The sequence below is a fragment of the Leptosomus discolor genome, chromosome 6, assembly GCF_034619465.1.
Source record: "Leptosomus discolor isolate bLepDis1 chromosome 6, bLepDis1.hap2, whole genome shotgun sequence".
Classification (NCBI taxonomy): Eukaryota; Metazoa; Chordata; class Aves; order Leptosomiformes; family Leptosomidae; genus Leptosomus; species Leptosomus discolor.
In genome coordinates this window covers 61,923,182-62,067,360 of record NC_141396.1, presented here as the reverse complement: position 1 = coordinate 62,067,360, position 144,179 = coordinate 61,923,182, and the positions used below count along the sequence as shown (strand labels likewise).

The 144,179-nt window shown below is 42.8% G+C and overlaps 1 protein-coding gene across 3 annotated transcripts; it reads left to right on the top strand.

The window, feature by feature from the left end:
* The first annotated feature begins 52,535 nt into the window (after positions 1-52,535).
* Positions 52,536-132,164, top strand: CTDSPL (CTD small phosphatase like). Of its 3 annotated transcripts, XM_009951597.2 has the most exons (9): positions 52,536-52,766; positions 100,709-100,863; positions 107,732-107,764; positions 111,262-111,315; positions 114,596-114,697; positions 119,925-119,981; positions 127,212-127,304; positions 128,928-129,113; positions 131,025-132,164. In XM_009951597.2, exons 1-9 carry the CDS (start codon positions 52,691-52,693, stop codon positions 131,148-131,150), a joined length of 882 nt encoding a protein of 293 aa, XP_009949899.1. In that variant the 5' UTR covers positions 52,536-52,690; the 3' UTR covers positions 131,151-132,164. The 3 variants fall into 3 exon arrangements, with proteins under 3 accessions (XP_009949899.1, XP_009949906.1, XP_009949914.1); XM_009951604.2 differs by lacking the exon at positions 111,262-111,315; XM_009951612.2 differs by lacking the exons at positions 107,732-107,764; positions 111,262-111,315.
* Positions 132,165-144,179: the final 12,015 nt, after the last annotated feature.

Below are 144,179 nucleotides of genomic sequence, written 5' to 3'. Positions count from 1 at the left end.
TGTTACGGGATAAACTGAGTTACCCTGGTGTGGGGATGCGGGGTGGGTGGCTGGTGCATGGCGGGGGGATGGCAGGGGCTGCGTGTGTCATATTGGCTCAATCTGGAAAATACCTGTGTAGTCTCACATCCAATTCCATAGTCATTGTCAAGCTAAGGGGCTTCTAGACTCAGGAAAGTACCGTCCCCTGAGCGGAAAGTACCGTCCCCTGAGCACAAATGTGCGAGGAAGAGGTGATGAGCACCAGGTCCTCAGAGTTAACACAGGCAAGGAGCAGAACAGACTGGTCCACGGGTACAGCCTGGTACTTTCCAGTAAGTTAGAGCTTATAAATCATTTTGACAAAATAATTAAAGCATGTGTGTGCTATAATTTATAATACTGCCTCTCGCCTGCAATACCCTAGACCATAGTGCCTCTGGACAGAGTGATGTATAAAACCAAGGGAAAAACAGTCTCAGATACAGCTGAAAAGACTATTCTTGCCCTTGCAACATGAAGCCCCAAATCCAGACCGACTCCAGATCAAAGGCACTACTCTGAATCAACACTGCTGTAGGTTGGGTCACTCCATTGCAGCTAAGGTCTGCTGAGATCAGTCTCCATCACAAGTCAAAAAGTGGGGCTTGGTTGTCTGACTGCATCTGCTGTGCTACTTGCATGGGAATCGTGAGGAAGACAGAATAAAAATTGAAGGCATGAATGGCCACCTTCTTAAACCATACAGTATTAAACGAGAGAGAAATCACAGAAATGCGCATATGGATTCAGAGCTTAGCCTGACCTACAGCTTTCTGTGATGGGCAGACATTGTCATTAAATTTCACCAGACCAGACCCCATGCTGTGGAGGCCAGCTGAAAACATCAGAAGGTTGTTTACTGTTTGGATTTGCTCGATACAGTCATAAAAGGGAGAAATAAAGCAACTTAGCATCAGACTAGCCCTTTGGGTGGAAGAAGAGAATTGACCCTGGGGATTTCACCAGGAGGTGACCCAGAGAGTTTGGACAGAAGGGAATGGCCCCTTGTTAATGTGCAGCAATGATCCCCGTAGGTCTTTATAAGGTTTTATTTTTATTGTGGCCTCTCTTGAGGGCTAGTCCAAAAACTAATAATCCAAAATTATTGTAGGAGACTATTTTACTGGGGAAGAAAGAAGTATACTGGATTCAGACACATTGTCAAATCGTCTTTAAGGGAAAAAGATGCAACTTCTCAACAGCTTCATCTAGGCCACCCTTTGAGGACACACCACATGTACCTTGAGATCCTGGCCCGCTGAACAGCCAAGGCAAGGATGGGAAGGATGCATTGGTGATCCCACCTGGGCTGTGCCCCCTGCTCCTCTTTCCAAGGAAGGCAAAAGGGAGCAGGAACAGAAGGGAAGCGGGGCTCAGCCCACTGTGAACTTGTGAACTCAGGACACTGTCAGGAGACGACCACCACAGGCCAAGTCCGCAATGCAGGCAGAACAGCTCGATAAATGAGGAACTATTTAAGGAAGAAAATGAGACAATAAAATAAATTATTCGACTGACCCAAATAACAGCAGGAAGACTAGGTTGGGAGCTTGCTTTTAAAAGTTTCCCCTTCTTTTGGTCTAGACTTGATCAGTTCTGTAATATACACATTCATTTCCCTCTTCCCTTCCAAGTCATCTGCCAGTGAGTGACATTTCAGTGGAGTGGCATCCTACTGGTGTATAAATGAATCTTTTATACATTCTTGGAAGAGGTAGTCGTCTTCCGAGATTCTTGGAATTCAAGTCAAAGATGAAATTTTTTTTTTTTTAAACCTGTAAAACTTTTTTTTTTCCTAACAGATGCTCTATGCAAATTTTGAAATAAGTGTATTAATATCAAGCTCAGCCATCTGTCTAAATAATTTCTCAGGGGAAAAAAAAAAAAAGCCTGCAGCAAGAGTAACATGAAAAAACAGGGTATGTCCCATCAGATTACATGGACTAACGAATGAGGCACTTACTGCATGGAGCAGCCCCACGTTCAGCAGAAATAGTGACTTTCCAGCAACAGCCCCAGCCGCCGCACCTTGCACTGCTGTCACTGCAAGATCATCCTCTATCCCATTAGTTTTAATTCCTGCAAGGCCAGGATGCTACTTAGTTTTGCAGGGTATAAAGGGCCTGATCCAGCATTCAAAGACAGTCAGCTCAGGCCTCCATCCCAGGCTCCCATTGGAGCTGATGGAGAGATATATAGGTACTTATAGGATGTGAATCATCTGCCCTGCTTTGGGATGAGCTGAATCGTGCCCTGGGCCTTTGGGGCAGGCTTGTGGGAAGGATACAGGGCAAGGGAGGAACCTCCCAAATATCCTAAACCTGCTGCTGGGCACTTGGGTGGGCCTGGAGGCTCTGCAAATGTTGTGGAGGTCAAACCTTCTCCAAGAGTGAGGATGGAGGGTTTGCTGCCTTCCTCCATTCAGGGTCCTGCATTCCCATAGGGGTCCATTCTCCAATGGGATACGGCAGTGATCAACCCACAACCTGCATTATCTACTCCCCAAACCTGTTGGATTCCCCCCCCCCACCAGCTCCCTATAGGTGCTGAGAAGTGTCGGGGAGTGCGGGGTGAGCGAAGATGCCTGGCAGGAGGGTGCTACGGCACTGCCCACGCAATCAGTGCGAAATAAACCTCCAGCAAGGCGAAGGCTCATTAAAAATAATCAGCAGCCCTTTCAAGCTCCAGGAAGCGGTGCTGCTGAATGGAGCCGCTCTGAATGCGCGCAGATGAGGGGAGCAGCTGTGCGGCGTCGGCGAGTGTGCAAGCATGCCGGGGCTGCACATCCCCGGGGCTGGTGCCTGCACCCCGCAGGGGACCTGCTTCCCATCCCTGCCTCTTCCATCGGCTGTGCCTGGACCTCTACCTCCCTCTCTGTAAGGCGGAGGTGGACTTAAGCGTGCTGATGTGTCCCAAAAGGAAGAGATGCAGGAGAGGCGGCTGTTAACGTGGTGTTGCATGCTCCACGCACCGCTTTCCTGTTCCCAGTGTGCCTCCCTCCACATCCCAGGGATTAGCATCAGGCCCACTTGTCTGAACTCTTTCCTGATGGTGCTGAAGTGAGGATGGGGAGAAATATATCAGCTGAGGCAAGACAGGGAGTTGAATTGACTTCCATAAGTCCTCTCTTTCTAAACACAGATGGAAGGAACAAACAAACAAGGGGACTTTCCCTCCCCATCAGCTTCAAAATTTCTCTCTTACAGAAAATGTCGAGGCTCGGGTGGTGACCATCAGCAGTGTGTCAGGTGGAGGGTCTCACCCAGCCTGAGAGACTGGTCCTTAGCCATGGGAGGGGATGGTGAGATGCACCCCCTTGCCCACAGTGCCCCAGTAGAAAGATGGACCCGCTCTGCCCATCACTTCCACCTCATTGCATCAACCCAACCTGGACCTAATCAGCTTATTCTAGTTCTTACTTGGATGTTTATGACTGCCAAAAACCAATCTCACTCACAAGGCTTGTGAGTGGAGCTCAGCATCAGTGACTTAGGACACACGTAGTGGAGACAGGTCCCAACGCAAAGCCAGCCTCAGTGGCCAGGTCCCTGCCAGGAGTTTCATGGATGGCTCTTTTAGGCCAGTGGAGAAATTTTCCGCATGTTTGTGGACAGATTGGAAAAGGCATTCGGGAGGCTAATGAGGCATTGAGGAACTCTGCTGGGCTTGGCTCCCAGGCTGTTTTTCTAGCTTATTTTTGCCTTGGCTCATAGTTCCCAAAACATCCATCTACCTTCAAGGCCCAGGCAGGTCTGCAGGGGAACGATGTCCTCGGCTCACTTTGGGGAGGGCATAAGTTTCCCACGAAGAGGTGAGTCTGCAATCCTACATCCGTAGTTGAAAACAAAAAGGGTTAGGGTCATCTTTCTGTACCGCACAGCTCACATCCTCACCTTCTTGCTATCCCAAACGGGGCTGCAGTGCCCTGCCTGCATGATGAGAATGACACTGGGCACCATCTGCGGGAGAGTTAATTGGTCTGGGACAACGCACATGGATCATGCTGTGGGTGATCGCAGGAGCCCACGCTCTGGCCCTGGTCTTGTTTAGGTTAATGGTCCAGACATAGCTGATGTGCTTTTAAGACAGAGACAAAAGCCCTTAAAAGCCAATATGAAAAGGCACTTTCAGGACTCTCCTGCATATTATAATTTAAACTTAAGCCCTTGCATTAGGCCAGTGCAGTGTGCTGCAGCATCAGCCTCAGAAAAATTGAGCAGCAGCTGTTGACCAGTCCCTGCTCCACACTTCCCAGTGACGAGGGGCAGAGCAGAGAGACCCATGGACATTGTCAAGGCTAGAAGTGGATTTTCACTTGCTCAGTCTAACTTCCAAGTGGCCACCACACAGGAACTTCCATCTGGTGCTCATGGCTTGTTTGAGGTACGACAACCTCTTTTAGAAGGATAACCTACCTTGATCAAAAGACCAGAAAAGCTGCCTAATTTTTACCTTTTTTCCTCATAAATATACAGTGAGGTTAAATCTGTAATGTGCTGATGACCCATGTTGGGGAAGACACATTTGAAGCTGCATGCAAAGGTAGATTATCACAGTATTTTAGTTTGCAAGGGTAGGAAACAGGCTTTTTTAGTTAATGGTCTTTAGTCCACATGACAGGTTCTCCCTTTGGAAAGCAGAAACATCTGCTTCACTGTTTGGACAATTCACCCCATGGCACCAGCCTCAGAAAAGCGATTCCAGTGGTGTCAGATATGAGTAAATGGCCTTTAGTTCTGGGGAAACAGCATTAGTGAGACCTCATATTGTGTCCCAAGCAGTATGTCGGGAGAAATGAGGCTTGCAGCTGAGGAATTCAGCTGACCGTGCAGCTCCAGTTCCATTTCATCCCATGCTGTTGAGAGAAACTGGCCAGTGCTGTTATTTATGTATCATCTCGTTGCTGTAGATGGTGGAAAGCAGCTAGGGTACCTGCCATGGCCACCCCAGAGTTTCTCTTTTTGAATGGCCACTCAGTGCTGGATACAACATGATGGTCCATACATCCCATGAGCATCTTATCGTCGTCTCTAAACCAAATCCCTAAAGCACAGTCCCAGGTGAGACCTACCCTCAGGTCACCCCATTGGTGAATCCAACCAAAACAGCAGCAAAGTCCTCCAGACTCCAGTAACCATGAGTAGAAGCATATGAAGAATGTTCATATGAAACATTTTAATCTTCTCCACCCCCTGCCTAGTTTGGCATGCGAATCCATCAGCTTTAATGACACTGCTTGAGTAAGCCCATTGCACCACCATGGAAGTCCCGAAGGAGGGAGATCGGAGCAATGCAGCAGCGCATCAGCTGCATGGGTGGCAGCACCCCGTGTGATGCCATGTGGGTGGGATTTTCAGAAGAGTCAGAGCACCCTCCCAGCTAACATTCAGGAGAGAGGATTTGCCAAGGGAGAGCTTGACCAAAGCTATGGGGACCAGCACAGCCACGTTACCCCCCACCTTGTTACCTTCTGCTCTCTCTCTCTCAGGAAATAGCTGTTATTTACCAAAATATCAAGGCATGGTCCTACCCACATCTGGGTGACAGTCGCCTCAGGGAGCTCAGGTAATATCCCACCCTCCAGAGGGAGGTGCCAGTTCCTCTCTCCCAACGAGAGAAAAAGCAGAGAGGGATGAGAGCCCTTGCAGGGGCCTCAACAACGTGCCTCCAGCCGGCAGAAAGTGAGCCCAGCCCCTGCAATCCCACCCCAGCCACACTTACTGTCTTCCTGCATTGCATGTGCCTTGCAGAAAGCCCCATCCCATCTTCTTTGCTTTTAGCTGCAGAACACAGCTCAAACCTCTAGTGTGAGACTGGGGCTGAGAAACACCAGAGATCAGAGAGGTGAGAGAAGCAGCAGGGAGCAGCTTTTATTGACTGCAAGCACAGGGAATGGGGAAAGATGAACCTTTCCTGCCCAAGGAATGGGGTTTTTTTTGTTTTTTTTTTTAGATGTAAGATGCAGAATTAAAGAGTTTCCCACCCTGTTTGCAAAGGAGATAGATAAGCATTTATGTCCCACCTTCTGGGCTAGTCTCAATGCAGGTGATCGCAGTTGCCGTTCAAAACCAGCCCTCAGGTTTCCCTTTCACTCTGGGCCCCTGCCCTCATCCCAAACTTTTTCTCATTTACCTCAGCATGGATGAGAGTGATTGCTCATGAGCTAACAGCACAACCCAAGAGGCTCAGCCTCTGTCTGCAAATGCCTGTAAGAAATTTCCCCTGCACACTGCGGCTAAACCGAATCATTCCGGGCTGAGACAGAACTGGCTTTCATCAAATATTAAGCAAGTGAAGCTTATTCTTCTTTTTTTTCCTCTCATTTGGAGCTTTCTTGATCTCCGGCCGTACAGGTCTGTTCCACTTCCATCAAGGTGAGGAAGACGATGCCTAAAATCAGTGCAAAAAAAGGCTTTTTCCAGGTGAGAAGTCCTGGGAAGGTGGATCATTTCGGTGCCAGAGCTGCCACACGGGTTGTCACACTCGTCCCTGCTCCTCCCCAAGCTGCCTGCCACTGATCACAGCCCCAGATCCTGACTGTGAAGCTGCTGGTGTTGCTCAACGGGCAACTTTACCTCATCAATCCTATGAGTCATCTTGACTCTTTTTTTTATAGAGCAAAGGCAGGGGCTGCCAGGCTGGAAGCAGGAGAGCACACACAGCAGTAAGAGGACGAAACAACTCCTCTAACATTAACAGCAGGTGATAGATTTTCAGCTGCTGCCTTTTTTTCCCTTTCCCCATCACCCCTTTGCATCGTGCCTCCGATGCCTTTGCTTTGTGTTTCATTTTGTGTGGGGTTTTTTAAAAAGCAAAATAAAAAAGCACATTTTACACCATCCGCACAAGCAAAAATAGCAAAGGGAGCCTTGAACAGAAGCTGCATTATATTCGGAGCAGGTTTCTCCGGCCAGGCGTGACGTGACGTTCCTTTCCAAGTCTTGGTGTGTTTCAGAAAGGGTCCATCCTTCCTGCAGGCGCTCAGGACGGCCGGGGCCAGAAACCCAACAGCTCCTCTCGCAGCTGCGCACGGTCCTGTGCAAACCTTGCGGGCAGCCGGCCACGGCATGAATCACAAGCCCCATTTGCTTTTGCAGGTTTAGGCTTCTGGTGGGATTGGGCTATTTTTGTCCCCTCTTGGCTAATCCGAGAGAGGTGGGCTGTCCTACTGCCTCCGGTTTAGCTTCTTGAGGATAAATTCCTTTGTCCCAGGCTTCCAAAGCCTTTAGAGATGAAAACGAGTAGTTTTGTTATGCCAGTAAAGGCTAGATAAAACCAGGCACATTTAATTTCAGCTTCTCACAAGGAGGTGCCCATGGAGACCAGAAGCAGCATAAGATATTTACTACCTGGGGCTCACAGTCCCTAAAGCCCACAGGTCCCGTGCGGCGTGACAAGCTGTCTGCGTCTGACTATGGACACCTACCATTGAGCCTCAGTGGGCAAAACCAGGGGCTTCTGGAGATGTGATTCATCTGGCACATTTTGGACACTTACCTTTTAGCATTCACTAGATCTCTGTGGCCTGCAAAGGGAGATGACATGATGAAATCCAGTGCCCGTGCCCACCCAGGGCATCCCACCCTCTGTGCCTTGGAGAAGCAAATGGAGGTGACAAGGAGACACCCAGAGACCAGCTGGGGAGCTTGTTCCCACCCCCATGCAGAAGACCGGGCTAACCCAGTGACAGCACCTGCACAGAGCCCCATGCAAGGGGAGAGGAGAGCTTTTGGCAGAGCTCTGGACCTTTGAGCACATGAAGTATTGAGATACTCCCTAGCACTGGGATGCGTAACTATTAAATAAGCTGCAGCGAGGAGGAGAGAGATGTCTGCGCTGTTGGCACCCTGGGGCAAGGAGCAGGAGCTAGGCCCTTCCACATACCCCGATACAGCCTTGTGTCAGCCACAAAAAGACCCGCAGCCTTGGACAGCAGCACCCAGCATCCCTCGGGGTAGGGGGTTCTGCTTTCATACGGCAGCTCTTCGACAGAGGCTGGCCCTGAGGTTCCCTGCTTGTTGTCCGGACCAAGACACTTAGCTAATCCCAGGTAGCTAATTACACTCCGGTTCAATGCCTCTGAGCCTCTGGTACCGTTTCTTATGCCAATTTGCAGTACCCAGCGGGGGAGGACACATCCCCACCATGTCTTGCTTTCCCCTCTCCACAAGTGAGAGATGAAGACCACTGATGGGAGCTCTCCTCTGTGTCCCGTAGAGGTGGGAGATGGGGACACGCTCCACCACACAGTCAGATTTGCTGCAGATATTTCTTTTGTGGTACCAGAAGCAACTGGGTTGGCAGGGTAGAATGCCCCTTGTCAGGACTTTGCACACAGCAGGAAAACTCACAAAGTGGGCTATGGTGTGGGCAGCTGGTTGCAGAAGGAACAGGCATGCCTTGTCCTTGGGCCAAGTCTTCCGGCCATGTTCCCTATGGCATTACCACGCTGCAGTGTTTCCCGTGGGCTGAGCAGCTCGTAGCACCTTTGGGGATCTGTCTGTGCATTAATTTAGACCAGATCAATCTTCTTCTGGCCCTGTGAGGGCTGGCTCAGCTGGCAGCATCCGAAGCCCCTTGACAGCACGTGAAATCTAAGGAGCACTAATGCAGACACAGGTCAGGGACAAGCAGGCACTGAGTTTGCTGCAAAACCATTACATCTTGGCTTGGGAGGAGGAGACTGGAGGCAGACAATCTCCCGCTGGCACGATCCCAGTGGTTCCTTTGCACTGAGAACACAGCTGGTGGCACGGAGCACGGGGAGGGCTTGCATGCAACTGCAGCCATGAAACAGAGGTGCCTGAAGCCCTGATGGGCTGAAGAGCCAGCTCACCGCCAGAGATGTCTCCAGGATGGTCAAAAGGAGTTGGACACACCTCGTGGGGCACCTGCAGCCAATAAACCTCTTCTTTCAGCCAGGAGATGGTCAGACACTAAGGCTCAGACCCAGATCATTTGGCTGGTGGTCCCTCAGGCTGCGTCTTTGGTTCCAGAGGAGAGGATGCTGGAGGAAGTGTGTGGTGGTGGTACCTAACCCCATAAAGGCACTAGAGGCCTGGGGGAGGCAGAGGGGACCTGCAGAGTGGCAGACTTGGGTGTTGTGTTGCAACGAAAGCTGGAGAGCAGCAGAGCAGGGAGCATTGGTCTGGACCCGTCCTCTCCTCGGCAGCAGGAGGAGAGCATCCCCCAACTCATTCTGGTTCTCCAGAAACGTGTCCCCTCGGTGAGAACCTGAAGCAAAGGGGAGGCAGGGTCTTTCCCTCCACACCTCTCCTCCCATGGAGGTCTGCAGGGACCTGATGATTTATAGCAGCTAAAATCCAGCCAAACAGCTGTTGGGGTCCTATATGGTGAAAAATCCCTAAACTCCAGCCCGCAGCTAGTTAAAACACATGAATGTCCACAGGCACCCAGAGCATGGGGAGGCCCTGGGACACCCACCCACCGGTGAAGGTGCCAGGGTCCTGTCATGGCTCCCTCACCACCTGGCTCAGAAAGCTGCAGCTGTTGCCTCTCTCCATCCCACCCCAACAAATATTTCGTTTTCTCCTTGGATTAAACAAACCCTGCGGTGTTTCCAGCGTGACTAATTCCGTAATGACAGCAATATCCCCCGCCTCCCGTGCAGCCCAGGAAGGTGCCAAACGTCATTAACGTGCTGGTACACATTGCCATTGCATAATCAGCTGGATCTTCCTGCGGGAAAATGAGCTGAATTAGAAAGTCTCCTTCACCGGAATAGCAAGGACCAATGGGGATTTCCACGAAAGAGATTGTTATAAAAGGAAAATCCATATGATGCCATCAGAAACAGCCTTGAAAAACCGCTGTTGTCTCACAAATGCCAAAAAGGAGTCTGTATCTCTATCTAACACATATGTATGTGGCTGTGAAAGCGAATTTAGTCCTCCCATGCTTCATACGCTGTTACTTTCACATACTGCATGATTCTGTTCATTTCTTCACACCAGGACTGAACCTACAGCAAAGGGTGCAGTAGGGTTTATCCAGCACTACTTGAATTACATTGAGTTGAAACGTGCCTCTCACCCTGGGCTGCTAAAAGAAAGTCTGGACAGCCCTGGGACCACACCTGGAGAGGCTGAGCACAACCCCCAGGCTCCTGGTGAGATCTCAGCACAATGCTTTGCCCCTCGAATACCTCATCTCAGCAAGGAGGGGTGGTGATGTGATGTGGTGTGTAACATGTGACTGTCACATATCAAAGAAAAGGACTGGTTTAGTCTCTGTCCCATTAGCCCGGAGTGATTTTGGACAAGTAACTAGGTAAAGTACGAAATTAAATATTCTGTTTTGGCAAGGAAGATGCTACACACAAAGTCTCATTTCTGATGCACTGCCACAGAAATGTGTGGCAGGAGGGAGGAAATCTCACCTGCAACACCTCTAATGTAATTCCCTTCCTTGTGCCTGAAATTGAAAGCCAATGACTGGAAATGCAGCTGAGAAAGGTTTTAACTTCCAGGCGTTAAGTGTTGAAAAGTGACACACCTGATGATGGAGAGCGAGAGCGAAGCATCTCTTTAATTTCATACGGTTGCCCGTGATAACAGCCTTTGTTGGCTCTGATTTCGGGGCTGGCTCTCCTGAATCAGGGGCAGGCAATTCCCCATCCCCTCCTCCTGGGATTCACGGCTCTGGGTACAACCTCACACCGACATGCCTGTGTACCCCTGCAGCCCCTCTTTGCTCATCTGCTGAATTTCCCTGGCTTGGAAGCGCTAACCCCTATGTGGGCTGTATGAATGTTCCAGACAACTCTGTTTATTATTAATAAGTTTCTATACGTGTGTGAAAGTCCCTGCAGCTCCCTGCAAAATGAACCTCCAGATGCACATTTTGTATTGCTTCCCTTGGCCGGCTTTCCTGTCTCTGCAGAGCACAGCGCAAACAGGTTTCTAGCAGCACGTAGAGGATAACGAGCAAAGAGGGACCAGATCAGCCTTTGGGATCCTTCTTTGCCTGTGGCCAAAGGTGTTTTGTAAGTGGTGGCCAATTAGTTAATTGGAATTGTTACACGGATTATTTCCTGCCCACCACAGCTATCATTTTATAGCCTGAAGAATGCTTTGCTCACATCAGATTGGTTTGGGAGATGGCTGTTGGTTAGGCTGTCATCCAAGTAAATCCAACACTCGCGTTTAACGAGAGCATTCAGTGTTTGTCAAACGACTGTTGAAGGACTTTGCAATGTTTTGTAAGTATGATTATCCCCACCTTACAGACAGGACAGGGAAAGGCAGACCACAAGTGGAACAAGTGCAGAGAGCTGGGATTAGCGCTGAAATCACGACTCCCAGCACGGTGTCTTTCCCTGTAATTCATGTAGGAAACAGGAGGATAAGAAGTTTTTTAGGTGAATCTATTTTTCCAGGGAATCAACAGCCTTCCCAGATTACCACCAAGACTTTTATTTTTTATTATTTTTCAACTCAGGCTGGATGAATTGTCCTCCAGCGTAAGCACCAGAGCTGCCTCTGATGCTGTGCTTTCAGGTTGCTTTGATCTACAGCACAGCAGTTGCCCAGGGCTTTTTGTTGGAGTAACTGAGTGAAGAGCTCTTAGTTTCCTCTCCCATAAAGTAGTTTTCCCCAGGCTTTGGTGTGCACACGTCCGGAGAGCCATCACCATGCAGGACACACACCCAGAGAAGCTCTGCCCTGTGTTCCTGACATCCACTTCCACAGCTCCTGTGCTCTGCTTGACTTGCATCAGGGATGTAAAATCCCTGTTGGGTATGGAAGGACCCTGGACATGTTTTACACTCTTACCTGTTGAAAGAAGAGGGGACAGTTAATACAGTGGTTGCCTGGACAATGTCAGGTGGTTCACACGCACACACACACGTACCCCCTCCTTCTCACAAATGGCCCATTAAAGGAAATCAGATTGACCTCCACTTTATTTATCGTCACCATCACTTGCTCTGCCTTGTCAGAGATCAATGACTCTTCCCAGTATTTATCCCCCTCCCTGAGACCTCAGTCAAGAAATACTGTAAAGCCCTGCTGCCTTTCGGAGAGCTGCAATCACAGAGCTATAGGCAATCGGCCAGATTAATTCCTGATTACAGTGCAGAATATATGGCCAGTGATTTCTCAAGTCCCACAATCAGCTGTTTTAGGCAGCCATAAAATGTAATACCGCTCATATAATGACTGAAATCCATCTAAAACACCAGGAGGATTTAGTCCCTTTTCCTAGGGATGACTCTCCATTCCTCTGATTTTCCTCACAGATCTCTTTTACACGCTCCTTCGGGTTGAAATCCCCCTCCTTGTACCCAGGGGACCTGCATGCAGCACTCAGGATGAAATCTGCCAAGCTCTCCATAAGCATGATAGAAACACTCCCCTGTTTTTGAAATCCAGGATAACTCCAGGGTTTCCTGGCACATTTTTCTGCTGTCACTTGCTGACTTTGTCACACTTCGTGGGCATGCTTAGGTGAGGAATTAATTGGTCGATACAGGATTGCCTGGGAAAAGTCAAGTGAGAAATGCCTTTCATAGAACATCAAGCTGGATTCAGTATTTGAAATCACGGAAGTGCTGTCACAGGACATAGTTGCTTGTTAAGCCAGCAAAAAAAAAAGAGATGAGGGTGGACACTTAAGTGGGCTGGTTTATACTGGCCAGCTCTGATGATGGGAGATGCCTGCCAAAGCCTGAAATGTCAATGCTCAGGCTACCTCTGCAACCAGCTCTGTGCTGCTGCACCCCTCAGCGCCCTGAGAGAGTTAAATGAAGCCCTAAAATCTCCTTCAGTGCCTTCTCCTAGGTGCTGCCTCTGGCAGGTAGACCTGCTCCCATGTCTTCACCCCCTGCCCCAGGCAGTGCTCCTGATCCTGCAGCTCCACAGCACGGGAGCTCTTACCACTCTGAGCAGCCCATGGTCCTCTCACAGGAGGCACGGCTCCCCCTAAAAAATCATGGCCACCCAAAGCCCCTCTCTGCGTGCCGGTGCTCTGCCTGCTGCATATCCACACCGCAGCCGCCTGGCAGGGTGGCACGCTGCCCGCTCACAAGCATCGTGCCAGCACTCTCCAGCCCCCGCTGCCAGCCTGCTCACAGGGGACTTACAGTGGGGGTCCCCTTGCCTGGCCACCAGCCTCTGCAGGGGTCTGCATTCCCACGGGAGACCCCCGCAGATGGCCAAGAGAGGCTTTCTGAGGCCTCTCCTTCCCTCTCAGCCCCTCTCTCAGCATGAGGGATGCTCCCACGGAGGAGGAAACATATGTGTGGTTTTGCTAGAGAAGCAGCACGCCGTGTGGCACCTCTTTTGGACATGGCCCTCGCTGGAGACCTTTCCCATCCTTTTATTCCTGTACGTGGTGGAGAGGTAAACTGCTCTGCAAGCATGGGTTATTTTTAGAAGGCTGCACAGCCAGAGACACCTTTTCACAAGCCAAAGTAAGAGGACACCAAATGGTCCTGACCTTTCTCTCCAAGGCCCCATGTCGGGCCCGTGCATTGAGCAGAGCGGCGGGTGGAAGGAGGGAAGGAAGGAATTTGTGTATATTTGCTTGGCCGACTGCCCTTGCCTGGGGCTTGAGTTTATATAAAGAAGGTGAGGACACCACACAGGGATGAAGGTTTGTTGGCCATCACGGGGTCTGGAAGCTCAACTGACAAGGTCACGGGCTTGCAAAGTCTTTCAGAAACCTCCCCAACAGGTCTTTTGGAAATGCTTCTCCTCATCTCACCCAGGTGCCAACCTGAACATGCACAGTGACTCTACCTAGAGACTGTGATTTTTTTCCTCTGTCCTTATGACACCTCTGTGCTGTGGCAGAAGCACTGATGTGGTTCTGCCTGCCTCCGAGACATCATTTTAAAAAAAATAATACAAAATAGCAAGGGGTTGATCCCTGCTTGCAGATAGGAGTCCTAAGAGGCAGATAAAAGGAGTCGTGCAGAGCCTCAGTTGTCCTTCTCTTTATCTAAATCAAATCTCATCTCGTCGAGGTGCTTATTTCCTCACTATTTGATGTCACTGCTCCTGCAATTGTACGCTACTGCGACCAGCTCTGGCTGGAGAATGACTTGGTTGCTGTTTGCAGGGTGGTGTTTAGCAGACAGCTCAGCTCTGCCATACCAGCCCACCTCCCTGCCCCTCCTGCCCCTCGATGGGTGATTGCACAAGGCTGGTCTGGTGGTAGATCCAGACTTGAGCTATCCAGGTCCAGTCCCTCGCTTTTCCAATGGACTCTGGAAACAAATCTCTGCCATCCTCTCTCCCTCGGATTCACAGCTGTATAATGGCACTGTTTCAGTTAAAATGATGCTCCCTGAGCATGGAGCAGGGTCCTGTGGTGCTTGCTGCTACACAAACCTAAGAAACGGAAACTCTGGCTCCAACAAACCTGCAAGATAATTTTAAGACAGGAGAGAGCACACCAATGCAGATTGTCCCAGTTTGCCTGGGATAGAATCGTGGGCTAGCCATGCTAGGCAAGCTATTAGCAGTTTTGAGTCAGCCAGGGCAGCTGAGTGAACTACAGGTATAGCCCCTACCGTAATGTCATGGTCAGTATAAAGGGGGGAGGTTTGCTGAGGAAGGGGGAGTCCTGGCTGGGGTTCCTGCTGGGGGACCTCCTTGGAGTCCTTCTGCTCCTCTTTCCTTCTTCTTCTGCTCTGTGAACTGTAGTGGCCAGACATTCTAGGCTGAGTATAATTTTGTATACTTTATTTGTTCTGCTATTTCACTAAATCTGTCTTGGCTTCGACCTTCAGATCTCCTCTCCTTTTCCTGATTCCTTTTCTCAGCTGGGGAGGGGTCATCGGGTGATAGAATAACTGCCACAGTTTAGCTCCCAGTACTGGCTAAATGTAGATGAACAGGGTAACGAGATACCTGCTGTGCCTTTCCCCGCCCCCGCTTTATAACCTCCTTGACCATCAATACACAGCAGCGAACACAACGGACCACAGGCACAGCAAAGGACTCAAGCGCGCGCTGCAATTTGGATAATTAATATCAACAGCCTCTCTACCAGCCCCAGCCCTTGCTTGGCTGTGAAAGCCACGCCAAGGAAGCCTTTAACATGCCCGGAGCTGCTGCAGACAATGGGGAGGCCGGAGCCCCAGGAGGGCAGCAGGAGGAGAGGAGGAATTGCTGCTCTGCGACCCGTCAGCTCTCCAGAGCATAAGGACGCCTTTGTTTGCGTCTCCTTCAGCCTCCTGTTACCCAGAGGGGGAGAGGCAGGAGATGGCAGAAACCTGGGATTTTCAAACATTTTCTGAGTCAGATGCAGTGGGAGAGGAGGAGGAAAGATTTCCTGCACCCAGCCAGGCTGAAACAAACAGGCTGGAGAGCGTGCAGTACTTCTCTTGGCTGAGAGCAGAAATCTCGCCGGATAAACACAAGTGCCAGTGCAAATCCTTTGGGACTTGGGGGTCTGTTGGTTATCTGACCCCAAACCCATCATGGGCAGCACCTTGCCTGGAGGCAGCATCATCCATGGCCTCACATTCATAGGGGTATCATGATGGGGACTGGAAGTTTTCCTCCTCACAGTCAGAGATATGCAACCTGGTTGGCTTCCTGCCGGCCCGGGAACAGCCTGCTCCAGACCCAGGGGTCCCCCTCGTTGTGCTGTCCCTTTCCCAGCTCCTGCCCGTGTCGAGAATGAAGCAGTAGGAAAAGTTTTCTGGCCTCAGCGTCTGCTCCAATATAAAGCCTCCCCAATAAGTTTATTCAGAGGTTTGTCAATTTGGGGATGTTTTTTTTCCCCCTCAGTTATTTTGGACAGAAGTTTTAAATTACATTGTGTCTCTCCCATACATCCTTCTCCTGTGCAATTGCTGTATGGGACTGGAATTACCTGAATGTTGAGATTTCATCTGAATGTCAAGAGGAAGAAGGCAAAAATGCCATTAATTATCTCCAATTGCTTTTATTTATCAGGTATAAAAGAGCAACTGGAAGGTAAACAGACACGTGGGCAAATATGTTCAAAGGGGCTGCTGTCATTTAATGGATGTAATTATAAGGCGTTTTAGCATGAGGTTGAATTTAGGGTGATGCTGGCAGAGCTCCAGGGCTCTTTTTCCAGGAAAAGCTGAGGACAACTGTGCTGAACTCAGTCAAGTATTGCAATGGCTGTTCTTAACTGCTCAAAGGCAGCAAAAGCAGCTCCAAACCTGAAGAAAAGAATCGCGTGCCTGAAATCTCACCTGACTTTTTCCAACTGTATCATCTAGTCTGATAAAAGACAATAACTCCTCCTCCCAACCTTGCTGTGCTCAGAGCCTGAAAACACCAGAGCTGCAACAATGCTACTATAACAAAGGGAATGAGTCATTCATCAAAGCAAGCATTTGTGCTCAAGACCTTCAGAAAAAAATTTCTGCATATTCATTTATTCTTGTATTTAGCTAAAAAGATCTGGTTTTCCTGTACCAAACAATAGTAAAAAAACGCAAAAAAACGCACAAAACAAACAAAAAAACCACAACAAAAAAACCTGTGGCTTCTTGAAATTCAAAATCTGGGTGTAAATGGCTGAAAGATATACCTGGGCTTGAATAAGATTTTTTCAGCCATAAGCAGACAAGCAGGAACAAAGGACTTGCCGAAGGATTACAGCTAGAGCAAGCTCTGGGGAAATAATTTCAGCAGATCGATGGATGTAAGGACACCCAAACGTCAGGAAATGGCACCCAAAAACTGACAGTATCCAGATTTCCTGAGCACGCCGGGCAATGAGGAAGCTGTTGCAATTTCTTACCACAAATACTTACCATCTCCATACAAAAAAAAGAAAGCCACGTGGCTTGAGACTTTTTCTTGATTGACAGAGATGTGGTGACCACAAGATGGGCATGTTGTCAGCTGCAGAAGTTTAACAACACTCCAAAACCCCTTTTAAAAATGGGTTAATACATATGGCCTCTAGTCTACAGGGCAAGCAGCTGCTCTGGCTTCAAAGACATTTCCCTTGATCTTCATAAAGCTCTTTTTTTTTAAGTGGGATCCATGCTAGTTTGCATCTCTAAACACTGGGGTATGTTCCCAGGACCAGCATAGCCTGGAACTGCAGCAGTGCAGAAAGTCAATCCTCTGAGCTGAGGCTGCTGCTGTCTGAACAAGGTGTCTTTGCCCCAGCACCTGAAGTAGTGGGTTTTGGTAGCTTCAGTGAATCTTAATTGCACCCATCCAAAAGTAGTGACCTCAGCTCTGCTAACCATAAAACACTGCTCACTTCTTGGGCTTAATGGTGTGTGGCCTGCCAAGGAATCTTTTTTTCTCCCTTTCAGAGACAATCTGTGGGAATTTATTGGCTTTTTAAAGCTGTCTGATCTTTCAGTGAAGGAAACTAATGGAATATCAATGACACCAGGTATTTGTCACAAGTATCATTTATGCAGGAAATATGGGTCTGGCTCAGGAAAGCTCTCCCGCACATGGTTAACCAATTCCACGTGCAGGTCCAGGCGGCAGCTTGAATCAAACCCATGCTTCTCTGCGGCTGCAGGCTTATCAGTCACTACCAAACACTGAAAAGCAAAAAGCATTCCTAATTCAGTTAACTAATTCAATTTAAAACCCCGATGAGGACAAGGCAGCTTGAATTTTCATGGGAGGTTGAATTTAGGACGACACCTTTGCAGCTGGAAAGAAGAATATTTGGTTGATTTTAAGCACCTTCTCAAAAAAAAAAAAAAAAACAAGTAAAAAAATAATTTAGAAAAGATGAAAATATTCATTTTCCTATTTTTTATTGGTATCTTTTTTTTTCAGCTCTAACTTTTCACTGAGCTACACTCTATTTGGTTAACAGTCTGCTCTTTCTTCATCTCTTTTTCTGATAAGTTAGGAGTTATCTAAAAGAAAATGCTATCATCTAAGAAGTGCTGTGATAGATGCGAATCTTCAGTTTTTAACAGAATAAAGCTTTATACACATGCTGAACGCTTGTGGGGTCATCTACCCCATGTGGAGGACTCAAGCCTGCTTTGCCAAGGTCTCACTCCACAGGGCATCGTTACAGCTGTGATCAGGTCCCCAATGCTGCGATGTGCAAACATCCAACACTTAAACTCTGGGCTGGGGGACACAGATCTGCTTTCAGGTTTTCTCACCAGCATTAAATCCAGCTTGGGTTTTCAAGAGCCTGCTAAGGACCATGCCCAGCAGTGAGCCTTCCTGCAACATGGTGGAAAATGCTGCTTTTAAAAACATGAAAGGTGCCAGAAAGAAATAAGCAACACGGCTCATTCCTCGAAAATTTTGGAGCAGTGTTTGAATAAAAGAGGGGATGGAAGCAAAGGAAAGAAAAGGCCACTTTTGTGCTCGAAGACTGCAGAAATATCGAAGTACCTGAAGCTTCGTGTTAAATCAGTGCAAAACATGGTGATCTGCTGCAGTGTTTGGATTTCGTCTTCTGAAAACCTCAGGGGAGAGGTGAAAGGGAAAGCGCAGGTCCTTATTTGGACCTGAGTCTGCAAACAGTGAATAAATTAAGCCGGGGATCCTCTAACCCCAGGAGTGTGTCAGGAGAAACCTCCACACAGAGGCAGCAGGAATCTCCTGCAGAGCTTTGACAGCACAATTAGCAGTGGGGCTTGATCGGGCAGGGAATGAGAGCAGGAGCGAAAGTAGCCAGGGGGGGATTATTTGTTGGCTTACGTGCTGCTGAACTGCAAAAGCCTCTAGCGCTTATATTTGCTTAGACCTCACTTAAACCATGAGGCCCTGTCCCTCAAATTCAACCCCCAGGCTGGTGGAGCAGTGGCAGTGATGCTCCTGTCTTGCTCGGTGAGCTCCTAGCACGGGGCTGTGATGGGAGCAGGGATGGCCCAACATCACCGATCCTTTTAATTCCTCTCTTCCTTCAAAGGTATCCAGAAATAAGCTGGAGACCCAAATTATGGTGGAAAGAGGGTTCAAAATGTAAATTTTTTTCTGGGATCAAATGCTGTGGCTGTGTGTTCTGTGGGGTTTACGAACTGATCCATAAATTAGAGCATAGCAGCGCTGCAGGTCCACATGTGAGCTGTCTCTAGGTATATCTGCATTAAATGCTGGCAAACTGAGAGCAAGAGAGAGCGGGAGGGAGAGGGCGAGCAGGAGGGAGATGTGCTACAGACACTTGCACACTAGAACATCACATGAGCATGTTTAGTATTTTTCCAGTATTATCAGGGGAAAATATCATCCAAGAGCGTAATTATATCTTAGGTTCCCCTTTTTTTACAGAGCTTTTTATGCAGTTGGTTTGTTTTCATTCTTCTCCTTTTTCTATTTTTGAATTACAGAGTTTGCAGAAACAGGAGGAGGATGACAGTTAACACAAGAGAAAAGCCATGGGTGCTTGAAAGGGAGAGAGAGGGAAAGAGATGCTGCCGTTCCTCACCATTTTGCCATGAACCAGCACGGTTCCAGCCACGCTGCTCAGGTTTGCCTTGAACCAAGTGTCTTTCACTGCTCTCCAGACCCTCTAGTCCAAGCTAAAGGTCCAAGGAAGATGATGAAGTTACAGGCATCAGGTTCAGGCAACTGAGTTCCTCCTGTAGATGGAGGCTTAGGCAGCTGGCTCACATGAAGACTTCTACACAAAACCAGCTAAATTTAGGCTTTATTCTGCAAGCTGCCTCCCACCCATGGTAACTTGCAAAGGGGTTCTTGCTGGGTGATCTGTCAAAGGACAAGACCTTGGGAAGAGAGAACCTCTCTATTTTCCCACCATCCCAACGCGCCTGCAGCTCCAATTTCCCTAGGAACATCCACAAGAAGTTGCTTAAAGCAACTCAGAGAAGTTGGATACTTTGCAAACCTGCATCCTGACAGGTGAGATGTTGACCCACGGCCACCATCGGTCAGCCAGGCCCAGGGGACTGCTCTCCCTTTTCCCTGTCGTCACTCATAAACATTTTGCTCTGCTCCACTGGCTCAGTGCCGTAGCTGGAAGGCAGCAGCCCTTCCAGCTGATGCCAGGGGAGCTGGGAGCACAGCACGTTTCTGCAAATTAAAGTGCCCAAAGGCACCTAACGTTGCACACTCTCTCCTTCTAGGCTGTCACCACAGTAACAGGGGGCTTCCCAAAAATAATCAACAATACGATCATGGGCCACTCACTCGTCATCTTATAATTAGCAGCTACTCAACATTTTGGCTGAAAAACGGTACCAGCAGGCATTGACAGTGGATGTTTCAGAGGGGAGTTTTACACGATGCACTTTGTCATTGGTCACCTGTGGGCATCTGTGGTGCGTGGAGGACAGATTCCTTCCCGATGCCAGGATGCCTTCTGTCCTGAAGCATGAGATCTGATTAGAGCAGAGAACCATGAAAGCTATTATGGGTCATAAAGTCATTGAGGTGTAAAAACCTCTATTTACTGTTTGAGATCCCAGCTCTAGTCATTGCCTCCTGTAGCACAGACAGACACCCTCCAAGGAGGAATTTCTCACTGCTTATTCCCAAGGCATTGGAGGGGGTGATGTTTTCGGCGATGTTTTTATTCCTCGTTCCACTGACGGGCTCTGACAGTGTTAACCTCTTCAGTGAGGATGTGCACTCATCTACCAATCTTAGAGGGATGTCACTGACTGAAATTAGCTTTGCACTTCAGGATTTGTCAAATTGCAATTTTACTAAATGCTTTACTGGTTGCAAAGTGACAGTCCCAATGAAGCTAATACCATGACCCATTGGCTTTGAAGCGGTGTGAGCAGACCCCTTGGTCCCTTCATATCCTCAGGATTTGCATCTACTGAGATATATGTCACAATAATTATTTATTCTGTTATTTTTTAACAGTATACTTCTTTTTTTACGTTTTCTGAGAATTTCAGAGCTGTGCCTGGATCATGTTTTCAACATTTCTTCCATATTTACAAGGGTCAGAAGCCCTTTTTTATGTCTGTCTGCATTTATTTACTTCACTGAGCATCAGAAGTAGCACTGAGTTTGGGGGTGAGGACCACAACTAGGTGTTTCAAGCCTCACAATAAAGCCAGGTAAAACAGCAGCACAAATAAGCTGCAGGGCTGCAGCAAGGACAGGGACATGCCACTCTGTAGAGGGGAAAGAGCCCAATGAGTGCAGGGGTTTGGGGCTCAGACCTAGCTGGACTGAGAGCTGAAAGGGTAAGATGCCAGTTGGTCCAGAAAAGATTTAGCAGTATCAGATCTCCTGGTCCTTCCTGTACAGACACCTTATGGCATCACACAAGATGGTGCTCAGAGCTTGGAGAAGCCAACAGAAAAAAGTCCCACTGATCTTAGCTCATAAGGTGTTTACTCCTATTCATAAATCCACGTGTCAGCGTTAGGCACTATGAATTGCTAGGAAATACCAGCCCAGATGCCCAGCAAAGAGATACTGTTTTCTTGTGTGATGACAGCCATTCTCTAAGTGGCACCATTGGGACGTGACACCACTGATGTACACCTGGCTGATGAGCATTTGTGATGAATTAAACTCCCACTGCCCTCCTGTTTTCTCTACAAATGTTCCATTAGGATCTAAGCGACAGTCAGAGTCGAGAATGCAAAGACAATTATGCACTGGAATTTAAACAAACCATTAATTACCAAGATACTCTGGCAGATGATGGCTCCAACAATGCTTATTACAAGAACTTTCATCAAGTTATCTGCTTTTTCATGTAAGCAGGGGTAACAATCTTAACTGAGATGAGAAAAATAATTAAAAGCCATATAACAAGATGTTTTATTAATGACACGCACATCTTCATTGCTCTAAGAAAATCAGGCAATCTGGTCCTACACTGCAGCTCTCCATCAAGGGTTTGTTTACCATCACTTTAATAATGACTTGTTAAAGTGCTATCTTATTCCCTTGGGTTGGCTTCAAGGAGGAGGGGACAAAGGAAACCTTCATTTATCAAAGGCACCCATTGAGGAGCAGTTCTGTGGCACAAAGTGGGGTAAAAGAGGAATAGAAAAAGCATCGCAGAGGATCCCTGCTTAGCTCATAGGTCTGTTTTTAAAAACGGGCCTCAGCAATGCAATAAGAAAATGCAAATTACTTGGGAAAAAAAAATCTCTAGGAAAAATACTTCCTCCCCCCCAAAAGACCACCTTGGTTTCTCTTTACAAATCTAGGTCTGTTCTCAGTTGAGCTGATGTCAAAGGTCTTCAGCAGGAGCAGGAGCAGACCCATCAGGGAATTTGCAAGGTTTGGTGAACCTGAATTCAGTGATGGGACTGCAGAGCATAGCCCTGGGACATGAAACTTGTTTTCATTGCCCTTCATAGAAAGCATGAGGTTGACATGTCTGAAAATTGAGGTCCTCTCTTGATCTCTGACCAAACCCTCAACAAGACAAGCTTATCTAGACTGCTCCGTCAGCTCGCCTCGGTACTGATTCCGAGGACTGCACACAGGAGCATCTGCTCCTCCTGTCCTCGGGCTGGCACTGACAGCAGAGCCACCAAAGAGATGACTCACCAAGGTGCTGAGCAACTTTGCTGTTCCCACTGAAGTATAATTTACTAAATTACCACAGATTAAAGCGTGTCTAATTAAGGACAGGTGTTAGATCTGATGGGGACCCAGTTCTTGTTCTGTTCATACACTATCTGGGCAAGTCCAACGGCCCTAACCTAGTTTTAGGCTTTCAACATTTCTTTTCCAACAGAAGTTCAAAGCGTACATTTCACCTAAAAGACAAGGGTATAGAAGAACCTAGTTTTCAGACATCAAAAAATATTTTAGGGGAAACTTTCTTTCTGTCCCAGGTTTACATGAATGTGCTGGGTCCCAGGAGGGACTCAAAAGCTATGCTTGTGGTAACGCAGAAGGAAGCTCACTCCCCACAGGCTGACTGCCCAGCATGACCACAGCTCTGCACGGAGACCAGGAGCCAGCAGGACCCTTCTCTGTAAGGACTGCTTTGCACTGCTAACCTGATCTTTACTGCAGGCACAGCCCCAGGCGATGTGGCACTGAAATCAGTCCCACCTCTCCCACGTATTGCTGTGCAGCCTTGACTGAGTCATTTAACCTCCCTCAGATGCACACTCTACGGCTAGGGAAGCATGGATACTCCCTTTCTTCCAGTGTTTGGCTGATCGGATTGTAAGGTCTCTGTGGTGGCATCCAACGGCTACCAGGTGTGGACTCATTTCTGACATTAGAATAAATAATAATAGCAATATTTGGCTTCTCTAAGGCACTTTCCACAAGCAGATCTTGAAGTGCTTTCTAAAAGGTGTAAAAATTCATTATTCTTGATTAGTAAATGGGGCCTTAACCCTGGCAGGAGTGTCTAGAGACAACCACAGTGCTCTTTCATCCACTGTTGCCTTTGAAATACAGTAAGCAACTGAATTGCCTCATAAGATCATCCAGGGCTGAGGGCCACTGGTGGTTCCTGACTCTCATTCATCAGAGCACTTTCACAGACACGTCTCCCTGACCTCCAGGACAGCCATACACTGCTTAGTTTACAAACTTCAGAAGGCGTCTGCTGGCCTGGCATGCTGGAGAAGCTCAAATTTCACTTCCCAAAATGATGAAGCACTTGTTTAGCACTCGTTTAGTTGGATGGTGCCGTGAAGTTATTCGACCCTGCCAAGGTTTCACTATGAGAAAAGACAAAATAGTTGAGGTCTAGTATGATCAGGGCTTTTTTGGGGTATTTAAATGTAAATAATTCCAACAGAAGAACTTGCCTAATGCTGAGATGAATCAGGGCATGCACAGGACTGTGCAGCACAGTGAGCATCACAGCCGCCCACCCTGACGCCACCATCATGTGGCCCACACAGCCTTGAAGACCCACAAAGAATCTCCCGTAACAGGTCACAGCACAGATGTGCCAAGGACTTCCCAAGGCTCTCGCAGCTCCCTTCCAGCACAGGTTAGGTTTGTAGGATGCAGAGTGATCAGCAATGTCAGCTTCCTAGTTAGAGGAAAAGAGGCTGCTGCAAGGTCAGGCTGAGAGAGGAGGGTGCTGCGAGCACCATCTGTGTTGCAACGGCAGTGATGCTGAGGGAGAGAGAAAGCGGTCTATCAGCCCGGAAGAATAAGAGCCCAAGGCCAAAAGCAGGGATATCTGCCCAAAAAACAGCAAGAAATCTCTCCCCCAGCAGACCCTGCGGGCTCTAACAGCTGCCGATTTGGATTTGGATGATGAAGACACCCGGTGCCAGGAGTGCCCGGAGCCGTATGCAGGGAGCCATGCACAGAGGTGGCCACCACAGCAGCGGGGACATTCATACCTCCCCAAGGCCCACCAGCCCACGCATGCGACTGCTACGGCGAGACCCCAGCTCTGCAGGCACCTCATTGGGATGCCAGGCGACACCAAAACCACATCCTTTCAAAGCAGAGAAGGAAACTTCAGGGAGTACACGCCTGCCTGTGACCTGGGTGACACAAGCCTGCAGGCACAAGTTACGTACTTTACAAGTGACATTTGCTGGCACGGGGGGAGGTTTGAGTGAGGCTGTTTAAAATTCAGCTAAACTCTGCCTGGAAAGAGGGCGGCATGTGGTCTTCTTTTTCACTCCCCAGGGTAACGCTGTGATGTTTCCAGCAAGGAAATCCTTCTCCTGCTCTCCAGATTTGGCAGTGGGTTTTTCCTCAGGGATGGGATTCACATGTTGCATGTGAATCTGTGGCTGCTTTACAAGCTGCAGGCCAGAATCCCTGTCAGTAAGCACCATGGGAATTGATTTACAACATCAGAGGGTCTGAGTTAGACCAGCTAGAGTTACACAGCTCAGGAGATACTCCGTAGATTTGTCCTATCAGCTCCACTGTGCAGATGGAGAAACCGAGGCACAGTGGCTCCATGTGCCTTTCCAGTGCATGCAGTCATAACAAGAGGTCATAACACAGATCTGCTCACCTTGTTCGCATCACCTGGAATGGTGCCCGCCTCCTCTTTTACACTACCTGCAGCAAGAGTGACGAAAGAAATGGTAGGCGTGCACAGAGGCACTAGGTGATAGTGAGTAGCGGGTGCCTTAGCACTCTTTTCTGGGTTGTCATTCAAGTTTTTCTCTTGCTTGAAGTGCAATACTTCTCTCCCTCTCAGCCTTGAATCCTACTGACTTCAGGTATCCTATATGCCTGTTTTCTTTGTAGCTCTCCCATGGGATACTGAGGCCAAGATCATGACCAGTGAAGGTCATGGTGTCAGGACCCATTCTAAAGGAGATGAGACCACCTGCTAACCACGCAATTACATTCAGCCTTCCCTCCCCTGAACCTTTCCCAGTGCCTCTTCTAAGCTGTTGTGCAGTTTCAAAGGGGGAGACAGAGAAGACCCAACATCCTGTTCCAAAATCAGGGGTAAAAGAAGGTATTCTGAAGAAAGTAGTCAGAATGCTTCAAGAAAGGCATCTATTCTGAGTCATGCTGAAGCAGTTGTCAAAGTTCAGAGTTGCTTCCACCAGGAGAAATTATCGTAGGATAAAGATCTCTGCAGTGAATCCTGTTCATTGAGAAAGTCCTTTTTTTTTTTTTCCTCTAGAAATGGTGGAAAAGAACTGAAATCTATTTCTGAGTTCACAGCTCCAATACATTTTCCAGATAACTCAAGACATGAAAGTCAAACACATTATCGTTATCCTCTCCTTTTTCTCAGCAAACACCACCAGCATTCCTGTAATGACATCCACCGGATATTCTCTCTCCAGTTTTATGGTCTTTCTGACCCTCTTTGGACATGCACACTTAGAGATACAGTTAAACTCTCCCATTCATACGTGGCTTGCACATAGCTTTGCTTTGATTTGTTGTAGATGGCGGTATCAGGATGCTGCTATTAAGTCAGTTATCTCATAACATGGAATTACTTAATAATTTGCTCCATTCGTCCTCATTGATGGAAAGAATGTGTTCAACCATGTGTTGCCTCAGTTCTTAAGAATTTTAAGCAATCTTGCAAGGCCTTGAGCAGTTCCAACTCTTTCTTTTACCAATGGAATGATCAGAATATATGACTCACTGCAGTGCTAAAGGATCCTTCAATCTACTGAAGAGAAGCAGGACATAAACTGAAACCAGAAGTTCAAAGCAGGCAAATCCAGATGAGACAATTACCAGTCACAGGGGAAAATCTATCAAAAGAATTGGTGGACTGCCTATCTCCTGAAGACACAATTCTTCTGATTAAATGACTTTATCTACAGGGAAAATCCAGCACTAAGTCCTATCTTGCTGTGCACATTTTAGACTCTGTCGAGATCTAGTCTATGTGGTCAGGAGATCCTAAGAGTTCCTCTTGTCTTCATAGAGGACACATCTAAAACTGAGCAGATGAATCATACCCTTGGAGTGCACATTTCCTACCACCTATGGAGTGGCCACAGGAGTGGCCACATTAGATAAAACTATCTATATTATGAATGCCTAGGTAGGAAAGAGGAACTCCAATTTTGGTGCTCAGCTCAGTTTCCAAACAGGCATGTCTAGCACTCTTTGGATATGTCAGGTTGCTGGCAGATATGATAAAAAGACCTATGGAGACCTGCACCTTTCTGGAATTTGATGTCATCCAGATCTGGGTCTCCTTTAAGTCCTTTGCCATGTCTGACACTGCAGATGCCATAGGTATCCTAGGCTGTCTGGGATAATCTGGAGCATCTCACACAGCAAAAGGTGCCAACGCTTAGAAAACCGAGCCCCTCCTAATGCTGTCAACAGAGCTGTTCATCTGACCAAATGAATCACCCTCTGGGGTCCATTGACTGGAAGGACAAGATCTCCACTGACTGTAACTCAGACACTCAACACTCATGTGGACACCATTCTGCAGACACTTGAATTTAGCTGTCTCCATTCATGTCATGCAGGGATTTCAACTCTGTTGACAACACATAGATATCTCATACCTCTTGAGGGTCTTGGAGATATCTTTCCCAACTTCCAGCAGGTGCTCCAAGAGGGAGGGAGCCTGTAGGCCTGCATCATTTCCTACCAGACCTGCATGAATGCCTCAGATTTCCACAGCATCTCAAAAAAAAACCCCATACACCTCCATTTAGGCAAATGAACGGTGCTCTGTATGTTTTCCAGGAACAGACACATTACTCAAGAATGCATTGCTGGACACAATGCAGAAATACGTGGGTGAATTTTTATGGCATGTGCATACAAGTACTCAGACTCAAAGATCAAATGGTGTTTGTGGCCATAAAGTTTCCACATGTTCCTTACCTATCTTACAGGATGTTTGCTTTGCTCAGTTCATTGGTGTAGGCAAGACACTTTTACCGTGCTTTATCACAGGATCTCAAAGTGTAAATGATTTATATGAATACTGATGTTTATTCTATCAATGGGAACACTCAGTGAAGTTAAAATATAGTCAAACAAGATGCATTAGGACAGAAAACCACAAGCTGCATTTCATGCATGTCCATAAACAAGCTAAGCTTATCAGAAAAACAGGTCCAAATTGTCAGGGGGCCAAAGCGAGCTCTTGATTACACAGCTTTGAGTCCATAGCCAGTGTGACTACTGGACTCTCTTCAGATGAGCAAGTTATAATCCATGTTGGCGTGTGTGAAATATGGAACTGGCGGCACTCGTTATGAAAGAAAAGAAACCGAAAAACATGAAAAAGAAAGTAGCGTCACTGGTGTTTCCAGCATTTCCAATTCCAATCACTGGCATTCAGGCTGTGGCCAGGCTAGGGTGAGAAGGCGTCTCATTTGGGTGCCCAACACTGACACATCCTACTAGGGAAAAGTGCTAACCCTCTTCCCCTGAAAGGACCGCGGGGAGGAGGGTTATAGTTCAGCTGCTGCAAGGGATTCCCTTTCTCCACCCTCCCCAGGAAATTCATCCCCCTTTCAAGCTCCACCTTGGCCAGATCCCAGCACTCTGCTCCTAGCCCCACAGGCTGTCTTCAGCCTTATCCATAAAAGCTGCTCTTAAGACGTTCAACCCCTCCTTTCCCAGCAGAGAGGGGAAATCCTGGCTGTTTGGAAACCAACAGCAATATTCTCAGAGACTGTGGGGAAAGCAGAAGAGGGTTTCAGCATTTTCCCCATCTTCCTGGCTCCAAGCCCTTACTGGTGCAGACTGGGAGCAAACTCTAGCCTCTCTTGCCAGCAGTGCTTTCCCGACAAAAATTGAAGTTTCCAATTGAACAAGTTTTCCCTAATCATTCCTGTCAGGTGTTTCACTGTCAGTATCTCCATGGGCAAATCAGGTACTGGTCCCTCCACTAAAACCACAGCAAACAAGGTCTGGAGAATAAAACTTGAGATGACAGGGAAAGCCTTAAATAAAAAGGAATGAAGAAAGAAAAAAACAAAAACAAAACCACAAACCCACAGCAGGCACATAATCAAGTGAACCAAAATACTTGCCCACGCTACCAACAGCCGGGTGACAAATCTGCCCAGCCATGGTGCGAGAGGCAGAGCAAGTGGCTTAGCAAACCACTATGGGCTGAAATACAACGAGTCGCTGGGGCCAGGACTTGGCTTTGGGGTGGCTGGGAGCAGAGAGGACAACCTAGCGCTGCCTGCAGCACCTGCTTTCTCTAGGGAGATGCCTGTTGCCCGCATGGTCCAGCACTAGAGGGTAACAGTGAGTCAGGCTGGTGGAGCCACATGGCTGGGACAAGTCTTGCTGATGCAGATGGAGGGGTTGGAAGTGGTGACCCTAGAGAGGTAAGAGCAGGCAAGAGGAAATGAAGGGGCAGGTTGCGCTCCCATCGCTGCCTTTGCTATGGGGCACATGTGGGGCTGGGCTGCACCAAGGAGAGAGCAGCAGGCATGCTGGGAGGGTGTCCCTGTGTGCTGGTGCGAGAAGAAGTGAGGTGGTATCAGAAACGGGTCACTGAGCTTTGCAAGAGAGCAGGGCCGTGGGGCGGGAGCCCAGGGAAGGGGATGAGGTGCCTGGTGGAAGGCGCTTTCTGCCCCACGCAGGGTGATTTCGGGCAAAGAGCCAACTTACTGCTCTGCTTCTGCATGCAGAGCAGGAGGTGCATCCACTGAGCTCCATGTGTTATTCTCAAAGCCCGGGTTGTTTGTATTTAGCAGCTAAATTACACGTTTTTGAACACATAACGCAACAGAAACCCAGTGTAAGGTGTAAACCCACAGCTTGCTGCTTCTTCAGTTCAGGACCTCATCTTCTGGACATGGACATGCAAAGCCCTGCTAGCCACCTGAGCTGCCTGCGATGGCAGAAGCCAGACCTGCTGCCCTGTCAGTTGGCATCAAGCCGAAGACCTCATGCGTATGCAGAGCATACAGCAGATCAGCTCTTCTTAAACACTGCTTGTGTTCCCAGATGGGCTCTGCCCAGCCATGCATCGCTTGGTAAAGCTGTAGTGAATTATTTTTTCCTTTAAGGCTCCAATATTTTCTGAATCTTTAATCACAATTGCAAAGCCTAAGAGCAGGTTCTCTAGCAATTTATGTTAGGTATCTAGTGGTTAGAAAGGACCAGCAGTCAGGACTCCTGGGTCCCATTTTCAAATCTCCCACTGACTCTTTGAGTGACCTTGAAGAAGTCAATTAATTTCTGTGTCATCTTCCAGACAGGTAAAAATGAGGAGATAATTCTTCCCCAGCTCGCTGGGGGATTGTGAGACTTAATTGCAGGGCAGTTTGCTATCCTCAGATGAGAAGTAAAGGACTGTCACTATACCATAGCTGGAGGAAGGTTGAAGCTCAGCATGGAAAGCCATGAATACTTCAAGACCAAGACTGCAGTGGCTCATCTGTCTTTGCTGCAAGAAGGCAGAACTGCTTGACCCTGTATCCCATGCATACATATGGAGACCAGCTTTCCAGCAGAGAAAACCAGCAGCGCTCTGCACCTGGGGGTCCAGCCCTCCTCATCAGCTGCCCCAAGGCTGCCCTGCCCCAGGCTTTCATCAGCTCTGGAGGCTGATGTCTCCTTGCAGTCGTGTTATAGAGACAGAGGCAATGAGAAGGAACCAGCTGCCTCCATCCAGAGCGACTCGCATGCATCCATGTCGCGTTCCCCCAGGCTCCCCGTTTTGGCACGTTTACCAGTCTTCACCAGTAACGTGCTGACACCTCACTAATGGGGATGCATCACCAACTGGCAGCCTCCCAGCATGCAGCCATATCTATGAAGTCCCATCTGGGCTATCAGCTGCTTTGTGGAGCCTACCAAAAAAATCCTTTAGGGCCTCAGCTTTGTTGGAAAAGGGAATATTTTCATATGTAGAACAAGGTGATCCTTTTGCTGGGGTGCTCTGTTGAGGTCAGTGGAGCTGCATCAGGCCATGCCAGCCTGGCCTGGGGTGTAAATGAGCCCTGTAGGAAAGGAACTCTGAGTTTATAGATGTGTAAGTGTATTTTTGCCTCGAAGGGAAGCTTGTCACTGCCCCGTCTGCAGAGCTGATCACTGCACAGGTTTCCTCGGGCAGAAGAGAGGAAGAGGAGCTGCCACCAGGGAACCCCATCCAAATTAACCTACTTACCAGGCAGCTCTCCTATCTGCACTAGAAGAGTGGCTGTTTGTTTGCTTTAGGCCATGTCTGTGCAAGGAGTAACTAGACATGAGCAAAATTCAGAAAATTTCTGCTCCCATGGGAAATTTGAGCCTTTCAGAGCTCAGTTTGTCCATAGTGAAAATCTGGAATCTGGGAAAAGAGGAGGGGGGAGAAATGGGGGAAATTTTCTTTTACTTACAGGAAACTTCCCTTTTAGAGAAATCGTATTTTTCACTTGTTCCAGTCCCAAACTGCTCCAGAACGAATGCCAGGAATTCTCTCATCTATTTATACTCAGTTTTGCTGTCTGGGTCTTATTGTACCTGGCATTTGCTGTGACATATCACCTTGTTGCAAATAATACCAGGAACATTTACCTTGTGGAAGTATCGCGGAGGGAAGGTTTCCAAGAGCCCTTTTTTAACCTGCTGTCACTAACCTGCATGGACTGTCCCAGGTCCCTCCCACCCTGCCAGCAAGGGCCCAAAGCCCTGTGGCTTTTTGAAGACTGCAGCTGCAACAGTGTGTGTGTATTTGGGAGGGGCTAAATGCTCTTTCTGGTGAAAAAAAGCAGCAACACTGTGAATTTCTGTCAGTTTTGCCAAATGAATTAGTTTAGAACTAAAAAACATAAGTTGTTTGAAATGGATTTCACTATGAAATGTCTCCTTGTTCAGAGATTTCCTTTCACTCTGTTTTTCTTCTTAATGTGAAAAATGCTTAAAAGTGATCTGAAATGTTTTCTCTGGGATTGGGTGAAACTTTTTTATTAGATCAGAAGCAATATAGAAGTGTGTAATTATCTTTCAGCATTGCCAGCAAACCAAAACATCTCTTACTCACCTCATTGTAATTGAAAGCATCGTGGGACACCCTGTTAAAACTGAAGCAGTTTGCAACTGGCTTGAATCCAAACAAATAACTCTTAACTGAAACTCTTGTTTTTACACAAGAAGCCATGAAAACATTACCATAATGAATATCTGTCAGAGCTCACTTTGGGGGACAACTGCCAAATGGTGGTTCTGACTCTAATCTCATCAACACTGCCGTAATTACAAGTAAAATCAGGTCCATGGATTGCTGTTTTCTTGGTATTAAGCTAATGTCAATGTGAGACAGACCAGATCCAGGACGAGGTTCATCTGATTGCATGTAAATGTCTATATTTGAGTTCCCTCTGCAGTCACAGAAATCTAGTTATGACAGTCCGTGGTGTTTAGGGAACAACTCACCTCCTCCTGAAACATGCATCTAAAACAGTTTGGCTAAACCACACCTTGAAAATACTTAAATCTCTACGTTGCCTGCAAAAACAGCCCTGGGTGACCAGCTCTGATGGAGACATTGGGGGTGTTAAATGTGCAGGAAAGAACGCAGGTGCCTAAATACAGGCATCTCATGCCCTTTGAGATGCCCTGGTGTATCTCATCTGGCTTCTAGTTGCCACTCAAGAAGGGCACAGGTCTCGCACAGGTCCCATCTCCTATCTGGACAGCCTCATGCAGATGTCTCTGATAACATGGGGCATCTAAAGTGGCATTTGATGCCTGATCGATTCCGCTGAAGTTGAATGAGATGAAAATCATTCCCAGAGTCCTCAGGACAGCAGGACCTGGAAATGCACGATTTGGAAGTGCTCTTGATGGGACCATATTTCCAAAGACGGATCACGTAACGGCACTCTGCAGTGTGACAGCCCTGCCCAGATTTTCAGGAGGTTATCCAGCCAAGTCAGTCTCTTGTTCTCTTATATAAGACACATGGCAAGAGGAGAAAATGCCATGGAGGCTGTATGGTGCTTTCTTGAAGGTCCCTGCATTAACTTCCAACCTTTTGTCACCTTCTGTATAATCGCTTCCATGATTTTCCTGCTGACAAGTCACACCTCTTGCTTTGGAGGGGCAGCACCATGCCAGACTGCCCTCCCTCTCTGCGACGGCAGAGCTTGCTTGCATCACGCTAGGGAGCAGGAGATTTACACCAGTGGGATTGCACAATCACCCCCGATAAGAGGAATGTAACATGTCAGCAGTGTCCATGTCTTTATCTCTGTAGGAAAGACATATAGGAACACGCAGATCTTCGTGGGGCCGATAGAAAAAAAACATCCTTCCCCTGCAGTTTGTCTGAACATGAGTGGTATAGAGTGGTGTAGAGCGGACAGCACCATTTGACCAACAGCCCCAGTGCTGTTTATCACCTGCTACTAGACCAGAGCTGGCACTGCTTTAAATCATGCATTTCCCTTTCGCTGTCATTTATAATCAATAGAGATATTTTATGTTTATATAGCTTCTTTCATCCTAAGGGTCCCACGGTGTGTTTTAAGGCATGGTCCAGATGCAGCTATCCTGTTCTGCAAGTAGATTGGCTCACGAGGACATCACGATGTCCAGGGGGAGCCCATCTGGGCTTTCGGCCCTGGTGGCTTTTTTGCTCATGGGTGTTATGGTCAGTGGTGGTTTCCCAAGCAGCAATGGAAGGAAGAACAACCATCCCATTCAGATTCCCCCGTTACAAAACACTTCCTAGAGGATGGTTTGAGAGAGAGGTATGCCCCAGGGCAAGAAACTCATGAAAGCATGATTTCTGCAAATGGCCATATGTGCAGATGTTTTTAGGGACCAAATTAAAATCATATCCTCGATAGAGGGCAAATTCATCTCCAGAGATGACTGACTGAAGTGAAAATACACTGAACAGAAGTTTGATTTTAAACTGCTGAGATCTAGTGAAAACTGGACTGTAAATCTGGTGCTCTCTAATCAAATCTGGATACCTCAGCTGTAGATGTCTATCTCTGAGCTTATTTGCTAGACCCCATTAGAATCCATGAAGACAACCAGGATCTTATAGGGCATAACCTAATAGGGCATGTCTTACAAATGTCTACTTTAGGATGAGGTGAACTGTGAGACTGCAGAAGGGTTCCAGGATAACTACTCAGAAGTAAAAGTCCACATTGCAGATGTCTAAAGAGAGATGAATCTTACCAGTCTGCACCTTGTAGCAGCACCCAAGAGCCCAAAACAGAGCAAGGGATCTAAACAGAAAACAAGAATCCTGCTTTCATCTTGACCAACACCTTTGTCTGCCCTACATCTTTCAGAGCAATGGGAGAAGATCTGGCAAACAGCACTGGGCTCTCTGTTGCTTTGGATCCATATGACAAGGCAGTGAAACAGGCCTCGCCAGACAGTCCCTCTAAAAGCAGACAAAAGGTTGCTCAGTTTAATTACCCAGGCCAGAAGGTGGTATAGAAATCAGCAAGCGCAGAACCACTGATGCACACATACCCAGAAATAACAATGTTGATCTTTAGATCACTGAAATAAGAAGAGTGGGCTGGAGACAGGATGAGAAATGGTAATCTTCAAAACACGACCCATTTTAATGTTTCTTTCGAGATTATAATGAGAATTATGAAATTACAGGATGAGACGCAAGTTTCCTATTTAGCAAATTAAAGAGAGGTTTCTAGGCTTTCCAGGAGCTTCAGCCAGCTTCAAACTAGGGTGGACCAAAACTAAACATCATCCAGACTAATCACTGTCCTGTGCAGAAGAACAGATCTAAGAATACTCTGTCTGAGCACCCGATTCACAATCGACAGGAGTCTTTCCACTGACTTCTCTGGTTTTTGGACACACACGGAGGTTTTTCCCCTTAGACGCAGATGACCTTAGACCCGTGCCTACAGCTGCTAATAGAGGCAGTATTTGCCTGTCTGCATTCCAGAGCTAATGCACATTCCAGCCGGTGCAGAGGACTTTGCCTCACCTCCAATGCACAAGGTCACCTCACCTTTGATCCTCCGCGTTGGTGTAAGGCTGTCCGAGGAGGGCTCTGCAATGACTCAGCAGCTCGCTGCCTGCTATGTTTCTCTCTTTAACTGGATTTTTTGCTCCACTGAAGCTGTTCTCAGAGTGGCTGAAGCTCACATGCCCGATCTTGAAGCTAGCGAGAGCGCAATTATTCAGCAGGTGTAAAGCCGGCTAATGCCAGTACAGCGCAGCTCAGGCATGTGTCAGGCAGGATGATGTGTCAAATGATTGTTGTTGTTGCCATGGGAATAACAACACAGGAGAACAGCATCATCGTAACGGCAAACTGTCACATGTCAGCAGGGTATCCACCTTCACCCGCTTCGCCTCAGCTGGGGAAAGGGACCGTGATTTGGAGACACTGTGTCCACTTGGGAGAAGTTTTCATATGAACTCAGAGTCCTATTTGTGCTGCTAAACCCCAGCAGCGACTGATACTCCTGCACCAAAAGCCACAAGACAAGTGGCCAATGCAAAGACAAATTTAGGGGAGGCCTTAAGAGTAGCACATAGACCAGGTATGTCAACTGCTTCTTAACTTCCCACTGTCCCTTGTGGGTAGGGGGTCTGGCCATCTGTTTTAGTCCCAGGATGCCAGGACTCATGATGTCACCCTGAGCAACCTTGCCACCTCCACTCTTTCCTCAACTGAAAGTCTAAATCACACAGCTGCCTCAACACCAGCAAAGCCTGAGAGGTCTCCACATAACCTAGACCACAAGAGGAGATGTATATGAGTCAAAAGGCAACTCAACAGCCCCAGGTGGGCCATGCTAGAAACTTTAGCAGAAAACTTGCCTAGTTTTGCCTCACTCTGTATCACTGCCACTTCCACAATCACTACCGCTAGTAAAGTCCCACCAATCACTGGCCAACATACCACCACATCACACAGCTCTCTTCAAACACCTTTAGAAGGACACTACAAGTACCCCCAACACACTCACTGCATTAGTTCTCCCTGAATTTCAACCACCATTAATGTACCCTAATTAGTATTGTTGGGAACTCTTGAGAAAAGCATGGACAAATACTGAGAAACTACTTACTGCCAAAAAGCCTAAAATATCTTGGCTTTACCTAGTTTACACAGTATCGTAGTATCCAACTTACAGCACAGGGCACAAAAATAGCTTCCAACAATATTATCACTTTGTTATAATGGGCTAAATTCAGCCCTGAGGGGCTGTAGAAATTAATGGAGTTTGGCCCAACATGTGGTTAATGAGGATGGTCTATTTCAAGCCCATAAGGTACCACACTTCTGCCACTACAGATTGGCTGGGAATAATTCACCTCTTCAGAGACACTGTATTCACTTCCAGCCCTGGCTATGTTTGCGCTAAATAGAGGCAGCAAAAATAGACATCAAAACCAAAACCATTTCTTTCAAACTCCAAATGCCTCTGGCTCTGATTTTGATCTTGTATGCAGTAGAAGCTCAAGTGAGTGGAGAGGTTTATTTCTCATTTGTGCCAGTAAAAATGAAATCGGCCCACTATGTTTAACATTGCTTTAGAATGCAGAACATTTAAGACAGTATCTAAACACTTAGAAAATGCTAACCATGATTAAACAAGGCTAACCTTTGCTTCTTCAGTTCTCTTCCTATGGATAATCTCTTCACATCTCCTGATTTCTGTAACCATCTAGTTTCCAGCTTCCCTGCCCATATAGCTAAATCCACCTCCCCAGCAGTCCCTTCTCAGGAACTTCAGAATCAAACTCATCCAGATTTCTAGTTCTGCACATCCCTGTCCTTCTCTCTAGAAAGCGTGTAAGCCCATGTTCATCTATTGAGACCAATGTGTAAGTGTTTACCTGTAAGAAAGCTGTATAAGGATGCTTTCTCAGAGTCTGCACCATTGTTCCTCCTTTTGCACCTCAGTCTTAGCCCCCAGCTTGAACTTGGCCTTTATGTCTTTGCTGCTGTTTGTTTGTTTTGAAACAGGGCACAGCCACACAGGCTCAAAATATATCCCCACTTGTATCCTAATTCTCCACCATGCCCTCTATTTTCCACAAACACTGAAAATCTCCAAAAAAGTAGAATGCTCCAGAAAGTACTGAACTGCAATTCAAGTGGTGTCAGATCTTCCAAACAGCCTTGCCATTTTTAATGTGCACAGTTTGTGTAAAAGATCTCATATATTCCCTATTCTTCTTACAACTTAATCTCAGCTATTCTTAACTGAAGAGGTAACTGAGGAAGGATCTTCCCCCGAATGTTGGAATACAGCCTAACAAGTTGCAGCTACAGCTCTTCTAGTGGTCTAAATTGTGCCAGAGAGCATTTTATGGTTCAGAGGCCAACTACCACAATCTGTGTCCACACTATCAAAGTCCTTCAGTCTCCAGAAAAGGATGACCTCATCCAAACTGCCTATGGGGAAAGGTTCCTCCCCGATGTGAACTTCCAAACAGCGACTGGAGACTGGGACAGTGCTAGGTGGCCTGGGCCAAAAATTGTGCCAGGGATCATTCTAGTAACCAGAAAAATATAGATGGCAAATTCTAGGGGGTCAACACTGCTTGTCTCACTATTGCAGATGTATCCTTCAAAACCTTCCCATCATCACCAAAAAAAAGACTGGATCAACTTTTTCTGTACTAGTTGCTTTTAGCTTATGGGTTGTTCCCCTTTTCCCACAAAGAAGGGTGTTCACTGTTGACAAGAGTTGTGCTGGAGAACATCCAGGTCTTTCCTTTGGGATAAGCTTATGATTTCGTTCCTATGGCTCATAACCTTAGTTCCCCAAACCTGTTGACTTTCAGCAAGATAGCCAAAGGTGGGACTTGGCACTTTAAGTATGGACTCATGTACACTACAGCTATGTAGATTAGGACTTTCCAAGGAGGCTAAAGAACTAAACGCCCAGCTCCCTTCAAACCCAAAGGCTCTATTGGTCTTCACTGATACAGACAGTACCTCCCAACAGCATCACTCTACGTTCCAGCAGAGGAGAAGACCAGGATAGCTAAGGTATTATGTTTGGTCTTTTACCACCTCCAAGCATACTCCATTAATCACTTAGATCACAATGAAATAGAGAACTGTTTTGAGATTCTCATCTACTTAGTCATTTGTTAACTTCTGATAAAACTGAGCTTTGTCTTCTTATCTCTCTTTGCCAAACAAAGAGGACAAGGCCAGCAAGTGAACCTCATCTTTCACACTACTCACCTGATTCAATCAGTCACGTATTGTAGTTGATCATTACATTTTCTAGATAACTACTTACCACCTATTCTATGATGTAAAAAATATTTGGTGCACTAACCAGCATTTAATGGGAAGGAGGAGAAAAGACAAAGCTCTACTGCTATCATATCTTTGTTATCAGTTTCATTGGTAGCAATAATTTAGCAATGTGTTTGGTCCATAATCAGCATGAGTAACTTGTCTCTCTCGAACAAAACCATAAACTTTATTCTCAATATACAGGCATTATACCTCTTTTCCCATGGATCATTGTAATACAATAATTTCCCAATGAACAAACTTCACCATCTTATTTTTTATCATTATGATTTCTGAATCCTCAAAAAATGAACCTAGTCTTCCTTCAGGCAGCTTTGATCCCACTTACCCCATTATACACGTCAGGTTAAAGGCCTGGCCCTTAGTCTTGAATGCTCTACATTTCTTGGGAACTACCTCTCAAACACAACTGCTATCAGCTTTGCTTTTCTGGCTAGCATATCTGCTCATACCTATAAGGCCTCTCATTTGGAAGATACTGGGACTTTCTTCACAACAGACTGACATCTATAGCCTGCAGTCTTTAATGTCACAATTTCTAATTAGTCACCAAATCTAAAGGAAAACAGAAACTTTGACAACTTTGAAAATCGACTTTAGAAACTTCACCATCAGTTCTGAAAAACTCAACTTCAGCCTGATGCCCTCATGGTGGAAAGAGATTTGTATTCATTCCGTAGTAGTGGCAAAATTTTGCTCTCACTTAACAACAGTGTAATTCTGGAAGCAGGTTTACTTAGTCCCTACAACTATTTCCTTTGGCTAAGGGTAGATTTACACATACATAACAGATTATGACCTTTCTCCCACCTACTCCAAAGCTTTGGCACCACGTGTATAGCATTACGCATGCAGTAAGCATGCGATCACCCTGTGAAATAAGAAGGCAACCCCAGAGACTGACTTTTGCCAATAGCAAAGAACTGGTTAGTTAAAAAGGTGGTTAATGTTCTGAAATACTGAGTGGTTAACACCACGTCAAGTGGCTGTTAAGAGAATGTTCCTATTTACTCAGAGGTCAATTATTCACTCGTAAATTTCTTAGTTTAATTTCCTTGTAGTCTATTTCCTCTATTACATATCCATAATCATCTTCTCATAAGTCCTCCTCCTACAGCTACTAATTATTCGCTGCATTCACTGCATACCCTTTTGTGCCATATAGATGGTGAATATTAATTGCCAGAGAGCAGAGATTTTTTTTGCATTAAAGCAATGTTCTTTAGAATAAATGCAATAACCATCAATTAAATTTAACAAATAAGTCATTAAACAAGAACGCTGATCAAAATGCTGAGCTGAAATTCAAACAACATCAATCATACTTCTGTTGTTCCAAAAAGTTGATTTTCTCAATACAAAGTCCACAGGGTTTCAGTAAGGGAACCATTCACACACATTACTTTATCTCTGGAAGATGCAAGCACCAGCTCTGTACCTGGGGCAATCAAACAGCAACTCAGCTACTCTGGGAAAAGGTGTGCAAAAGGTGTAGTCCACGCAAAAACCTTCTGAGAAATCAACAGAGAAGACATCTTAGACTCTGGATGGTGTCTTCACTCCTCCATGGGAACAAGATCAAGTACAAAGAACTGAAGCATTTGAAATACACCACTGAAAATCGGGGCTTACGTTCTCTGGGGACTCAAAACTATTTACTTCTACAGAGGACAATCAGGTGTCATTCCTTTTTCAATGAGGATTGTCCAAACAAAAAGATGCGTGAGCCTTTTAATGTCTGCAAGGCAGTTTTTCTGCATCAACTATATAGCTTATATAAACGCTATTCTGTTTAATCAAAGTAGCTGAGGGAAGGACATGGTCACCAAGAAACAAAAACTAGATTAAGAAAAGTAGTCTGGTGGGTCTTACTTCAGCACTTTCAATCTTTGCTTCAAGGGAACGAGGTAAGAAACTTTCAGCTCTGGAACTGGATTATCATCAAGTATTTATTTCATACAGCTACATGTTCCATAGGACTGAGCAGTTAGACATGGTCATTCATACTGCAGTTACACACAACAACAAAAAAAAGCATACAATAATGTGCAAATTGCCAATTGTGTTTTAAATACCTATTTAAATATAAATAAATATATTTAAATAAATACCCCGAGCAAGAACGAAATAGTAACTTCTGCGGTAGAGCAGTCTCTTGGTCCAGAATTTGGATTGTGTCCTACAGCTGTCTCATAGATCTGCTTTCTAGAATGGTGGCCAGACACACACAACTCCCATTAAAGTAACTGATTGCTCTGTGAGCTTAATACTTTGATATCCCAGGATCTATAGATTACAATACAATACACTATATCATAACGTATAGCCGAGAGCATTGAAGTCAGTTGGCACCAGCTAAGTAAAGGCCAAACAGAAGGTGGATATTAGAGTCCAGAAAGAGGCACAAGGGATATGTCACAAGCCAGTAGCCAGCTGCGCAGAGTTTAACCTGTCTATGATATTTCTGAGGGCTGCAAGCAGAAAATCCCATCCCATTATCTCCAGAGAAGGAAGAAGGATCATGAAGAGGGAAGGGTGAATTATTGAAGGATAGACCAAGTATGACTGAGAGCTTATTAAAAAGGGAGGAGGATGGGTAAGCGGAGAAACAGCTTGCTAGGCTGGTTCTATTAAAATCTAAGGCCAGATCCTCTGTGTAAATTAGCATAGCTCCATTGACTCGGGTTGACTGGTTGACTTCTCTGGCTTTATGGCAGTTTACCAGCTGACATTTTAGCCCATTAACTTGAAGCACTGCATGTTTTCCTGTGAGCTTGGTCTTTGTTTGCTCTGCCCCCCACTCTTTTTTTTCTGCCAGAACTGACAAAATTCTTCAGCTGAAACATCTGAGGAACGACATCTCATCAAAGATGGACGTTTCCATGGAAATATCTGTTTCAGATGAAATTTTTTGAGTCTTTCACAGATAAAATATAAATAACTAGTTGGACAAGTTTTCAATAAATCAAAATAGAAAATTTGCTGGAGAAGCTGAAATGTTTGGGTTGCATTTTTCCACTCTTTTCTCTAATAAACAATATACGATGCCTGACGAAAAGAATCGACCAAAATGAAATTTTGCTGAAAACTTCCAAGAGGAGACAAAACCATGTATCAGGTTATTCCTCCACAGATGCCCACATTTATAGCCTTGAGGGGAGAAACAGATGATGAAGAGCTGGTGGCAGTGAATGCAAGGCAGAGGAGGGAGAGGGACAGATAAGCACTCCTGGCTTCTCTCTACATGAGGGCTTTTTCTTTTTTCTCCCTCTTTTCCCTGTTCCTCCCTTCCCACTCATTGCAGCTATTGCCTCAGACTGTAATCTGGAAGAAAAAAACCCAAAGCAAGCTGCACCTCCCCTGCACCAGCCGTTGCTGATAGAGAGATCCTCTGACATGAATCTAGAGGGTTTTTTCTTCATCATTTTGAGCACTGATGTACCCATACAAGGGGACTGACATTTAATCATATGGGGAAATACATTCCAGGGGTGAAGCTGCTGTGACTGTTTCCAAAAATATGATCCCAAGGAAGAAGAACTGGTTGTGGAAGATTATGCATTGAAAATTATGTTACAAATTAATATGTAAAATAAAATGCAGAGTTCTGTTCAAACACATAGAGGAGCCTGACCACAATGGAAGTTGGTAACTACATCCCTGAGAGTCTCCATTGGGAGTCTCAGCCCAAGAATACTAGAGGGAGTAGGAATGCATCCAGGATCCTGGACATATCCTACCACCTCCACATCTCCTGGTAGTCCCACACCCCAAAACAGTGCTGGTGAACCACTCTTGGAGGTCTTGCCCAACATGTATAATGACAGCCAAGGCTGTGTTTTACAATGCAAAGATAGTATTGAAGATAAAAGATTCAGCTGAGTACTTCCACGGCTTTGCTTTACCAGCACTACCCAGAAAGCTCTCCATAAATGAAATGTTCCAACTTAATCAATCCCTGCTTCTGGAAATGCAGTACCAGCTTCCTTGGCACAGTTCAGAATAGCAAAAAATGTAAGAAGCCTCCTACGACTGGGGAAGAGAGCTAGAGCTATCAGCTGCTTTGAACATTTGTAGAGGAATACTTGGGACTGGGTTGCAAATACAGCAATATATCCCACTTTCCAGAAGTGTGAAGTATGTTTGGCAATATACAGGACAGGACTACTGTTGGTGTGAAACCTCAACTGGGAGGTTGACTAGAACAGTACATAATCCTACACATGGGTGAATATGGTCATGCTATTTCATTGCTGTGCATAAGGTCCCATAAAGAATGTGTCACTTGACTTGCTTTTCCCACATAAAGAATAAAAGATATGTTTAAATCACTGCTTAGCTTTACACAGCGCTTAGTTGCTGACCAGTGTGGATATCCCATCTGATGGAGCTAAGGAAAAGACATGCAGATTTGTCATCACTGCCAAAGTGGTTTTGTACAGCAAGTGCTAATGCAGAACGAGACAAGTAGTACTTATTTTGGTGGAGGCAAACTCCAGCTTTTCCTGTGAGCTAGTTAGCTGAGGTCAGCCAGATTAAAAAAAAAAAAAAAAAAAGTTTGTTAAACCATAAATGCAATTAAAACCAAAGAAACTGCACTCGGGATAGGTGTTATTCAGTGTGGGTGAGGGGGTGCCAGAATCTAGCTCTGAATAGTTTTGATTAACAAACCTGAGTCTGAATTGTTGGAGAACTGTTCATTTCGTTAAGCCATTATTCACGGCCTGTGACTGGTCATAAGTAATGTTCTGCATCCTGATGAGAGGATTGAAGCTTACACTGGAATGATGAATGCCTGACAGCAGATAATGAATAGTGTACTTCCCTCACAATTCACAAATGCTCTGGGGTTTCTGAATTGTAAACGACCAGGCCAACTCACTGAACAAGTACATTGAAATAATTCCCAAAAGCAGCAGGATTTCAGCTCTTTCTCTATGGGGTAGAGTTTAATTTCCCTAAATCAAAGCAGTACAGGTCAAGCAGGTGTCCTAGAGCTGCTTGTTGGTTTTGTCTCAGGCCCAGGCAAATACAACCCAAGCCCTCAGCCACAAATTCCTCCTTAGGGAGAGAGCTTGTGGGTTCCCCGTGAGGTCAAAACCCAACTCTCCCAAAACCTACTATCACTCCATAACCCAGGCACTTCCACTTGTAGTTGGACCTGCATGAATACTTGCACATAATAACCCACACAGTCACATAAATAGCAGCCAACGGAAGCCAAGTAATTCATTTATCAATATATTGGCCAACAGACTGTCTTAACTATTTAACTATTCTGGTAAAAGCTAATGCATAAAGAACTTAAATAGTGATGGATCTTGCACAGGGCCTTCAGCCAAGGGGAAATTTCACACAAAACACCAGGCAGTTCAAAGTCTTCTCTGCATGCAAATGGAACAGAGCACGCTTCTGCTACACGGAGCTGTAGGATGACTAGCCAGGGCCAAAGCATCGCAAATGATGCTTGGACCAACACATTGCGATACTGCTTTCCAGTTTTATCCCAGTCTTTCCACACCAGTTTGGCCTGTACCCAGTTATACGTATCTCCCCAACTGAACCGAATGCAAGTATGCAAGGAAAATGTTTCATTTGCTGACCCAAAGGAAAGCGAAACTTAGAACAGCTGTAAAGTAAAGCTTGGAGAAAACCACCAGAGAACATCATGATGCATGTGTTGCTGCTGAACATTTGATAGACAATCACGTGCAGAACACTTTTACCCATGACAGACAATAAAAAAAAATTGTTTGGCTTGAGATATTTGTACTTCACAGGTCGATCTTTCAACCAAGCTGAAGAACCAATTAATTGAATTAACGTGGCATATCAGTCTCCAGAGCACTCAACACTTTGCAACTGTGTGAAGTCTGTTGCTGTGGCAGGCCTGCCTACACGCTTGCAGCTAATAGCGCTACAATCTATTTGCTTCCATTTACTGCCATGTCTTTGCTAGCTGTAAACAACAGCAATGGCACTCATTAAGCTGGTGGCTTCGGACAGGCTTGAAGTTGGGAACGGCTTATGTGAGAATCTCAGTTCAGTGGTATCCTGCTGGGATGGCAGCTCCAAAAATAAACAAGCAGAGGCTTCCCACTGACACAGCATCCATTACATTTTTACACTCGGCACCTTTTTAATAAATGCCTGCACTGAGGCTGCACGGGGGCAACAGTACACGCTCTGCGAGTCCTTTGTGTCTGCTCAGAGGGCTGAGCTCCCGCATCCCATCCTCTTCTGTTTCTGATAGGTGGGTGATGGGACCAGGAATTATGGACTTTGTCTGTCTTCCAGGAGTAGTACACAACTTACCATGCCATATTCCTTCTTGATTTTTGAGATCTTAAAAGGCAGCTCCAATCTCAGACTGGAGAGGTAGCAGATTGGGTAGTCCCAACCATGGCAGAAATTGCCTATGTAAGCTCAGTTGAATTACTCTTTCTGTGCTTTGGTTTTCCACTGATATTGTACGTCCTTCTACACTTAAACTGTAACTCTTTAGGCTGTGGGTCACTTCCTACTACTTTTTGTACAGAATCCAGCACAATGAGACTAATTTTGACAAGATTATTATCTCCATCTCACCATCAAATATTTTTATTAAACTCAGTTTCACCCTTATTGTCCTACATCAGCGCATCTTTCTGATGCTTTAGACCCTTCAGTTACTTGTAGATATTTATCATGTGTTTCATGGCCCTTTTACCAGATTTACTCACAAATTCTACAGTGAGAAGCATAAGATATTACTCCAAACTATCTGTGGATGGCCAATGTCTCCTGCTTTGGGAGTCGCCAGGAACCAGTCAAGCAGCAGCATCTCCATAGCTTTGCATATTCAGGAAAGCAAAGCAATGTGGAGTTCCTGGTGTCCACTGGACTCATTCTCATTACACAAGTGGCAGAAGGAACAACTGGAGAGCAGAACAACACTATTCCCAAGCACGGCCACAGAACTCCTTTAAATTATCTCTGCCTTTACGGTATCTAAAGCTCCTTTCCCCAACAGGTTTCTTTGCAGCTCTCCAGCAATCAGGTGCTGAAGATCACCCCATGTGTGAAATGCCCTGCTAGGAAGTTCTGCAGGGGAAAGCCACTAGGATTGAAATGCTGAGAGTTGTTAAGAGCTCTTTTTTTTTTTTTTAAGGATTTCCTATTTCCTACCCTTCCTGTGGTTCCTTATCTCTGCCTCACCATCTACTCTTCCCCCTCATAGCTTGTGTACAGAATTCATACATGCCTAAGACTCCCTTTGGTTCCAGCTGCAGATACTCTCTCCTCTGTTCCTCACTCAAGCCTACCCACCGTGACTCAGATTTCTCTACTTCAAGCCACAGGGACCAGCCCATCACATGAGAAATGCTCTTTCACATTCTTGACACTCATGTTCCACTAGCAGACGTGTGAACAAAATCTCCATCAAATGGTCAGAGTGGCAAGTAAGCATAGCTCCAAAGGCTTCAAAGAGAGTTTGTGGTTTTCACGCTAGCATTTTTTGTGGTAGTCACTCACTGCTAGTTAGGTCTAGTATCAGCCTCAACCAATCAAGCCACTTCACTTTCCAAAGCCAGTCCTCAATTAAAAAAGGCGGCCAATAGACTCTCAGTGATGATGCAATGACGTGTTCTCAGGTGCTCTTCCAGGCATGAGGCCAAAAGCTAAGTTACCATTTATGCAATTTGAAATGAATGGCATAAAATTAGGCACTGACTAGAATTTCTCATTGCAATTCTTCATCGTTTTGACTTTATTTTTCGAACAGTCAGCAGATCTTTCTTCTGAGAAGTCCTTTTAAAAAGAAATTAGATGGCTACTTACCACAACTATCAGTTGACTCAGATGACAGGACATTGCACTCACAAGACCTTTCATGTTCCTTACTCCTCCTTTTCTGTTTCCCAATTAGGCCAAATTCTACTGCCTTTATTCATACTATTGCTTTATTTCATAGCTCACGCTGATGATTTCAGTAGTGACTCCTAGAACAAATTACCACTTCAGTGTGCCAAGATGACCTGAAGTCCTTGCTGAGGGCTGTTTCAGGCCACTGTCATGCCTTTCTTATCCCGTTTCATCATCCACAAAGCCAAGACTTTCTCACAGCTCATCAGCTGGTTCCCCCAGAATTGGTAGAAAAATACCTTCCCCTGTTTACTGTGCTTAATGGGAAAGCATAACCACATCACTAACACAGCATGCATCCACCGTCGCTCTTACTTATTTAGCATTTCCATCATGTATCTACCAGTAAGAATGGTATTTGTCCTCTTTCAAGCTGCAAGTTTAATATGTGACAATGGTTGTGTTGGTCAATGCCTCACTGAATCGGGTATTATGTTAACAATTCCCACATCTGGGGGATAAAATACACACCTTTAAGAGTGGGAACCAGCAATTGAAATGAGAATTCAGAGCATTTAGAAGCATTTAAAAGTATGAACTTCTAAGAGTTATCAAAACATCATGTACCTATCCTATTCCCCTCCAGTGAAAGTCCAGCCAATTCAGCAGGTCACTTTTAAGTGCTGTGAAGATACCCACCTGAGCTGGGGCACAAGGTAGAGCTTAGTTATGGAGCCTCTTCTTGGAAATCAATTGGGATATTCACAAGTATAAATCGCAGAACCAAAATCAATTGATTACCAATCATGTCTCAGAAAGAATACCGAGTGCACAAAGTCAAATCCCCAAAAGATAAGGAATGCCAGAGTAAAGATGATCATGACCTAGTCTGGAAAGGACAAGCTGCTACACTTGATGCTACATAGCCTCAGGGGAATGTGCAGTAACTGGTTACCCCAGTGCTCTATAAAATCTGCTCCCAGGCTCTCCACGGTTGCTATTAATAGGAGCTATAAACAGCCACGGAACCATAACATGAGATTAGCTGTTATTATATCTGTTTCACAGATAAACTATCTGACAACCAGTAAAACTGAAATGGAAACCAAGCCCCTACAGCCGTATTGGTTGGAATGCTACAGCAGGACACTGGAGAACAGAGTGCTCACAATGGGCAACCAGATAAGGGCAAAGCCAAGTTTTATCCTGTTCCACTGCTGTGCTCAAGTGAAACAGAAGTACAATCAAAAGTGAAGTCCTGCTACTGTCGTCATGTCTCCACTGTGGTCCCTCAATGACACAGAATGCCCACCTCTCATCTCTGACCAACAGCAAAAAGTTACAGGATAGATATGGTCTGAGGCTGCAGACAGACAAGCAATTACATTCCTTGACATCGCTGTTGCCTCCTAATGGTTGTTTCTGGCCCTGTGTTATTGCTTCTGTAGTTTGAAAGATCAGAGTAAGCCCTAACCCAGTTTAGGCCAAATTATTTAGGCTAAAGAATTTAAATAGTTGCCTTGAGTCAGCTGGTTTTGACTGAGAGCTTTCTTACAAACATCTCTATCTGAATACTGGTGGCAGCTCACCTTCAGCTCCAAACTGTTGATGAGCACCTCAGGGCAGCAGCAGACCGTTTAACTTGACCATATGAAGCAGAAGCTGCAACGAGCACATGCAGTGAGAGACTTCATCCGTCTTTCAAAAGGCTGGAACATGATTTGGTTGCTTGCTAATTAAAAAAAAAAAAAAGCAGGCTCTCTTGCCAAGTTGTATCATCTGCAATTAGGAAGGCCTGGATATGTCACTTTTAGGTCACCAGGTGATGAGTTCTACAGAACCTTCTACCTGTTGGTCACCAGTTTAATTGAACCCAGCACCAAAATCACAGCTAAGCATTTTAATTCGATGTTCACTTCACACTGGGCTGAGTGCTTTTCAGGCAGTTTCTCATGTGGGTGTCTAGCATCTGGCACAGTCAGGCCTCATCTTAGTTGGGCTCCTTAAAGTTTCTGGATAGGAGTCTATAGGAATTTGGGGTTGGACAGAAATTGTTAATGTTAGGAAAAACCCATTCCTCTTATCTTCAGCACTAATTTAACCCAGGCTAAGGACGCACATTTTCTGCTACTGTATGCACTGTGAAAAAGTCAAGGAGAATGAAAAAAAAAAGAACACAAAATTAGCAGTGTTATTTAAAAAAAAAAATAATTATTGGGGCACAAGAAGGGAGACAACTTGTGTTACAGTTTTTGAAGGTGGCTTTCATGAATCTTTCTCAGCTTGACAGCAATACCAGTTCCTCCCAAACAACTCAGCCTGAAACAGACAACTCATAATGTTAGTTAGGTACAGTTACAGTTGACTGAAAAAGTGACTTAGAATGGAAATTGTTATGCAACTGCTACTTTATGAATTGCTGCCAGATCTGACGATAACACTAAAAGCAGCCATTTTCTTCTGATTGATTTGGTACTCTTTTTATCCTTCTGTGGAATGACAATAGTAACCTCTGAATGACAGTATTGCTTGGAGTTTTCTCATTTATTTTTGTACAGATAAAAAGAAATAAAGTGTTCAAAAGCACAAAGTATTTGGAATTCTCAGTTTTACCAAATGCTGTAAGTGATCAAGTAAGTACTAGTTTAATAAATTCTGAAATGCACATATGTTCCAACAGGGAACAGGTTATGTTTCACTTTGGTGAAAGCAGAGTTCCCGGCACACTTAATGCTCTACTGTTTTCTCATCAAATCTCTTATGCCACATCAAATAGGTCACTGTGCTGAAATCACAGCTACATTCTAAGCAGATTGCATTAACTTTATGAATGCATCATAAAATGGGAACTCCACAACTTTGTATTGACACTGTTTTACTGTTGCAATTCACCATTGTAATGGCACTATTTAGGAAACAATGAGTGAACTGCAATGAGATAATTAAGGAATAATCTCTGTTACTTTGAAGTATACAAAGCAATAAACAGCTGCCAAAACTGATTAATAGCTGAAGTGAATTTAAGACATTTAATCAATCTAATAAACCGTTTATTACCAGAATATAGCAGCTTACACTAACTATGAGACATTTATCTTATTGATACAAACTGCAGTATTTTCCTTTCTTTAGGATGTAGTATCATGAGACCTTCATTATTCTTCCATTAAAGTCAAGGATAAAACTCGCATCGTGGGCCCAGGGTCAAGCCTTCACTGAGCTGATATCAACGATAATAAATGCTTCCTTTTAATGTAGAACAGTTCTGCTGAAAAACATTTCTTCCCCCTATTATAAAACATCCCATGGCATTGAAAGGGGGACACATTTTAGTGGCAAGGACAAATGCCAGGAGTCATGGTGAAAATCTGGATCTCCCACTAGCTTGTACTGCAATTTCCTGCACAGTATTGTTTTGTCTGTGCCTCCTCCTCCTACCTGTAACATGGAGATGAAACAGTCCACTTGTTCCATGGGATTATTTAGGATTTAGTTCATGTAGCATGTAAAGAGGTACAGAAGATACTGCACACACTTCAGAGTGTCTCCAAAGTAAAAGCAGAAAGGAAACAACATGGATTGCTCTTGATCCAGTTACACCTGTCTCATAACGGTACAGGAATGTGGGGGGTGGAAGAGGCTGAACGACACTGCTCAGAGGAAGGGACCTGTTTCCTCCGTTCCAGAAGTGTTGCCAGCACAAGCACAGCTGAGCTTCCTAAACTTCCATTCAGCTCCCCACTGCTCTGCCCATGGACTTTCTCCAGCTCCCGGTGTGCTGTCAGTATCTGGCTTTTCTCCTCTTCACCTTGGACTGGAGGGGTGAGGGAGGCTACATGACAGTAGCAAATGAACAGGCACAGGGAGAGATATCCCCTCCTGGCATGTTCTCTCACCCTGCTTCCACTTTTCATATAATCACCATAAATAACAGTTCCCCCTCTAAGCTGAAGTACCAAATTCCTTCGTAAGGTGAATAAACATGTAGCTGTTCCACTAGAGCTTTACAAGGTAAGCTGCAAAAACAATCCTACCATGTAAAACACACGTAACATGTTGGCTCAAGGTGAACGTCGTATTTGTCAAGCCTTGCAAAACATGCTTTACATCAGACAAGAAATTTAGATCTCCTCATCCCTGCATAGAAGAGAGGCATTAGAGCACATGTTCTCCTACCACACGTCATAACTGCCTTTTCCCTGCCAAGAAGCAGAAGATGTTTTTAGGGCTGGATTACACTCAACCTTGCTCCGAAGCAACCCCTTTGTCTTAACGCTAGTAGGAAGCTACTTTGGTTTTATCCAAATATAAATGTTGATACAGAAACTCATACCCAATAATAAGAGAGGTACAAAGTTATTGTTTCAGCAAAAGCTTCTATGCAAATTAACCCTCAGATAATTAAAAATGCCTCCAGTGCCTGGGCAGGCAAGACATCAAGCACTTACTGGATTACAACATAGCTAGTGCCGTGATAAAGCTCCATAATAGCTTCAGAGCAGAAGCTCTCAACCTTCACAGGTAACAGGATGAATTCCATCAGCCAACATGTACTAACTCCTGTTCATCTGTGCCCGATCTAACCTGCAAGGGACTGTTTGCAACTGCAAGACTCCTGTCTTGAGAAGCCAAAGCTCAGCAGCAGGTTGGAACTTGCACAGCTGGATACAATGCAAGCAGTGGCATTGCACTCATTCCCTGTGCAAGTGTTTGTCATAACAGTAGGATGGGCAAACCTAAAATACGAGTCCCAGAAACCTGCAATACTGGTATCTCTGCATGTACAGCTGCTTAGGGAGTGTTAGGTTTGCAAGAGAAAACACAGCTAGATTTTTGAATGACTTTTTCTACATTGAACAAATGCAGAATTTTGAAGACCCACAGCAAAACGTTTAAATGCATTGACTGTAGGAATATGCTCACTGAGAGTGAAACAAGGCCCCAGAGCTTTAATTTTCCCCAGAAACTAGATGTGCTACTACCACAGATTAGAAATTCCTCAAGGCTGGGCCCATCATCTCCCCTTACGGTGAAGCACCACAACAAGAACAGCTGCTTGCTGTTGCTGGAGTTCCACGCTATGGTCATTTCTGCAACCTAGCCTGGCAGCTGAAATACCATGGTTTTGCTGCTGTTAAGTAAAACTGCTCAGAGCACATACATATTTATAGACATGCATTTTTAAAATGCACACTAGGCAGTGGCTTTCTCTTTTGGGACAAAAAAATAAAAGAGTAGTTGTAACCAATATTACTAAAATACATGTCACCTGGGTCTGTGCAAGCTACAGAAGGATTTTCCCCAATTACAGAATCACAGAATGGTAGGAGTTGGAAGGGACCTCTGGAGATCATCTAGCCCAACTCCCCCACCAAAGCAGGGAATGGAATTTAAAATGGTATCTTTTTTGTACAACAGACACTTGTATATTCATTAGAAATATAGTATTTTTCTAGAAGAGAAAGGAGGTTGCAATTCCTTATTTACATTAAATACACCACTATGCTCTCAAAGCTTTTTCTCTTGATTTTACACGCAGACAGCCCCCTAAAAGAGCCATTATCCTGGGTGGGCTCCCCCACCTGCCTTCCCCACGACCCTGGCTAAGAGCAGGTGCTTGAGGAGGGCAGGAGGACCAGGGCACGCACCCTGCAGCCTGCCTCCTGATGCACCAGCAAACAGCAGCACGGGGAGTTCCTGGAGAGTCAGACGTGCCTTTTAAGATGCTCTAGGAAAAAAAAAAAAAAAAAAAAAAAAGCGATTACTTTCCCTGAGAGAAGCTGCCAGGACTGCCCTCAGTACCTTCCAGCTACACACTCACCTCCAAAAAACACTTCGTGGCCACCTGTAAAAATATTCCACTCCCCACTGGCCACATCTCCTCCTCAGACAACTTAGACCCGTTCCCGAAGGAAACCGGCCCCCGCTCAGCCCAGCACTGCCGTGACTCAGCCCGGAGGAGGCAAATGGCGCACGAACCCCCTTCCCGCCGCCCCGAGGCCTCACAGCTCCGACGGCCCCTCCAAATGAGCGCTGGCCCCGCCCCGCGGCCCGGCCCCGGCCCCGCCCCTCGGCCCGGCCCCGCCCCCCTCCTCGCGGCGAAGAGAACAGCCTTTTGTACGCATTAACAATAGCCGCCCGCCGTCTCCGCAGCCGCCTCGCCCCGCCCTAGCCCCGCCCCTCCCTCGCCGTAGCCCCGCCCCCTTGTTTACCGCGCAGCGGGGCCCGGGCGCTGCCCGCTCCCCGCCTCCATGTTGGAGCGTCCCGCGGCGCGGGGGCGGAGCGGGGCGGGGCGCGGGCCGCGCCGGGCGGGCTGACAGGCTGCGAGCGCGGCGGTGGCGGCGACGACGACGACGGTGGCGGGTTGTGGCGCAGCGCGGGGAGCGCGGCCGGGGCGCCCAGGGCGGCTCGGCTCGGCCCCTTTCCCCCTCCCTTCCTCCCCTCGCACCGCGCTTCCCTCCTCGCCCGCGCACGGCGGCGGCCCGTGACCCGGGAAAGGGGGGAGGAGGAGGAGGAGGAGGAGGCGGAGGAGGAGGAGGAGGAGGAGGAGGGGGCGGCCCGGCGTCGCTCCGCCGAGCCCGCAGCGCTGCCCGCGGGAAGGGGGGTGGGGGGGAGGGAGGGCCGGGGCGGAGGTGTGAGGGGGGCCGGGGCTAGGGAGGGGGGGCGCGGGGATGAGATAAGCGCGGAGGAGGGCGGCGGCGGCCGTGGCGGCGGCGGCGGCGGGGGGGGGTATGTAGGGAGCGGGGGGCTGTGCCGGGGGACGCGCTCGGGGGAGGCCCCGCGGGGCGGCTCAGGTGGATGCGGGGGGCGGCGTGAGGCGGGGGCTCGCCGCGGGGGGAGGCGCGGCGCGGAGGGCTGGGGGCACTTCCCCCGCCTCGGGAGGCGGCGGCTGCGGCGGCGGCTGCGGCGGGGTCTCGGGGGGAGCGGTACGGAGGGCTTCCCGGAAGGGTGAATTGGCTTCATTAGGGTTTTGTTGTGTTGTTTTGTTTTGTTTTTTTTTAAGGGGGGGGGGTTGATTTGCTTCCCCCCCCCTTGGAGAATTGGCGCCTGGAGGAGCCGGCGGTGGCAGCGCTACCGGAGGGGCCCCTGTGCGCGGTGCTCCCCCCCTTCCCCCCCCCCGCCCCCCCCCCCCAACCCAGCTTGGCTTCGCTCCTGGAGGAGTTGTTTTTTTCGTTGTGTTTTTCTTTTTTAAATACAAATCTGCGTATTGATTTTTAAACAAACAAACAAACAAACCCCCCCCCGCACACAAGCCTGCCTCTGGGAGGGAAATAGCCAGGTGGAATCTCACTCAGTTTCCATGGACAACCCGTCCATTATCACCCAGGTGACTAACCCCAAAGAGGAGGAGATCCTGTCCTGCACTCAGGATAAAGGTGAGCTGCCTTCTCTCTTTCTCCATGATTTTTTTTTTTTCCTGGAAATCGCTGCTTAAAAATGCACGTAGTAACAACTTGCATTCTTCAGTGACCGTATAATCCTCTCTTTAGGCTGCTGGGAATAGAGGAGGGCTTGTTGGGTTTGGGTTTTTTTTTTTTTGTGGGATGAAGATATTTGCATGAAGGTCTCTGAAACTGTTTGCTACATGCAGCTAAGGACTTGTTACAGCGCTTAAATATTGAGTTTAATCAGCAGTTATTTAAATAAAATACTCCTTGAGGGTCAGCAAAGGTAACTTTTGTAAGATTGTCACTTTGCAGTTAGTGCCCTGCTTCAGGGAAAAAATACCTGTGCTGGATGCGTTGGGAGGTTTTGAAATTTCAGCTGTAAAGATTTTCATTCCGCGCCCCCCCCCCCCCCCTTTTTTTTTTTGGGGGGGGGGGGGAAGGTTTCCTGATTCCTCTTTGCTTTCCTGTACTTCTCCCTGCCTCACATTTAAGAATCTATGTAGCTTTGAGGTTTGTCGTTGCAGGATCCTTGTGCTTCGCAGAAAGAAGCACAGGCTACTTTTAAAAGCAGGCTCTGTTTACTCTGTAGATAAATAGTTGCTGCTTGCGTAAGCCGTCACACTTAGACTGCGTTTTACTCCAAAATAAGACAAATCCAGCTTGGCCAAGGAGCTGTTTCTCCTCCAAAGTCTAGACATTGACGATTGCCGTTAAGCTCGTTTCCTTTTGGAAGCTCGGAAGGGTCTTGGACTGTAAGTGGTTGTGTCCTTTCAGCTGGCGATGAGAAAGTACGGGTAGGCATCAGGGTTCAAGTTCTGGGGAGTTGTGTGTGGTTGTTGACAGATTTTGGAAGTTATTTGGATGTTGGGTTTATACTTTGTTACAGACAGTGCTGGTAAAAAAGGGGAGAAAGGACAGAAATGAGTGTGTGTGGAGATGTTCCCTAGTGGGTATGGTACTAGACCTCGGAGTGGTCTTCTGAGAATGGTAGGTTGATATATCTTCCCCTAAAATCAATGCTTTTAGTATCCAGAAAGCTTCCATTTTTGTGTGGCTCATCTTGTACATAGTGAGGGGTCCTCTATGGCTGGGGAAGTTGCTCTCTATTACTTTCGAATGAAGGGCTGTACGTGAAATCTGTCTTCTCATCTCACCAGTGCTGACTGCAGAAGAAGTATGGAGCTGGATTTAAAGGGAAAAAAGAAGCCGTCATGTCGGGGGGTGTTTGAACAGAAAATTACTTTTTGTTTGGTACAAGAGTGCTTTGGTAACTCTTGAATTCATATAGTGTGTGAAGTGGTAGATCCACCGTGAGGCCTTGTTTGTCTCGAGAGATTTCCAATGTTTTCCCTTGTTTGTGGCAGTGTTGAGCGTGGGGTCTCTACAGCAAGCAAGGTGCTGGTGCTCTGCCTATGATGTGTCCTACGACCTGGTTTGGAGTGGACTTAGGTGGTACTGTGCTCAGATGTGGTAGTCATAACGGCTTGTATTATTGCTCGTACCGCTTCATTAATATTGTTAGTTATTATTACAGCTGGTTGAAATTTTTAGTGTAAGAAAAGCCAGTTGAGGCAAGCAGAGGAAAATTTGACAGCTCAAAATAGGAGTAAGCATCCACATCAAACAAGTGTCTTCAGAGTCCTCGGCTGTGTAGCGAAAATATGCATATAACTTGCATAACTATGCAGTAACTTGCATAATACGCATTGTGTTCTTGCTATTGGTTTGTCTTTGGCAGAAAATCACGATGGTTTAATTGCCTAGCAGGGGCTTTTCAGGCTGCGTGTTAGCAAGGGTGGGCTGGGGGAGAGTGGAAGGAGGGTGGTTGGAGTTTGAGACACGAAACTTCAGCGTGATCTTAATACACGAGGTGGATTAATGTTTTTTCTGTTGGTTTTTTCTGTTGGTTTTTTTTGTTGGGTTTTTTTTTGTTTTTTAAATGTGGTTAAAGTGCAAGCTTTGGATTGACTGTGTGCTCTGTGGTGAAACTCTCAAATCCACCAGAGCAACTTTTGCAGAAAGAATTGCAGGTCTGTCCGTCCCAAGCTCTGGCAGGACCGTGCTGCTTGCTCTCCTGCCTCTTCCACTACAGGTTTTCCCACTGCTCGAGGTGCGGAGTTTGTGAAAACTCGTTGCGCTACCTCCCTCCCTTGCGTGGTTCCATATCGCCTCACCCAATTTTCTGTTAGGTTTCCTAACAGTTTTAGCAAAGCCTTTAGGTCCGGTGACCTACGAGAGAGCCCGAAGCTGAGATGGTGAATACAGATAGGTTCTGAGTGGGAGACTGGTGTTCGAAGTGAGTCTTCGCTGCTCATTCAGACTGAACTGAATGCATTGGTACAAAATGGCTAACAAACACGTTAAGGCTTAATGAATTAACTCTTTATTTAATGAATGCAAGAATCACCTGAGCCTATCTGCTGAAATTTTGTAGTACAGTGAACTGCTTCAGCACTGTGCTGTGTGAGCAAAGGCTGCCCAGTTTAATGAAAACCTGCGATTTCTTCAGTGTTTAGCATTTGGCTGCAGGAATGTGTTCCAGAGTACTGACTGGCCTGTAGTGCCTTCGGGAGTCAGGGTTTTCTTAGGGTTTTTGAGACCTTCTGTTCGTGTTTCTGATGGAAAAAAATATTTTTTTTTTCTTGTTGTTAACACAGAGAGAAGTGCTTTTACAGTAGCTGAGCAACTGCTAAATAATCCATGTGTATACCTTCAAGTGTTTGGGTTTTTTCCAAGACTTTTGGAAGCTTTTAATCAGCCATGAGTCCAGCATTTAGCTTGATTTATTTTTTTTTTAAATGTATTTGTGTTTTAAAAGGAGCCTGATGTGCAGTATATGCTCGTGCCCAATTTCTCTTGTGTAAGCGAGCACGGTTGGCAAGGAACAGAGCTGTTCTCTGGTCGTGGGGCAGTCATGTTTTTAGGTAAATACTGTGCTTTACAGATAAAAATGCCTGAATATTTTCTTGCTAATCCAGATTTATTAAAAATTAGCTTTTGAGATAAGTGAAGCTGTGACAACTTGTTAAAGAGGAGCTTATTAATAGTGAGATGGAATTCTTAACGTTTTTTTTTTCAACAAATAGTAAAAAAATTTCAAAGGTGGGAAAACCAGATCTTGATACATGAACCATTCCCTAATATGTTGCCACATGGTGGTGCACTGTATTTAGTTGTATGTCAAAATGAAATCTGAGCATGGAAAGTTGCTACAATCATATTTTATTGTTATGGTAATGTTTGTTCTGAAATGCCTGTGGTATTCATGCTTCTGGAGGATTTTGGTCCTTGTCAATGTCATTAAATTAGTTCTGGGAAATAGAAACTTAATGTTCTTCCAATTGGAAGCAATATGTCGGTGATTTAAAACATTTTGAGCATTAAATTCATGGAGAATTTAATTCGCTGTTAGTTTTTTAAGTAACAAAAATAGTTCTTCACAGAAATGCTTTATGTTGTGGTCATTTGACACTTCTGGAAGTTGGAAGCATTAACAAGACTCGTAACTTGAAATTAAAACGGAGGCATAAGTGTGTGAAAAGGACTTTGTTGTATCAGCGATAAACGTGAGCAACTAAGAAAAAATATGAATACAAACTACAAAGAAAAACTGAGAATCTGAATCTGCATGTAATCAGTTCTACAGATAAAATCAACTGTTTATTTTATAAGGAAAGTATTCATTCTTATTAATTACTTGAACAGTGACCTCTAATGTAAAATCTATACAGTTAAATCTATGGAAAAGAGTGCAATGCCAACAAGTCTGCACTGAATGTAATGTAGAGCGTGATCATGGCTTGGTAATAGGCAGTCAGTCCAAAGAAGTGCATTTCCCTTTTTTTTTCCTACATGCTTTAATTCAATCCTCATAACTGATGCAAATTCTTGGATGTTTCCATGTGCCAAGTAGTAGCATAATAGTCCAGTCCTCCTTCAGGTACCAAGTCCTTCAGGTTGTGGTGGTGTTTTCTCTCTCCGGATACATCTTTCCTGACTTCTGTAAAATTTGTCTGTCAGCTGAGCATCTATTTTCAGTTATTTAGAGTAACCGAATGTTTTGGTTGTCCCTACAGAAGTGTGTTTTCTTCTGCAATAAAGTATTGGAAAAAGGTTCACAGTGGAAGCGAAACCATTATAATTTTTTTAATAAACAGTGTCATTCCCTGAGGATGTTTTCACAAACAGGCAAACTTTTTTGCCTTACTTACTTTCAAATAAAATTGGAAAAAACAGCAATGAGACCAGCATTCATTATTGTTAAAATAACAAGTTCTTAAGAACTCAAGTTAAAAGCCAAAATAAGAGTCTTTAATTGTGTCTTCCATAAAAAGCATTTTGAAAATATATGAAAATATTTTTAATCTTCTTTTTTGACATCACATCACCAGGATTCAGAGTACTCAAACACTGAAGATATGTTAATGTTCCTGAGACATTGTCTCCACTCGTTTTTATAGCATTAACTTCAGAGTTTTAACTTTCAAGTAGCATTAGGGGGGGGAGAAAAAAGAAAAAGATGCGGAAACCACTCCAGCACTACATTGGAATGTGAATTGCTCGCAGAGGGTAAAATTTTAAATCATTAACTAATGACATAGTTGTTATATGAAACCAGAGGAACCATACAGTGGGTTTTATGTTCCAGGGAGATTGTAGTAACCTGTAGTAACCCAGGATTTGATTTAGGGTAGCAGTTAACAAGCTGAAGTGTACTGGCAGTAACATGAATGATAATTTGCATAAATATCTAATATTCAGCCCGTGTCTGTAAGCTGCAGCATTAGAATTTCTTCGTAGTGCATGTCATCTCAAATTCATATTTGTTTCAATGCAGTGATTTAACTAAAGTGTTCAGAAGGTTAACGTGCCTTTAAAAAACTGAAGTTGACCTACATTTTGTCAATTCGGTGTTCAGAAATGCAAATAACGTTTTTTGACATAATCGGTAAAATGCGGAGTGATCGATTCTACGCTTCATCTTTCAGAATTACAAATAAGCCTCTGGATAACAGATCCATCTTTGTTTCTTTAAAGTGATAGAAAACTAAAATGCTGAGAAAGCGAAAGCTAAGAGAAATGAAACTCACTTATTTGGTCAGTGTTGGTGAAAGATGTTCACATTTACTTGGTAGATAGTTTTAACTGGGGGAAGCTTATTTTTCTGTCACAGAACACTTAATTCATGAGTTCTACTGTCTTGTAAAAGTCATCATTCAGACATGAAAATAGTTGCAAATTAGCCCACAATTTATATGTATGTCGAGTCTTAAATATTCCCTCTGTAAGCAAGTGCGCCTTTGTTTTCTGCTGAATTTTGAGTTGGAGGAGTTGTTGGCAATGACCACTGTGGTTGGTGCTCAGTATTACATTTTCCTTTAAAAAAATCCAGTTTAAGGCAATCCTGGATGTGGAAATGTTAACTTGGGGAGTGAATTTGTCCATTACTCAGCCTTAGCCAACAGAGAATTTCGGGTGGATTCCATTGAATTATATTTGAAGTGTTCCTCTCCACAGGACTTAACATTTTCCTTTTTTTTTTTTTTTAAATAAAAAAAAAAAAAGGAAAAGAAAGAAAGCTCTGACTCTCTACATTCTTCCTTAGGTTTTTACCTGCTGTGTGGATCAGTAGGGGAAGATGTGGCTCATTCTTTCTCCTCCTCCCTGCCTGGGGGTTGTATCTTGCTGGGAGAGAAGCTGGGTGTGTGGATGTGTGTAGGACCAGGAAGGAGAAGATTGCTGCCAAAGTGCTCTGGCCTATTTGAGGGACAGAGCAGAGGGTGTGAAGTCCTGGCTCTTGAGGGCTGCTGAGCCTCTAAAGGGACTGATAGTGGGACAGGGAATAAGTTTAGTGGCTACTGCGGGCTCCTGACCTGCTCTAACCCCATCCACCTTCATACCACTCCTGGGCAGTGGGTACTCTCACGATGAAGTCGGTGGGTCTCTGTCCACCCAGTTGGGTGGTTGTGTGTGTTCCCTTATCCTAGTTCTTAAGTATATCCAGAAAGGGGCAGGAATCTTCCATGCTGAAACAAGAGAAAGCTGATAGAGCTAACAGGCAAGCCTATTGAGATGTTTAAAAGCCGCATCTGGATTGCTGCTAAGGGTTGTATACTGTTTGATTCCTCTCAGCAGTGGAGATCTGTCTGGAAAAATCTCACAAAAATGCTCAGCAGCATCTCTGAAGTCTTCATGTATCTATTTTATTGAAAGAGTGATGTAAGCTGTGTTTTCAGTGCACATCTTCCTGGCCAGGAGGCTCAAATAGGATGACATGGTATCAGTGGGTTTAAATGCTTTGCTGAACTTCCAGACCTTTTTGTAAGGGGCCGCAGGCAGGCACAGAGGAACGATGCCTTTTGTGCTATAATGTAGCCAGAGACATTTTTAAGAGTTTCATGTTGGAGATGTTAATCTTCTATAAATGCTACTCTTGCTGGAGTTTGATGGGAGCTTGCTTTATTTTTACTCTGAGAGGTTAAGGCGTAAAATGGGCATAGATGTGGCAAATATGGAAGGTGGAAGTAGCATCTAAATAGATCAGAGTAAAAATATGTTCCACGTGGTCTACTGTGGTATAATTTTGGCCTTTTTTGTTTCTAGAATGGTTACCATAAGACAAAAAAACCCAAGGTGAGTCCTATACAGTTCAGTCCTTTCAGCTAATACTGTGGAACATCGGTATTAGTGGTGAAAATACCAACCTCAGACAAATGCAGACAAATGAGCAGAGAAAGTTCTGTGTGTGGTGTTGGGCCTACATAAGGTTTGTAGGCTTTATTCAGTGTGTTATCAAAATGATCATTTGCATAAAAGTGCAACATCTTGCTTGCTTTTTACAAGGTAACACAGTATGATTTGTAAAAAAACCCCAAAAAAACGACAAAAAAAGCAGAAAAGAAAACACCATTATTAGAAGTGATTGGTTGTACTAGAAACTAGAATTCTATTATCTAGAAAATTTATTGTGAGTTAAATATATGGTGGACTTGGATTCTAAGGACGTTGGCGCTTTTTAAATGAGATTTTTTTCCTTATTTCTTTCTGCAAGGAATAACCATTACTCTCTTCTGAATGTTTATTAGTTTATTTAAAGCCTGACAGACAGGGCAAATATACTGCAGCACAGAAGAGCAACCCCAAATGAGGGATGCCTGATCTCTCAAAACCTTGATGATTTTGTGTAAAGTCAAGCCATCTCTTGTGAGTAACTGGTCAGCCAGTTCTGTCAGTTGTTTGCTGTTGCAGAACCTCCTTCTTTTCTTGGTAGAAAGTGATGTATTGATTTTTATTCACCACTGTGCTCTCCCCCACTGCCGCAGCTCTCTTGCTTCCTGAGTTGTCCTCCAGGTTTCCCAGCAGAATTAGCAGTAAAACTAAACTTGCTGTTTGCTTGTCTGCTGTAATCAGCAGTAAAATTTTAAACTTCCTTGTTTATGTGATGCTTTGCAAAGCTTGGGTATCTCCCCGGTGTATAGCACTCCTCTGGGAGTCAGGGGGAGGAAGAGGGAGAGGTGTGTCTCCAGTGCTTGGGGATGAACTCCTAGCCTCAGAGAACGTTTTGGAGTAGATCGATCAGATTCTGTCTTCATCGTTGTCAGAAATTCTACCACAACAGATGCTAGTGCAGTGGGCACATGTAGAAGAATCCAGGCATGTTTCTTTGAAGTAATGTTAGTAAAAGATTTTTTTTAAAGGCATGAATTTAATACAAAGTTGTTCGGAGCATAGAATCATAGAATGGGTTGGGTTGGAAGGGACATTAAAGACCATCTAGTTCCAACCCCCCAGCCACAGGCAGGGACACCTTCCACCAGACCAGGTTGCTCCCAGCCCCATCCAGCCTGGCCTTGAGCACTGCCAGGGAGGGGGCAGCCACAGCTTCTTTGGGCAACCTGTGCCAGTGCCTCACCACCCTCACAGGGAAGAATTTCTCCACAATATCTGATCTAAATCCACCCTTTTTCAGTGTGAAACCATTACCCCTCATCCTGTCACTACAATCCCTGGTAGAGAGTCCCTCCCCACCTTTCCTGTAGGCCCCCTTTCGGTACTGGAAGGCTACTATGAGGTCTCTCTGGAAGAGCCTTACAAATTTAAAAAAAAAAGAGGCTTATGGGGCTTCTTGAAAGCTAAAACTAAAATTGGTTAAGGATATACAATATCCATTTGATGAATGCAGTATAAAGCAAAGCATTTTGGGGAAATAAAACAGTTTAAACATGTATTTTACAGGGATTTTTGGGGTGAAGCTTTGACCTTTGGTATTTTTAATTCTCTCCCTTGCTGTATGTTGCTTTCTTGCCTTTTTCTCTTCTCATCGTGAGTTTCTGGATTGCAACAGCTGCCTCTTCTGCTCTGAAGATGCTGAAGTTTGAGGGGCTCAGAGGTGTTTGGCACTGGTGGCTGTGTCCATGGATGACTCTGGTATGAGAAGCTATAGTAGATGTTTGAGGAGTGAGATGGTGCAGTGATGAGGAACCCTGGACCATACTGCATGGACAGATTGGCCCCTGGCAAGTTAGCTAAAAGGGCACAGCAGCTATTTTATAAGGAGAGAAGTTCCCTATGTTTTTCAACTCTCTATTAAAGTCTATGAAGATAAAGGTCTTCATCTTGTGTCTGATGCAGGGTCACTGCCGCTATATAGCAGCTTGGTTCTTACAGCCAAGGCATTGATTTCTTTTTCATAACAGTTGGTTAAAAATCTCGAGTGAATGTTGTGCTGTATTTACAGGGGAGGAGGTGCATGAAAAATAACCCATAAAATCAAGTAAGTATGCCAGGGCTCTTTCCACGGTACAGCATGGCTTCAGAACTAAAGGCAGAATATCCCATTTGGGTAAAGGGAAGCGTTTGCTCATGCATCGTACAGGTGACCTGCGTAATCCTTGAAGATACGGTTGCCAAAATAGCTTATCTGGGAATTCTAAACAGGATTAACTAACAGCAATTTGCATTTATTATAATAAAAGTAATCTTATGAAGGTACTGAAAAACAGTATTATAAAGGTACTGATCATATTTCAGCCTATGAGTTGTGTATCATCAGTCAGTAGGGGAAGGAAGGGGAAAATACCATTACACAGTGACCAACTGAACATGTCAAGTATCTGTACTTACATTTATAGTGAGCTCTCACCAGCAGTTTTCCTGTGATGAGTTATGTGTGCTGGAAGGTGATGCCCTCCGTGAACTCCTTGGTTCGCCAGCTGCCAATTCTCGTGGCGTTTTATGATATAAAGCTGATTTTGTTGAGAATCAGTAAGTTGAAAATGATTTGAGAGTTTGGGAAGTTGGCGGAGGGGGAGGTTCTGTTATTTGGGGAATTAAAAAAAAAAAAAAAAAAGAAAAGGAAAAGAGTCCTGAATGCAATCTACAGTGCAATTCATTTGCTAATTACACATTGACATAAATTGAAAAGTCCCAGAAGGAGGAGGTTTTCAACATAACTGTAAAACAATTTGCATCTGTGTAGAGGTCTGTGCTTATCCACAAAGGAATGAGATTTTAAGTGGATTTGTTTAATCGGGTTTATCTTGAGTACATGGTTATGAGACTCTTTTTTCCTCACATTTCAAAATCTCATGTCTTTCTGGAAGATTCCGTCTTGTGTTGAGATTAAAGATGTCAAGGAAGTAAGAATGGTGAAGTTTAATGGGGAGTGAAAGCGAAACCTAAAAAAACCCAAGAAATGTCCTTCTTAATTTTAGAGTGGATTGAATACTTGAGTGTTTCTGGCTCCAGATTATTATAAAACTGACAGTGTAATGAAAACTGTGCCCTGACATTCAAATGCCTTTTTTCCTGCCCCTTAAGAAATTCGAAACACTTTGGCAAATTCTTGCCGTCTGTATTGGAAAGGATGCTAACAACTTAGATACGCTTAACTAGTATTACTACAAAGACCTTTCACTCTTAGTATTATGATAGCCTGGGGTTCTTTTTTCTATAAGTCTTTGAAACTGGTTGGTGCCCAACATGTTACCCTCCAGTTGCTGCCACTTTTTCTTTTGTAAACATGTCATGACAGGAAAAAGGATAAAAATTTGAACAAAACTGGAAATTAAACTTGGCAGTTTTGAAACAGGAATCTGTTCAGGTCTCATCCCTGTATTTTCTTGTGCTATTACTACTGCACTTTATTATAAATTACCTGTTTAGCGTCGTTCTGGCAGGCAAGTGAGCTTGGTCAGCAGTGTTTTTAAAAATGTCACTGCCTCAGTTGTTTTGGTAGTGGTGGATTCTTTTCAATACCTTTAAATCAAACAGCTGTTTATCTTAAACACAATAACTAAATACTGTTACTGTCTCATGTTCTGAAACTAATTTTATTAAAAGGAGAGAAATGAGCTTTCAGACAAAACCTGCCCCAGATGCAAGAAACATCTTCAATAGATTCCGAAGGACAAGGTGCCGTTTCCATTAGATGCAGAGTAGCACTCGGTACTGCTATACCACATCTCAAGAAAAGATGAGATCAGAAGGAGGTTTCGCTTTATAATTTCTGTTCAATGTATCTGTGGAGGAAATGGCCTAAACAGAAAGAGTGAAACTGTGCCATTTCATTTTGCACTGTGTCATGTGTTACATTAAGCCCTGAAGTGCAAAACTTAATGTTGACCTTGAGCTATTTGTAGGTTCTGTTCAAATACAATTTCCACAGTGGTTGTTGAGTTTTTGTTGGACCAGATGGCTCTGATTCTTTTCCCCACGACCCAAAAGTATTTCTTTCACCAAGCTCTTTTCAAATACCACTTGCAATCTTCCTAAATTGTATATCTAAAAATACTGGTTGGAGCTTTGCAACATAAAAAATAATAATCCTCCTGTGCACCTAAACCCAGGAAAACCAACACCCCACTCCCACCCCAAAAAAAAAAATTCAAACAAACCAAAACCAAGGAAACAAACCCAAATCCCAGTAATATTTGTAGGAATATAAGCTGTGAGAAGGAAACTAATAATGAAAATCTCAGAAGGCAGCCTTGTGATGATGACCAGAAGAGCAGGGCGGTACGATTTTTAGCAAGGTAGCCAGGCAGTCAGTCTGTACAAAACACTCCAGCAGCTTGAGAAAGTGGGATGTTAGTGTACAAGGATGTGCATTTGTTTGAGTAGTGTTTGTACTAAAACATGGAAGTAACACTGGTTTTGTTTTGGAAACGTCTTCAATGGGTACTGACGAGAGATCAGAGTAAAATATGGCTGGGCTGACTGCTCGAATCCTGAATTCAACGTGTTAAAGTTAATACCTGTTTAGTTCAGGCTTTATCCTTAGTGCTGTGGATCGGGGGGATGTTGGAATTCACTTTAAATAATTGTAGAAGTCCCTAGGTCCATTATTTTTTCAGCAAATAGTAATGCACCTACTACTTACCAGAATGCTTGATTTTATTTTTTTGTTTGTTAATTGTGCAGGGTTGAAGTAAAAGTTTTTTATTGGCTGCTTTAAATTACCAGCTGGAGTCAAGGTGGGAAAACAAAACCACAAATTTATGGTGATGTTTTTAAACTATTTTCAAGTAATTGTCAGGCCAATTCATGCTGCTCTTTGGAAAAAACCAAAAACAAAACCAACAGAACAAAACAAAACAAGCCTTCAGTTTTTTATTGTGAAGATGATTTCTTAAGTCCTGCTGTAGGTGGTCTTTGTATGATAGCCTTCAGGTAACAAATGGTTTTATCTTTTCTTCTGCAAATAAGGTCAGTAAAAATTTCTGTTCTGGATAATATGGACACAGTTTTGAATGGATAGTAATTCTGACTGGGAAAGGAGTTCACGGTTTTCACCATTTTCATAGCTGATTAGGTGATAGCTAGCTGGCTTTTAGGGAGTATTTTACAGGAGTAAACAGGCTTTCTTACTTTAATTATGTGTACGACAACTGTGATTGTCTGGGAAACTGTATCCTGTATTTTCAGTCGAATAGCCGATAAATTGTTACAGTTGTGGAAATGACTCCCCAGTCCAGTAGGCAGATGTCTTTGAAAGCAGTTTTGGTTTTGCTTTCTATTTCATCATACAAAGCAACCAAACATTCCTTGAGGTTTGATGGTCTTTGCTGTGACAAAGTAAACACTGAATGTTTTCCTAGCGTGATAAGGTTACTGTTTGGACCCAGTATTCAGAAACACTTTTCTTTTTAATAAGTCTCAAGTTTACTAAGTGGCGAAACACCTATAAATTCTTGTGTTTGCAAAGTCCTCATGACTTCTTTAAACAGTTGTCTATTAAATAATAGTAAAAATGTATTGAGCAAGAGTTGAATACAAACATGTTAAACTGTTGATTTGAGTTCTAGTGAAGGCCAGCATCAAGTATTTACTAGGAGTCACTTTTTAATTCTTCTAGAAAAAATTAAAACATGTCAATGGAATGGAAGACTTGAATGCTTAACCTGAAGATACTTCTTTGGCAATGTTTGGGTAAAACTGACCACTAACACCCTTCCCTCTGGAAAACATGCTCTCTATTCATATCCCTTCCGGGAGGTTAAATGCAGCCCTTGGAACAGTCACAGGAAATAATACCAATGTGCTTCTAAACCATGACCTGCCTTTTGGTCAAAGTCGCCAAATAAGCCACTTTTCTTGATTACTGGGAGGACCACATATAATTATTCTTGCCCTGTGTGGAGCCAGGAGGTGCCAGGAGATGTCCCGGGGCCCCTGCACTCCCGGCCCATCCCTGACTCCCCTCCACTCTGGCTGGTTTGTTTTTTGTTGTTTTTTTTTTCTGTGTTTATTCACAAACACCACCTGTGTATTGATTTCAGCATTTCAGTCCTTTTTGAGGAAAAGCTGAGCCAGATGTTCTGTTGTCCCTCAGCTGAGCATGCCTGGCTGAAAGAGACGGTGTGCTGCTCCTCTTTGATGCTGTTAGTTTGGCGATATTTTCTGACAAACAAGGCTTTCTGCTGTCACTAATATTTTAAGTACAGTCATTTGCCTTGCTTGGAGGAGTCCTGAATAATGCAATACTTGGATATCTGGTAGAACATTTTCAGTCAGGTACTCAAGCTGGTGCTAGCGATGCTGAAAATGTTTTCATGTCTGAAAGACGGAAATGTTACTGTGCCTTACCAGGTGGTCAGGAAAGGGAGAATTTTCCTTCCTTTGGTTATATAAAGCTAGAGGTCAGGGCGTCTTCCATTTCGTTCAATGCGTTCAAATATTTTTCGATTTTTAGGGGGGGTTTTCAATAAAATAATCTTGGATCTTCAATAAAAATTAATGTAATTTTGTCACGTGTGCATGTAAATAAGGTGGGTTTGCATTAACAATTGGTGGAGGAAATCCTACAGGCACTTGTAGGATGCAGTTGGTTGCGCTGTTGTAGTTGTCTGCTTTAGGATGACGTGAACAGTGTCCTGGAGACTCCATTAACAGTCAAGGACACGTGCCCAGTTATTCACTGACCGCCCTGCTTGGCTGTGTGCAAAGATAGGTGGAACAGAGTTCAATTTGACAGTTTTATCATCGGCTCTGCGCGCTCTACATGCCGCACTGGTGTGCGGCAGCACTGAAATGTAACCAGGGATACGGACCTGCAGAGTCCCACCGTTTATCTTTAGCTTCTGTTCAGAGGAGGAGGAGGAGAAGAAGAGGGAAAGCTTGGCAAAAAGATTTCAGCAGTTGTTGGTGGTGCTCTGCTTCTCTAAGTTTAGCAGCGTTGGGGGTGGTTCTTAAAACAGGCTTTCAGATTTTGAAACCCTCTGTTCTGAGCAGCGTTAGGTAACGTGGTGCTCCAGCATGCTGCAAGTCCATCTATGCTGCAGCTCTCAAGGCCAAAATACCTGGCTGTATTTAACCAGTAATTTAGTAAAAATGAAAGAGATTTAGAAACTTTCCCTGCTGCAGACAAGACTTGGGTCGTTTGCTCACCGATAAACTTCAGGCAGCATGTTTTAAATTGTGATTTGTGGAAGTTTCATGTCACACTGAAGTCATATCGCTTTACTCTATAGAGGCAAACCTGATCTCAGCATCAGCAGGGGCTTGTTGTTTTGCTACTGTAGAGAAACTTCCCCTTGTGTCTGTTACGCAGCCAGGAGAACAATATAGAGGGTTATGGAAAGGCTGCATTATTCAGGGGCCTTTCTGACGGTTTTCACAGTTTCTATAGGATGTTAGCAAATCTCCCATTGCAAAAAGCTGCAACTGAGTTTGATAAAATATCACCTCTTCTAATTTCTTCTCTGATGGATTTTGTCAGCTGGCTTCCTGAGTGAGTACCACCAACACTTTCATATGCTTACCCTTCAGCATTTCCACAAAATCTGTTTTAATTGTCTGTTTCTGAATTAAGGAAGTATACTTACAAGATCGCAATGCTTTGCATAATTACTTATGAAAAGTCTTTGTAAGAAACTTTTCATTCCCTGCTCTTCTGAAGTCTGCAGCATCAAAGGGAAATCAATACTCAGTTATGGAAAGGGGAAGGGTTTCGTCTGGGATGATCGCTAACGCTGGCTATGGAAGGAAATGGGATCCTGTTATGGAAGGAAGGGGAGAGAGCACATGAGTATTTTGGGTGGGTTCTGACTGGATTCATCTCCTGTACTTGTTGATAGTCCAGGGTACTGCTAAGGAAAAAGAAAGAAGGCCAAAGTCTGCATGCCATTAAAAGAATGGCTCTACTTCTCTTTTAACATTTATATTCAGGAAGCGTAACTTTACTGCACTCATAGCAAAATTTAAATTTTCATAGCCCTTTAGAATTAAGACTGTGAATATTTTTTTATAAATTTCATTCAACTTACACTTTCAGTGATTTGAGTCTTGGCTTCAGGTTGCTCTCATCAGTGGAGGGAAAGATGATAGCGATAGAGAAGCCTTCACAGAGCTGCATGGCCATGCCTGGGATGGGGGGTCTGACCAGTACTGTGCTCATAAGGCTTCCATCTTACTCCTTTTGTGAACTTAGAGCTGTAATATTTTAGAATCTTGTCCCATGCCACAGGTATGTGTGGCTTGGCATCTGGACAGGACTTTGTTTGTGTGAGCTTAAGCTCTGGTTCAAGGGGAGGCATTGTAACGCAGGTACTTGCTGTGCGTTTTGGGTTGGGGTGGGTTGAATTTACAGCCAACTTCAAACTTCTGTTCTGAAACTACTGCAGGAGCAGAAGAAATCATTCTGGAAGCTCAGCTGTATGCTCAGTGGTACGACTTTAATGGTGCTGGCTTGTGATACTAAGGGTAAAATTTAGCTCGCTGCTGGAGCTTGATGCAATAAGATTTGTGCTGAAAGTTTGCAATTTAGTAAATATTTACAAGGCATTTAGCAATTAGTGAGATGCTAACACTTCTCGCCCTTTTTTGGTGATCAGAGATTAGCAGGGTGGTATTTTATTTCCACCGGCAGGCTATGGTATTGCTTGCTCTACCTCTACTATTAATATCCCAGGAAGAAATTTAAAGGAGTGAAGATGCCTAAGTAGTAAGGAGCTGGAAAAAGAAGATAGGCTGATATTTCTGGGGTACACAGAAAACTGAGAAAAAGGAGAATAAGGTAGCTAACATAAAACTGGAGGAAAGATGGTTGAAAGCTTTTAAAGAATACAGTCTGATGTAAATGTCAGTTTAAAAAAACCCACCTTTCAGATGTCACACAAGCCCTTTTTAGGTTTTCTTATTTGGCAATACAGTTTTGCAAGATAAAAATACTAAGCTTTAATTTTCTGCTACATAAAAGAATTTAAAAGAAAAGGCTTATTGTTCGTGCAGGACTGGCAGACTTAATGTTAGAGAAGGAATAATTTTTTTTAAAGCAGTATTTTTTTTTAACCCGTTAGTGGTATTTCAGCCATTGTAAATAATTGTGTATAAATCTTTAACTGAGAGTTAGTTGTTACATATGTATACAGGAGCACAAATTATATGTAAATACCTGTTATTCACCTTCAGGTAACAGGTTTTGTTATTGTGGTGTCCAGGCTTACAGCACCATACAGGAATTCAGGTTGGAAGGGACATCTGCAGGTCCGTGCTCAAACCAGGGCTGAGGATGCTCTGAGCTTTGTCCTGTCAAGTTTTGAGTGTCTCCAAGGATGGAGATTTCACAGCCTGTCTGGGGCCCTCTTCTTGACCACTGTCATTCCTAATATTTGGGAGGAATTCATCCTGCTGCAACTTGGATCTGTTGCCTCTTCTACTGTCCCTGTGTACCTCCAAGAGTCTCACTCCATCTTCTAAGCTCCCCCTAGGTAGCTGTATCTGCTTAAAATGTTAATCTAGAAATAAAATTCTTGTTTGTCCTATGTTTCCCTACTCCTCAAGCAGTTCTCTGTTCACTTAAATACATATCATCTGCAAAGAGCTTTTTCTTCCAGTATGTTTGTAGTGATTTTCAGTTTAAAGGCAGTGCTTCATTCTGTTCTCTCACTTGCCTTGGCTGTATTTTTTCCTGAAGACAGGAAGATACTGTAGCTGTAGTTTCCTCACTTTATGAAATAATACAATTTTGTCATGCTTCCATATACTCATCTAAGCCATTTTTTGGTTTAGCATAATCACCTGTTGAAAGTACTTCTCCTACTGTGCATGCACAGCTCTTAAACTTTGCTAGCGTAAACAAAGTCGTACTATGTGTCAAAAACACCTAAAAATCATTGGGTCACTTAAGAAAATAGAAGCTGAGTACATTTGAAATGGATACTCCTCTTTTGCAGCATCTCTTGTTAAGGATTTGACATGCAGGTTCTTGAGACCCTGCACCCAAGTTACTAAGTGTTTCAGTAGATACATACTATTAATCCATGAACTTTTTTTAATTGCCAAGTGACGTATCCAGAAAAAATATTTGGATAAGAGTGAAGAAAAGACAGAATCAGGCTGACACACACTAGTGCTTTTATGCCCATGTGTTGTGCAATATTGTATGTCTGAGCTGGACCACCAGTTGCCACCACCCCCCCACCCCCCTTCTGATTGGGTTAATTTTCTCACAAGAGAGAAGATGGGAACGTATGGTCGGTGGCCATAGTTCTGCCAGTTTTAGCAGATTGTGTAATGGTGGTTTTACATCTTGAACGTTTTAGGGTAGGGACTGTTGTGTGTTAGGGCGATAGCTACAGCGTAAGAGTAAGTCAATAGGAAGCACACTTGTACAGTGTTACAGTGCTTGTATCTGTTCATTACAGTAAAGCCAAAGCAGAAAGCATGGTCTCTCTGGAAAACTAGGAACAGGTAAGTTCAAGAGATGATGCTAATAAAAATGTTGCATTGGTTCCTATTTCAAATAGAGCAACAGCGTGTGCTTTCTTCAAAACCAAACAAAACTTGCCAAAAAATTAAGAAAGGAAAAGGAGAAAACAAAACACAAACTCTTCATGGATTTTTTTTTATCCGCTTTGTTTGAGGCCACCCTACAGAATACCTAGAGATGCTTAGCTATGGTTGTAGACAAACTATTTTTTCTGGAGATATATATTTATGTGAAAGTAATAGTGGTATCAGCTCACCTTTCAAAGATGGAAAGGGAAATAATGAGATGATGTTGTTGTTATTATAATTAAATTATAATTTAATTTTCACTCCTTGACAGGCGTGTAGTGGGTAGTTTGCGGTGGTTACACAGTGTATATATTCCTACTCAATCTTGAAATCTACTTAAGTTTGTTTGGATTTAAAATTTAGATGACATCCTTTGCGTGTAAAATTCAACTTTCTCTCGTTTAAAGCTTGGCCGTTCGCAATATCCTGCAGCAATTTTGCGTGGCAGTTTGATATATTTTCTGTAAAACATGCCGAATCTGAGCCTGTATAATCTCAGTGAGTAGTAGTTATGATAATGGCATTATATAGTATAGTATGAACGTGAGGAAGCTTTGGGCACTTGTGTCACTGCCATACTGAAAGTTATACTGAGGACTTTAATGGTACCAAGTAGTTATTGTCTCCCTCCAGAAATGAGATGATGATCCATAAACAGCTCAGTGTTCCTGAACAAGAAGCTTAAGTAATAGGTTACTTTTAAATAACTTGCCATCTGACAGCTTTCTACTTTTTTTTTGTGTGTGTTATTTTTTTCCCAAATGTATAATGATTTAAAATAGAATTTGAGATTATACTGTAAGGTGATATATGTGTGGACTTCATGTAGAGAAGGTTGGGTTATGAGAAGAGCAACATAGAAGACCTTGGTGGTTTAGGGTGCTTTTCCAACCCTTCTTTCATTCTGCCTGTTCTTATTTTCTGTGCCAATTACATCTTGCGTGGCCAGGAAGTTCTGCAGGTCACAGAAGAGATGTGAATGTCAGGCTGGAGTTTGTAACCTTCAAAATACTCATCTTTACTCCAATAAACTGTTACTGGTATTTGCAGCTGACAGAAGTCCTCTCTGTTCAGTGCTGTGCTTCCCTGGGTTTCCTCACCTGTAGAAACGAACCGCTGACAGTCCCTATCTGCAGAAAGCTGCAGGAAGAGCAAGGGTTAAAGATTGCAACAAGGGACGACTTAACCCCTTGCAAAATACTCTTCTGAGGTTACAGAAAACAACTGTTAAGACTTAGTATGGGGGTATTTTGGTGGTATTAGTGCTGGGGGTTCTTTTATTTGGTGGGGTTTGTTTTGTTTTGTTTTGTTTTGTTTTAAACTGTTGCGGATAGGGTAATCTTGGCTGCTTGAGTTTAACTTTTCCAGGATGTGTATGACAACAGTATTTTAGGTACTATTATTTGCCTTAACTTCTGACTTTAGCACAGAACCTGCAGAGCTGAAATAGTTTAATGCTTCATACAACCTGCTCTTCACACAGCCTCGGGAAGAATGTATGTATTTTTTTTGAATAATTATTATTATCTTAGCATTTCATCAGAATATCATGAATGTTAACTTTCAGTACAGAAGGCTTGAAAAAATTACAGGGCATATATTCCTGTAGAAAATCTGTAACTCATTTAAAAAATCTCTCTGAATCCGATCTTCAAAGAAAAGAAAATACATAAACTTCCTGTTGTATCTCCCAATAAAATTCTGACACACCTTTTCTGTAGCTTCAGCTTTACCTTTTGCAGTGTCCTTTGCTTTATTGCCATAACGCTGACTAGTCCAGAAGAAGCCAAATCTTTCCCTTCTTTAAACGACATCAGGGTAGCAAGTTGCTTATGTTCTGTTCATTCTATCAAATAAAACAATTTGTGTTAATTACTGCTTTGGTTTCTCACATTATTTGGGCATACAGCTCTGTTACACTCAATAGCACATTTTCTGATTGTTGCCTATTAGTTTGTTTTGGTGACAGTATTAGTGTTTCACTCCAGTGTTTTGCTTTAAGATTAACATATCATTAAGCTGTGTAATAAGATACAGTCTTTATTCTCATGCAGTGGAATGGCACAGAAAGGCAGGGCGTAGTTTTGCAGTTTATTCAACAGAAGTAAAAGCAAATAAAAATTAAAAAAAACCTCTGAAAGTGGATTAGCCAATTACTTGGCGCTCTCCGTTACGGGCTAGCAAGGCCAAAACTGAAGCATTTACAGTAAAACTCATGTTCACGGAGGTGGATTATTTTTCCATCTTTGCCAAATGTTGCAAAACACTGGGTGTTAGTACCAAAATAGTCCATGTAGCTAGTTTTTACAGAATTTGGGGGCAAGTCTTCTCTGAATTACCAGCAGTACTTGGTATACTCTTACATACTGTGCAGTATGTCTCTGGTATGGATAGCTAGAGGTCTGTTTGATAATTGCAGTTTGGTAGATTAACAGTTAAAAGAGAGTCTTTGCATTTTGAGGCCCGAAGTTAATCTTTTGACAGGATATTTTTGATATGTTACTGAAAATCATTTTGTACGCTAGCTGTGCTACTATTTTCAGTGTTTGTTGAGGGGCTCTTTTCAGCAAAACTGCTGTCAGTGATAGCCCTGTGGAAGCAAAATTAGCAACTAATCAATGTGTGTTTTATCTGTGGAGTTAAGCACTTAAGTAGAAAATAGATTTATTAAAAAAATAAATAAATAAAATAAAATCTTTCCAGTGCAGTGTGACAAGCTGCTGCAGCCTCATCTTCTCGGTTTCCTCTCATGCCTTTGGCTCCCTTTCTGGACATGACTTTAAACAGGGCTTGTATTAGGTGGAAGAAAGGTTGTGTGTGTTGGGTTGGTGTAGGGTTTTGGGTTTTTTTAATGCTTCATAGGGCATTGCCTTTAAAATGTGATTTCATGTGGAATAGATTGTGGTTGTTTCTCTTCTGGCCTTTCATCAATGGTGTATGCTCTTCGATTACTATCTTGGCTAGCGCCCGAAAAATGTAGGACACGAGGTTATCTACTAACAGTGCTCCACATAAAGTTTAGCATAAAAGCATTTGGAAATCCTGTGCTCTGAAGTATTTCAGAAAAGTTGCTTCAAAAGGTCTTGAAGCATATGGGACCTGTCTTGACACAGCTATGTGAGGTGTGGTCCCAGTAGTTGTACATCCTGGTCTGCCACCGATAATTGATGGGCTTCTCATTTCCTAAAACAAATGGTCTGTTTGGAGTGTGGTTAATAGTTATTTCTTACGTTGCTGTCCATGAAAACCTGCGTTCTTAATGTGCACCTGCTTTTTATTAAAGCAAGGTTGCAGCCCTATTTGTTAAAAAAGGATCATTGTGTCATTTCCTAGAATGTATCAAGTCTGACCTCTTACCGTCTTCTTCATAAATGACACTGGGTTTCCTTACGATTCACCCTTTTCTTCCCGCTCTCTTTTTGACTCTTCATGAGCTACTTGTAGAGACAGATGTGCCAAACAGATTGTTAATAGTTGCGGTTGCTTTCACTGGAGTCTGTAGTAAGGCGTCTCATGATGGAAAGGTGGTTGTACATGTTGAAAACCTGATAGATGAACATGTCACCGTTGACATGAAACATTACAAATGTACCTGTAGTCATTTCAGTCATCACTACAAATGCGATTCTCTTCATCTGCTTGGCATACGTGTATGTGCAGAATGGCTGAGCAGATTTTAGCATGCCTGTGTGTCAAACGATGGTCTAGATGGAGTACGGTGGTAGAAACATTTGTTGTTACAAGAAATTGTTGTAAGTTTGAGAACCACCTCTGTTAGCTCTGCTGTGTGGAGACGATGGTTATTGCTTGAAACGTGTTGGGAACCTATTGGTGTCAGTCTGAGCTGTAAGCATCAGTGGTGATGAACATACTGCGTCCTATTTGGACTCGTTGAATTCTGCAGTTCTTAATTTTTTTTAATGTTTAAGCTTCCTATGACTATGAACATTTGATGTATACAATGCTGTTCGGAAGTAGCGTGTTTAAAAGAAAACATCAACCTGCAACAACCCCAATGTAATTTTTGTCTGTTCTTGTAGGAGTGCTTAATACAGATTAAAGTGTTGGTGGTCACTTTAGAATTCTACCTATAAGGAAAACTTTAAGGAAATAGAATCATAGAATAGTTTGGGTTGGACGGGACCTTTAAAGGTCATTAGTCCAACCGCGATGAACAGGGACATCTTTAGCTAGATCAGGGTATTCAGAGACCTGTCCAACCTGGCCTTGAATGTTTCCAGGGATGGAGCTTCTACCACCTCTCTGGGCAGCCTGTGCCAGTGTTTCACCAGCCTCGTTGTGAAAAATGCCTTCCTTATATCTAGTCTGAAATGCATAGGTGTTTCACTGACTGCTGAGCCTGTGGACCTGTGGGTTTTTACCAACAGTACTCCACACCATCTCCAAAGATGGATTAAGAAATGGTAAAAAAGTGCACAAAGTTTTTTGTTTTGCTTTGAATCCTCTCTCTCCAGAATAGGAAAAAAAGCTTAAAAGCTTAAAACAAACAAACAAACAAAGCACTGAAAAAGCCCCACCAAGCAAAACTACTTTTATTTAAGTGTGGTTAGTCATGGAGTGGAAACAATGGTCTTGGTGACAGCTTTCTTAAAGGGAGCTGGACAGCTTTGCCACTCAGGCAGAAAAGGCTGTAGCGAGATCCTCATTTGATGAAAAGGGGAAATGTGCCCCATGGAGAGGTGCTTATATGGGTATTTGAGCAGAATTATAGATCACTTTTTTATGTTCCTGCCTCTCTGGCACTTCCTAAACTCTGAAAATACAACCTAAAATTGTCTTGGTAAGAAATTCATCCCTTAAGGAGTAATATGCACCTCTCAAAATTATTTTCATACTTCATTTAGACATGAAGATTTGTTATAGCCATTCTTTTTAGAAAATATCTGAGTTGTGCATTTGTGAAGAAGGATCCCTGCGATGCACACGTTCCGGCAGATGCGGTAAAAGCTGTGGTTGTGAAAGGAGGGGATCTGCAAGGGGCAGGAAAGTGCAGGGGCTGTCACAGGAGGGAATTCCTGTTTGGGCTGAGTCCTTCACCTGTGACAGATGACACCTCCTTAAGCCAATAATAACTTTGGAGTTGCTGGAAGATGCAGGAGGAGACAGTCTATGGTCTGCATGCACGCTGCTTGCGGGTATTGTAGGGTGGACTAAGACGTACTTGGTATGAACAGGAGCAGTGAAGATTGTACAGAGCATGTGAATCATGTTTGCATTTGCCGTCTGAAGACTGCTGCGCCGTACTTAGGTGCATCATAACAACGTACCTTCGGTGCTGACCTTGCTCAGGAGCTGTGGGGCCGTATAGTGTCAGCTTCGGGTGTGCTCTCTGTTAAGTGGTGAAGCAGCCAACGGCCTTGTGATGGGTGGTGGACCTTTCACAGAATCACAGAGTGTTAGGGGTTGGAAGGGACCTCAAAAGATCACCTAGTCCAACCCCCCATGCCAGGGCAGGACCTCCTAGAGTAGATCACACAGGAACGCATCCAGGCAGGTTTTGAGTGTCTCCGGAGGAGACTCCATAGTAATTAAATATTTGAATGTCATTTATGGAGTTATCAAGAAAGACAGACTGAGATGAAATGTTAGAAATAATAAAACTTACTGTAAAATGGTAGCACCAGGCAGCTTCTGTAGTGGTCGAGCTTCATGAAAACACATCTCTTCTTAGCATAATAGGTTGTAAAAGTGAGCACTGATGATGATGGCAGCACAGCCACGTTGTGGAAGATGGTTTTTCTTGGATGCCTTTGTATCCTTACTGTGCTTTCACTGAAGCGCCTGATAGCATCTTGCAATTAGCGTGTGCCTCATGAGGTGTGAGAGTCCCGGAGTGATTCAAACCACAGAAGATGGTGGTGAAGTGATTTTTGCAGCTAGACACTTGGGGAAGGAGTACAGCGGGACACGTTGTCCAGTGCGTCCTCCTAGTGTTCAAACAGGCTTTGATGTGGGAAGGGCCGCCGAGGAAGATCCTTAAAGGTGTGATTCTGAGATCGTAGGTAAGGAGGCACCAAGAGCCCAAAAGTGGAAGGTGGTTTGGAAGGGGGGGATGGTGAAATGGTGGGATTCATCAGGGGACTCAAGGGGGGGAAGAGGAAGAGAGCAATCAACCATTAAAATCAATGTGCTACAAGATGGCAAACCTTAATAAACTCTGAGACGTGGGAAACACGACTCAGTGTTTTTATAGATGCAAACCTGGAAGAAAAAGAGGACTTAAGATGAGGTGGCAGTTTAAGAGAAGTTTTTATTGTGGAGACAAGCACAGACTGTCGCAGTTCAGATTGAAGGGTAGAAAATACAGTAGCTGACTAACTTGATAAGTTTCTTCTGCACAAGGAGGAAGGAAGGAAGGAAGCCTGCAGAACATCTGACCCAGTTTCCAATAGGGATGATTTGAGCAGGGATAAGTCTAAAAGAATATTTTTGATTCTCTGATTTTATTTTATTTTATTTTATTTTATTGAAATTTTTTTTTTTATATTCTGTGACTTGTCCTTGGCAGAACATGCACTGAGCAGTAACTGTGGGGAATACAGAGAATCAGTGAGTATTTCAGTACTTGAAAGGAAGACAAAGGTTTTGGTCTGCTGCTCAGCAGGAAGAGGAAGTTACCAACTTCTGACTCTAAAATATTTTATTAAAATGGGGGAAGGGAAGCTTGTATCAGTCTTTGGCTAAGACTTTAATTGAGAGCAGATGGCAAATTAAGTCACTGGATGCTTGTGGTTGGTGTGAAACTATATAACTTCAGAGCTGTGAGCTGTTACCTTTGACACCTTGGGAAGGGTAAATAAGCTTCTAAAAAACCAGAAGAATGAATATAGTGCTTAGGCAGCCTTATTCAAAATTTCTAATTTCAGTTTTCAGAAAGGAACACAGAAACATAAGACATATTGCAAGAAAACAAGGGAACCAGTAATATCCAGCAGATTTTTCTTTTCAAAAATAAACCATGTCAAAGAAACTAAACTTATTTCTGTGACTTTCTAACAAGGAAAGGGAAAACTGGTAGATTACCATGATTTGAAATGGAGCTTTTAAGACTCTAAACTAGAAAAATGTGGTCTGTGTATAAACTGCTGTGAAATGGGTGCAGAAATCTTTGCATAATGTATCAGTAGTTCAGGGCCTTTGAAGGGATACGGCAGGTGGGACTGTACAGCGAGTGGTCTCTTCTAGGTCTGGCGCTGGTCGGTCATTAATAACCTGGGTGATGCAATGGAGAACATACTGAATCTGCAGGTACTGACATAAAAGATATACTGAGCGTTTCCACTAGAAATAGAAAGGGACTGGATAAGCTAAATTCATATCCTGTGTTTTTCATGTTACTCCATCAGACTATTTCAAGACTTTGTGGAATAATCCACTGCAAAAACTGAGAAGAAAGGACAACTAGTTGTGTTGCTAGTCCATAGAAAATCCTGAGATATTTGTAGGAGTCAGATTTGACATGCAGCAGTAAAAAAAAAAAGATATATATATGCCTGTTTACGCATTCCAGCATGACAGCTGGTTTGTAAGAACGGTGAAGTCGTCCTGCTGTACCCTGATTTGGAAAGACTTCTGAACTGCTGTGTAAAGCTCTGAGCACTGGATTTGGATTTGAGAGCTTTCCAAGGAGCAGGGAGAAAGAAACCGGACCTACAGTGAAAAGCTGAATAAATTGAGAATTTTTTTTATGGGGGGATAATGCTGATTTATGTATTTATTTTTATCTATATCTGTCCATAGTGATGTGACTGCAACATTTCAATAGTTAGTTTGCCAACAGAAATCACAATAATGGTGGTATTGGCATACATTTTTTAATATAGAAAAGGTGCGTTGGTGTGGTTAATTCTGCATGCAGTTAATCCATGTAGTCACTTCTTTTTCTTTCTTCCCCCCTCTTCTTGCTATTACATTATTAAATGTTACATATAAATGGCTATGGGATCTCTGTCGTTGAACGTGAAATAAAGGATGAGCATTTACAGGCACCGGGTTCATTCCTGCCACTGGAAGCACCTTGAATCAGCAGGTCAGACACCTGAAAGAAACCAGTTCAGCTGTCGCTTAGAGCAGTAACCCTTCTTCCCTCCCTTTTGAGAAAGTACCTTTTCTCTTAGCCATAGCAAATGCTTTTTACAGAATACCTTGAGGGACTGATGGTAGGGAGGGTGCTCTAATATGTCCTTGTTTTGTGGTGCCCTTCGCCCATCCTGCGGTACTTTGCGCGAGTAGCTGGAGTTGCTCAGCAGACCACAGGCATTAGAAGATACATCAGCTCCTTTTGATGAGGCTTCCGATACAACAGTTGGTGCTTAAGTCAACAGTAATTTGCTGCTGTGATGTCTACATCTTAAATGCTATAAAATTACTTAGAGTCAATCCAGTAAAAAACTGTAGTGGAGTTGGCTGCTGATCTTAGTCAGCAACTGAAGGAATGGTGAGTCTGGGAACTGAGCAGTCCTACCCTTCTTCAGTGCCCTCTATACAATGAAGCGAATTGCAGATGTCTTCATATGTAGTATAGTGGTTTTATAATTGAGGAAGTGCCAAAATAATTGGAAAGGATGACAGGAAGGGTTTTTTTGCTCTATTTTAGTCCATGAAGTTCAGGAAGAAGGAATGGAGGAAGCTGCTGGGACAGAGACACACGCACACAAATAACATTAGAAAATGCTACATTTCAAGATGCAGAAATTTGATGCATATTTGGTTGGGATTTTTTTTCCCCACATGGAGCATACTGGAGTGGTCCTCGCAGTGATGTAATGGCCAAGAGAAGAGGAAAAAGACATTCACCCCCTTAGGCTGAGAAGGAAACAAACTGTTCTGAGAATGGAAGGGTAGAGGCCAGAGGCTAGCATGGAGTGAGCAGGCAGAGCAGTAGAGGGGCTAGATGCCCTAGTGCAGAGAAACTCAACTGCTTTTGGACTAAAAGAGGAGAAATTAGAATTGTAGACTCCTTCTTCCTCCCTTTACCCCTCGATCTCTTGCACTGGGTTCCCAGGGTGCTGTAACTACACTCTTCTGCTTGCAACCACATCTTCCCCATCTTCCTACCCATCTCCCGCAGGTCTGCTATTGCTGCCACTTCCCGAGCCCCGCGCAAAAGCCAGTGAAAGTGCTCGAGTGCAGCTGCGTCTGACTCACATGAAGTGACTGAACTGTAATGCCGGGACATGTGAATAAAGATCTTGGGATGTTCGTGGTTATCTGGTTGTAGTGGCATTGCAAGGTTGGTTTGTACCTTTAGATTGGGATTATCTGCTCTCTGTCTTGATGAACAACGTTCAGTGTGTGTGTTCGGCTTCAGGAATTTGTTAATCTTGCTTTCCTTCAGTTTTCTCCCAGAAATAGAGAGAAATAATCTCACTGTGGAGAAGTTTAGCAAAGATTTGATTGCGAGAGCTTTTGGTGCCTTTGCTTTTTGGGGTTTTTGGGTTTTTTTGTTGCTGCTAATTTTTTTTTTTTGTTGCGTTTTTTTTTTGTGTTAGGTTGTTGGGTTTTGTTGTTTTTTTTTTTTTTTTTTTTTCCTCTGGGAGCACACATTTGTAGTGGTAGCTGGAAAAGAAGAGAACTGAATGTGCAGGATTAAGCTTGAGGCCCCAGCTTCCTGTATAAGGGGAGAGGAGCTCAGGAACCCGAAACGCCAGCCAAAAGGAAAAAGGGTAATGGACAAACATGGACTGTGCAGTTTGCTGCGCTGCGTGCCAGCTGCTGCTGGGTGGGCTTCCTGCTGTGGGGACACGAGTGACATTTGGGGCAGTCCCTGTCTGCGCAAAGCTGCCCTTACGCTGTGCTGAACACGGGAGGTAGGTGAGGGCAGCTTGGCAGTTTCTCGTGGTTTTAACAGTTCAGAAAGCAATAGGGTTTTATTTCTGAGAGGGTTTAGGTAAAAGAGCTCTTCATATGAATTTTATTATTTAAGACCAAAGCAAATGTTGAAAAGTAGGAAAGTAGAAGTTCTTGGAAAAAATAACACGAGGAATTCACCACTCTGTGTTGAAGAGCCGCAGGTTTGTAGGCTGTCTCTTCAACACCGCAAAGCCAAGTGACTCGGGGTGCCAATTCCAAAACCTTGCTGGGACCTCACTTCCCTTTGAAAGCTCAGTTCAGAATGTGGTTTTGACAGGGTTTACAGCTTGCTTCCACAGTCTGTGATCTGGGAACTGACCATCAAACAATGTTTGCTAGCTCGTTCTCTGCAAATGGGGCACTAGAGAGTCTCTGTTTCCCATGCCTTGCACCTTTAGGTTTGTCTTTTTGTGGGGAATGTGAAGAGGCACCTGGAAATCCAAGTTGGAGTGAATTATTGGAGTGCCAATAACTTAATAACAATTTTAAAAGCATTTGTGGTAAATTAGGTAAATGATAAAATGTTCAGTTTCCTGCTCTCTTGCTGTGGTAATAAGCAGAGTGTCCTAGCTTGTGTGGAATGCAATACCTTAAAGAAGAAAAATTAAAAGATGTCTTTAAAGGGTAATTGAGTTGATGGTTGGCTTAAGCCTGTGGTTGCAGCCATACAGCCGGGTCCATAACATTTCTTCCAGTCGCCTTAATAAAAATTACTCTTTTGCCCTTGATATCTTTTCCCCATTCTACTCATCATTCCAGCAGAGGCAACGCATAGAAATGGAGACTAAGTTTGTGTTTGTTGTATTTGTCCTTTATTCTGCAGATTGCTGTGTATGTGCTCCTTTCTCAAAGGACACCTTGTCCAGTTCCTGAAGTGTTTTTAACTTGCTGGTGGCTTCCTGGAAAAGATACTTGAAGGCTCCAGGGAGTTGAACTTGGCGATACTGCCTTCTAACGCAGTCTTGCCAGACGCAAACACTTAAAAATACTTCCCTGGTAGCAGTATAATTGGACTCTTGCTTTCTGATTTCTGAAACATCTGGGTTCATATTCCGCAGCTTGTTTATTTTTATTCAAGCCTAAGAAGGGATACGAAGCCTGAGGCCGTAGCAGAGCCATCAGCCTGCAGAGTCAAGGCTTGAACAAGTAGCACAAGATAGATGTGGCTGCAGTTCTTAGAAGGACGCTTCTCTTCCTAGAAGTTTTCAGCCTTTTAACAGGCAGTTCTTTTGCTGCCTCTGCTCTCTTACATAATTTTTCCTTCTGTAAATGGTTTTGCTTGTGGGATTTGGTTTTATTTACGCATGCTGGTAGTAATGTGGACTATAGATGCCTACTTGAAATCAGGATTCTCTTGTCTCCTTCATGTAAACAAGCCAGTTATCATGAATGGCTGAAAAAAATCTGTTCCACTTCAGATTATAACGCTGAGCTATGGACCAAAATGTATTATCCTCCTTATTGTGGATACGGTAAGTGATTATCTTTTTTGATGGCAGTTGTAAAGCTCTACAGTATTGTTTTAGAGTTGGTCTGATAAATGATGAAATATTTTGTTACAGCTTAATTATGGAAAACAGAACTTATGGTTTACCCTTATTTAAATGTGACATGAATCTTTTCAAAGTAATAGGGCAAATACAGTACTGTTTCTGGAGGCTTAAAAAGAAGATTTGTTCTCTAGTATTAAGTTTTTAATGTATTATTCATGAAGAAAGCAAAGCTGAAAGCTTTTTTTTTCTCCCTTCGGAAGAAATGAACTTGAAGAATACATTATCTGTATAGAAAAGAAAATAATATAAAGGACTCTAACTTGCTAATACCGGAGAGGTGCATGAAGGTACTATTGGAATTTCCTCAGGGAAAAGAAACTGGAATTTTGTTGAAAATAAGCTGTCATTGAAAATTTGTACAATATTACTGGAATTCAATTCCTAAAAAAAGTCAGGGTAATTCTAGTCGGAATATGCTCTTTAGAATGACAGAGTGACTGTTTATTGAAGTTGCTTTAAACTCCCATGTCAAAGAATTATTACCTCTCTGGTTTGGATACAGGGCTGGGCTACTTGGTTTTGTTACTTGTACCACTTTCAAGCTAGCTTTTCCAGATGTGTGCATATGCAGGCAATGTATTCGTGCATATGTGTATATACTGTTGGTTTGTTAAGGCAGGCAAAATGTGCGTGAGCTTTCCTATCTGTGGCATGTAAATGGAATTTGGAGAACCATTTAAAGCTATTTAGTGTTACGTAGTACAATAAATGCTTTCAATATGGAATGTTTTAAACTTGGTGCAAACTGAAGTTTGTAGTTATATTTTCTGCTGTACTGTCACTGTAAACAGGAAGTACCAGGCGAATGTGACATCATTTGTAGTGATCTTTTTCATTTATACTTTTCACGTACTTTCTCATGCCTAGATCATGGTTGGTTTAGTTGCCTGAAATGCCTCAAGGGGAAAAAGAAAAAAGCCCAAGTTGCGCATTTAGACAAAAGCTCTCAAGATATGTTTTTCCATTGCCTTACTAGAATTTTATGCAACAGTTAGTCTATTAATAGGAAAAATGTCTGTAATCAGTAACATCCAAACAGCACAATTATATTTTGTGGAAGGCATAACTTAAACTGTTACTTAAATGCTAAGGACTTCATCTAGCAATGTTTCCTAGATATGGTTAAAGTCATTTCTAGGCGTTGGATAAAACAGTGTGTGATACCACTGCAGGAACTTATGCTACCTGTGATAAGGGAATAAATATTGTTAGGATGTTACAAGCTAAGTACTCCTCTAGATCTTACCATTAAATTATATGAGCACCTCTCAATTTTTAATATATATTCAGCCCCAAGCTCCTTGTGAAAGACTGTGTGTGTGTCTTCGCTGAGAATGAAAATGAAGCAGGAAGTGTTTTGTAGGCATTCGTTACCTTGGGTTTACAAAGCTGTTCTGTAGGCAAGGAGCCATGGCAGCAAACATGTGAAGCCACTTGTCCAAAAGCATTGGAAATTCAGAGTGGAGCAGAAAAGTGAACTCTGCAGACTTTTAACCCGTTGTCTGAATGGTGGTGGTAACCTTTTTCTCTTTGCTGTGCAGTACATATATCCTATTAAGAAGTACAGCACAGTATTATCTTTTGTCACTTGATCCAAAGTTTTAAGGAAACCTCAATTCAGTGTCCCCAGTTGTCGCTTGGAGCAATTAGTACTTTCTGGCATTACTTGGATTTTTGTATTGTCTTTCCTTTTAATAATGAGATTATCCAAAACTTGCGATTGCAAGAGAAGCTATGTCTTTCTAGCTCTTTTTTCACATGTTCACTTCCAGCCCCATTCCTTAATGTTTGATAGGAGATTTCCAAGGACGTGAAACACAAACTGATTCAAATGTTTGTACCATAAGCAGAAGAGCAGAAGGAATGTTGCAGGTTGTAGAACCTACATTTTTTTTAACATTATTCATAAGGTACACCTATCTTTGGGATTGAACAGAAGACTTAAGATAGTGGTGGGAAACTTAAACCTGTGGCCAGAAAGCAGGCACAAACATTGCACGAGTGCTGTAATTACCTTGCATTGTTATCAGGTGGTGTTGAAACGTGTTCCAACATGTGGCTTGTCGAAGGTATTTGGAAATTGTGCTCATCCTTCATTAAAGGAAGGGATGAAAGAGCCGCTTCAACACTTGGGCTGACCTATAAATGTGCACTAGCTGATTAAACAAGAAAAAAAAACAACCCAAGTTTTGTGGATAATGTGCTTACTTAAGTACTGCGTAACTCAGGGTCCGAGGCATTCTCTGTATGAAAAAACTTCCCACTTTCACGTCTTGGCAAAAGGAGGGAGGAAGAATGGAGAAAAAACTGCTGTGACAATCCATGCAGCAGCTTTGCCCTGTTGTGTAAGCTCTTTTCACTGGCTAATTGCATTGTGGTCTTCAAGTACACGTAGTATTTTGAGCAAATAATCTTCCATGAAATGTTCCGTCATCAGACTTTCCTGTAGCGTGGCATTTTTCTTGCAACATAACATGGGGAACTCTCTGGAGCCCCCAGGAATCCTGAGAGCTAGGGTGCACTTGGTGGGTGCAGGAGGCTGTATTTGGTGCCCAGTGTTCCCAATTCAGCTATGTTGAGGAACCTCATGTTAAGCCTTAGCCCTGTGTTTTGTTTTGTTTTTTGTATCAACAACTTTTTCCATTTGTATTCTGGATACACAGATTAATAGTTTGGAGTGGTTAGGAAATAGTTGCATTGATATCGGTAGAGGAGCAGAAGGATTAAAGGAAGGGGTTATTTTGGAACATTTTTAGGATAAGCAAGCTTGATGGATTGTTTCTGGTCTTGGCCAACTCCACTGACTTACAGGAAAGACTAACGCAGTGATGTGGGGGATGGTGATCTTTCCCCTAACTGTAAATGTTTGCAATATAAACAGCTGAACTATTCAGCAGCAGCTCCCAGTGGAGGGAAGGAAAAAAAAAAAATTGGCATTTTTAGGGTGGTTTCTGGTGTAGACTGGACGAATCAGATGAATTATGCCCTACAAGTGCTTATCAGCTTGGCTTTGTGAATGCTGCCTGTGGTCAGCAGGGCTGATGACTGAGCTACTAGGAGGTTAAGGAGAATATCCACAGAAATTACTTTGGAGCTATAATGATGTAATTAAAACAAAAAAAATAATAATAGTTCTGTTCAGTGTGGAGACCCGTTACCACCCAGAAACTTCCCACCACCAGCTGTTTGGGTCTTGGCAGGAGATTTTTGGGCAGTGCAAGAAACACACCGGACCTTACTTTGTTTGTTTTGTAGGGCTGGAGTTCCTTGCTGGTGTTGGGACTGTGGGAGGGCACTCGTGCCTTTGTTCTTGCACGCCTATTACTGGAGCAGAGTTCTTCAGCAGAAAGGAGAATGTCTCCATAGTATTGCAAAAGTTAGCTCCAGATTCATACTGCTGATCCTTTGTTGAATTTTGGTCTGGGAAAATCGTGTTTGGCCATGCACTTCTCTTGTTGTGTTTTCCTGTGTCCCCAAGAAAAACATAATCATGTAAGAAAGGCAGTAATGAAGCCGATATGCAGCTATTTGTCCTCCTCGTTTTGGCTATGTTGGGAGTGGGAGAGATGCCAGATATTTATCTTGTTTTGCAGCAGGCATGCGATTGCATGCAATGCTTTTCTGCTTTATCTCTGTATAGCTTCGGGAGATTAATTCAAATGCAGGAGTCTGTTTAGATTTTAGCAATTCATTGAATATGCTGGGGCTGGGCAGAGGGAGCTAAATGAGTGGGGAGAGGCTCTGCCCAAACTGATAGCACTCAGCCAGTAGCCAGAAGAAAGCTTTTAAAATGGCTTATGCTGCGTTACAGTACAGGACACGATACTAGTTATTCGGGCCAAAAGGGATTTTTAAAGCTGTTGGGATAAGCAGTGCCCACAGCTGTGGCAGGGGTGGCCGTCGTAGGCAGTGCTTTTCTCAATGCAAGTCTTGCTGCATGCAGCTGGGTATCCCGGAGGCACCCGTGCAGTTTTTGGTTAGAAATTGTTGTTGCTGTCTCCTTCTTCGGTCCCGGTGTGAGTTACAACCCACATCTCAGGGGGTCTGTTGTGTGAACACCTGCTTGCAGAGCCGGTGCAGGCGTCGTAGCTGCAAACTGGCAAAGCCCGAGTCAGTTAGAGCTGCGCAGAGGGTGTGAAGTGACTGAAGAGGAGCAGTGCTGAGTGTCGGTGCTGGCAGGGGGCTCTGTAAGGTTAGAGCTTATTGTTTTGGGGAGAGGAGAAGGGGCAGATCCTAGAGATGGTCTTCTAAGTGCTTGAGTATAGACATAGGTGTAGACTTAATATGATTTAAGATTTATGGGTCCATAAATGGATTTTCCATCTAAGCTAAGTGCAAGAAATGTCCTGGATCGGTCGTCTGGTTTGGGCTCCTGCATGAGATCATCAGCTGCTTCTCCCCCCTAAGCCTAATTGGGCCCTCTGCTATTAGAAGTGCTGGTAGTAAGACAAGGATCCTACCTCCCTTAGAGATGAAGAGCAAGTGCTCTGCAAGACCTGGCTTTCTTTAGTGCCAGGAACAACAGGACAGTAAGATCTGCTCAATGTAAATGGTAAAAGTCTGGCTCTTTCATCCCGAGGAAGAAAAGGATGCAAAGCGATGGGGTTCGTATTGTGTCATTATGTACTAAATAAACTACTCGCCCTCGCCACTGCATCCGTGATGAAGGAAAACAGCTCTTTTTTTTTTTTTGCCAGGTTGGGCAGAGACCAGCTGATCTGGAAGCGTTCTGCATAAACAGCTTGGGCAAGAATGTAGGTTGAGAGAGGCTGGGACCTGAGCGAGCTGTAAAATTCAGAGTAATTTCTGTTGCATCGTACCTTGGCTGTCCCTTACACTTAGCACAAAGGCACATCCTGCAGAAGTAAGCCAGGAAAGAGTTTTAATTTTGTTAACGGGCACAGGTGCTATTTTTACCTTATTTTATTCTACCTTTGGTAAGATCAGTACATGGCCTTTGTTTGGGGATAACTGGAGTGGATTTTGTAGGATGTACGCACATGATTACAGATGTCATCATTTTTGCTCCAGTAAATAACAAAAAGTTACTGTACTGGTTTGGTTTGGTTTTTTCTTTTTTTCTGGTAGAATTAAGGAAAAGGTTTATTTTTAACTTCTCCAAACTTGTAGTCCTGAAGACACTGTTTATTTAACACCTTCGCTAATTATACAGCGGTCAGTTATTCATGCTTTCTCATGCCTTATATGTAAAATAGCAAGTGGGTAGCTTTCTGCTTTACAGGATTGTTAGAAGTTAAAGCATGAGTATTAAATTGTGTGCATTCCTTTTAGTACAAAGTTACGAAGTTTAGGATATTTCAAATAGGTCAAAAGTACTTGATGTTCTGGGTGTTTGGAGAAGCAATTAAACGTGTCTATAGCTGTTCCAACCTGCAGCTGAACTGTCAGCTTGGTAGAGGCATCTGAGTACTTGTTTAAGGCACCGAAATGCTTTTTAAAAAAAATCCCCTCCTGGTAAGCGTAATGGAATAAGAAAAACTAATCTATTTTCTTTTTTTATTATCTGAATTTCCAAACAGGCAATAAAGTGGCTTTGTTCTAGTGAGAAATTGCTGGAAGTTGGGCAAGTTTCGCTGCTCTTTTTTTTGTCAAAACCATAGTAACTTTATTATATGAAGCTTGCAGTTTCCTGTGTCTTTTGTTGCATTCTTCATCTAGTTTTAGCTTTCTGAATATCATATTTCCAGGTGGGAATGTGCTGCTTTTAACGGTCTGGGAGTGCTGAATGGGTAAAATAATCTTGAGTCTAAAATACAAGGTCAGAAGAGCTAGGAATGACTATTTTTCCGATTTATTTCGTGGGACCAGTTGAAAATACAATTCGTATTAAGCAGTACCTGCAGTCCATGCTGTTCCAGTGGTTGCTGGCATTGGTTGAATTACCTTATGGACTACTGATTGTTGCCATTTCAGGCTTTTTAATTCTTAATATGAAATGTTATATTTATCTTTTTTTTTAATATAAATTATGGGCTTGCTGAATGAGGTAAGTTGAACATTTTCTTAAAGGTGGTTTTGATATTTAGTTCAGCTTTGTGTTTTGGTATGACATACATACCCAGCCAGTGGGGAAATGAAAATCTTTCTATCAGACTCCTAAACATTTTAAAATAATGCCGGGTGTATATTGGTTTTGGCTGTTCCTTCCTCTGTAGTCAGGTTTTTTTTGTAGTTGATCGGGATTGAGAAAGACATTTATGTGTTTTAAACTTCATATGAGAACATTACGCTTGTCTTTCAGAAATGACAGTGTGTATCCTACTGGCCTTTTTAAATACACCCCAGGGAAGAGGAGTAGGGAAGCCAAGGGGAGAGGACTCATGCTTCACCAGGGCAATGCTTAGGTATTTTAGCAAATTATTAATGAGAATTTGCAATATGCTTTTGTGGGGTTTTTTGACGTACCTCTTTACTTAGGAGTGTAACAATAGATGTTCTGTTACAGAAGGATGAACTAAAGCTTAAAATTTTTGTCAGAGATATCTGACAGTGCTGCTGTTCTGCAGGTGACGCTTCCATTGAATTGAAAACCCGCAGTGGTTGATACTGTAATTACTTTAAATTTAATATAGTTACTGAATATGTGTAGATCTTAATGAAAACTTAAATTCATCAGATTTCTTCCTAGCTTAACTGGTGAGGGTGGATGCAACAGCTTGAAGAAAAAAAAAGCAGCAAATAAAATTGCCAACCTTTTTCTGACTCTAATATGCACTTGTATTACAGGTCCATAAATACCGCAATTATTAGAAAAATGAATTTATGAAGGGTAATCTAAGGTTGGGCAAAATCTACTCCATGTAAGCTAAAGCTGGAGGAGAAATTACTTTGGCAACAATTCCTCTAAGTCAGATTCCGTCCCAGCAGATAGACTCAAGTGTCTTCTGGACTGCTCCTTCAGAAATCCCTGCAACTAAAGATGCAACAATTAAGTTTATAATCAAAATCTAATGTTTCAGTTTTGCTCCCAGAAGCACTGAATTCAAATAAGCTGCTACAGTGATACTAGCAATATGCTGGCTCTAACCTGATTTCAAGAGTGGTTTTAGTTGTTAGAAACAGCTATTGCTTTTAAATAATATTAATGACCGAAGCACAGATGATACAGGGATTTAGAGAAAGTTTCCTCTTCCAAGTGAGTGGGGTTCCTCTTTCTTCCTTTGTGTCTGGGCTTCATAATACAGAGAAATTTGGGGAGGGGCGGGGAGGAACAGGGAAAAGCAGCTACATCTCTATTAAAGTCAAAGTCTTTTTGAAGTTAATGCAACTTCTATTTTTCTTCTAAAGAAAGAGGGTAAATATTTCAGTAGTAGTCATGCATGTTCCTTACTCCATTAAGCCAGAGTCTTTTCTAGAAATTACATGATTTAAATGGCTTTGGTTCTATAACACGTTACCAGAAAAGCCATCGTTTTAAATTGTACTGTCTCGCAGAGTGGATGCTTTATGAGAACTGCACTCAGTATCCACAAAATAGTAATGGGTCCGGAGAAATAAGTGGTAATTGGAAATAGGCATCAAAGGAGCTACAAAAAAAAGTGTCCTAGTTTGATTTTCCCTGTTACGGATGTATCTTTTGGGGAGGAGACTTTGGATTAGTGATTTCCCTCGCAGGAATGAGAATTGTAGCCTGTCCCAAAGTATCCCCAGGGAGTGAATGAAAAATTCGTAAGGCGAAATGGAGAAACAAAACTTCTCCTTGCAAGGGAGCACCCTTCAACAGCAGTTTTGCAAGATGAATCTGTTAGAGAAGGGCTGTTCCTAGGAAAGAAAGCTTGCAAAAATAGACTAATACTTCAGATTTGATATCTTATTGAAGTATTTGCTGCAAAAAGTACAGTTGGGAGTGTTGCTGTCTCTATGGGAACATCTTACGGCTATATTTAGGAAAAATACATTAAGCTTACTCTCCTCAGAGGAGTGAGGTTTTGGTAAGGCTTTGGTTGGAGGTGTGGTAGTATTTTTGAGGGGAAAGAAAGTAGTAAGAATTTTTTCTGCTTTTGGGATTGGTGAACCAGTTGTCTCATACTTTCAAGTCAAGAAAAGAATAGTGTTTGCAGCGGGAGGCAGAAAGAAAACTTCATTTCACCACCTCAGGTTGTGAATGTGGTCATTGGGCAGGGGGAACCCCAAAGATCTATTTATAACTTGGTAAGGGAATGAGCCCATCACAGCCCAGCAATGTTCGTTAGGTTTGGATCGCGCTTTGACTTGAAAAATTAATTGATGGGACAAAACACGAGTGGGAGGTGGGTAGCTTGGTGTTTTCCGCACTGCACGGTGCCCGTGGAACTCAGAAAAATGGGCTTTTACAGCTCTTTGGTAGCTTCAAACTGATTTCATGGCGTGATTTCTTACGGAATGCTGTGTCTCTGCGACGTGCAAGTGTCCGTCTGTCTGGCCCTACAGTCGCACCATGTATAATAGGAAAACACGCTCTGCGAAGGTGCTGTTCTTTAGCTTGTTTGTCACTTTTTTTGTTTAATCAGGTTCAAAGACTCTTTTGTTTGTTGGTTTGGTTTTTTTATCAGACCAGCTTTGAATTACGTTCCTGTTTGGGGAGGACCGATAACCTGCTTTGGTCGTGTGACGGCTTCAGGTGCCCACACGTTGCTCGCTTGGGTCTGCTTTTCCCGTGTTTCAGCTACTTGGCATTCAGCGAGTTGTTCTTTTCTGCCTTTCCCACCATGTTACGTGTAAGCACAATCCAAGGCAGAGCAGATCGGATGCTGTACATTTTTTTGCTCTATAAACACATGCTTGTTTACATTTGGTTCATTGCCGTTTTGACTCTAATCCTCTTCTGATGCCAGAGGGTCCCAGCCGTGACTAACGAACTCCGAGACACTGCCATTTTGACCCCGTGTGCTGCTCGTGTTTCCATTTGTTTGTTTCTCCTTTGCCTTCCCTCCCAAATCCTTAACAAATTATTATTAAATATCTTCCAGGATTTAAGAGGCCAACCTGGGAGCAATTCAAAAGAGTCCAGATACACGAACATATGTTCTGGTTACTAACTCGGTTTGTTACTTTACGGTTGAAGACAGACTGAACTGCTGAGTCCTCCTTTGTTAGTGCTGCACATAAAATGGAAATAAAACAATCCCCTTTTTTTTTTGCAAGTAGGTCTTTTTTGCTGTACAATTCAGTTCTGGTTGAGTGGTGCAGCTTGATTGTAAGCCGCTACTAATATTTGGCAAAACCTTCTTAAAATAAACCTTTGACATATGTGCAATTACTGCTCGCTTACAGCACCCTGCAGCAGCTCAGCGTTGCAGATTTTCCATCTTTAAGCTTGCAGGTCGTTGCTGATCCCACTTCACAAAACCTGACGTTCCACCAACATTGCAAATGCATCGAATTCTTTTATCGGCAGCAAAGGCCGGTTTGGATTCATAGGGCACATCTGCTGGTGAACTTTGTGCAGTCTGCCTTTCTTTTCTTTTTTAGTTTGTTGGTTTGTTGGGTTGTTTTTTTTTTTTTCCCTCTTATACTAGAAGAAAGGTTTGTTTGTTGGCCGCCCGCTCGGGGCGGGACAGGAATGTAATGCATGCACAGACTGCGCAGTATTTCCTGTTCAACTGCTGCTCCAAACCTCGGCGCTGGGAAAACCTCCAGATCGAGCAGCTCAGTCCTTGCTTAAACAACGAAGAAATGCTGCAGCTTCTGAAATGCTTTGATTTTTTTTTTTTTTTTTTTACAGAAGTTATATTTTTTTTAAGTGAATCTTCATGGTGGTACTGCTTTAAATGTATCCGTTTCTATGGATATTGCTTCTACACTATTTATAGATTACTGTAGCCAAGACAAAATATTAAACTTACTGAAGCATTCTAGGTACAGAGAGATGGCTCCACAGTGCCTCTGCAAAAAGTTATGTTTATTTTGTAGCATAAGGCATCCCCATAATGTTGCCTGCCTAGTTCAGTTAGCTTCATCTTCCATCCAGTTAAAAATGGTAGTAATCTTCTGGTACTGGAACTACTTTTGCATTATTTGCTGTGTTTTACTTTGCCCTTAAATTGTTTGAAGCATCGCCTTTGCGTTGCATGAATTTTACTTCAGAGGTGAAGTATTTTGGTCTTAGCAAAAGCAAAAAACCTTTGAGTTTTGTCACTTCTGCCAACAAACACCAAACCCCAGTGCTGCAACCTTGCCTTGTGTGTGAAAGTGAGATAAGGACGTTTATTTCTTGTAATTTTTTACTGTTTTTTTTTTCAAGTGGCTCTGGTCCTTTGTACATGTGGCAGCTCGGTTCCATTTCAGCCTGTCAGCTGATGGAAGACCGACTGTGGGGTGTGGCTAGTTATTTATTTTATCTAGTAATTTTATTTATTTTTTTAAGCAGATGTATGTTTCGAGAATTTATGTCCATATGCTCTTCTGGAATGTATGAAGTGCTGTGGCTTTTCTCAAACAAAGCAAACACTAGGAAAAAGTCCGCCTGTGAGCTCTGTGTGTGTGCGTATACATGTGCATATACGCATATATGCATTAAAATGTTGTATATCCTTGTAGGACCTTTTTTAGTGTGTTCAGCAGCTGCTTAGTCCTACATGAAAAGGAAGCGAGCGTGCACAGTTCAGCCCTAAAGACCAGGGCACCCTGTTACGGGCCCTTGGTCCTTGATGCTTTCTTGCAGGGTGCCATGTGCTGACCAGGTGGATGGATGCCAGCAGAGGACAGGTACCAAGCACAGCTCGGGCTCTTCTCCAGCTCAGAGAAGAACGCAGGCAAGGCTGGATGGGCACGTTCAGCTCCTGTTTAAACATTGTCCAGCTGTTTACATAGAAGGCAAAAGTGCAGCAGCTCCCTGGCTCATCTTGCTGGAGGAGTTACTGGAGGGCTGCCACTGGAGGTGGACATCTAATTTCTTCTCATCCATCTTCTGTCCCTGGCTGTTCCAGTGGCAAGCGATACAGGCACAAAAATGAAAGTGCAAAGTGTTGATTAGTTCCTTCCTGGATCACAGGGAAACCTACTTTTCAGTCCTTTGGAGATACAGATCTACATGTGCTGCTTCTTGAAATTGGAAGTGGTCTCAGTGTAGCCCTGGAGCGGGAAAGGTGGTGGCCAAAATCTGTGCTGTTTAATTTGAACTTGAAGGTATTTCACTAAGAATGTAGTTCAGCGGGTTAATGAGGTTGTTAAAACAGTTTTAACTTTTCAGCTTCATTATGAAATGTGGAGGCCCCTGAAGCAGTGGATCTGCCTTCAGTCTTCGAGCTGAATAAATGCAAGGAGTTGGGCTCCGATACGTGCATTTCTTTTAACATAGTATTTCCTAGTAGCAACCTCCAAACTTTTTGATCCTGCAAGACAGCGCACGTGTTTAAATCATGGCTTATATGAGAAGCTGACACAAAACATGAAGGTTGTACCATCATAAATGTGTATGTGCAACCAAACCTTGGAGTGCAGACTAAAGTGTACCAAGTGCTTAATGGTTTTGGAATTTGCCTTGGGATCTGTTGGGGTTTTGTGCTGTTCTGAGCCTTTTCGTGGTTTCTTGCCCTTTCTTGTCAATTAAGAGGCTTCTGGGTACAGTTGCTGTTTTTAACATTTACTAGTTATATCTCATGACGCATCACGGCCTTGTACAGAGAGAGCAGCGCTGAGTTCCCAGTAGTGCATTAAAAAAGTGACTTCAGAATTTCATTGCTTTTGATCCTTAGAAAATGAGCATCCAGAAGCTAAAGGCAGGTATTTAATCCACCCAGATTTGAGGACTGTAATAAATAATTTATGTAGGGCATAGCAAAAGAAGTTTTTTGCTTTAAGCTGCTGCAACAAAAATGTTTCCAAAGCTTTGTTTCGTTAGGTAGAGACCTTTTTTTGTTCGTACAGCTTTAGCTGTCTTGAATTAACATTTGTCCTAGTGATTTTTCTCCTTTTGTCCTATGTACTACATGAAAGTGCATTTTCACAGGTAGGGAAAGCAAACTGTACTGTTCCGATATCCAATCGCTAACTTCTTTTTGATTGAGATAGGCTGTTCTTGTGTAACCATTTGATCTTAGCATACAGGTGCAACTTCTGAGCTTGTTTTCCAAAACATCAGGGAACATGTTAATAAAAGTAATGTTCAAGTTCTCCTTAAATTCCTAAAAGTTCATAGATCATATTGACATTTTTTCAGATCCAAGCGCAGTGGCCTACTTTAAATAGATGAAAGTGAGATAAGGAAGAGATGATCTCAAAGGTGAAAATAAGTTACTTGGTTATTTTTCCCCCATGTTCCCGCTTGTCTTACGTGTTTAAGCTTTTGTTTCTTGGCCCCTAGCCACGCGATCAGCTCCATCCGGAGCAGACTACTAATGTGCAGTGTACGGGAAAGGGTTTGGTGGGGGGGTAGTTAAATGTTTTGGAAAGATTTTTCTTTCCTTTTGTGTTGCGAACAAACTTGTTAGCGGAGGCCTCATGGTACACAGATGTTCATTTTATTGCATTTAGCAAGTTCATCTGTGAGCGCACAGAAGATCTCTTCATTACCCGGTTTATCTTATTTGGGAGAACTGGCTATTGCGTTCATTTAATTAGGAAAAATTCAGTGGTAATTAGCTCACTCATACACTGCACAGGGATGGGCTGGATTAGGAGCCCTCCAGTCAACCCATGGCGGCTTCCTGCAGCCGTGAGGGGTTTATTGCACAACAGTCTGTTTTTGTGATTTCACACAACTACAGCAAAACTTGATGGGAGAAGCCCTGAACTAAACTTTTTTCGAATACACTGCGTGAGGGAAAAGCTTTTTCTTTACTGTGTAACTTACGCTGCCGTTGGAACGGTCCTTGTGGGAGAACAGCAGCGCAACCCTTCTGCTTCCAAAGGATGGTTTCGGTCAAAGGAGGTTTGAGAAGACGCTGTAGATTACCTCTATAAGCATGCTGTTGTATTAATTTCTATTATAATATTTCTCTGTAGTATTTGGGGTTTGTTGTTTGTTATTTTTTCTTTATCGCTCCTCTTTGAATTACCACCCAGTATAGTATGGTTGTGTATCTTCCATTTAAGCTTCTTCACTCCATTTAAGTGATTGCAGTAATTTATTTTAAACTCGCCTTTACCTTTGCTTGAACCCCTCCCCAGGCTTAGTAATGCTGTGGGTGCATTAGGGCTTGCCAGGCGGCCTCGGTGAGCACAGTTCTGTGAACCGTCTTTGAATTCCAGAAACTTGCAGGCAATTCAAGTATTAACTTACCCGCCAGTACTGGTAGCACACAGTTTACAAGCCATGAGCTTTGTCATTAGAAATAGCGTCTGGAAATTACAGGTGAGACCCTGCACTTCCAAATTGGAGGAAATCTGCACCAGAGGGGACTTCTCTTCTAGGTGGGAAGAGCTGTGCTCCTGTTTCTGACCCTGTCTGCAAGTAATCTTTTACAAATTCAGATGATTTGACCAAGTGCTTTGCTGAAGGTTCTTGCAGGCCTCCGTGAGATCCCTGGGGAAGAAGTTACAGTCTGCTCCTCAGTGTATTATTAAACCATGTGGGAAAGGGAGTAAGGAAATAAGGGAAAGGGGTAAGCATTTGTGCGTTTGTGTGCATGTCTGTGCATCTGTATATAGATTCAAAACTTAACTATGAAGAGTTGTAGGAAGGTGACATGATTTTGAAATGACTGGCCTCCTAAAATAGCAGATGAAATTAAGTGTAGACACACATGAAATTTTCTGCATGGGAAGAGATAAGAAATCTTGACTTAAATTTGCAGTGATGCCTGAAATAGCTACTAATGAAGAGATCTTGGTGTTATAATAAGATCTTCTGAAAAATCACATTAGCCCAATGCTGACTGGTAAAACTCAGGTAAGATACTAGGAATTCTTAGAAGAGTAAGAGAACAAAGCATTGTGTGGGTGTATAAATTCCTGGTGCTCTCCTTTCATGCTGGATGTTGTGTGCAGTTCTAATCCCTCTCCTGCTCAAAAATAGGAATTAGAGATGATACAAAGATAAGAAACAAGAAGGGTCAGAGTTACTAAACAGCTAAACTGTTGACTGAGCTGTGGATCTTCTTGCCACAGGATACTTTTGGCACTAAAAGTTGGTACAGGTTAAAAATGTGATGGGACAAAGTCATGAAGGAGGAATTTGTTGGGGACTGCTGCATACCCAGTTGATGTCTTCAGGTAAGAAAGTCCTTAAACAGCAGTTAAGACTGCACTAGGGGTCCTGTTAAGGGGAGGCATCGCTCCAGTCTTGCGTTGTTCCTTTCTTCAACTCTTTGGCAGATACCTGATGGTTATGGTCTTCTCTGCTTTCATGGATAACATGTTTTCATATTGGGAAGTTGTTTTGCCTGGTCTTTTTTGGTACGCAGTGTTTACATGTTTGGTATGCAGTGTTTAAGATGTAGAAAGTCATTTAAAGTTATCTTCAGCATTCCGTGGTGATTGGGGTAATGAGTATAGTACTTCTGTGGATGTCATAGGAAATCAGTTCCAGAAATCAAGGTTGTATCTCCCAAAAGATGGAGGGGGGAAAAAAGTCCTCTAAATTCTGTATGTTGGATGCTGCTCAGACTTGGAGTTTAGATAATTCATAGAATCATAGAATGGTTTGGGTTGGAAGGGACCTTAAAGACCATCTAGTTCCAACCCCCCTGCCATGGGCAGGGACACCTCCCACCAGACCAGGTTGCTCCCAGCCCCATCCAGCCTGGCCTTGAGCACTGCCAGGGAGGGGGCAGCCACAGCTGCTCTGGGCAACCTGTGCCAGTGTCTCACCACCCTCACAGGGAAGAATTTCTTCCTAATATCTAATCTAAATCTCCTGTCTTTCCATTTGAAACCATTACCCCTCATCCTGTCACTACAGTCCCTGATGAAGAGTCCCTCCCCACCTTCCCTGCAGCCCCCTTTAAGCACTGGAAGGCTGCTCTAAGGTCTCCTTGGGACCTTCTCTTCTCCAGGCTGAACAACCCCAACTCTCTCAGCCTGTCCTCACAGGGGAGGTGCTCCAGCCCCCTGAATGTTTCTGTGGCCCTCCTCTGTAGCCGCTCGAGCAGGTCTGTGTCTGTCTCATGCTGGAGGCCCCAGAGCTGAGCACAGCACTGCAGGCGAGTTCCAGTACCGTGACTGCCTGATCGTACCTGTAGGCTTCTAAGGAGCACCAGGTTTTGCCATCTGCTTGGTTTTTTTCTCTTTAAAATTTGCTGGCATCCAGGATATCTAAATTTATGGTAGTGGTTCAATATTAATGCTTCTTTACACCTTTAGAGTTCTACATTTGTACTGTCACTGCTTCAAGAAAAGGAAATCTAGGAAGCCGCATACGTATAGCATGTGGTGCAGTGTAACTAAGGAAGGAGGAACTATTTTCTGTAATGCACAGCACTGTCATGGTTGCTAAAAATGAGATATGGTGCGAATCTTCTACGTGTGCGGTGCCTCTGTGTGTTAATACAGCGTGGCGTGTAAAGCCGCTTGAGAACTTCTGTTCCTTACTGCATCCAAAATTATAAGTTAAGTCACAGTAAAGCTTCTATACTATATTAAAAAAAAAAAAACCTGGATCTCTTTAAAATGACATTTAAATTAGTGGAAAGACCTATTTGAAACACCACAGTATTGTGAATAGCAAAATTGCCAAGATGAAAAACAACGCAAAGGGTTATTTTTCCTAGAACAAATATTTCACTAAGTGAGAGCAACCAGATTTCAAACGTGTAATTTGATCAAGGAAAACAAGTATTCTGAAAAGATTTGTACAAATCAGTAGCTTTTGTCTGAGACTTTTGAATGTTTGACTGTTTACTGCCTCTTTCTGTCCTCTATGTAGAAAAGATACAAAAGTTCGTTCTTAAATGGTTATGGTGTTCCTCTGGATCTGCTGTGCAGCTCAGGCTGTAAGTTCTGAATTTAAAAACGCTGCTGTATTTCATACCTGATTGAAAGGCTTGCTCCAAACAGCAGGTCAGAGCAGCAAGATGTGAACAGATTCAAGGAATCACTAGAGATGAGGAGTTCAAGTGTCTCTTGGCCACATGCATCTTATAAAGCTGGAGCCACGGAAGCCCAGGCAGCATCCCTGCTTACAGGCCTCTCCATTAAATGCTGTTGTTACTGGGCAGAATTTCTCTTGAAAATTCAGAACTTCGTCGTGTAATCTGTTAATACGGCTGTTTGCGTGTCCTGACCATCCGCAGTCTGATCCTCAGCGTTACGAGGTTTGGGGACGAACATGATGTGGTTTAGGTAAATTTTTGCCTTGCATGCCCTTTGCAGTCATTAACCGCCCGAAGACTAAGCTCAGAAGTATTCTGCAACATTTCTTATGCAAACATTTGGTAATTAATTTTTCTTGCTTGACACTAACTTACTAACTCTATAGAAATGGACCCAGTGTTGAAGACCTACCTCAGACCCAGTCTAGAATATAAACTGGACTTCATTATAAAATGTACTCTTGGCTTTGGGAGGACTATTTTATGCATAAAAATGAAGTTTAATGTTACGTTCTTGGACTTTACAAAGTCCAGGGAAAACAAAAGCTTATGATAAATGCTGTGTAAGATCATTTCTATTTTAAGCATTCAGATGTGATTATTTGCTGTCGTGTTTTAAAGTAGAGGCTGAAAACAAAATACAAATTATTGGGAAGGTTTCTGTGGCAGTAGCTGTAGGGAACAGGACACACAGCATTGTGCTTCCCATTCTAATTTCAGCATATTTCAGTATTTAAGGTCAGAAAGGAGTTGGTTTTGCCTGGACAATGTTATAATAAACTTACTTGTAGTTGCTGTACAAGTTTTCTTGTGTGCTGTTTTGAAACACGTGTTTGTGCAAATTTGTTGCAAACAGAATGTGACATTTTGAGAATGAGTCTTTTACTGTAACTTATACCACCGATGGCCAGAGTTTTGCATATGTTTTGTGTTTAACTGGAGTATTGAAAAGGAGTGTTTAGATTGATTTCAGTTTACAAATGTCTTTAAAGTAACGAAACACTTCCTTAAACAAACAGACGGGCACAAATCTGTGCACAATTCTGGCTGTATTCTGTTATCCGAGAGCTTTTTAAATGGCAAAAGTTTATAAAAGCCATTTAGTTTTTGATACCGGTACACTTTCCTCGTAGTAACAATGATAACTGATCCTGAGCATTGCTCACTCCCTTAAGGCAGAAGAATATTTTGGCAAATAAGGAAATACATGCTGTATGGAGAATAGAAAATTACTATTGGACCTGTTGGACACCTTGGAAGTGCTTTGAGAGGAGAAAGTATTGATGTTTAGCTTATGCTGACTACATAAGCTGACTACAGAATCAGAAGATTTTGTCTGGTTTTTCAGAGAGTGCTTCAAAGCTCACTCAAAATCTGCACCATGAGGCTTTCTTGTCAAAGCACAGGTGTGTACCTGCGTACCTCCTGACTTCAGAGCGCAATGGCATCCCTTAAGTCTTCAGGGGAGATTTGTTCCATTTCAGCTCTTCTCTTTCACGGAAATTTTCATATACTAATAACTGCATTATTTGCATTTCTGTCACCAGTTGCCTTAATTACAATTGATATATTTGCAGTATCAGGAGGAAGGTGGGTGTATGTGGCAGCTCCCTAATAATCTGAGAGGAGAGATGGGGGATCGTATGTTGATGTGTGTAATGGGACTTATGAAGAATTTCACTTACCCTCTAACTTTGGGATGGGAGGAGTGTTTTGTTCCTTCCAACGCAGAATGTGAATGAGCTGCTTAGTGCGTGGCTGGCTATTAATCTCCTTGGTGCTACAACTTTCATAGCATCCTTTTTCCTCAGTGTAATCCACCTTTTAAACTTCGCTACTTCCAGACACACTGCTGCATAGCTGTGAAAAAAAAAAGAATAAAAGTAACTTGTTTGGGCTTGTTTGCATATATTTCAAATTAAATCGTTTGTTGACTCTGAAAAGGAAGCCATAAATCTCTATAGTCCTAGATATTCCTCTGCTTAATGGAGAGGGTGGGTTGGTCCTGGCTAAGGTAAGGCAGCACAGCGTCAAGGAGTGCCTGGCTGGTGCTTGGTTTTGCGCAATATTCATGTCATAGTTGTGGTAAAGCAATTATTTACAAGATGCACATGACATGGTTGTCTCTCCTTGTGTTACCATGGGATATTAACAAGTGGAGTATCGATAGCATTCAGTACTGTACGTTGCAGTGGTATAGATAAACATCAAAGGAAAAGGGCTGCACGAATGGCACGAGATGAAGAGGGTGCACCTGCCTGTCCATGCCCTGGAAGAGTGCTAAATCTGTGGGGTGTTGCAGTTTCATGTAGGAAGCAAATACTTCTAGCTAACAATAGGTCATTAAAATATTTGATGATCAGATTGAGTATTACTTAAAATATTCTAACCTTTTTTTCCAACTCTATTTTATTTTACATTATTTTATTTTATTTTATTTGTGTGTGTATTTGAGATCTGATTTTCAGCAATTTTAATCTTGGGGAAATCACTAGATGTCTTATGTCCATTTCTTTTCTCCAAACTTGCTTTTGTCCACAGTTTTTAGTCTTTAAAAATGCTACACTTGAGGTCATTGAGCTGTATGTAATTTTTTACCAGTTTGGGGTCTTTTATCCTGGTAGACCAAGAAGCAGGTTGAAAAGAATGGTCAGGACTCCTGTTAATTTAGTGACACCCTCTCCAGACTTGTTCCTGCAGCCAGCGTTGCAGCTCACAGTGCTGCCTCTGTGTTGTGTCTTTTATCCTCCAGCAATGCTGTCAAACAGCAATGGAGGAAACTCTGGAATCTCTCAGATCTTTTTCTGACCCTTGCAGGAGTTTAAGTGTTCCATACATGATCGCGTAGTTGACTAGAAAATATGCCCAGGCATCAGTAGGCATTTATTGCATCTCCCGTTTCAGATCAGTCCGGTTTGCTTCCTCAGTCCAGAGATATATTTTAGCATCAAGTCATTTTATGTAATTTACAGTGTCTGCTTTGGGTATTTCTAGGAAAACTCTCAATGTGGTGTCTTGGTATGGTAAGAGCTTTGATTGTGCAGAGATCCAGGTCGGTTAGTAATAGGCCAGCGTCACCGTGTGAGTTTGACAAGGAAAAAATGTGTTGAAACGGAAGGGAGGGGATCTCAATGTGATAGAAAAATCTCTGTGAGATTATCTTCAGAAGGACTTCTGAGGTAATAACCATTGTGGTCTGGTAAACTAGGTCTGTGCTCCATGAATTTATTTTTCTGCTGTTTTTTGTTTCCCCCAGTGTCCCAATGTAATATCAGCTTGAAGAAGCAGAGGAGTCGAAGTATCTTTAGCACCTTATTCTGCTGCTTTCGTGACTACAATGTCGAACCACCATCTACCAATAGCACCAGTGCTCTTCCTCCTTTGGTGGAGGAGAATGGAGGACTTCAGAAGGTCAGGCTTTTATCTTATTTTGCTGTCGTATAGGTCTTTTGTAACCAAGGTTTAATTGTGCTTCTGAAGGTTTGTCTTAACAGGTTTCCCTCATGGGGAGCATGTGATGAGTTACAGGAAGAATTACTGTTTTGATGGTGAATTGCTAATACTGTCTATTCAGCTGCAATTTAAAACTAACTTTTACATGAAGGGTATTGGCACTATACATGTTATAAGCAAACAACATGTAAAACCTGAGTAAGACACCAAAAAACAGTGGACTTCTCATAAAACTTCAGATTCCAAGTTGTCTCTAGCTTTGCTTCTCTTTTCCAACTCAGGAGACTTGAAATGTGTCCACTGGAGCGTAGTGGGACCTGTTTAAATGTCAGTTGAAAGATTTTTCAGTGACATAAAAATAGTTCAAAAAGGGGGAGAACCATAACTGGACCTTTTTTTCTAACCAGTTCCCCTGCATTTAACGCACGCTGAGTCTAGAGGTATTGGCTTTTGGCCATTTTTCCAGGTTACTAAATTTTGTTTACCTAATAAGTCAAATTAATTGATACAAACTTTTAGCACTTCAGAGCGTTGTATGTAAGAGCAGTGTGTTGCTTTCATTGAGTTCTAGTAATTATATTGCTTTGCCATATTCATAAAATCACAACACAAATGACTGTGTTCTTTTCAAGTCTGATAACACCGAGAGCATTTGCGTTATCTTTTCCGTCCTGTGTTGGTTTTCATCAGTCTCAAAACTGCACTAGTGCTGTACTTTTAATTGAAACACTATTGCCCTCGCGTCTTTCCAGGACTTTTAGAGATTGCCGATGTAGGTGTATCCATGATGGGGAGTCATAGCAGAAATGGAGATGTCTCTCTCTTTTCACCCTTCTGCTCTTCACACTCATTTTCCATATTTGATGCAGCTGATTTCTTGCCTACCTTGTCCAGTCCATTTTATTTTGTTTTGAATTTTGCTGGTTATGTTTGAATTCTGAAAAGCTCAGGAGAAGGAGCAGAGGGACTGTTTAGTGGGAGAGAGGAAAGGAAAGCAAATCAAAGTGATGGAGACTTAAGAATATGTGTGGAGGTAAAGTCTGAACTGCAACAGTTCATGCTGAAACTGCTCATGCAGAGGTAAAACGCACTGAAAATTTCTGTGCGAAGAGGAGGAATTGTGTCTGTATTTTTAGACCACTTGTAGTAGCCAAGGTACATTTTGACTGAAATGAGGGAAATCTAGCCTGGATGTGCTGAAGGGAAAGCTGAGTAGTGTGTAGCATGTACGTGCACGTTCACCTGAGAAACAAAAGGGATGGGAAACTAGTAAAATTTCCCTTTCCACTGTGCTGGGGAATGCAAAGGAGGCAGAAGTGGGGCTACTTGCAAAATTACAGCTGAGAGAAAATGGGAGTTCATTAGAAAGAAAATCCTAAAAGAAGAGTTTACCTTTTCCTATAGAAAACAAGAATTAAAATGGTCTGGATTCAGTAGTTTTCAGATTGTGTTTTATAAAACACTTAATTACTTTCTAAATATATCTTATGCCTTGAGCAAGTGATTGCATGATGGAAAAACAAGTTTCCATCCTCTGTGCTACCTTACTGAGCAGTTTTGAAATTGTGCAATACTTGCATAGAAGCCCAAGACACAACTCACAGAATTCATAGAATTGTCAGACTACAGCTTAATAAAGTAAAAAAGTTCGAGGAGTATGTTAAAAAGAATTATTAAAGAGTGCATTTTCTTCAGATAGAATGAAAGGCACTCAGATGCGTACAGATCTTCAAGGAAGGTAGTTCTTAAGTGAGTGCAATTAAGTCTGTGACATTTCGATTTTAACTGCAGTATTAAAGACTAATAAGCTTTGTGTGTGTTTTTGTATGCAGTTTTTATTTTGAGGGCTAACATGGTTAGTGTAAGTAGGAGATTCTTTTAAAGAAAGAAAACCAGCATTGAAGACTTGGATATATTTGTGTATCATTATGCTGTCAGGCTAGTGCTTTTCGCCAGGAGAGCTGTGCAAGCTGGTTGGATTTGACCGACTTCCACTCAGCATCTTTTCTAGATTCAGAAGTGATGAGTAAGTTGGGGGAAAGTACATGCAACAGTGGGCCTCAGTTTCTAGATCGGTGACGTTAAATGTCCAGGAATGACAAAATTACCTGTTTTAGGAAAGAAAACAAAGCCTGACAGTACCCTGCTTAAAGTCCTCTGCTGTTTAAGTAAAGCTCTTTTTGCATTATTCTGCCTGCCAGGTTAAAATAGTTTAAATTCCATTGAGCTGATGTTCAAATGGTCATTTACTTATGCCTGCCATCTCCTGTGTGTGTTTTATTAATTATTTTTCGCATCACAGGCAACCTCTGACCGTGGCCCAGTCAGTTCATGTGTTGTGACCCTTTCCTTCAAAATAGAAAAAGCAAATTGCACCATAATGTTAAATAGTTACATTAGAAACTAGTATAAAATGGCTTGGATGTACTTTCCTCCTGTCTTTACTGTTCAGTAGAGTTGTTACATGAAAACTGGTAATAAAGACTTCAGAGGAAGGAAAGGAACGAAGAGAGCTTCTGCTGGTTTCACAGGAATCCAGTGTTTGTTCTGTGTTGCTTCTGGCGTGTTCTTGAAATTGAAGTTGCTGTGACAAGCTGACTTCCTTCTAATTAGGAGTCTCGATTCTTTAAATGCTAACCTGTTGTAATGGAGGGAAAGAGGGGAAAAGTATTTTACAGAGTAATTGAAGACACAGTTCTGAAATTTTGTTCAGAGTAATTGCGTTGTGCACTTTAATTTTTATTCTTATTATTTTGCTGTACTAGAAAAAAATAAAAGCAGTGCTTCAAATGAATCACTGCATGATTTAGTGTTTTACGAAATGATGTGACTTGATTATGCTTGGCAAGTCAAGTGTCATGTCACTTCTTCATAGGATTGGGAGAAACTCCAAACTGAGCATGGTTTTGAATAAACTGGGTTTTTCAGCGCTGAGTTCTATTTTATTAGGGCAGAAGAAAAGCCCAAAAACTTCTTTAAAGTATTGAGTTAATTTTTAAACCTTCTACTCACAGAGCAGCTGCTTGTCCAAGTGTGACTCTAATACTGGTAATGAATGGTCCGTTCTGTCTCTAAAGTTTCAACACAACATCTTTCGATAATAACTTGTATTTACTGAAACTACAGTATATTTGTTTTTCTTTAAAATGCAACAGCTTTTTAGTGCAGCGCAAAGATGTATTCTAAGATGCAATATCTATTACAGTGGGTATATCAGCCTGTCTGCAGCTTGGATGCCAAGCCAGATGTGTCATTGGGAGCACACGATGTTCAGCCTTGTGAAATCCTTGCTAATTTTTTCCTGCCTCCTCAGCAGCAGGCAGCTCACCACCACTTTCCAGCCAGTTTGGGGTTTCTTAGAGGCCCGAGTGTTGGAAGAAGGAAGTGGTTTTTATTTTCTTCTGAATAAATTCTAATCTCAATTTTTGCTCTTCAATTAGCAACTTGACTCAATTTCTGTATTTTGTGGGCATGCTTCTGCATGTAATTTCTTCTTCCTTTGGTTTCTGGGTAAGTTTGTTACCTGAGTTTTGAAGTGTTTGCAGATACAGATTTCATCTGCAGACTTCAAGGAGGGATCCAGATAGAGAAAGGTGAGAAAAGCTAGATGCAGACTGGCTCGCTCTCTCCTTTGCTTCCAGTCATAGTGGGTGAGGGTGCTCTGACAAGTCTATCGGCACTTTGCCGTTTCACTTACAACCCACTTCCACTAGAGTCATCTTTGCTTTCGTTTCACAGTTAGATCCGAATCGGGCAGATGGCTCGTTTTCAACAAGATGGAGCATGAATGAGGAAAGAGTTTTTGGATTAGACTTGTTGGATTAGGGGAGAAGGTCTTGATCCACACTCAACGGGGAAGAAGACAGAATTAGAAGAAGGTTTATTCTGAGGGTAGCAGCTGCCCCCGGTACTTTCCCTGTAATAGGAATGAAGCCAGAAACGTCAAGTCCTTGAATTTCCACCTCACCCATCCTAAACACTCCGAAAGTTAGGTCTCGTTCTCCCCACTGCTTTTTGCTGCATGGTGCTGTCATCTCCAAGGTGATGCTGGAAAGCTGTTTTGATGACCTGTAGTCAGGTCTCCAGCAGTCTTGTCTGCTTCAGGGATCTCTATTTATGACACAGTACAGGAAAAAGGATCTCCTCTATCCCATGTAAATATGGTTCACCAGAGCAAGAAAAACAGCCTTGAGGCCAGAAGTAGTATCTTCTTCACGCAAGAGACCTAGAGGAGCGGCATGAGCATGGACTCTTTGATGGGAAGGCTGTTAATGGCACGCTTTCTGAACAGACATGGAAACCAGTCTCACTCTCCAGGACATGGAGGAAGATAATTTGAGATTAATGTAAATAATAGTGTTCTTTCTCTTGCTTAACCTTGGCTGATCAGAGCAAGAAAATTCCTAGTGTTTGGTTCTGTTGGTCACCATCAGCATGTGGTACGGCAGGACTGTTTAGAAAACAAAAATGCCCTCTGCATAGCTATGTTTGGTTCCTCTCTCTCTGCCTACTCATTCTGACCCTTTTTGTCTCCCCAAAAGTCTTCTGTATTAAGAGACAAATATATTCCAAGTCAATGAAAGAGTCAAATAGTAACTATATTATTGTTTTTAAAGAACCTGTCATGGTGTGGTATAAGCTTTGTGTTAAAGAAACGAATATGATAAATCGTTCTGTTGATCATCTTCTCTAAAGGGGTTTTTCTTTTAAACGAAGCAGCTGCTTATCTTTGAATACAGACTGTTCTCAAAAAAGCAAAATATGTGGCCTGCCATTTGAAGCTCAGTGATGTACACGACCGTAGATAGACAGCGTTAACAAATGGACATGGCGCTGAAAGTCTTGTGTCTCTCAAACTAAAATTACATAGCTGAGGGAGAAGGTAGGATTTATCGTTTCATCTATATACTTTGTGCCGTGAAAAAAACCTGATTTCAATGACTGCACAGATCAGTTCCTGGGTTATCTTAGTGATACAATGGGGAACTTCTGGTATTCTAGGAACAGCTTTGTCCTGCTACCAACATCAGGAGCTCGTGGAAAGCAACAAATGCAGTCATCTGTCATCTATTTCAAACGATAGTGTTATGACCTATTTCCCTTCCTGTTCCAAGGAATCAGGAAATGAGGCAGGACACTTAAAAATTTTCCCATAGCAGGCTTGTTTTTAAAAAAGCGTTTGCCTGTTCATGAATACTGACGCTTTACCAGCAGACTCTTGCATTTATCTTTCTGCTTGTTTTTTCGGTTGTCATCATTGCCACTTTGATTTTTGCATGGGTACTTCTAGGGTTCCTCTTAGGAAATTTCCTTGGTTTTTCTTGGTTTTTGATTTCAAAAATTCTGCAAGAAAAACAAAGCAAACAGCAATGCAAGTCTTAGCAACTTAGATTCTGGATTCCCGTGAAGGTCAGGCTTAACAGTAGTACCAGTGAGTGCAAAAGAAGCCTTTAAAAACAAAGCAAAACACGGGTTCATAATCTGTGCTTTGCCTGCGTAGCCATATCCTTGATAACACTTTGATCACAGGCCAGCTAATCGACTGGCACCGACTCAAATTCACTCCTTTCTCAAATGGCCCACGAACTTCAGATGGTGACAGGACATTAATGTGCTGAATTATGTATTTTTTTCTTTTTGCCATTATCTTGAGAAGAAGTTGGATTCTTACCAGTTTTTGTGTTTGTTTTTATAGAAATCAGATACTTTTTACTAAAGCAAACTTCTTGATAGTTTGTGGTAGTTGCTGCTCTCTAGCTTGCTTCATCAGCTTCTCTGGGTTTTGGTCAAACTTTGGCAAAAACGTCTGCTGCTGTCGCAATAGAAAGAGGACTTAAAAATAGTGTTGAGTTACTTTTGTCAGTGATGTGTCAACACTATATTAGATTCCAAAACAAGTGAGCACAAGACTTTTTCAGCTGGAAGAGGATGTTCTAATGTTGAAAACAGCTCTTTTGATAGATAGTCTGCTGGTGTTCAGAGCTGGGTTGTTTAGGTAATTAAAGAATAAAACCACCTATCTAAGCAACATCTATGCTAGGAAGGTCAGCTTCCTTTTATGTTTAGGTGCAGTGCCCACCAGAAGACAAATACTTGTTTTTGACGGATTAGAAAATACAGTTCCCGCTTCCCAAAATGTCTTACATATTGAGTTGGCGACCCTGTGACCAGCCTTCACAGCCTTGGAAGCTGTAAATGGAAGTGTCTTTGTCTCCATATGTCAGGTCCCAGGATGAGAAGAAAAGGTCGAGTTGGCCAAGACTGTCTTGCCTTTTCCCAAGTACAATACAAAAGTGAGACTGTGGGAAGAGCATTGATACTGTTGCCTCTTTCTGGGTGAAGAAGGTGGGATTCGAGGATTACTCTATCATCGTCTTGTCCTTCTGAGACATTTTGCTATTGCCTAAGTGAAAATGCTGTTACTGCTAAAGCAGTTGTCTCAAGTGAAGTTAGCTTCAAGGAGTAGGCTTCTGCCCTGGTCTGGCTGAACCTCTTGTCGCTGCACTGAAAATAAACAATATACCCGTTAGTAGATGTTAAAGCTGAAAAAGTTACAGTAAATACAGGTACTTTCTTATTGTCATCTCTTATTAATCATAGCATGGGTTTTACCAGTCCAGTCTCCTAAATACCATAAATGCCGATACACTAACCGACCATTTCAGCGACTAAAATGCAAGATCCTGTTTTTATTTTTTTTACCCTGGTTTCTTGAATACTTTGAACTTTTGGTTTAAAATGTTTGAGTACTACATTTACTCTTCAGACCTTTGTTCTACCCTTAAAAGCCATTACCCTTACAGTGATTTTTTTTCTTTTTCCCCAGGGTGACCAGATGCAGGTCATGCCTATACCAAGTGTATGTATTTTTATCCCTTTTTCTTTTAATAATTTTCATAACTTTTGCTTTGATTCATCTTATGTTGCAGTCTAACAGGTCTGTTTTGTGTTGCATGTTAACAAAAGGATTTTATGTTTGTCTGCAGTGTTGTGTACTCAGAGGTGAATTGAACTGCATGTGTTGTACAGGGACGAAAAGAAGAGTTTGGGGTTTATATGGTTTTCATCTTGCATCTTAGTTAAATTCATTTTTGAATTTTTATCATTTTGAAAATGCATGAAGTAGTCTGGAAGTTGAAGTTACTTAGTTGAATAGAGGCAAAAGGTGACTCATCGTCGCTGTGTGGAACACTGTTACAAAGACCTTTTCCTCTTAATTTTTCCCCGTGTTCCAGTTCTAAAACCAGAGTTAAAAACTGCATAATTTGTTTTTAATAAGCCACTTGAGGAAAACAAAGAGTACACTGACCATAGCTGCATTGCTGCTCCCGTTCGAGAGGATGCTCTCGGTATCAGCTGCTGGTTTATGGCCCTTAATATTTCTGCTTATCTTCCCTGGATTATCATTCCTTGGAATGCCGTTTGGCATCTGAATTATTTTTCAAAACTAAAAAGGAAGGAAAAAAAGTTCTTAAAACTGAAGCTTTTAATTTAATTAGGTTTAACCTTTTTTGGTCAAAAAGCTGCTCTTTTTTTTTTTTACTTTTCGTTTTTTTTATGTGGATGAAGAGGCTTAGGCTTTTTAAAGCTGGAAATACTTTTTTTTGAGCTCCTTTGGCTGTGTATAATACTTCACTATTGCAGAGTTTTCCAGGAAATAGCAGTGCTGATGTGTGCAGTTACTGACACAGCCCTCTTTCTTGAGATATTTGGTAGCCCCTAAGGAGGTGAATATTCCCCAAGATACCATTTTTTTCCTCTTTCCCTTCCTCTCATGTAGCCCAGCATTACCAGACCTCCTGTAAGAACCCTGTCTGCACTGCAGTGCAGTCTTGCCAGGAGATTGCTGTAACTGTGAGGATCGCTTCCCTTCTTCACCACTTTTTCTCACATTTAAGAACTGTTAGAAATTACTCTCTATTTCTTACCTATTATTTCTAATACAAAAATACTTCTAATATGGCTCATGCATACGTTTGCCTGCATGTGTGTATGCATGTCTGCACACACACATGTACATGCATGTAGCTTGCATATATGCAAGTCTGGGAATAGAAAATGGTGGATGTGTGAAAATACTGATTTCTGAATTACTTCTACGTACCTGCCAGGTTCTGTTTGGTGACTGTAGTTGCTCTACTGGTAGTTATTTGAACATAAAACGTGTTCTGGCTGTGCTCTGACCTGGAATAAAATTTTGCCTAAGAATGAGCGTAGGTATTAATGAGATAAGAATTCAAACAGAACAAAATTTTGAAATGGCAAATGAGCACAGCTTTGTCAGGTGCAAATACGAAATGAGATACTTTGCTAGAACACAGTCTGCGATGTTAAAGCAATGCTCAGCTAGATCTGGGTAGTGGTAGGAAAATGAACAATTCAAGACGAGATTTTTTTTTTTTTTTTTTTTTTTTGGTATCTCAACTGTATTTTTGCTGACCTATATTCCCAGCACTTTAATAAGGCAGTAAAATTAACTTATCTTTGCAGTCATGGCCTGCGGTGAGCAGGTGACTTTAAACACGCTTGTTCCTCCTCCTCGGTGCCACCCGATGCCTTCTTCCAGCAGGACATGCAAGTGTTGGCCAGAAACCATCACCCATCACCCGCAGGCAGTTGCGTGACATTTGCTCTCCGAGCATCAGAGTGCTTCTGGCTGCCAAACAGAAGCCAGTGAGCGTTAGTACGTAATAGTCTAAATAAAGACAGAAGTGAGCTGCGTATGGAGAAAGTGGTAGGAGTGAAGATGCAACATTATGTTAGAAAAAAAACATTATATTAGAATAAAAGCGGTCCTCTTTGCCAGTTTACAAGGGCTGTTTGTGCTGAGCAGTAGAGCCCGGAGGGTCACTCTGAGACAGCTCTTAACCATGTGTTTAAGACCCACTAAGGCAGAAGTGCTTGATGCTCTGCTACGTAGTGTCATGGATGAGAAATAGGCTGTTGAAAACGTATGTATTGTACATACCAGGAGAAGAATCTTCTAAACATAGTGTGAGCTTGGTCACGATGAAGTTGGGTGTTTACTTTTTATAGGGCTCATTGCAAATGTGATCACTTCAAGTGTTTAGAGAATGCCTTAGTGACGCTGAAAAGAGCACTGCCTGTTCCCTGCTCATTAAACTTTCAAGTTGAAGCCTCCAGTCAAAATATGAGGTTTTCTGGAGCTTTATCATGCATGTATAAAATGTGGCAGTCTGCTGAGCTCACCTGTTTGAAAGCTTCCATTGCTTTATGTGCGTATGTGCAAATCCATGAGGTACATCTTCTGCTCAATCAGATTTTTTTCCTGTATTAATTGCACTTAATTTAAAAACTTGAATTGATGTGAATTTTCACTTGGTTATTGATGGAGATAATGGCTAAGCAAGAAACATTCCAGCTTCAAGTTACATTCTTCAGAAAACAGAAACAGTGCGACTTTAGGGTTTTTTTAAAAGATGAACTTTATCCTGTTTTTATCTTGTATTCTGAAACTGTTTCCAGATAAGGCACAGATTAAACAGCAGCATAATTGATTTTTTGCTAATACTGCAAAATTATTTGTTTTGGGGCTGAAATAAACGCACACAAAATTAGAATAATCAGTACCAGCCAACACGTTGTGGTGAACCTGACTTAAATATATATTGTGTAGTCAGGACACCTGTTCTTTCATGGATTTTTCTCAGCTTTGTTTAGAAAGGAGTATGGTAGAGAAATCAAAGTAGACCCGTAGCAACTTCAGCACTTGTTTTCATTCTTTTTGCATGGAAGGTAGATGGAAATACAAAGCCATGCTCATGCACCTTCTTAAATGAATTGGAGCGTTAATTTCTTTTGTTCAATTCAAAATCCCAGTATTAAGGAGTGGTACTAAGATTAGTCCTCAGAATCCCTGCGGAAATTAAATCTTAGCACTGGGATATTGTTTTTTTTCACTCACCCTCACCTACGTTTAGACAATTTCTTCTTACAACTTTTTCTGGAAGAAATTTTGTGAACTGCCTGTTTCATCTGGCAGCTGTGTTTTTTAAGTGGGAATAATTTATCTTCTATTAGAGTATTTCTGTGTGTAACTGCTGGGAGAAGCTGTTAGCTCTGTAGAGGGCAACCAGAAGCGTGAATTGAAGAGAACATGAACAGCAAATTAATGTGCTGCACTTAGGCTAGACAACATTTCCAGTATACAAAGAAAGGGCTTATTAATTCTGATACTTGTCTCTGTGGGAAATATGGGCCTACAGGGAAGAAAGGTTATGATTGTTTTATGCAGTGAATTTCTGAAAGGTTTGTGTTGACCAGCTGTTTATGCTTCAACCAAAAGTCCTGTTTTCTTGCTGCCACCACCCCCTTTTTTTTTTTTTTTTTCCTTAGGGAATATACTATTTCCACGGGACTGAAGCAGTGCAGCAGTCGTTTCACTACAAGGTCTGTTAAGCTGATCAGCCATGAGACCTGGCTGGAATGCATAAATTCCAAACAGTGACTAGTTTAAAAGCTTTAACTTGTATACAGTTTATGTCTTGTTGAAATGAAAGACCAAGCTAGGACTTACAGTACTGAGATACCACATGTTATTTTTCTGCTGAGTTCTGTGGAAGCCTGCAGTCTTTCAGAGAGTATTGCGTAATAAATATGAGCTGCTGTTAGCCACAATTAAATACTCTTAATCATCTTCGATTTCTTTAAAGCTACTATGTTTAAAAAAAGAAATTATCAACGACCCATAACTGTTCACTATTAACGATGATGGAAATCTGGTAATTAGAACTCTTCTTGGATATGTCTCCATTAGTGAGGAAATTAAAATACAATATTGAGTAATGCTTGTTTCTGCCTAAAAGCTTTGCTACTCTTGGCACGTGGAAATGGCTTTAGATCAGAAAGCTCGAATGGCAAAACAAAATGGACTGATACCCTATGTACAAATCCTTTAAGTTCCTAAAGCCTCAAAAATGTCATCTTTGCTCCACAGTCCTACGCCAGATGTTTAGCGGTCTTGCAACTTGTAATGCCTTCAGCTTCAAAATAGTTTCTTTAGTCCTGTTAGATTATCAGGTGGCAGATGTGTTTCCAAAGTTGAGGGCAGCAGAGATACAGGTTATGAAATGGAAAATTCTTTTCTTCCGATCCTCAAATGTGCGAACTGTTGACCAGGTCTCTTTGAAAACAGGATCAGATTGAATTCAAGAAGCCAAAGCTTGTAGGAAGGTTGGCATGCCCTAGTGGGAGACTTTCCCTAGGAAAAAGCTTCAGGTGTAGTCTTGTTAGATAAAGTTAGGTCAATAATTACACGATATCTCCTAAGGCAATACTGAAAAGGGAGAGAAACTAGCAGTAGCCAGCATCTCTGTGTAGATGCCGCAGGTAAGCTTGTTCCTCTTCCAGCCACTGCTTTTGAGAAAGCAGAGCTGCAGATGGATGAAGAAGATGGGCATGGGCTGTCTCTCACTGTGCAGTTAAGGAATTCTGGTTCTAAGAGTTGAAGATTCTCACATTTTATAGCCCTTGGTGTATGTCCATCGTTTTCTTGATGGCAGGCATACTAGTTTTCAGATAAAAAACAAAGATACCTGTGGTAAGACAGTGCTCATGGTTTTCATATGCATATTTTTACATGAAAGAATATCTCTTTCCATATATTTTCCATATAGAGAAATATTTTTGGTTTGAAAATGAATTCACGTAGCAGAAGAAATTGCTGGCTTTGAACTGCTGGTGCGGATTAACTTAGTCAAAAATTCAAACTAAGTACTAACAGTCTTTAGAGTATAAAAATGAACTGAACTATTCTTTAAAAAAAAAAAAAGTATGCTTAAGATTTCTTGGGATGCTCCTACATTTTTCTCTTCTTCAAAGACATGAAATCAGTATCAGAACATGGCTTCTGAAGATTGTTGTCTTTAAATGGGTTTGATTTGTATTTTAATAAGCTTTTAGTCTATTCAGGTTGCAAGTCTGGATCTTTCTTACTATGAAAAATTGAGGTGGGGTGCCTAAATACCTTTTAGATTTCAGAACAGGAGTGAGAAACCAAAATTCCTTGCATCTGATCCTAGTTGCAAACAAACAGAGGTAGAGCTCAAGCAGTTGTTGAAGTAATGTATACGTGGGGCTGTCTATAACCTAGAAAGGGTGTCCTATGAATTTCGGCCTGGTGAGGTCACTGTGGTGGATGGATACTTTACAGGCATTGAGCAGAAGTGTTTTTTTCTTGATGGTCACTGTTAGATGTGTGCTGAGAGAAAATGCATTGAGACGAGTGGCTTGTAAGCGAAGCAGCTTCCATTTTGGTAGCTGAAGAAGCTGTTATTGATGTTAATTGTAAGGCACTAAATAAATTTCAGTGAGCACTCCTAAAAATCCCCCAATAACTTACACTTCAGCTAAGGACATTTAAATTCAGAATCTCATTTATTAGTTACTTGACTTAAACAAGAATTTACTAGGCATCATTGGCCAGTGTCTATCAACTTAGAGACAGCATCTGAAATCAGTCAGTGCTGATAATCCGTACTTGCTGCTCTGGGTGTTCAGAGGGTGTCTGACTCATCTGTTTGTCAGCTGCTGTCTGCAAAGGGGTGGCCTCAGATCTCTGCAAACACCTCAACAAAAGGCGATGGAAAAGAACAAAAAGCATAATGGATGCCTCCTTACCAGAGCAACATTGTCTGAGCAGATAAAAAGATAGCAAAAGAATGAAGTTAGTCCTGTATCCAGTCCTTAATTAATTTAATTTCCTCTCTCTATTGAGCTTCTCCATATTTATACTTTTCTGTAAAGCTAGTCCTTTTGCTTCATCTAAAACAACTCTTTGAGTGGCAGCAGTGGTTCGGCTCCCAATGGAAGCGTTCTCTCCCGTTTCTGTTACTTCAGGAAGTATCCAGTACGGAAGTCTAAAGTAACATAACTGTATTGCAAATTGGGATGTTAAAGTGAGGAATGAGTGATCGGAAGACTATGTGACTGTCTGCATTGCTTTCAGAAAAATTGTCAATTCAAGTCATTGGTACCATTTTTTTAGCAAGGGCAGCATACTGTGGAAGAGCCTAGTTTAGGTTCTTTACTGCAATTTTAATACCATGATTGGAAACGTAATCCCCACATGAAAGCTCTTGGTCAGCACCCTTGCTGGTGGTAAAAATGAGAGTGGAGACATGTCCTGGAAGATAAAATTAGTAATGCCATCTTCCTTCAGGATTCATTTCTCCACTTCAGCATCTTTCGTGGCAAACAGAAATAATGGTTTGTGTAAATGTCCATCAGGCTGATACGGCTGGAAATGGCATTGACTGTGAATAGGGTAACACCAGCAACCAAAACTGAGGCATTAGGAAGAGGACCACTGGAAAAAGATACTGTATCAAATGTCCTCTTTTTCTCTGTTGTTTTTTAGCTAGTGGCGGTGTTTTACCGTTTTCATTTCCAATGCTTTGGAGATAATTTTAAACAAGCCTCACTTTAAAAAAAAAAAAAAAAAAAGAAAAAAAAAAAAGGAAAAAGAAAAGTCTGTATGGGTGTTACATGAGCCATTAATTTCCATACATGTACTTGCAATGAGCCCAGAACAACATTCAACTTTGAGTCATGTATTTCAGTTCCCAGTAATTACCCAGTAGAATAGTAATGTTGGCAGAAGACTGCCCCTTCAATAGAGGTTTTACTTTTTTTTGTTGTTGTTGTCTTCCTCTTTTCTTTTTGTTTTTAGCCACCAGCTAAATACCTCCTGCCAGAACTGACAGCATCAGACTATGGGAAGAAGTGTGTGGTCATTGATTTAGATGAAACTTTAGTGCACAGTTCATTTAAGGTAAGTAAATTCAAAAGCGATCTCTTGCAACTTTAATCTGTCAGTGAATGTTGTAGGAACTCCTAAGCCTCTTAACACATTAACTAGTCTTACAGGCTCTCCCAGGGTGCCTGGTAGTTCTCACTGTTACTCCTATGATATTCATCCTGATTTAGCTATAAGGGGAGTCACACAGACATTGCTATTTTTTTGATTGTGAGAGACTCATGCTAACTGCAACCAGGCCTGGAATAGTTACTGACTTCATTGCTTTAAAAGGTAACTATTCCAACAAGGACCTGTATTTATACAGGTACAAAACCTGTTGTTTTGAAAATAAGGTTTCATTTTTGATGTTTAAATGATGCCATAGTTAGTGTTGGAGAATGGAAACTTAGCGCAGCTTTATGCTGGGTAGATGTAACTTAAACCAGTAGATTTTGGGCGCCAGTGGTTGCTGTGCTCTGTTGCCGGAGATTGCTTTCCTTATCAGGCTGCTGTCCGGATTGCAGTAAGTGTTTTTAAGTGTTTAGCTTTCACAACAGGAAAGCAAATAGCATTTAGCTGTTGCTGATGAGTCAGTCATCTTCTAGAAGCAACTTTTATAACCCTTCAGTTTTCAGCATGTGGTGGAAGTAGTGGTGGTTTTCTATTGTTTAGGTAGGGCTAAAGTTAGAATAAGAGAATTCAGAAATACAAGTAACCTAAATTGGCCCAGAGTGCTGGTAGCATTTCTGATTAGCAAATGTCAGGCATGATAAAGCATCTGCTAGTTGTACACTTTGATTGGAGAATTTGTAAGAATCAATAGTATGTTTCCTTACTAGCAGCAAGCTAGAGATACCACCAGCTTTAGAGTCTTCTAGTTTTAGTTGCATTCCGTTTTTCACTGCTAGCATAAATTCAGCGTTTTAATCCTGCAGTACTTAGTTGCCAGCATTTAAATATGCAAACTTAATTCATGTTGTGGTTAGAATTTGGCAACGGCCTGCCTTTGTTGACTTAAAGACAACCTTATATGGAGATACGAGAGCAAATATTCCTATGCCTCAAACTGAAACTAAGATTCTTCTCTGTCTTTATTGTGCCTCATGGTATATAACAATTTGTGGTGGCGTACAGGAACCTCTGAACCTCAGTGCCAGATCCTTGTCTTCTATACCCAGACTGAACTCACACTTGAGAATTTTTCAGGGAAATTAGAAACACAGCTGGATCGGGAAGGGAGGGACCATGCCTTCCTGATTAAACGAGAGTCAAAAATAGGAAGGGAAAGCTGAATTTAAAAGTCTAAATTCACATAAAAATAATTAAATACTAGGCTTAGTGTCTTCTGAAATGTAGAAATAAAGGTTTACTTTCTGAATGCTGTGGGTAACTTTGTACTGTGATTTTTGTGGTTTGTGAAACCAAATGAGATTCAGTTTAGGTGGTTATTAATTACTTTTTTTAACCATTTTAAAGAAATGCATGTTTAATGGTTAACATAGTGTAAATCCTTTCTTGTAGGATTGAGGTTTGCCGTTATTGCAGAGTGCTTTCTTAGTGGGCTCATTTTAATCATCCCGTTTATTCAAATGAGATTTAATGGGTATTTAAATGGTGTTAAATAGCTATTTAAGAAAAATCAAAAGATTATTCTACTTAGTCATGAACACTGAATAATGTTTTGTGTTAGGAAAAGAAAAACGGTCCTTTTTTGTATGAAGTAAATAGCGTTAGGCAAATGTTGGAGTTTCTGCAGTGTTCTTACGGCTACGATGGCATTCTCTGGATATGAAGCCCTGGGATGGGAGTGTGTAAGAGAAACCCAAGTGCTGGAGGAAACGGCTGTACGTGTTTGGTGGCTGGCACTGTCCAGGGGTGCCGTTGGGATTTTGTTTCATGAGGAGAAATACTTCAGCTGAAGTAAGGCTGTTGCGGTCATCAAAAGTAACGATGGATTCCCGGAAGAGCAGGGGTTTGAACAGCTATGTGCACACTGCTCTGCCTGAATAATCAGGTTACTTTTGCAGTTTCTTTTAGTTATATTTTATTTTTTTAACTAAAACATGTCTGCTCTACCCAGGCAGGTCCCCACTTAAAAGCTCTAAAAGCATACATAAATTTGTGATTTTTTGGTACAAAAGGCTTTATTTAAAACACATGATATTTTAGAATTCATAATTCTGTTATGAAATAGGCTTCACGTTTCAAATGCAGATAATTTTTTTTGACACAACCAGAGAGGCAGAGGATTTAAAGTGCTCTTTTATGAAAGCAGCAACATCTGAAGGAGGGTAATTCTTGTCTTTTTATGCCCCTGCATATTTTTGAAGCTTTAAGGAGGTACTGGTCTTTCATGTTAAGTGCATATTAAAGGAATAAAGTTTGGGGTGCTTTGGCAAGAGTAAAAAAGGAGTAGATAGACATTATAGTTATCATTCCCATCATAAAACAATAATAGAAGTAAAAATCGTAAATTACTAAATCAAGGAGATGTAAACACGGTTTTGTATAAAATGAATTAAACCACATGCAAGTCTGGAATGTAGTCATATTCAAAACTGGCTGTGAAACACTTTTAGAACATTTAAAACTCTGAAGCTTTTTATTAAATAGAAACGGTTCCAACTGAAGTAAAGATTTTCAATGGAAATATATTGTCTTCTTTCACGCTCTGTCTCTGTGGTTCCCACTCGAGACACGTACGTGCTTCGCGTGTGCAACCCCAGAAACCATTTTATCCAGCAAATTGTTGCAGACTTTTCTCCTGTCTTACCACCATGATGAAGCACAGAACCCCAGTCCGTGGTGTCTTCCTTATCACTTGTGCCGACAAGAAAGCTACCTAGAATCACAGAATCATTTTGGTTGTAAAAGACCTTTAAGATCATCAGGTCCAAGCATTATCCTAACACTGCCAAGCCCACCACTAAACCATGTCCCTGAGCACCACGTCTGTACATCTTTTGAACACCTCCAGGGATGGTGACTCCACCACCTCCCTGGGCAGCCTGTCCCAATGTCTAGCCACTCTTTCAGTACAGAAATTTTTCCTAATATCCGATCTAAATCTCCCCTATCTAAGGTCCAAGTGGGGGAAGCAAATCTGTAGTTAGTTTGGTTAGCGTTACAAAGTCTAAGGGTGAGTTTTATTTGTTAGCAAAAATTAAATTTTCTAAACAGATTGTGTTTTTCTCACATCTGGTTGTGTTTCTCCTGTTAAAACTACAGCTGTTACTAAACTTTCTTATCAGTGGGCTTCAGAACCTTAGCAACTTGCAGTGACCTATTCTTTTTCTGCTGCTACAGAATGTTACCTTGCTTAGGGGAGTCATGCATACATAAATTCAAGTGCGTGCAAGTCTCTTCAAAGTATGCACAGAGCTGGCACCCACTTGAAAACTGGTGGCTGAGTCTTATTGGCAGTTCATTTGGGTTTCTTTTAAGGTGAAGCTTCAGAACATTTTTCTGTGCCTGTTCTGTGGCTGTTGGAGATGCTGCAGAGTATCTTCTCTGAGGGGCTTCATGCGAGTAACAGATGGGAGCCTCCCCTCTGTCTTTTTCAGAAGCAGAAAGGGGGATATATCTTGGAAGTTGCTTGATGTCCGCTAAAAAAATAGTCTAGATTGTATCTGTGGGTATTGGAGGAATTCTTTAGATCATACTAGCGCAGCAGTGATCAGCAGGATGGAGTTTTCCGCTGCTCTGGAGGTTTGGTTGCTAATACTGGTTGGTCAGGATGAGTAGATTCAGCGCAGCTTCTCTTTTGCCCTCTGACACAGCACTTGCAGATGTCAGGTCAAACCATCTTCCTTATTACTTTGCTGCTGAGAGAGGGCGTTGCCCTCTATAAATTCGTGCTGTCGTTTTGCTCTCATCGCAGGAAGGTCATTTGACAGTGGAATTAGAATCTCGTTTTTCCAGGGAATGGGATCAAAGTGATGCTATCAAGTTAACACTGCAGGATTCTTTTTTTCTTACCATTTTTCGCGGAGCACCTGTTTAGGCTCACCAGTTTGTGATCTGCTTCTCAGTGTCTCTACCTTGGCTGCTGCTCTGCTTTCTTGGCACCCCCTTGCCTGCCCCATGCCCCCTACCCCCCAAATGGGTTTGAAATTTCTAGTCCCACAGATTCTTCAGGGACACCTCCTTGGTGGCACTTGAGATCAGTCTATTGCCTGATCCAGAAAGCCAGGTGGGAAAGTCTTTACAAGTCTAATAAAGCTGAGTGAAGATGTTTTCCAGCCGTAGCTTAGTAATGCCATACCAGTCACCAGCCAGACTACTCCCAGCCTTCATTTTAGGCTCTTATCCATGAAGCATATTGTCTGTTAATGAGTCGTGTTAGAACTATATTGGGCAGCTCTGTGTCTCTGCCGTTTCCAAGCTGCAGGTCATGGAATGAGTTACAAACTTCAGCTGGGCATGTTTACATGATGTTTTTTATCACGGGCGTAGTGCATGAGCCGTACCGAAGGATTCTGCCAAGCCTGGTGTCCATTTGAACTAGCAAACGTCATTAGCATGTGTTCCCCAGCTACCACTACGGTCTAGCCAAGATTGGACTGTGTACTCTTAACTCTCTGCAAAGACACTTTTTTTGCTTTCCAAAGTAATTTCTCTTGACCAACAGTTCTTCACAGTAAATCTTAAGAAGTGAGTTTTATTTAACAGGCTAGAAAGGTGGATTCAAGGACTTGGACAGAGTGTGCCTGCTCTTCCCTTTTGAATTAAAATGTAGTTTTATGTGATTAATTTTATTGTTATAGTATGTTCTTGAGGTATCACATCTTGAGAATCATTTAACTATATGATTTAAGTCTTGTTGCAGCTCCTGATTCAAATATAACCATTAAGTATTACTTTTACCACTGTCTTTAATTACTTATTGATGACCCAGAGTAGAGTATGTGAAGCACATCGCTGAATTTCTTTGTCGTCATCCACACAGGCTTGATGAAAGAGTTATCCAAATAGGTATTTTTCCTGATAAACACACTCAGTGGTAGTGGGGTTATTCAAGCAGTAAAGCTTGAAGCCTAAAAATAGGAGAGGAGAGGGCAGTGCAGTATCTGGTGAATACAGCTCTGCAAGGCTTCTGACTTGTGCGTGCAAAGGACGCACACAGAGTGGATCTGTATAGTCAATAATGCTTACTGACTTGTTACTGAGAAACAAGCACTCTTCTCTTCTACACTTCGGAAATTTTCCCTCGAATGATCTTAATTTTAATGTTGATTTATTTCCTTGTCATTCTTTCTAGCCAATTAGCAATGCTGATTTCATCGTTCCTGTTGAAATCGATGGAACCATACATCAGGTAAGCACTGTTGGTCCTTTAGTGCTGTTCTAGTAGTGGAACTGTCCTCAGTGTCCTAGAGCGTTACCTTTCTCCATTTGCTGCTTTACATTTGACATTGTCCTTTTGTAAAATGCAAAACCTGTGTGCTCTGAAGTGTATCGTCCAGCCAGGCACCCCTGTTTGAGCAGGTATGTGGTTCTAACTACAAAGGCTCAATTTTAACTTTTCCAGTTCTCCAGAGTATTTTTCCCAGGACTTCAATACTTGACTCTCTGTCAATTTTAAAACGTTTTCAAACAGCATCTAAGGATGGGTTTCAAACATTGCTAGGCCCAGAAGAAACTACTTGAGTACTGCATTTTTCATTCCCTCCACAGACAATCAGGACATAAGTTGGCTTTACTGTCTGCTCGTAGTTCATATGGACAAAGCTCTATAGAACTGTTAAGGAAGAGCAGATATTTCTTCAGTTTTTGTGGTAATCTGTGTGTAAGTTCTCTCCCCTTTTCTTTCTGTAAGTAATTAAAGTTGCTCTGATAGGACTTTCTGTACACTTCAGCATCTTTAAAAGGGCCAGACAAAATTGCAAGGAGACTAATTTTTATGTCTCATTCTTTAAGAACTTCACTTAAGGCTCTGTGAAATGGTTTTTGGTAAATGCAAAATGCCCATAATTTGAAAATCAGTCCCCTTCATGTATCTTAGCTTGGTGTCTTTAATCAGTAGTCATTTCTGAAAACGTTGAGTGAAATAAATTACAGTGCCGTAAATTTTCCTCTTCAGACAGACATTAAAGTTCTTGCTGGAGACGGGTTATACTGGTTAATGTGAAGTTGAGCCTTTCTGATATATGAATCTTGCAAATTGTTTGAAATATCTTCTGTTGGTTGTCTAGGTTAAAGATAATGCAGTTATTGAGCTGCAAATCTTCCCTGGATGTGATTTAGTGGGGATTTTCAGTACTTTAATTTTTGAAATCTTCTCTTCTGTATCTGTTATTTTTACTTGGACAAATAGGTTCGTATTGTGATCCAGTTGATAGACGATAAAGTTAGTTCATAGTTTTGTTTGATTTCCTGTTACAAGAACTATCCATGTAATTGTCACTCTTGGAACAATTACTAAATATCAGTCAGTGGACTGAAACGTGTTCTGAAGTCATACTGCCTTGGCAGTTTTTGCACTGCCTGTTTTATGTAGACAAATGCAATATCTGTGGTACTTAAACCTGTAATGTTCCCCAGAGCTGAATGCTTAAAACACGTAAGTGATGTCTTGGGAGGTTTGTGTTGTGATATTGTTGGTCCTGATTTGATGTGGGCTTTGGTTGTGTTTGGTGCTGTAACACCAAATGCAGACATTTTCTCTCCTAAAACTTTCTAGAATGCTTTTGAAAGGAAATAAAATAGGTTGCCTGACAATTTTCGATGGCTTAGGATTGTGATCACTTGTCAAGATTATGTATTTACATTTTGAAACAAAACCCAAACAAAGACTATTTGGGTTTTACAGTCGAGCCCTTCAAAAGCCTGTTGCTTTTCCATTCTCCATTGCAAACTTTCAGATTCTTCACCAAATTTGATACAGATGACTGCGGCGGGGCCGGGGGGGAGGCAGGAACAAACCCAAAAACAACTGATCAAAGGGAGTGGATTTATCCATACCGTAAATGTGAACAGGAGGAAGGATGCTCTTGACACAGAAGGTCAAGTGAAATTAGTCTCTGACTGTACTTCACTGGAGACTGCCTGCATAATTATCAAGGAAGTTGCTTAATCACTTTGTATTTCAAGTTCTTAATCTCTAAAATAGGTAAATATCACAGTCACATCTGGGTCGTAGAAATAAAGTTAATTGTAAGGAATTTGTGATCCTCGAAATAAAGCTAATTAATACGGTATGCAGAATAGGCAAAGTCTTGGATTCCTGTGTTTGTAATACATCTGCAGGCAAAGTAACGTGCTGTCATCCAGCAATTATTATTTTAATTTTTTTTTTAACTGTGGTAATATAAAGGGTGAAAGCGGATGTTCTGGCTGAGTCTGATGTGCGTTAACACAGGGTGTCGAGCTTTGACAACCAGTTCCCACTTCAAACCTGTGATTTTTTATTCACTTGGAGCATAAACGAACTGGTAGTAACAGTTCATGTATCTACCAGAATTTGTCATCTTGTCTGTTTTCTTAAGCGGTTTATATAGTCAAAGATCAATCATTAGCACTGGGAAATACTTGCACCTGTTTAAAATACCATGGGATATGTGAAGTGTTGTGGAACCATACTGTCCGCAGTGGGTATTCCTACCTGCTTCACCAGTGAGCCTGGTACCTTACCAAGCAGGAGGTTGTCTGACAGAGTATTGTTGTACATGAACTCTGCCTTAGTCAGAACTCCATGGAAAAGAAATGGAGAACACTGTTTCAGAAGTGCCCATTCAGAAAGAAATATGAAATTATATGAGATTTTTCTGATCTCTTAGACCAAAAATACAAGTTGTGGCAAATTCAATTGCTGTGCCCTTGAGTTTTGAGACTGACTTATCCAACAAGTTTTCTTCATGGTAAATGTTGTAATTTTTTGTTGTGCAACAGATGTATTCAAAAAAGGCTGTCTTTATTTCGGGGAGTTTATTTTCCCTTGTGTCATTTATAATCCAAAGGTCAGAGAAACTGTTGTTCTTCTATAGGGACTGCAGTTCAAGTCATCATCTTGAAGGGTGCTTGGGTAAACCATCTTCCCTAGGTTAGAAAATAGCTTTTCTGAACACCCCTTGTCCCTCTCCTGTCTTTCTTTCTCTAGCTTAATTTATCTTGTCTTGGGAAAGGATTTATCGTTTTCTTTTACAAGGAAATAACTCATGTGCAGAGGTACCTCTCTCCTTCTGTTAGGGGTCTTTAGATGCCTGCAGAGACTATGCCCATCTATGGGGCAGCTAAAGTTACAGATGAATCCCAGGCTTTGTGTTGGAAATGATGGCACAGATAAAAAAGGGCAGTTCTAATGCAAGCTGCCGCTCTCCTGGCCAGTTTTCTCATTTCTCTCTGGTCCTCTGAATAAAAGGAAATCGGAGCTGGTCCCCTGCTCTCACGAATGATAAGTGAGAAACTGGGGGAAGTCCAGTGAAATGTGTTGCAGCCAAGAGTGCTCTTTAGAGGAAGTTTATTGAGGATGAAAGTAGTGGCTGGAGAAAAGGTGTTCAACCTGTTTTGTACCCTTGACATAACTTCTGCAAGAACACGTCTTCTCTTTTGGAGTGTGCTTCCCAATTAACAAGTGCAGAGCAATCACAACCCCCAGCCTAGGAACTGTGCATAAAATATAGCTTTAATCCCCAATAAATGAAGATTTATAGGGTATGGTCGTCCGTTGTCTTTTATCCAAATTGACTTGCAATGACTTTGTGCCCTACTGTCGGCATCGAAGGGTAAAGAGGGCTGCCAGGAAGAATTTGATTTGGTGTTACTTGGAATTTCATTCTTGAATGTAAATTGTTTCTTAAGTGAATAAAACTACATTTTAAGTATTGAGGGTTTTTTTTTCTTTTAATTCAGTTAACCATTGCGTATTTTCAGTTGTTCAAAGCTGAAGAAATGTTTGGCACGTATATTTTGAATGGCATGTACAGCATGTGTTTTATTGATGGAGGAAAAAGCTGTTTTAATGATAAACTTCCTTTCTATAAAGGACAAAATCTGTTGATTTTCTTACAGAAGGCTGTGGCCTGGTTCAAGTAATCCAGGATAGGCTGTATCCATTCTAGCTGGCCTATTCTTGGTTACTTGCACTGGGAGGCAACCACAACTGCGTGAACCAGAAGGATGAGGCTCAAGGATGCGTGTTGTTTTCTGCTCACTGTGAAGATGATGTCCCCAGCCCACAAAACAGGAGATTGCAGGAGCTTGAGTTGTCATGGGCAGATTTCTTTGTCATTACTTGAAGATTTTGTTATTGTAAAGCTGGTTTTGAAAGGCAATTCTTGGTGTCCTATTTAATTGATTAAAATTGAGCTGGGTTTCTCTTTTGGTTTACAAATACTGAGTCTTTTTAGGTTAAGACTGCTTTGAGGTATAGAAAATGTGTGTGGAAATACCGAATGCTTGGAAACAATTAAAGATAATTACTTGTGTTCTGCCATTAGCAGCTGTAAGTACAGAATCCTGTGAAAACATGCCTAGTGCCTGGTTTGTGCCTTAACATTTTAAGAATAGGGTTCATTTTAAATTAAAAAAAAGAATACTCTATTCCTCTAAATTCTTACTGTGATAAGGAAGAAATTAGTGAGCATGCAATACAGAAGAACTGGAGGGTGGTTTTTTTAATGCCCTGAAGAGAATATATAAATCTCAGAAAAATGCCAGGAGCCAGTTAGTCTAGAGACTTAAACTGAAGACATCAGGCAACGGAGGAAAAAGCCAAGCCACAAATAACCATGCAGCATTGAGATTCAAGTCCAGCCACTAACAAAGTAAAGGGGAAAAAATTCCAAATGAGGAGGAAGAGGAGAAAAGAGCTGCACTGTCAGCTGAAGAAAGCTTTTTATGTGAAGTAAGCCAAAGAGATTTTGTAGCCCAGGATACCAGTGCACTTGCAGTTGCTTCCAGGATCTAAGTAGGACTTCTCAAAAGAACTTCAAGGAGAATAACCATCCAGAGTACTAAGATATGCTGTTCTGCAAAAAAAAAAAAGTGTTGTTAAGAAAGAATGAGTGAAGGAACTGGGACTTTTTAGAGAGAATTAAGTGCAAAATTTGGTGAGACTTCATCCTAAGAGATCAGATTTATTATTAATAAGGCATTTAACACGAGAAGGGAATCTGTTGGCCAGAGCCCAGTAGGCAAGATTTAAGGCAGAACAGCAAGAGAAACTCAAGTACAGGAGGTTGAGGGTGCTCTGTGGTGCATCAGGAGATCTAAACTGCAGAAAGGAGACAATACAATCGAAAATGGTGTGTACTTACAGACCTACAAGTTGCCAGAACAGAGCGTATTGCAAATACTTGCTTTTATAAGCCCAGTTGTGTCTGCAAGCCGATGGTTAAGGAACTCTCAGTCTGTAGCTACTGGGTTGATTTACTGGATGCTCTCTTTATGGGGGAGGTGGGTTATGTTGCAAGCACAAAGTTCATATCCTTGGCTTGGAGTTTGTAATTACATTCCAAGTGGAAATACTTCACCGACAGAGGCATAGATAGGGATGGAGAGCGAAGGGGAGACTTCTCTTGCTGTGAATGTAAACACTAGATTTTAAAAGGGAAACTAATACTAGGTTCCAGCACCAATAATGACTTTGGGGTGTCCCTTTTGTGCCCTCAAAAATAAGTGTAGGAGTATAATTTAAGGCTAAAGAGTTAAGAACTTCTTAGGAACTGTGGAGTTAAGGAATAACCTGCATCCTGCTGTCTTTCCTCTTGTAACTGGCACGTTGGAGAGTCTCTTTCTGGGTACCCAAGCGCAGAGGGACTGCAACTGTCTTTCTGCCTGTGTCTTTAAAAATGTGAAGATATACTTTGGAAAGGAAAGACTACAGAACAACTTCAGGTAGTAAGATTTAAGTGAAAAATTAATTGCATTGTTATAGGAGAGGAAATTACTTGGTTTATGCCTAGTGAAATACAGGAAACTTTGCTGTAGTTATCTGGAAAGAGAGCAGTGTTGAAGTACATCTGTTAACTGTCTTTAATTCATAAAATGTCACATTTATTTAATTGATTGGTTAAGTGCTGCTGTGGCTGTTTAAAAAAAAAAAAAGAAATAAATCTGGGTTATAAATTGTTATCTATATCAAAGTTTGATTGTACTGTTTGAATTTGAGGGGCCAGAAATAGTTTAGTTAAACTTCCTAGGAATACCTTAAAGCAGATCATTCCTTCATGGTATGAGCTAAAGTAAAATGGAAAAGTAATTAACATTTCTGCTTTGGTCATTAAGGTACCGCTCCATCATGTATGTTTTAATGAAACTTTGCTTTCAGATGCAGGTTTTCAATTTCAAGTCCCTGTTGCACAACCTCTTCTTCTTCTTTTGCTAAAGGCTTTAATTGTTACAATTCAGTTCAAGCTGGCATTTCCATGTTTTTCTCCTTCAGGCTTTTTCTCTGGGTGCCTTATGTTTTGTACCTCTTTATTAATATGAATCTAGTAGAATACATACAATTAATCTAGTTCTACATATCAAAGAATGAAATTCCTTAACTTGCATCAGTCTTGCAATTCTTCCTGAATTCAGTTATATGCCAGACTTCTCCACTTGAAATTTCCAGTATTAAGGGTTATTTGCCAAACGAAGAAGATAAAACGCTGCCAGTGTTTTCTCTCAAACTTTTAATCTAAGTGCAAACAAGATGGAAAAATATTTTTCAAGCAGACTCCCCTCTTCAGCTTCCCAGTATATTGTGAACTACTTGTAAGCTTTCTGAGCAGCAGTTATTTTATCTTCGTATTTTCTGTGAACGCAAATCATCTTCCTTGCTCTGAAAAGAGAGGCAAGGAGACTCTAAGATCTGTTAATCAGGTTGTTGACAGTAGGCAGCTAAGCTTGCCTGTGTGGGTTGTCAGTACAAAAAGGTAATACAGCGTTGCTGAAACCAAGCTGCTGAAGAGGAGAGAGATGCCGAGTATTTACCCTCTTTGTGGCAAGGTCACAGTAGAAGACTTTGTAGGCTTTACCACTGAATTTTGAAAGCAGCATTTGCTAGACTTTGTGCATTTTTGGCCACAGCTCTCTGCAGAGCCGGATGACTGATAACCATCCGTAGTGAGATATGGTACGTAGCCATTAGAATTTAAAAACCGAAAGAACTAGCCACAGGAAGAAAACAGTTCCCTGTTGTGCAATTCCTGTCATCACAGAGGTTTCATCAGATTTATTCCTTCTGTAAAGCTCTTCAGGACTGAAGACACCAGCACCAAAATTGTTTCGGTTGAGAGATCTGAATCCTCGCTTCTTGAGAAGCCCTACTGTCTCTCTTTGTCTTTAATGAGATTTTTTCAAGAAGCATCACTCCAGATGATGCACAGTATTCGCGATTGCATAATCAGCATGGGTCTTGGCAGCCCGTGCATTCAAATTTTCTCATTATTGGATGTCTACTTTTATCTTCTATACTTTTTTTTTCCCCTTTCAGCATTTCATTTGAGCTGCTTCCATATTAACTTTTGTTTCTTCAAGTGTTAGGATTACAAGAGTGTTTTGGGGTGTTTTTTTCCCTTTCCTTTTTACCATCTGACCTAAATAGTCATTATCATTCCAGGTTTATGTATTGAAACGACCACATGTGGATGAGTTTCTTCAGAGGATGGGAGAGCTCTTTGAATGTGTACTCTTCACAGCCAGTCTAGCCAAGGTTTGTTCCTCCCTTCATCTCATTAGACCTTACGGTGCTGCTCAGCGGACTTTTGGTTGGGTTTTCTATGGATAATTATTTCCACAGTTGGTACTATCTTAATTTTTCCCCTTCTTTTCTGCTTCTTTGTCTGACAGTGTGTACTTTGTCTGCTAGTGTGTGGGTAAGTGTTTCCATGGTAACACCATCACATATGGGCTTGTCTCATAATGTAGCCTCCATGCATTGCTCATAATGCCAATATGAAAGGCTTACAAGTTACCATGGTTATAGTGAGAAATTAGAACAAATAGCGTGTGAGTAAAGCAGTATATGAAAGCGGGGCATGAAATAGCGTACAGTGTATTTAACACTATCTACATGATCAACCAGTGATTCAGAAATTTACTGCGTCTGAAAATTGGGAACACGTTTTTGTTCTGTCAAGGTGCAATTGCAATCTGGAGTTGGAGAATCAGACATTTTGTAAAGCTTGAAACATCAACAGGAATATTTTGTGCCCTCTGGTCCCCAGTAGCAGTAGTACCTCGATGGTAGTTTTGTGGTAGACATTACAATAGTAGGTATCTTAAATTCTTCACTTCTTTCAATGTGTTGTATTTGTGGTGTCTTGTTTGTAAAATTCTATTGATTCTTTGTAGATAATACTGTGGCATAGTAAGCTTTTACTCTGATCTAGTGTAGGGATGGTGGAAGGGGACGGGGCCCTGTTTGATCTACTATAGTGCCACCTTATCAGAGGATCCTTCCCTGTGCTCTGTTTTGCCATGTTCTGTCCGATCACCTTGTGAACATCCTAAAAGACGGAACAGTTTCACACTAGATGTCTCGCAGTTTTCGTAGGCAAAAGGTGATTGATTTCAACATCAATTTTGTTTCTCAGTTTAAAATACAGGGAAATGGTAACTCCTGTCCTGCAAAAATAAGTTACAACCATCATTTTCAAGGACGTGGTTATTTCTTGTTCTGTTTTATTTGGATACTATATCAATTTTGGATTCTAAGCTGTGCCTCACTTAAAAGTATCATTTTAGATATAAAATGAGAATTTCCCAGTATTGTACATGGACACTTTTCCTAATAACATCTTTCACTGAGCTCTTACGGCCCAATTATGCAATTTGGTAATCTTAAGGTTCTTACTGACCCAGTCACTCCAAGGGCATCATTTGAAAAAGCTACGTCAAGCTCAGATGGGTCCGTTGCCGTTTGTCTTCAGAGACACGTGGAAATGAATTGGCTGTGGAAATGGCTTCATATAGGTTTTCTGTTAGCATTGGCTGGTTTTAAGGTAATGTTAGGTGAGATATCTGGATCCGTCAACTTAGAGTCACCCTAGGAGTTACCTCGGAGTTGGCCCTAAGTAAGAATAAAACCTAATTGATAAATCACAGAAAACACTAGAGTGCAAGTTAGCCTTCCATAGAAAGATAACTGTGTTACTTCTGCATTATCTGTTAATCACTTCAGGCTTGCAGGCATGTAAGTTAATTAACAGGGAGCAGGGAAGAAAATGAACGGGCATTTTACCTGAAATGATTTTGTATCCCCTCTTGGTATAGTTCTGTGAATTAGCCTGATCTGCACATTGCTAACTTCGTGTTTCTAACTTCTGTTTTTAAGTATGCAGACCCAGTAGCCGACTTACTGGATCGCTGGGGTGTGTTCAGGGCAAGGCTCTTTAGAGAATCCTGTGTTTTCCACCGAGGAAATTATGTGAAGGATCTGAGTCGACTGGGACGTGAGCTGAGTAAAGTTATTATAGTAGATAATTCTCCTGCATCTTACATCTTCCATCCTGAAAATGCAGTAAGTATTCTTAGTATTCAGAGTACTCAAGCGTAACTTCATCTTTTTGGTCCTTGCCTAGACTTTCTGGTTCAGAAAAAGCCTTTCAGAATGCTAACTGTATTGGTTTCTGTATTTTCTTAGACTGCAGGTAGGTTCTGGTGTTCACTGCCAAATCGTGAAGGACTAGGGCAAACTGATCTTGACAGCATGTCATAGTCGCGACTGTTCATCTGCTTTCAGTTTCAGCTTTTGGCGTGAAGTCCATCAGTTTTGAGAAATACCAAGTGGTGTAGAACCTGCGTAACTAACGTAGCTCTAAAAAGCAAAGCTGCCCTCCAGCATTGTTTTTGTTCTGTGGAGTGATGATTACAGAAAGGATGGTTTCCTTGAACTGCTTTTGATACTCCTTTTTTTTTTTTTTCTTTTCATTGTGTGAATGAAAATATTTTATTAGACAAGATAATTAATGCTTTATGGGTTGCTATCTGAGTTCTGTATTTGTGGCTAAGGGGAAGAAAAAAAATCAAGATCCTGTTGTGTTGTTACACTTCTCCTTTTAAGTATTTTTGTGATAACTCGCTTCGTGATTAGGAATGTTAGTCAACAAGTTCATGAAGTTTTTGGAATAAGGATAAAAGGCAGACAACAGTACTTGAAGGGAGAACGATTAGGAGCCATGTGCATTTTCACTGTGTTTTGTATCGGCTCTGGAAGCTGTGAGGGAGTGGTCTGGCACTTGCTCCATCCATTGCTGCAATCGGTACAAATGCTCACGTCTGTTCTGTAGCTGCCAGCATAGTGAGCTGGAACTCCCCTTAGATCTACTGACTTTTAAACAACCAGGCTGTGCAATGTTTTCTTTGATGTGTGTAGGCTGCCTTTTTTGTGAACTGTTAAAATGAATGTTTAGGAAATTTTTTATCAGGAACGCTGTTTTGCATGGTCCTGCCTCTCTGGGACAGCACTTTTTTTTTTTTTTTTTTTAACACGAGCTATTTATCTTGCAGCAATCAGCTTTTCAATTCAGATCTCAGTACTGCGATGCCCAAAGTGATGGGGTGAAAACATTTTTCTGGTTGGTGCCACACATGGTTTAAAGTTGCTATTTATAATCACCAGGAGCTGTAGCTCTAATCTATGTTCATGGTTAAAATTAAAAACCTGATCCAGATCATTATTTGGTATCTCGGAATTCGGTGCCAAGAAAATAATGAGCTGTAGAAATTTGGGAGATGAAATTAAGGGCCCTGTCAGAGTGGTTTAATCATGTATAGAAAAGTGCTGCAAGCTAACTGATATTCGAGTCTCTGCAGAAACCAGAGCTTGTAACAAGATCCAAGATAGTCTTTAAAAGACCTCAGTGTACTGCTGTAGTGAAGATACTCCTTCCCCAAACCCAGCCCACATATTTAAGAAGTGTTATTATATGCTTTATTTTCTGAACCCACTCTCAAGGTCTTACATTTTTATCAGAGAACTGTTCTGTACTCGCTGGTTAAATATTTCCTCCACGGCCTCATGCCAGAAGGGGTTGTTGCCGCATGCCTATGCTTGGTGACTCACACTGATAATACTTGGAGGGGAAGAAAGGACTTGCCTGTAAATAAAGTGTCGGTACAGCTTCATAACCAGTATCTTCTTCCAGTCTATTCTGAATATCAAGGAGGCAGAGCAAATTGAGCTGTCCCGAGCTGGGTCGTGCAGGTTACCTGGACATGTTGGGGAAGGTCAGCTGTTCTACAGGTGGATTGGGGGTTGATGTTGCGTACTAGAAAACGTGGACTTGAACCTGGTACTGCGCTTGAATGCTAAAGACTCACAAGTTGCCTTACTGGGATGGCGATGGGTGTTACAGGACAACTGTGTAGGCAGAACTCCCCTGTTACTCCCATCGTGAAGCCTTAGGAGTTGTTGGTTGCTTTGTTTCAGGTGCCTGTGCAGTCCTGGTTCGATGACATGACCGACACAGAGCTGCTAGATCTTATTCCTTTCTTTGAAGGACTAAGCAAAGAGGAAGAAGTTTACAGTATGCTTCATAAACTCTGCAACAGGTAGCCCTTAACTTTGACTGACTTCTGCTACTAGATTGCAGTTGCTAGAGGCTGTCTCCATCTTTTTCAGCTCTTTCAAATGTAAGCTTTGGGGAGGTCACCCCTGTCAGAAGTGCTACTCTTGATCTTCCTGTTACATTGGACACGAAGGACAATCATGAGTGATGCTATTAAGCCTTCAGAAGCCTGACTCCTAAGGTCATGTGTTCAGACTACTTTTTTAAAGGAAAAAAGAAAAAAAAAAAAAAAAGAAGCTATTTTAAATGGGACTCTTTTAATGAATTTCATAAATGGACATCTTTTACTGGATCAGCTTTTCTTAAAACATGCCAAAAAAGAAGCTTGTATTTCAGCAGTTGAATTTCTCTCCCTTTCTTCCCCTCCCACTATGCAGACAATTTTACCCCCCTGCTTAGAGCAGTTGACCTGACTCTGAATTTTTTCTTACAGAATGAAGTGCCTTTTTGAATGTTATTTTAAGATAAAAATTCATTTTTGTATAAGACGTATTTCCAGACATCTTTTAGTCTTGTATTGTCTAAATGCTTTAAAAGGAAAAAGGAAAAATTTTATAGAGCACTGTAATATATAACAAAGGAAAAAGTTGAAACAAAGATGCTGGGTTCCTGTCTCCACAATGACATTGAGTTGTATTACATTTTGTCATGCTCAGAAGGTTTAAGCGTTTGTGGGAGGGGTGATTTGGGTTAGTTACATGGTTGTTTCACTGATACGATTTTGGGCACAGTTTTGAACATATCTGCAGTTGTTTGAGTATTAGGGAGTGATGGAATTGAGAAAATAAGGTGGCTAATCGATCTAAAGCACCTTTTACTCTAGACAGGTGAAGTTCTATTGTCTCTGCTTACGCACAACTGCCATGCCTCTCGTTTCCTGGAAAACCGTTATCTTGGGAGAATGGGGAGGAGATCTATTTATTAGTTTAAGATTCTTTTCTTAAAAAAGCCCATCTGGGTAAGCTGGATCTGTATTGAGCTGTTTGGAGTACTTTTTTCTTTTAAATGCTGCTACTGTATACTCACCAAATGGAGTTGACCATCGGCTGTTATACTGTTTTTGCCACTGTGCCTGTGCTATGAAACATTTTCAGTAAGCTGCAAACTTGGGCAATAAATAAAATGCAGGCTTCATAACCCACCCTATGTATTAATCCGATGGTATCTGATACACCAGAGAACTCTGTTAAAGGTGACCTGTAAAGGATTCTCTTTTTTTTTTTTTTTTTTCCCCGATTGGGATGAAGCCCTCCCCTTTCTTTGATATACAGAAATGCAAAATACATTTTTCCCACATCTCTGATTTGTATTTCTTCTTCCCCAAGGTGTAAGGTACAGATTGGGAGCTTTATCAAGTCTTGCTAGAAAGGCAGAAGCTACTAGCCTAGACTAAAATTGGTTTTCTGGCTTTGCAGTTGAGTAAGTCACATCTCTGAATCTGGGAACCTGCTTAGCATCTTCTGTAGTGTCACAGGTACCCTTTCAAAAGAATAACTTGGAAGTATTTTAAGCCTTTGAAGAGCAAGGCACACCTTTTTTTTGTTTGTTTTTTTTGCTTTCCCTTTCCAGCGTCACCTTTTAATTATCATCTGCACCAGAAATGTACAAACACAAAAATCGCAGCTATGTTTGGCTGTCACCAGAGAAGACTCAATGGAGTAGTTGGTGCTTCTAATTAGCCGAGGGCTAAATTCTGAATAGTAAATCCCCTTTGCCTTCTCTATTTTTCTCAAAAAGTCTTAACGACTTGGAAAAAAAATTTTGCGATGGACTTGGATTGTCATCCTTGTCTCACGCGTTGGTGAAGCAGCTTAACAAATTCCTTCCTAGAAGGGCAGGCCAGCCTACGCAGGCAGTGAGGAGGTTGTCGTAGGAGCAGTGTAAAACTGAAAGACGACGACGTGCCCCCTTGCAGCGCGGCGGGGCTCCCGCTGCGCGCTGGGTCCTGTAGCGAGGGATTTGGAGGCAGTCCCGTGACACTCGTGAGTCTGTTCGGCATCACCGTGTTGTTTTCTTACCAGCTGGCGTTACCTTAGTACTGTATGATTCTGTGCCACAACAAAAGACAAAGCTGTCAAAAAAAAAAAAAAAAAAGAAAAAAAAAAACTAAAAAAAAAAAAAAAACCACACAACAAAAAGACCCCCTACATTGTTCGAAAAAATGGGAAGAAAAGGACATATGGATTCTGGTTAGTCCATTAACGTTTACTTTCAGTTTAAGATTGTTTAATTTTGTATTTGACTTCAGAGAAATGAAACTGTAAGCTGCCAAAAAGTTGTTCTCTGAGCAGTATTTTCAACTGTGTTTGTAGCTTCTAGGCTTCAGATGCAGTTTGCAGGGAAGTATTCAGGTTGTAGTTAGTTGTGCAGGTATGATAGGAATGGCTGAAAAAAAAATTCAAAGACTTTCTCGCTAGCATTAGACCAAACAATCTTCCAATTAGACAATAAATCACCCCACTGAGACATTGCCATTTAACGGTTGTGACCTGTTGTACGTGAGACGAACCATGTCATTAGTTTGCATTTCTGAAAGCAGCGATTTCATGAACCAATTGCCTTAAGTCTGTGAATGAATGTTGATTATTAAAGTGTCTTGTATTGTTTTAAAATCCACATATAATGGACAACTGAACTTCAGCACCAGCTTCTGGAATAACGGTTCTGATGATGTTCTGTACAACCATACTTGTTCTGTATTGTTTATTTTGACTTTTGAAATCCACGAATTTCCAGAAAAAGCTTATTTTAAGCAAGTACAGCATTAAGTGACGGTGACAATACAGAGGTGAAAAACTTCACAACAGTTTCGACCTCTGCCGGTATCTCGAGTATTTTCTATAACTTGTGATGTTTTTATTTGTTTTTTAAACTCATTCCCATCGAAATAAAACTTGGAGTGTTCTGCAGTCAGGTTCAGGTTTGGACTTCCCTGGGTATTCAGATTTGGCCAAAGGGATCAAACCGTTGTAGTTGGGTTGTTTTGGTTTTTTTTTTACACTATCATCATACTTGAAATTTCAAGTGTTCCGTTTGTGTGACTATACATACGCTATCTATTTAGAGTTTCTAGATTTTAACAAAGCAATATAGTTCTGTCCATAAAGTCAGATAATGCGTGGAATGTTTGTAAAATTTGCAATACGGGTATTTGATTGTATTTTAAATACAAGATTTTAAAAATTCACATAGGAAAAAATACTTGTTTCCTAAATCTCTTGCATATTTTGAAGTGCATGCAGGTCACCAGGGCTGTTATAAACCCTGGTTTTCAATTCTATTTCTGGATATTATAGAAGTATTAAAAAGTCTTTTTCAGGTGGTCATTCTGTTCAGCTAAAGAAGTGCTGCCTGGCCTGAAGTTCTGTTGTCCTTTTTATGTCGGGTTAAAAAAGGTTTTTTGCCTGTATAGGTATTTTTAAATTAAGCTGTAAGGCAGAATGCCTTAGATTCTTGAAATTCAACTGAAGTGTTACGATTAAATTGCCATTTGTAAACTAGGGCTGTGCGCAGAATACTTGTTAACCACCAGGAAGCGTGGCAGGTTTTGAATGGAGATCGTAGCAAATGTACGATATTGCTGTGTTCATTTAGGTAGCTTTGGAAGAATAATCTGTTGATTTGTTTTGCCCTTTGATCTTTCTTTTTTTTTTAAACAGTAAAGTTATACATGGAAGAAACTCAACACCTGAAGAGATTTGGTTATCAAGTGTACGCAATCACTTTATCACAGCATGATTTTGATTAGACTGGTTGGGGACAATAAAGTATCTGAATGACACTGGTGTGTACTGATGTTGCAGCTTTTGAAATTTCAGTGTAAAAAAGAAAATCTGTAGCTCTATAATTTACGAACACATAATCCTATGTTTTACAGATTCTTTTTAAACTAATAAAACACAGTACCGCACAGCCCTATTTGTAAAACAAAACCAAGTTTGTGCCTCTGATTTCCAAGGTGCTGTGATGTTTTATGCCTTTGTGGGGTGAGGAGGGCAGGTGAGACTTGCGTGGGGCAATTGCTTAAAAATCTCTGGGCTAACTATGCAAAACCAGCTGTCGGGTTTCTGTTTCACGTTATATTGTAAAAATCCAGCTGACTTTTTTTTTTTTTTTCCTTTCTTGTTGAAGATCTATTGGGAACTTCTTAACAGGAGTAAGCAATGGCAATGTTTCTTTCTTTTTTTCTTTTTTTTTTTTTCCTAATAATGGATCTGTTTACACTTTAATGCAATGAACAATCCAGTGATACTTGAGAAACACTACAGATACCATATGAGTGTTTTCAGGAGAGAGAAGTGTTGTCAATCAGGTATTGAATGGTTTCTTTACTGTCACAAATAAAAAATTTTAACTATAGTTACTTGTGCATGTAATACTTCTCTGGGAAAAAGAATTTCTGCACTTCTTCAGTAATAGGCACTGCCCTAACTTGACAGGGACTTTACTGCTGCTAATGCACATCCACGTTAGTAAAATCACCCGTCTCTGTCCCGCTCTCCTCCCCCTCTCCCCTTTTTCAGTCATGTATAGGACTTCTTATTGACTGCCCTGGCACCTGCTTGTGCAAGCAGCACTGATGAACTACTGATGAACTCTGCTAAATAAATTGGTGGTGACTCTGGCAGATGTTCCAGCTATTTAGATCCCTTGGATGAGCTCATACAATAATTTGTTCAAGTCTCAAAGCTGTGTGACTTCTTTTGAAGGGCTTACTTCAGCTACTTGAATAGCTGTTCTTAACATCACTGCCATATCCAAATGAATATCTGAATAAAACACTTTATTTGGTTGGAAAGTCTATTTTGGGACTTTTTCTCTGACACAGTAAGACCTAGGCAGAGCCTTCCTTTCTAGGAAAAGGCACATATTATTAATGCTTTATGAACAGAAAACCTCAGGCCTCTTAGAATAAGCAGCTGGCTCAAGATAGCACATCAGTTGCAACTAAAAATATTTTTTAGTTACTCCTGTGATCGGTTGGAATGACCTAGACTGCCTTGACTTTGTACTGGTGGGTTGGGTTTTGTGATTTTTGGTTTTCCTTTTAAGTTTTGGGTTTTGGTTTGGGTTTGTGTTTTTTTTGTTGTTCTACCAATCTCCTTAGCTGCTACTTAGGATAAAGATGCCTTTCTTTCACTCTGCAAAACAAGTATTTCAAAATTCGTAAACCAGCTCGTTTGTAGTGGTGAGAAGGATGCTGCTGTTCTGTCCTGACTGATTGACACCAAGTGTCTGCAGAACTGCGTACACCATAGTCTGGATACGCGTGTGCCTTCCAATATTTTATTGTTCCCTTTCGATTGTGTTCTGACTCAGAAGGAAAGCCAACCACTCTGAAATTCCCTGCAAGATGGGATAGGGCTCTTCCAGGCAGGCTGCAGCTCCAGGGGATCCTGCAGTCTCCAGCACTTTTCCTGGCAAGCAACCTTCGCCATCCAGCCTTCCTACCAACCCAGCTGCGCTGGCAGGAGACCAGGCAAAGTTCTCCTGGACTCCTCTGCTGGAGCTACTGGGAAACAAATGATCTTTGGGTAATATATCGGTTTAGACAGGTTGGCAAACTCAAACCTGAAAAGCTTCCAGGCGTGTTTTGTTTAAAGCCTTCTCCAGTGCCATTGCAAAGGGAGCTGTGCTGAGGAGCAGGTTGTCCTCTGGTTGCCTGACGCCCCGTTACGCGGCGTTTCCGAAGCACAGGACATACCCTGACGTCTTGGACTTGATGGAGATCAATTTGACTCAGTGAAGTAGGTCTGCATCTGCCATTACATCCCTTCCCAAACCGTAATTTAAAAAGGTCAGATTTGGTCATGGCTTAAATCGGCAGCAAACGGAGTTTTTGAGGTGGTGGCTGTGTCAGCTTAGCTGTATCCCCCGGACTTTGCTGGACGCCGTGCTGCGGCCGTGCCTCCCGCTGCTCTTCTCTGTGCAACTGGCGTCGTGGAATTTTGCAACAGCCTTTCAGTTGAGTGATGCAGACAGATTTGATCGGGATGTAAATTGCAGGAAAATGCTGGACGAAGGAACGAAACGCCCCCGTCAGCCTTGGCCATCGTCTCGGGCTGGGCTCCAGCTCAGGCAAGGCTGTTGCTCCTTGAAGGCGAGCAGTCACTGTTAAGCCAGAAGCATGTCACCCCCTCTGAGAACCACTGTTCTTCTAGGTAATGAGAGTTGATCGTTTTGTTCATGCCAGTGCAGCGTACACCACCTGTGAATTCCCAGCACTTCAGTACATGGTGCACTTGAAGAGGCTGAGGGTTTCTGGAGGAGTCACTGGCTTGAAAATGGGTTGTTTTCTTTGTGAGATTTTAATGAGTTTTTGTGATGAAAACCAGGTTTCTTTACAGTGTAACTTTGATTTTTTTTTCATGCTTTGTTTCAGTTTGACAATAAACTGTGTGATTTTTTTTTTTTTTTCTTCCTTTTCATGTCTGATAATGCATATAGTCAAGGTCTGCCCCCAGAAATCCCCCTCTCCCTCCACATGCCCTGCTACTGGGAGGAAATACTGGGGTGGGAAAAGCAAAGACTTTGTAGAATCAGGCCGCAAAGTTCTCCTCGTTCCATTCCTGTCCCAACTCTTTGGACTTGCTGGGCTTCAATAAAGATTAAAGCCTTGACTGCTGAGCATCAAAGGCTTCTTCCTTGAGCAGCGTATTTGGCAGGCAGGTTCGTTTCCCATTCTATTTTTGTTAAACTGCTGAGATTTGAATTAAACAACCTTGCTGCTTCCAAAGCCACTGAAGCCTGTACATAAACTGGAGATGAGAAAGGAGCAAGATCCTGGATTCTGGGAGGGGGTAAGGTGGTGGTTGAAAACAGATGATGCAGAGTGCCGGGGCGCCCTGTACAAGCCTGGTTTAGTTCCTGCGTGCGGCATCCTTCATATTGCGTTGAAGGCACCCCCCGAAGCAGAGGGTTGATTCCTCCCCTGGCTGCCCTTGGTTTGGATGGATAAACGGCGGCCTGAGAGCGGGTCAGGAGGCACATTGCTGCGTTTTCTTCCAGGCTGCAGTGGCACCTGTCTCTGCAGCACTTGATTTTGAGCAGGTGACCTGACACTGGTCTTGGGTTAACCAGTGACAACCGGTCTATGGTCAAACACCACTTAGACCCTAAGCAAACCGGAGGGAACTGGGGGAGCTGCTTTTTACTTGAGTTGGGTTGATTTAAGGTGACCATATGAAGCTGCTTTTCATCTGGCCCATGTCTCAGAGTTAGGGCTTCAAGCAGGAGCAGGTAAGAACCATGCTGAAGCGGTTTGGTGTAAGTTAAGCGCATGCTCACAGATTAGCCCACAGAAATATGAAAGTCTGGCATATTTTCATGTGTGTTTTTAATAGGAAAATAATTTTAGGAAAGTTTTTAGGATTTTTTTCTAATTACCTAATCGCCTGGTTGCTACATGCCATACCGTGAGAGGTTGAGAACCATAGATACATGTAAAATTTTATTGTGTTTTTATACACCTAAAATTTTTGGGCATAGTATCTATTGTCTTGGACCATTTTTTTCCTTCGTGAGCAAATGAGGAGAGGAAGATTTTTGCCAAGTCCTGAGCCCATTTCTAGCTTAGTGAGGCCACGTGCTGTGTAGGACTGAGCACATAGAGGTCCTGCCCTTAGGTCTGCATTGCGGGGCAGTGTAGCTCTGTGACCTTTCATTCTTTTAATATTTTCTCTAAATAGTGAGTGGAGCCTTGATCTCATCTGAATCCTCTATAACACATCTTACTCGTTCAGTTGAGGCACGTTCAGATGAATAATCAACCATTCACTGGCCTGATCTCTAATCTGCTGAACAGATCTTGAAAGAATAACCGCAGGGATACAGGCAATTATTTGGGATGGTTGTGGTTGGAAAATGGTTGGACTGTTAGATCCAGGAGAGGAGAATGAGAAGGCAGAAAGGACAGGAGCTGGGGGAGGTCTGGGGTGACTTTGTGGCACTGGGCTGTGGTGGGCCAAGCTGTGGCATGGTCTGGCGGTGGGCGGGCTTGGTTTTTGTACAGCGGTGATCAAAGTTTTATGAAAATGGAGAGCGTCTTAAAGGCTGGGGCCATGCAGGGCTTGGTCGCACCACGAGATGGTGCAGCTGTGCAGCATTGGCTTTTAAAGGTGCCGTAGGGGAAATTTAAAACATTATTTCAAGTGAAAACTTCACAACTTTGGTATCTGAATCTCCTGTCAGGGCTGCACTCCACAGGTCCACAGATAACATCTTCCTTCAGTTAAAAATCTCCCCTAGTATCTCAGAGGCTTTTTTTTTTTTTCATTTGCCCTGTGAACGCTGAGTTTCCTTTGCAAAAGGAACGGGTATCTCCACAACGGAATACAAGGAAGGTAAGTATTCGCAATAATTGTAGTGACTGATTTTTTTTTTTTCTTCCATGAAAATGCAGAACCATATGATCAGCACATGAAAAATTAAGAGAAATCAGTGTTTCTCAAATAGTTGAGTTGCTGCATTTTCCCTAGTGTGGTAAGCCTTTTTTCCTCCAAAAGCTTTGCTGCTAAACTTTCTTTTCTTTCTTTTTTTTTTTTTTTTTTTTTTTTTAAAAGCGACAACGCTTTAAATTGTTTGGGATTTGGCTGAAGTACATCCCGAGAACGGTGGACAAATGTTAAGTCTCCAGGAGGCAGGGAAAAAACGAAGAAAACAATCTGGTGCCAAGCTGGCAGGTGCGTAAGGAGGCATCGCTCCCCGCGCCTCTTCCGCGTCCCCACTGACACGTGTGCGCTGAGCCGTGCACGGTGCCCGCGGCGCGGCCGAGGCCTGAGCCAACGTGCGGGGGCGAGGGGGGACGGCAGCCGGGCGAGGGGGTGGTTTGAGGCCAGGCCAGAGAGGCTGCGTCTGCCGGGGAACGGACCACGCTCGGAAGGCTGCGTCTCCCCGTCCATGAGTGCTTGGTTTCACGTGCCCAACATGCTCTTGGTGGCTGCAAGAAGGTGGGTTTGCAGCCCGTGAGCCCCAGCTTCAGCCCATCTCCCTGGCTTTCTGCTCTCACTGCGGTTCCAGCTGCATGCTCCTTCCCACCTGGAGAACCTGCCCTATGTGGGAAGACTGAAGGAGTTAGGTCTTTCCTCCCTGGAGAAGAGCAGGCTCAGGGTAGACCTCATCACAGCATTCCAGTACTTAAAAGGTGGCTACAAAGAGGACAGAGGCTCTCTCTTCATAAGGGGTCATGGAGAAGACAACGGGCAATGGGTGGTACAAGTTGCGCCAGGAGAGGTTTTGTCTCGACGTAAGAAAGAAACGTTTTACAGTGAGAACAATCAATCACTGGAACAACCTCCCCAGGGTCATGGTGGAGTCCCCATTGCTGGAGGTTTTCAAGATGAGATTGGACAGGGTGCTAGATCTCCCCGTCTAGCCTCGCCTTCCCACGAAAGGTTGGACCAGGTGATTTTTCAAGGTCCCTTCCAACCTAGGCTGTTCCTCGATTCTACAATTACCACGTGTCTTCTTACACCTCCTGGCTGGCTCTCACTGATGAAGGAGGAGGGCTCTGCAACTCCAGCAGCCGATGAGGATTCATCCAACCAGGGTAACGCTGCCAGCTCTGCTACGAACCCTCCAGCTTACCTTGGACACGCTATTTGCTTCGTTTGGTTGTTCCCTCGTCTTTTGCTGCCTCCTTTTAGAAAAATGAATAGATTTCCTCGCACATCAGTTGTTTTACTTATCCAAGTGCAAAACACCTGGATCAGAGGTCACACTAAACCCCTTGCAATCCTGCTCCTCGTTAATTCTAGGGAGCAAACCCGCACTTCTCCTTCAGTCAGAACATTTTTATTTGGCGCATGCATATTGCTATTTGATTAGAGAAACAGCGTTACCAGAAGGGAAGGTGTGCGTTCACCGATGAGACAACATGGGGCCAAGAGATGCCGATGGGTGTTTCCAGACCTGGATGGGAGAAGCAAATCCCATCTGGCTTCACCAGGGAACATGGTGGGGTGAATCGCTTGTGTTTAACCTGAAGGTTAATTCATCCTCTTGGAGCCGTCCAACTATTTCAACAAGACGCTGCTCTCGCCTTGACTCAGTGTGTTTATTAACATAACCTGCCCTTGCAAAGAGTGAAAAAGGTCATTCCTGCAGATTTAAATAAGCACCACGGGTTTTCCTGCCTTCCCGTGGTGAGGGAGAGGCTGCCTTGAAGATTACATCCCGGGCAGGGATCCATGCTTAGGCCAAATTCCTGGCTTTTCTAGGTGACAGCTTTGCCCATCACGGGCAGCCCCTCCAGCCATGCGGGGGTCCTGGGGGTGCTGGAGCTGAGGGGTCGCTACTACAAATAACGCCTGCATCTCTGTTAGCAAAACAAAGACGTCCTCTGTGCTCTACAAATCAGATTATCTGCAAATACATATTCCTCATGAGATGCAGAACAAAAATGCGACTCGATTAATGTAACCCAGTCAATATGGAGAATTTAAAATACAAGGAGAAAAATTCATTGAGACACATCTCCGAACATTTACAGCGATATACCGTGTGCTAGGGAAAAGGTCAGGCTCCAGTTAATGACTTGATGTTAAACGTGGCTCTGGCCTCTCCAAGATCCTGTTTCTCCTTCAATTGTTTCAGTTGGTTGGATGCTGTTGGGGCACAGGGACTTCCCACCTTCGCTCTGATGGAAAGGAAGGAGATTTTCTGAGTTCCTATCATCTGAGGGGTAAAAAAAAAATCCACAAACAGTATGTTTTCTTATATCTTCTGTAAAAACTGCAGACTCATCTCATTTGATTCCATAACACCCTAGCTCCCCTGAAAATCCATACTTTGGGAGCATAAATGCTTTTCATCTGCCTGCAGTGAGTCAGCTACAGGCAGCAAAGGGAACCAGTTTTTCTGGCTGCTTTAGATTTTCTAAATTTCAACTCAACCAAGTTGTTCTTTTAACTTCTTCCTTGTAACCAGGTTGTCAGCTCTGATGCTTTCTTGGTATGTTTTTAAAATAACAAATTTGATGTGCTCTCTGACAGGCTGGATTGCACAGGCGCCGGGTTTGTATGCTCTCACCCATTTTTAGGGCTCTCACCTCCAAAATGGGGATCAGCTCCATCCTGGAGACAGAAGTGTTGAAGCAGAGCAACTAATTAGTCATAATAGTAGGTTCCCTTCTTTAATATATTTTTAAGCTTTAAAGCATATATCCCCCGAGAACTGTTGCATGATGTTAGTGAAGCAGGAATTGGATCATGAACTTCCATAATTAAAGAGAATGGCAGCTCATCCTCCAGCAAGGTGAGGAGTTTGATAAATGTGTAGAAGTGCTCCAGCAGGTGAAGCTGCTCGGGATCTGATGAAACTTCACCCAGAGTGAAGTGAAACACAGGTTAGCTGCTGAGACAGTTGGTGGGACAAGGAATCAGAGTGGTTTATAGGTGTCTCTGCCTTCAGAGCAGAAGAAAGTGGTCACCATTTTATGTTCCTCAACAGCCTTGTAAGAAATGTGGTGGTAGAAGGGGGAGCGCTCCACAGAAGGGCAACGAACCCCTTTTACAGGTGGGAAGTGGAGGTGTAGGAGGGAAGAGAGGAGGCCATCCCAGATCATGTAGGTGACCTGTGGCAGAGCTTGGACATTGGCTCTGGGTCCTCTGGGTCCCACTCCATGGTTCAGAACATTGACCTCTCCAGTACCTCATGAGCCCACCACCCAGGTACTCACCGCTGCAGGGACTGCTGGCGATGAAATACCATCAGGCTTTACTGGCCTATGCAGGCTTGCAGCCCAAACCACCTAACCGTGGCTGGGGGAGAAAGGACTCCTCCAACTGTAGGTAACCCTTCTCTGTCTCCATGGGAGAGCGTCACCCTCTCGGCTCTGCAGCGCACCTCTGCAGCCCCCATGATGTTTGCTGTGGTGTGGGGCCAGACTGACAACAAGAAACCACCTCCAATGCAGTGACCTATGCCTTGGTAAAGCTGAAGGACTGAAGAGGGAGGAGTGTTCTTAAAAGCCTAATCGTGCTTGTGTCTCTATACGCTGCCATTGCATCAGATTTGGTTTGGATCTGAGTCACCCAGGCTGTGCTCATCTAACAGCCAAGTGCTAGAACAACTTGAGTTCCCTGATCAACATAAATTCTTTGCAACCTCGTATAAAACCACAAACCATCTCCCGTCTCTGCTTCCCCACAGGTATCGACTCCAGACACAGCACATCACCTCAAGGTTCCATCCACTAGGCTTTACAAACCTCCCATCTCTTACCTCGTGGTACAGACCTGCTCTTGATGAATTATTTTCAGCAGAATCTGGCAGCCTGGAACAGCAGTACAACGTCTGGAGTAAACCCTGGTCATGGTTGACCATCAGCAAGAGCTTATAAAATCATCTGGATGCAATACGATAGTTAAGGTGAAACTTGCTGTGGGGAGGTATCTCTCCTGCAAAAGGTGAGGGTTAACCTGTGTGTGGGGAGCACTAGCAGGTCGTTTTGGTGGAGGAGGGATGCATGTTTGCTCCCAAGACTTCTAACTTCAGTCTGGGATGTCAGAGGTTTCACTGTAGGAGAGATCCCACCTGCCATGGCACTGCTGAGTAGACCCTGCCAGGAAAGGGGTGGCACGGAGCAAGGTTTTCTGTTCTGTGTCCTTCCACCGCTGTACTCCGTGCTCTGGAGAGCTGCTGCTTCTGCAATGACGGCAAGTAGAGCTGGGTGAAAATGCTCCGAGTTGCCTTTTAAAATGCCAATCTTTTATCAAAACAAACTGCGAACTTGTCCATTCCTATGAACTTTCTGCTCACCTCTCCTGTTTTATGGCCAGCCATAAAGCAATGAAAAAATGTCAAAATTTTTAATAGCAATTTCAAATTTCAGAACAGTTCTGTGATTATTATTTCCTATTTTTTCCTTAAATGAGCAGCAACTATAGCCTAACTACTTCTGTCTGCTAACAGAGAGCTGGTCTAAGGGCTGTTATAAACAAGCTGCTTTGTGGTAATGAAAGAAACACAGATATGGGAAAGCAAAGGCTGGTGAGCTGTTTGGCCTCTGAATGTTC

Excerpts from the sequence above, each read along its gene's own strand:
- CTDSPL (XM_009951597.2), top strand. The coding sequence starts at position 52,691 with ATGGACAACCCGTCCATTATCACCCAGGTGACTAACCCCAAAGAGGAG. Across the intron at positions 100,864-107,731 it reads AGAATGGAGGACTTCAGAAG|GGTGACCAGATGCAGGTCAT; the intron begins GTCAGGCTTTTA and ends CTTTTTCCCCAG. Across the intron at positions 114,698-119,924 it reads TAGTGCACAGTTCATTTAAG|CCAATTAGCAATGCTGATTT; the intron begins GTAAGTAAATTC and ends CATTCTTTCTAG.